Raw genomic sequence first — 121,896 nt, 5'->3', positions numbered from 1 at the left:
TGATTCTCCTGCCTCAGCCTCCAGAGTAGCTGGGATTACAGGCGCCTGCCACCACACCCAGCTAAGTTTTGTATCTTTTTTTTTTTTTTTTTTTTTTTTTTTGAGACGGAGTCTCACTCTGTCGCCCAGACTGGAGTGCAATGGTGCGATCTCAGCTCACTGCAAGCTCTGCCTCCCAGGTTCACACTATTCTCCTGCCTCAGCCTCCGGAGTAGCTGGGACTATAGGCGCCCACCACCACGCCCGGCCAATTTTCTGTATCTTTAGTAGAGACGGGGTTTCACCGTGTTAACCAGGATGGTCTCGATCTCCTGGCCTCATGATCCACCCGCCTCGGCCTCCCAAAGTGCTGGGATTACAGGCGTGAGCCACCGCGCCCAGCCAATTTTTGTATTTTTAGTAGAGACAGGGTTTCATCATGTTGGCCAGGCTGGTCTCGAACTCCTGACCTCAGTGATCCACCCACCTCAGCCTCCCAAAGTGCTGGGATTACACGCGTGAGCCACCGTGTCTGGCCTCAAGTCTTGAATATTTCGCTCAATTGATGGATAAGTATAATAGATTATAGCTAAGCAGAAGTCAAACTTTATAAAGAGGAAAGCACTGAAATGCTAAGCTGATGCAGCATAGCCCTATCCACTGGTTTCTTTGGTCACAAGGGGTATTGCAAAAAGGGTGTAGCCAGCTTAATGCAAACAAGCACATTTTATTTTAATTTTAATTTTTGGAGAAAGGGTCTCGCTTGGTTGCCCAGGCTGGTCTCAAACTCCTGGGGTTAAGCAATACTCTCACCTAGGCCTTCCAAAGTGCTGGGATTACAGACATAAGCCATGGAATCTGGCCAAACACATTTTAATTTCCTGAAAAATTCAAAACATATCTATAAAGTCATGTCTTATATAAAGAAAAATAAGTTGTTAGAAAACACATTTTTCAATTTCACTAGAAGGAAAGTAATTTTCCTTGTGATAACTAATGTGTTTGATGTCTAAATGTTTAAAAAAAATATTGTAAATAGAACATAACTTCACAACTGAGTTTTCGAAGATGGTAAGAATCAGTTAATTCTACTTAACTTTTCCACCAGAGAGGAAAAAAACCACAGAAGAAAATCCAGAATATTTAGGTAAGTACTATATTCAAAGTTATATGATAAAGGTTCAGCTAGAAACTAATAAATATTCGATATATGCATTACATCAACTCACTTTTAAATTAGGACAATTTCTAAATTTGGAACTTATTTCTAAATGCTGTGTAATAAATTTTACAAAGAAATTAAATATTCTACTGATTCAGGGCACTAATATAACAAATTCATTCCTGCCAGGTTAGTCAACATGTGTCAGAAAAGTAACTTTTAATACAAGATTTAAATCATCATCCCCAGTAGAACATACAAAGATAGTCCATTCATTTTCTATTATTTTTCTCTTTCTTCACAAAAATGGAACAATGTCTCTGCAATTCATTATCCTCCAACAAGCGTTCTATTGGAATTGATGCAAATGGGTATCCTTTGTCCCTCTCACCTCTATGCTAACAGCATTGTTTAACTCTGATCCCATTTATCTATTAAGCTTTGCTCATTTAAAAAAGTAAATTCATGACATCCACTGCAATATACAAAAAGTCACTCATACATGCTGGCAGCACATTGGAAGTTCTGAACTAACTAACAAAAATAGCCACATTTCTCAATTCTGTGACACAAAAAGCAGACAGCAACATGTGTAATGCACCAAAATCTAGCTAGAGTTTAAAGAATCTAAATAAATAAAAAAATTAAATGCCTGGATATAATTCTTAATAAACTATTCTACTTAAAGAAAAATCTAAAGCTGTCTTTAAAATCTCTTTCCAGGTTTACTGTATCCTTTCTTCATAACAGAATTTCCAGAAACAGGGGTCGTTTTTAAATCCCCAGTGATATCTGCCTTTATTTGCACTGTGGAAAATGACACACTGTATCATGCCTTTCTGGACAGTCCATAGGTTTTATTTACATTGCTTTGAGACAGAGACGAAAGACATGTTTTTTACAATTGTCTTACAGCAATCTCAGTTTTGAGAGTAACATGTAACAAATTTTCATATGCAATATATGAAAACATGTAAATATTTATATATACAATAACATAACTAGACAAATAAATGAAGTTACTATTAAGTCTCTTTAAGTACAAATTTACAAACTGACCACCAGCCACAGAACTTAGCCCTGTAATGGAGAAAGATTATTATTGGCCTGAAAAAATATTAAAATATCACTGTCACTAACATGAAAAAAATTAGAAAACAGAAAACAGTAATCACCGGAAAACCTGTGTCTTGTAATGATTTCTTTCCATCAGAAGATGCAGAAACATTTTTCCCCCTGGAGCAAATGAAAACGTTTCTCATGCACCCCCAGTTTCTTCCCTGCTTTCTCCCCCAGGCGCCGGTGTAGACTGCCGGTGTGGACTTTTTTCCAGAGATGAGGAGTAAAAATTTGTACTTTATCGGGAGCGGGTGCACTTTTCCCCCTGGCCCCCCTTTGCTCTGCCTCCAAGATGGTAGGAAAGTTGTCGTTTCGGAGGGCAGAGGAGTAGCTCTCTGGTGTTATGTCCTCGCAGTGCCTGTAGTGGTGCTGTAGGAGGCTGCTGCCTCTTCTTGTACAGCCCCGGCAGCCCTGCCTTCTTGGCTGGAGAGTATATTCAGGGATTTCCCCTTAATAATCACCGACCCTGGGAGCACTTTTTAGTTTCCAAAATAAAAATATGATCCTCACCCCTCTTGCTTGACAGGGAAAGGCTCTCGCCGGAGCCCAGGGGGGAGCAGTAGCAGCGGCAGCCGAGCTTCCTAGTCCATTGCCAGCGCCTCTCACTCTGATCTGTCAGCCCAGCCGAGGGAACAGGGGGGAAGGAGAAAAAAAAAAGCAACTGAAAGGTAAGCAGAGGCGGCCCCAGGCCCGGCCCACATCCCCGGGCTCCCGTAGGGCGGCGGGCTGGGCCGCGCAGGCTGGGCGGGCGGCGAGCGCGCTTACGTGAGGCCGGGGATTCGCCGGCCCACGCCAGGCCCCGGGCGGAGAATGAAAGGGTGAGTGGGGCCGGCGCCCGGGTGGTGGAGGCCGGGGGCCTGAGGGCCTCCGGGGCGCCCGCGGGCGGCGACGGCGGGCGGGCAGGGGTCCAGCCGGAGCCGGAGTGGGGCTAGCGGTGCGGCCTGCGCGGGCCAGGTGGGGGTGTGCGGCGAGATGGGGGGGCGCCGGTAGGCCTCGGGCCGGTAGGCCCCACGGGGGCCGCGCCCTGCCCCCGCACCCCGGGCCTCCGCGCGTCCCCTCGAGTCCTCCGGGGCCTCCAGGTGGGACAGCGGCGCTGCGGGGCCGAATCCCGCGCCGGCCCGGAGGCTCTCCCGCGGGGCGGCAGGCCCGGGCTGCCGGGACAGGGGCGTCAGGGCCTAGGAGTGGGGAGTGGGGAATGGGCGCCCGGCCCCCCTTTCCCCCGGTCTCTCGCAGACGCCCCCCAGATTCCGGTAAGAGTTGAATTTATTTATCCCCCTCCTCCGCGCTCCGGACGGCCAGGCCGGGGCGGGGCGGGGCGGGCGGCCTGGCGGGCGTGGGGTCGGGTGGAGGGGCGGTGAGGAGTCAGGTGCAGCCGCGGCCCAGAAAGTTTCCTTTTAGGTCGGAATTGGGGGCCGCTGTCTCTCCGGGGAGCCCTGGTCCTAGCGCCCGGGACCCCCCCAGGGCGTGGGGGAGCGCACTCGGCTATTTTGAAACTCTTTGCCAGTTCCTGTCCATTGAAGAAGGTACTCCGCCCCTGCACCCCTCGCCCGCGCCCCACCCAACTCCCCGCGAGCCCGTTCGGGGCTGCTAACTCCAGCCTGTTCCCCCTAGAGCCCCCCAGGTTGGGGAGAGGGCCTTCTCTTCCGGTTTGGAAAAGTTTGCAAGGGGTTTCTTAGCTTTATTAGTGACTGGGGTTTTTGGGGTGGGAAGGAGGAGGTAAACTCAGGTGGTGTTTCTGCCGGCCAGTCTTTCCCTATTGCCTTTTTTAGCCCTTACCCCACCAACGGGGGGTGTTATTTTCAGCTTGAGTACCCACCCCCTTTCATCCCGATTCCTTTGGGTCCAAAATCCCCCTTCTGGACAGCTCCGGCGGAGAGGAAGATGTAGGGAGCAGCGAGGAGACTGTCAGTGAGAGGGGCAGGATCAGGCAGGGTTTCTGGAGCAGTCCCCAGATGTAGGAGTTTCCCCTCCTTTTTGGTCACTGTCCGGTAAAACCAACACCGGAACAGATCCCAAGGGGGAGACGTGGTTGTCAGATGGCTTGGAAGCCTCCGGGATTGGGAGGAGGGAGAGGAAGTGGGCAGGGCAGCTCCCGAAACAAGGTCTACAGTTTAAGGATCAGTAGTTCATTTATTCTGATAATCACTATTTAGATTTATGTGACATTCTTATATTCGACCTAGAAATAGAATAATGGAGATTTTAAGGAAACCTAAACTTGTTATTGCCATAACTCCGAAGGGTCTGTGGAAGAGCCCTCGGAACCTCGGAAAACTACTTTGGTTTTGGGGGGGGTTGTGTGTATGTATAACATTTAAACGGAAAAAAATATAAAATATATATGTGTATGTATATATTTTATATGCATATATACACACATACATATTTTCACACACACACACGTATGTTTTCTGTTTAAATTGATTCCATTTTAGCTCTATTTTGGTGCCCTGAGCTCTGAACGTTAAAAGTAATAAACATAAATTTTCAAATGTCAATTTTCCGCTTTTCAGGGACAGGATGTTTCCCGTGGCTATGCTTACCTCCTTCTTGTTGTTGAGTGTTGAAATTGAAATGTTAATGAATCCTTCCACCCCCCACTGCCAGCCCCCATTGTGGGCGTGTTTGGAGAGGTTATTTTGCATCGTTTAATTGTTGGCTTTTTCCTTTTTTTTTTTTTTTTTTGGTGAGCTTAGGGCAGAGTGTTGTGTTTGTGTGCGGTGTCCTGCTTGGTAGCAGGCTGGAGTTTGCTGGCAGGAGATGTCCCACATTCTGCCCGCTCAGTACCCCCAGCACTGTTAGCGAAAAGCTGCCACTTGCAGGGCAATGGGTAACCCACGACTTTCAGTGCTGACTTCTGTGAGGCTTCGAAGTGAGACTCATGTGATTCTTCTAGGTGTGTGCCTTTCGTTTCCTTTGGTCTGCCTGAGATCAAATTCTTTTTCTCCACAATGATAGATATCCGGTCATTTAGCATTGAGCTTAAGAAAATCTTGATATTTGAGATTGTATGGATCTGATACAAAAATGCAAATTACATTTAATGGTTGTTTTAAGTTTGTTGATTAATTGAAATTGCTTATTGACTTGGATATTTTCATAAACATGTGTGCCAAAAATCGTTACTGCTATTATAGTTTGTCCTTATTTTTAGAGCATATACTGAATGGAAAAAAATCATTCTTAGTCGTTTTTCTTGGGACATTTTAAGGTTTGAAAAAAATTATTGCCTCATTATTTGGTATTTCAAAGGTGTATTGTTGATTTCACATTCCTAAGCTTTCCAAAACTATATATGTACAAATACCAAAAAAGTTTTGTACTTTTTCCCACCCTATCTCAAACATGTATTAATTTCCTAACGTGATCTCCTAATGGGCTACTTTATTTCCTGAAGGAATGACAGGTTTGATACTTTTAAAAGTTACATTCCATTTGAAATTAATAAAAGATTTTCAGGTCAAATACTGAATTAACTTTAAATTACTAAGGGAATATGCTTGTTTACTATTAAATGTTAGTTTAAAAAGTAAATGGTTAGTATAATTACAAGTCTGAAATAATCAAGTTTTCTTTCCTCTGGAAGATTTTTAGGAGAAAATTTGTATACCCCATTCCGACGTTTTCTCAGCAAATCATGTTGCTACTGTTTTTAGAGAAATAAAAAATTTTAGTTTAGAAGGAATTAAACATTTCTGAGAGCACCCAAAATTGACATTTCAAAAAAATGCTAAACTATTTGTTCATACCTGAGATGTTCTTTGAGGGTTAGCAGCTCTCACTCTCCAGGTTTGGTACGGTGGTTATGGCTAATGAAAAGTCATTTATATTTGATTACAGTTAGAACAATATTCTCAGACAATTCTCTTCCCCCCTCCCCCACACCCGGTAACTGGTAAAACAATGGTTGAATAGGTGAGACTGGGTTGGAGGCAGCAAATTGTCCCCAATGCTAAGTCAGTTTAACTTATACATGCAGCTCTGTGCTAGGCAAAACAAACAGCAGCAGAGTCTCCTCACTCCTTCAAGCAAGAGTTTGTCCCAGAGGTCCTGACTGTAAAGGCTGATTTTTGACAATGCTCCTGGCTAGTTTGAGATACTGAGGAAATACTCAATTTAAAACCTTAAGCCTCACTCTGTTCCCTCCTTGCACGTAAGGTGACAGACTACTTGGTTCTCATCCTTTCACAGAATGTGATTTAAGATGAGTTTTTAGGCTGGGCGCGATGGCTGACGCTTGTAATCCCAGCACTTTATGGCTCACGCCTGTAATCCCAGCACTTTGGGAGGCTGAGGCGGTCGGGAGTTCGAGACCAGCCTGACCAACATGGAGAAACCCCGTCTTTACCAAAAATACAAAATTAAAATTAGCTGGGTGTCGTGGTGTATGCCTGTAACCCCAGCTACGCGGGAGGCTGAGGCAGGAGAATCGCTTGGACCTGGGAGGCGGAGGTTGCAGTGAGCTGAGATTGCACCATTGCACTCCAGCCTGGGCAACAAGAGCGAAACTCCGTCTCCAAAAAAAAAAAAAAAGGACGAGTTTTTGGTGAAATTTTATTTGTAGCATGACATCTTACAGTGACACCTTTAGACTGGGCTTTGAGTTCTGATCCCAGTCCTTCCGCTGGGCAATTTACTTAATCTTTGGTTTCTTTAACTGAAAATGGGAATAAAATTCTTCGATATAAGGGTTAGATGAGATAGCTATGTGTTTGGCCCATAATAGTATTAATTAAATGTTAATTCCACTAGGCCACTTTTCTTTCTTTCTTTTTTTTTTTTTGAGTCAGGGGCTCACTGTGTTGTCCAGCCTGGAGTACAGTGGCATGATTACAGCTCACTGCAGCCTCAACCTCCTGGGCTCCAGTGATCCTCCTCAAGTGTGCCTGTAGTCAGCAAGGACTACAGGTGTGTGCCACCATACAAGGCTAATTTTTGTATTTTTGGTAGAGACGGGGTTTCCCCATGTTGCCCAGGCTGGTCTCAAACTCCTGGATGCAAGGGATCTGCCCGCCTCAGTCTCCCCAGGTGGATCATGACAATTACTTAATCTGATTAAGTCTCAGTTTTCTTCATCTGTAAAAGGGGATGATAATAGTACCTACTTCATAGGGTTACTGTGAAGACTCAATGAGGAATTGAACGTAAAGCCTTTAGAATGGTTCCTGGAGCATAACCTTTATATTTTCTTGGTGCATAACTTTTTCTGGTACATAACTTTTTTTTTTTTTAAAGATTTTTAATATTCTTGATGTGAATTTTTAATGAGTTCTTGCCTCAGTATATATTAATAATACTAATAAGTATTTGAGTACAGAAAGAATATTATAATTACTTTAATGGGGCAAATAAATCTATTTTTGCCAGTAAAAAATTGTGCAGTATGTTCAGTTTCAGCGGCTTCATGTTAGTGTAGTCTCTGCTGTTTGAATTTGGAACTGGCCAATATAAAGGTATGGTAAGTACACCAAGGGCAAAGGAGCTTAAGGTGGGTTTGCTTCACTCCTGGTTCCCCTCTTTCAGGTTTTGAAGTGTTCTTGTGAGTCCCCACGAACCATAGTGTTGCGTGGTTTTGAAGGCACTGAGCAGTTTGTGGCCTTGATAGGCTCACTTTAGAGTCCTGGGCTTGACTTGATTGGTAGGAGCAGCTGCTGGTTCATTCATTTAACAGATTAGCTTCTTTGTGGTAGCTCTGAGCTTTGCAATACAAAGACACATTCTCTGCCCTTGAGGAGTTTTTAGTCTATTGGAGAAGAAAAATAAGCTGACATTTACAATGTCAATGTGAATGTTAAGTGATAGCTTAGCCTGGAGGAATATTCTTCTATTCTGGCCTAAAGGGCAGGCTAGGTTTTAAAGTGAGGGCTTTACAGGGGAAGTTTCTGTCCTAAGCGAATGGGAGGAGTTAGGCATTCCAGAAGGTGTGACCTGTAAGTAGGAATCACAGTTTAGGGACAAAAGACTATCCTGTGTTGCAAATTATGGTTCTGTTACCGCCCTGGAGTTGGAGGAGGAGGGGAATAAAGAGTGAGAGGGAAAGGTCAGTCTGGCTAGGACCTAAGGAGTTTCTGTGTTAGGGTAAGGAGTTTGGATTTCTTTTATGTTACAGGCACACCCTGAAAGCCTTTGGCCACATAAATTACTTGAGATTTAGAGGATTTGAGTTGTACGGAGTAGGAAGAAGGAGAACAAGACTGTAATTAGACTAGTGAAGCAGCTCCTGACAAGAGATTTGAAGAGGGTTTGAACTAAGGTGGTGGCAATGGCAATTAAGAGGAGGAGGTGGCAGAGGCAGGTTAAGGAGGTAAGGCGATCTCAGGTGGACTGGATGTAAAGATGGGACTCATCCTCACAGATGGCAGCTGAAATGGCAGAAGTAGATAAATTTGGGCTAGTCAGTGGTTCTTAGTCTTAGACACTTCTCCAGAAAAATCCACATATGCAGTTGTATACATTTGGTTTGAAACCTGGGGTAGGCTTGTTACCATGGCTCACAACTGTAGTCCCAGCACTTTGGGAGGCCAAGGTGGGCAGATCACTTGAGTTCAGGAGTTTGAGACCAGCCTGGGCAACATGGTGAAACCCTGTCTCTACAAAAAATACAAAAATTAGCCCGGTGTGGTAGTGCATTTTTGTAGTCCCAGCTACTCAGGAGGCTGAGGTGAGAGGATCACTTGAACTCAGGAGGTCAAGGTTGCAGTGAACCTTGATCACACCACTGCGCTTCAGCCTGGGCGGCAAAGGGAGAACTTGTCTCAAAAAAAAAAAAAAAAAAAGATAAAAGTAAGCCTATAGAAATGTTTTGTTTGACCTACACTTTTTGTGATGGTCTCTGATTTTTCATCAGTGCCTTTTCATATATGAGGAAACAGATTTATAAAATAACTTAGTCAGGGTTACATGTCTTTTTCTTTTCTTTTTTGAAACAAAGTCTCACTCTGTCGCCCAGCCTAGAGTGCAGTGGTGCGATTGGCTCACTGCAATCTCTGCTTCCCAGATTCAAGCAGTTCTCTGCCCCAGCCTCCCGAGTAGCTGGGATTACAGGAGCCCACCACCGCACCTGGTAATTTTTGTGTTTTTAGTAGAGACAGGGTTTCACCATCTTGGCCAGGCTTGTCTTGAACTCCTGACCTCATGATCCACCTGCCTTGGCCTCCCAAAGTGCTGGGATTACAGGTGTGAGTCACCATGCCTGGCTGCCTCAGCCTCCTGAGTAACTGGGACTATAGGCACGTGCCACCATGCCGGCTAATTTTTGTATTTTTAGTAGAGACGGGGTTTCACCATGTTGGCCGGGCTGATCTTGAACTCCTGACCTCGGGTGATTCACCTGCCTTGGTCTCCCAAAGTGTTGGGATTACAGGCCTGAGCCGCTGTGCCCGGCCCTATCTTTTTTTAAAAACACGGAAGAGCTGGAAGTTCTGGGTCTACCTTTTTTATTTTTTTAAACTTTGCAACAACTTGCTGGAAATAATTTGAGCAAGGTTTGCCAAAGAATGCCCCTGGCCTACTCTTCCAGCCCATGTAGGCATTTCATCTTGCACCCCTGTAAAGTAAGATTAAATGAACCTTGGAGTATACTGGCATGGAAGCAAGGGGGCCAAGAGAAAAGAACCCACTGACTGGTCAGAAAGGAGAGATTTTCAAGAAAGAGAAAGTGGTCATCAGTGTCAGATGCCGCAGAGAGGTCCAGTTAGCTGAAGAAGGAAAAGTGTATGTGGAATTCAGTAACAAAGAGGCCATTAGTTTCAGATTTTTAGAACAAAAGAACTTTGAGGAGTAGAACTACAACTTAGTTTTTCTTCTTTCCTCTTGTCCTGTAATGCAGGGTTTCTGTAACAACAGAGAGTGACTGTGACATGGATAAGAACTCAGAAGGCATTTGTCGTGAAGGATTATTAACTGAACTAATAAATACTGTACCCAGATCAGTCAAACTGTGCTCATTCTGCTAGTGTTTTCCATCCCAAGAACATTAGTATTTAAGTGTTCTATAGAATGTAGGAAATATTTTTGATATTAGATTTTTAATGAGGATTATAGGAAACTATTCAGAAAACCACTAACAGCTAGAGGATGTGTTTTAGTCCTACAGATTCTAGATCAAAATGATAATACAAATAAACCACTACTTAACTGCTTCTAATGGTAGTTTTTTTTTTTTTGAGACAGAGTCTCTCTCTGTCGCCCAGGTTGCCCAGGCTGGAGTGCAGTGGCGCTATCTCGGCTCACTGCAAGCTCCACCTCCCAGGTTCGCGCCATTCTCCTGCCTTAGCCTCCTGAGTAGCTGGGACTACAGGTGCCTGCCACCACGCCCAGCTAATTTTATTCTTTTTTTGTATTTTTAGTAGAGACTGGGTTTCACCGTGTTAACCAGGATGGTCTCGATCTCCTGACCTCGTGATCCACCTGCCTTGGCCTCCCAAAGGGCTGGGATTACAGGCGCGAGCCACCGCGCCCAGCTTCTAATGGTAGTTAATATTAAGTGATTACTATATGCTGGGGTTACAGTTCATGAAATACCTAATTTAATTATCCTAAGCAACTCAATGAGGTACATACAATTACAATCTTCCCTTTACAGATGAGAAGACTGAAGCCTAAATAACTTGCCCAAGGTCTTATACTTAGTAATTAGCAGAACCAGATTTGAGCCCCCTCTCTGATACCTGGCAGAGCCAATGAGTGATCTCTTTTGCTGCATAAACTATCCTTACCTTTCTAATAGAGCAGAGAAGGACCTAGTGTAAAGTTCATTGAAATTCCTAATGCAAACTTATTTGTACAATGCTGTCTCTGAGTACAGTATATGGCACATACTAGGCATTCAATAAGCATTATTTTAAAATATTCTGGTTTGAACTTGATTATAATGAATGTTGTTTATATTTTTGAGTGATAAGCAGTTTTCTCACTGCTTCTTTCTCTTCCAGTTACATCAGTTGATAGATTTTCATCATTCCTCAGTCTGATTTTATTATTTTTTACATTTATAATATAGATGTTAGGTTCTTAAAATCAATATAGTCATCTGTTTAGTATCTCATTACATTTTTATGCTTCATCAAGTTGAATTAAAACTCATTTAAAAAAGATATAACATGGAAAAATGTTTTTAAGAGTTTATGATACTCTAAATATGATTTTAACAGGATCCACTCTTTCTGGGATAAGTAAATATTCTTTTCATTTGCATTAAGTATATTAGAAAACAAACATTCTGATAATTTAGTAGGCTGATGTTAGTTTTATTTATTTTATTTTGTTTATTGTAAAGACAAGGGTTTCACTACATTGCCCAGGCTGGTGTTGAACTCCTGGGCTCAAGTAATCCTTCTGCCGTAGCCTCCCAACATTCTGGTATTACGGTGTGAGCCACTGTGCCCAGTCTCACACTAGGGTTTTTTGTTTTTTTGTTTTTTTGGTTTTTTTTTGGTATGGAGTCTCACTCTGTCGCCCAGGCTGGAGTGCAGTGGTGCGATCTTGGCTCACCGCAACCTCCACCTCCCGGGTACAAGCAGTTCTCCTGTCTCAGCCTCTGGAGTACCTGGATTACAAGCATGCACCACCACGCCCAGCTAATATTTGTATTTTGTAGAGACTGGGTTTCACCATGTTGGCCAGGCTGGTCTCGAACTCCTGACCTCAAGTGATCTGCTCGCTTCAGCTTCCCAAGGTGCTGAGATTACAGGTATGAGCCACTGCACCTGGCATCTCACGCCAGTTTAAAAAAAATTATAAGGTATGGACTGGGCACGATGGCTCATGCCTGTAATTCCAGCACTTTGGGAGGCCAGGGTGGGTGGATCACTTGAGGTCAGGAGTTTGAGAACACCCTGGCCAACATGTTGAAACCCCTCGTGTCTACTAAAAATACAAAAATTAGCCGGGCGTGGTGGCACATGTCTGTAATTCCAGCCACTTGGGAGGCTGAGGCAGGAGAATCACTTGAAAAAGGGCAACAGAGGTTGCAGTGAGCCGGGATTGTGCCACTGCACTCCAGCCTGGGCAACAGAGTGAGATTCTGTCTCTCAAAAAAAAAAAAAATTATAAGGTATTTCGTAGATCTAGGCTCTTTAAAAGTGGTAGGATATGAAATTACAGATGGCAATTAGAGAAAAATAGTGTGGCAGTGAAATGAACATGTTTCTGAACTAGGAGAATCAAAAAGAACAGCAATGACATAGATTCCACAGGGAGGTGATAAAGTGGTAGTCCCAAAGAGAAGAATGTTCATATTTTTGTCAAATTGTTTTGTGGTTGTCATTGGAAGACTGAAAGGGCTGCTGGCTGCTTTTGTTAAAAGTGTATCTTCCTTACTTTTCTACTTGATAATGTCTTATTCCTCTGTATTTGTAAGAAGTAAGAAGCTACGGAAATGAATTGTTCAATTTTCCTATTAAACTCGGTGCATAATATCAAAGAGGATTTAAAAAAAAATTTTTTTTTTGAGACGGAGTTTTGCTCTTGTTGCTCAGGCTAGAGTGCAGTGGCGCGATCTCAGCTCACAGCAACCTCTGCCTCCTGGGTTTAAGCGATTCTCCTGCCTCAGCCTCCCAAGTAGCTGGGATTACAGGCACGTGCCACCACGCCCGGATAATTTCGTAGTTTTAGTAGAGACAGGGTTTCTCCATGTTGGTCAGGTTGGTCTTGAACTCCTGACCTCAGTTGATCCTCCCACCTCAGTCTCCCAGAGTGCTGAGATTACAGGCGTGAGCCACCGTGCCTAGCCCCAGGGCGGATTTTTATTAAACCTAAACCTAATCATATTTCCTACTTTTTTTTTTTTTTTTGAGACAAAGTTTCGCTCTGTGGCCCAGGTTGGAGTGCAACGGCGTGGTCTCAGCTCACTGCAACCTCCGCCTCCCGGGTTCAAGCGATTCTCCTACCTCAGCCTCCCTAGTAGCTGGGATTACACCCACCATCATGCCCGGCTAATTTTTGTATGTTTGTAGAGATGGGGTTTCACCATGTTGGCCAGGTTGGTCTTGAACTCCTGACCTCAGATGACCCGCCTGTCTTGGCCTCCCAAAGTGTTGGGATAACAGGAATGAGCCTCCGTGCCCAGCTATTTCCTACTCTTGAATTCTAGTATATGGATATTTATGCTGTTGAAATATTTCTTCTGTGAGACTTGAATATTTTCTATTCTCAGTAATGGTTATTTCCATTTTTTGGTAATAACAGTGTATATTCTGCTGCTGCTCTACAGTGCTTAATTACCTGCATTTTCTCCTTTAAGGGAGCATAGGTCTGTTTATATGCTAAGCAAGTTGTCTCCACCGCTGAGGATGATATTTGCTAGAATTGTTAATAAATTTAGTTTGGCTAAGGTTTTTTTTCTTCCCTTTTAAAGTGATATTCATCATGTATTAAAAAGTAGAGCTTGGCTGGACGTGGTGGTTTACGCCTGTAATCCCAGCAGTTTGGGAGGCTGAGGCAGGAGGCTCACTGAGACCAGGAGTTTGAGACCGGCTGGGCAACATAGTGAGACACCCCCCTTTTCTAAAAACAAAAACAAAAAAAGATAGTGCTTAGTTTTAGCCTTTTGGTTGCATGAATTAGGAAATGTGATAGGCTGAGCGTAGTGGTTTAGGCCTATAATCCCAGCACTTTGGGAGGCCGATGCTGGTGAATGGCTTGAGCCTAGAGGTTTGAGACCATCCTGGGCAACACGGTGAAACCCCATATCTACTAAAGATATGAAAAATTAGCCGGGCATGGTGGCATATTCCTGTGGCCCCAGCTCCCTGGGAGGTTGAGGTGGAAGGATCACTTGAGCCAGGGAGGTCAAGGCTTCAGTAAGGCGTAATCATACCACTGCACTCCGGCCTGGGTGGCAGAGCAAGACCCTGTCTCAGAAAAAAAGAAGGAAAGGAAAGAAAGAAAGAAAGAAAATGCGATAATATTTATATATCAGGGTCTAAAAGACATTTGATTAAGATTACATGGGCTTTATATATTATATGTTTCCATTCTTATTTATATCTTGCACTGAATGCCAAAGAGTGAAAGTTATGTGAACATCTTTAGTAAAATCAGGGTAAAAAATGCCAGCTGTGGAAGGCTAGGGGTAAAGAGTGAAAAATATGTAGGATTTTTTCTGAGAACTGCCTTAATGCGTTTGTCATAACTTCTTTGTTTAAAAAAGGAGAAGTTTATTAACGTAGAGAAGACCAGATATTCATCAGTTTCCAGTTTACAGAACAGTGATTTTGATACTACAGTAATACTCAATTAGAAGAAATTTAGGCTGGTTGTGGTGGCTCATGCCTGTAATCCCAGCACTTTGGGAGGTGAAGCAGGAGGATCACTGGAGGCTAGGAGTTCGAGACCAGCCTGGGCAATGTAGTGAGACTCCATGTCTAAAATAAATTAAAAAGTTAGTTGGGCACAGTGATGCATGCCTGTAGTCCCAGCTACTTGGGAGGCTAAGGTAAAAGGATCACTTGAGCCCAGGAGCTTGAGGTTGCAATTAGCTATGATTGTGCCACTGTACACTCTAGGCTTGACAAGAGAGCAAGACTCTGTCTCTTAAAAAAGAAAAAAAAAGAAAGAAGAAAGTTAGATTTCAAAATCATTACAAATTATTATTAATGTATTTGTTGTAAAAAAATTCTGTAGTAAGTATGCTTTATGGTTTTGATATTATTGTGGAATATTTTACTATTCAAAATTTTAAAAGATATTTGTGGTTAATGATAGCAAATACTGACATCTCTATTTTTCCTTCTCCAAACCAACTTTAAAAATAGGGAGAATTCGAAACAGAAACTAAACTGAAGCTTTGACAATTACTGTAACCTTGTAACCAAAATATATGAATTATGGCCAGGCACGGTGGCTCATGCCTGTAATCCTAGCACTTTGGGAGGCCGAACTGGATGGATCATCTGAGGATAGGAGTTCGAGACCAGCCTGGCCAACATGGCGAAATCCCGTCTCTACTAAAAATACAAAAAAATTAGCCGGGCGTGGTGGAGGGCACCTATAATCCCAGCTACTCAGGAGGCTGAGGCAGGAGAATGGCTTGAACCAGGGGGCGGAGGTTGCAGTGAGCCGAGATCAAACCATTGCACTCCAGCCTGGGTGACAGAGCGAGACTCTGTCTCAAAAAAAAAACAACAGAAACTCCCTCAAAAAACCCAAAGTATATGAATTAGTACTATTAAGTGCAGTGAAAACTGAACCAGGGCAAGAGAAGATGCCAAGACAGGATGATTTCCTCTATAGACCCAGGCAAAGTAAAGGAAGAAACTTTCTCCCAAGAAAGTAACACACCCCGAGGACAAAACCAGTAATCCCCGTGCAAGGATGGCAAAGTTGGATCTGTATGTTGGGCTCCCTGTGTGGCAGGAGGGGTTGGGCTGAGTTACAAACCGTGCAGTCCTACCAGTTTTGTAGGAAGTTCAGAGTGGAGGAGAAACTGGCAGCAAGCAGCCTTTCAGCTGCTGATCTTGGTCATGTGAAGAGAAATAAAGCCTAAATTATCACCCCACCCCCAAATCTATGCCATGTGGGCTCCTGTGAGTTAGGGAACATAGTCCAGCATGGAGTCAAGCCTCAAGGGAAAGTGAAAAAATAGTTCCTATGGTAGAAGGTGGGGGTGAGACATAGCTCCTCTGAAACTAGAGTTTAAAAATGAGCTATAAAAGCTCAAGAAATAAAAGACAACAGAAGGATATAAGAGTGAGCTGTTGGAATCAGGGTACAAAATAGGAGAAAAGTAACATTGCAGAAACGTTCAAAGCAGCAAATATCAACTGTAGCTGGGGGTAACGGAGGCAAGCTTGAGAAATTTGAGCAACCCAAAATGGAACAAATAAAAATGAAGAAAGACTAGAGAGAGTGATAGATAGAGAATACAGTAAATCTAGCATGCCAATAATTGATACCCCTGAAGCTGTTGGCAGAATAAATCAAGCAGAAAGCAATGCCACCACATTAAGGAAGAGTTTCCCACAAGAAAAGAAGATTTGAAGGCAGGTGTGGTAACATGCACCTGTAGTCCCAGCTACAGTGGAGGATCGCTTGAGCCCAGGAGTTCAATCCAGCTTGGATATTATAGTGAGACCTCATCTCTTTTTTTTTTAAAAAAAAAAAAAAAAAAAAAAAAAGCCGGGCGTGGTGGCTCATGCCTGTAATCCCAGCACTTTGGGAGGCCGAGGCGGGCAGATCACCTGAGGTTACGAGTTCGAGACCAGCCTGACCAATATGATGAAACCCCATCTCTACTAAAAATACTAAAATTACCCGGGCATGGTGGCATGCGCCTGTAACCCCAGCTACTCAGGAGGCTGAAGCTGGAGAATCGCTTGAATCCAGGAGATGGAAGTTGCAGTGAGCCAAGATCGTGCCATTGCACTCCAGCCTGGGCAACAAGAGTGAAACTCCATCTCAAAAAAAAAAAAGAAAAATATTTAAAATTTTAGAACAGTGTCTAGTCTTTAAATAGACTTTTACTGTTAGGTCAAAATGCAAAAAAAAAAAAGAAAAAGAAAAAAAAAATCAAGTCCCCTAGAAAATCAAGAAATTGGCCTCAGGCTTTTTGAACATGAAACAATATATACAAAGTCAGTAGATTAAAAAATGTACAACCCAAGAATTTTATGTCCAGACAAGCTGTTAAGTATAACACCAATTGACATCTTTTGTTTTCTTTTCTTTTTTTGAGACAGGGTCTCATTCTGTTGCCCAGGCTGGAGTGCAGTGGTGCAGTTTTGGCGCACTGTAGCCTCGACCTCTCAGGCCCAAGCAATCCTTTCATCTCAGCCTCCCAAGTAACTAGGACTACAGGCGTGTGCCACCACACCCGGCTAATTTTTGTTTTGTTTTGTTTTGTTTTTAACAGAGGTGGTGTTTTCCCCTTGTTGGCCATGCTGGTCTTGAACTCCTGACCTCAAGTGATCCACCCACCTCACCTTGGCCTCCCAAAGTGCTGGGATTACAAGCGTGAGCCTCTGCACCTGGCCTAATTTTTGTATTCTTTATAGAGATAGGGTTTCGCACTGTTACCCAGGCTGGCTTTGAACTCCTGAGCTCAAGCAGTCTGCATGCCTCAGCCTCCCAAGGTGCTGGGATTATAGGCGTGCACCACCATACCTGGCCAACATATATTTTCAAATGGAAAAATCATGGCTTATAGTTTCCACAAATCAGCTCTTGGCAGGGAAAGAAAAGAGAGGAGACTGTATTATAAACTGTTAAATCAAGAAGTGAATGGAAGACTAAGTTAAAAAAATTATTTTGCATTGAATAAATTTAAATGTAGAACTAAGAACAACAACAGGAAAAAGCCTTGAGAGTTAGGGCTGCGTAGGTCGTTGCAAGTCTGGAAATTTTTCTCAGTATTTATAACATGGGATCAATTGCAGTAATGCTGATAAGTATACTAATTTTCTTAGTGTGGAGTAAAAAAGTGTTATCTAAAGGAGATAGACTGCAATTCTTCTAAGAAAACAGACTACAGTTGACCCTTAAACAACTTGAGAGTAGAGATACCAACCCCACATGTTGAAAATCCACATTATAACTTTTTTTTTTTTTTTTTTTTGAGATGGAGTCTCGCTCCCATTGTGCAGGCTGAAGTGCAGTGGCTCACTGCAAACTCCACCTCCCAGGTTCAAGCAATTCTCCTTCTTCAGCCTCCCGAGTAGCTGGGATTACAGGCGCCCGCCACCATGCCCGGCTAATTTTTGTATTTTTAGTGGAGATGGGGTTTCACCATGTTGGCCAGCTGGTCTCAAACTCCTGACCCCAGGTGATCCACTCGTCTCGGCCTCCCAAAGTGCTAGAATGACAGGCATGAGCCACCACACCCGACCGTATTAGAACTTTTGACTGCCCAAGAACTTAACTGATAGCCTACTGTTAACTAGGAGCCTTGCTGAAAACATAAACAGATTAACACATATTTTGTATAGGTATTATAATATGACAAACAGTAAGCTACAGAAAAGAAAATGTTATTAAGAAAACCATAAGGAAAATATATTTAGTATTAATTGGAAGTGAATCATCATAAAAGTCTTCACATTAGATGGAGGAAAAAGAGAAGGGTTGGTCTTACTGTCAGGGTAGCAGAGGAGAAAAAAAATCCACGTATAAGTAGAACTACACAGTTAAAACCTTTGTACTGAATATAGTGAAATGTATAAAGGCTAAAGGCAATACAAAATATAATAGGATTAGGATGAAACAGGTCATAAATATAAAATTATAAATTGGATAAACTCATTTATTAAAAGAAAATGACTTGGACCAGGCAGGGTGACTCACTCCTGTAATCCCAGCACTTTGGGAGGCCCAGGCAGGGGGATCGCTTGAGACCAGGAGTTCAGGACCAGCCTAGGCAACATGGTGAAAGCTCGCCTCTACAAAAACTACAGAAAATTAGCCATGTGTAATGGTATGTACCTGTAGTCCCAGCTACCCAGTAGACTGAGGTAGGATTGCTTAAGCCCTGGAGGTTGAGGCTGCAGTGAGTGGTGATCGTGCCACTACACTCCAGCCTGGGTGACAAGAGTGAGACACTGTTGGCCTCAAAAAGAAAAGAAAAGAAAAAAAATTGCTCAAAAGTAAAATGATTCAGATTGGGCAAAAAGTCAAACCCAACAAGAGTTGCATCTAAAAGGGATCAGCAAATAACATGTTAGTAAATAGTTTTATCTTTGTGGCCATATGATATCTGTTGCAACTACTAAATTTTACCACTATAGCACAGAAGCAGCCATGGACAGTATGTAAATGAATGAGCATGGCTGTGTTCCAATAAAACTTTACTTACAAAAACAGACAGTGGGCCACATTTGTCCTGTAAGAAATAGTTTAGTTTGCTGACGTGTGATCTAAAACATAATGTGGCTAGGCACAGTGGCTCATGCCTGTAATCCCAGCACTTTGGAAGGCCAAAGCGGGAGGATATCTTGAGTGCAGGAGTTTGAGACCAGCCTGGGCAGCATAGCAAGACCCAGACTCTCTAAAAAATTTAAAAAATTAGCCAGATGGTGGCACTTATAGTACTGGCTGCCAGGAAGTAGAGCCAGGAGGAGGATCACCAGGCCCAGAGAGAGGTTGGGGAGTTGCAGTGAGTACAGTCATTGCCACTGCAATCCCAGCCTGAACAGCAAAGTGAGACCCTATCCTCAAAATAAAAATAAAATAAAATGAGACATACAGCACAGTCCCTCAAAGGACAGAGGAACAAAAGTGCAGACTAGAAAGAGAGAGAGAGTGGCTGAGAGGTGTAGTGGCTCAAAATATATAATCCCAGCACTTTGGGAGGCCCGGGGGCAGGGAGGCGGATCAAGGGAGTCGGGAGATGGGAGCCATCCTGGCTGACAGTGCGAACTCCCGTCTCCTCCTAAAAAAAATACAAAAAGAAACTTAAGCTAAATTTGAGTGGCTGAGGCGCCTGTAGTCCCAGCAGCAGCTACTGGGAAGGCTAGAGGGGCAGGAGGAATGCGTAAACCCAGGAGTGGGCTTGGCAGTGAGCTAGAGATCCAGCCTGCACACACTCCAGCCTAGAGGCGGAAACAGAGCCAAGACTCCGTCTCAAAAAAGAAATCTGGGCAAGACTCGACAAATTCAAACCAAAAAAGCAATAGTTCAAATATTTGTGTCAGTCAAGGTTGAATTCATCACAAAATGCATCAGTTGAGTTGCATTTGTTGTTGTTGTTGTTGTTGTTTTGAAACAGGGTTTCCCTCTGTTGCCCAGGCTGGAGTGCAGTGGCACCATCTCGGCGCACTGCAACTTCATATCCTTCTATACCTACCCTCAGATTTCTTTCTATGATTTGTAAAATCCTCTCATACCTACAGACATGTAGATTCCTCTTTTTTCTTGAAGTTCTTATAGGTTTCTTGGAACTAATTTGTGAAAGATACGTGTGTGTTTGGCTTGTGGGTGAGTAGAGCAAAGATGGTGAAAAATGAAAAATGGCATGGATTTACTTTGAAATATTTCCTGTCCCAAACATCCAGGGCAGCTAAATTTAAATGTTTATGTTTTATAATTTTCAAATTTAAAAAATTTTAATGGACACAAAATAATTGTACATATTCGTGGGGTATATAGTGATGTTTTGGTTCATATAATGTATAGTGATCAGCAGGGTAATTAGAATATCTGTCATCTCAAACATCATTTTTTTGTGTATTGGGAACATTCAATATCCTCCTTCTAGCTATTCAAAACTATGTAATAATTATGGTTAACTAGAGCCATCCTACAGTGCTAGAGAACATTAGGGCTTATTCCTCCCATCTAGCCATAATTTTGCATCCTTTAACAAATCTCTTCCTATTCTCTTCTTTCCCCTACCTTTCCCAGTCTTTATCTTGTAGTCTGTGTTCTACTTTTTACTTCTTTTTTTTTTTTTTTTTTTTTTTTTTTTGGAGACAGTTGCACTCTGTTGCCCAGGCTGGAGTGCAGTGGCGCCATCTCAGCACACTGCAACCTCCACCTCCTGGGTTCAAGCGACTCTCCTTCCTTAGCCTCCCCAGTAGCTGGGATTACAGGCACCCACCACCACTCCTGGCTACTTTTTGTATTTTAGTAGAGACAGTATTTCACCATGTTGGCCAGGCTGGTCTTGAACTCCTAAGCTCAAATGATCCACCTGCCTTGGCCTCCAAAATGCTAGGATTACAGGCATAAGCCACCACGCCCGGCCTGCTTTTTACTTCTAGGAGATCAACTTTTTTAAGTGACTACATAAGTGAAAACATGTGTGTTTAATTTTCCATACCTCATTTATTTCACGTAAGATAATGTCTTCTAGTTCTATCCATACTGCTGTGAACAAGAGAATTTTTTCTTTTTTTTTTGGCGGGAATGGAGTCTTGCTCTGTCGCCCCTGCTGGAGTGCAGTAGTGCGATCTCGGCTCACTGCAACCTCCGCCTCCCGGGTTCAAGTGATTCTCCTGCCTCAGCCTCCCATGTAGCTGGGATTACAGAGTGCCACCACCCTCAGCTAAGTTGTGTATTTTTAGTAGAGAAGGGTTTCGTCATGTTGGCCAGGCCAGTCTCAAACTCCTGACCTCAGGTGATCTGCCTGCCTTGGCCTCCCCAAGTGCTAGGATTACAGGTATGAGCCACTGTGCCCAGTGCCCAAGAATTTCATTCTTTTTAATGGCTGAATAGTATTCCATTGTGTATATATACCACATTTTCTTTATCCATTCATCTGTTGTGGGACACCTAGTTTAATTCCATCTCTTGGGTATCATCATTAGTGCTTTGATAAACATGAGAGTACAGATATCTCTTTGATGTATTATTTCCTTTTCTTTGGAAAAATGCCTAGTAGTGGGTAGTTCTATTTGTAGTTCTTTGAGGAACCTTCATACTGTTACTTTCTTTCTTTTTTTTTTTAAAGACAGTCTCGCTCTGTCCCAGGCTGGAGTGCAGTGGTGCGATCTCAGCTCACTGAAGCCTTGACCTCCTGGGTTCAGGCGATCCTCCTGCCTCAGCCCCGAGTAGCTGAGACTACAGGCGCATGCTACCAAGCCCAGCTAATTTTTGTATTTTTAGTAGAAACAGGGTTTTGTCATGTTGACTAGGCTGGTCCCGAACTCCTGACCTCAAGTGATCCACCTGTCCTGGCTTCCCAAAGTGCTGGGATGACAGGCGTGAGCCACTGTGCCCGGCTCATACTGTTCTTTATAGTGGCTATACTGGTTCACATTCCTGGTGTACAAGAGTTCCCTTTTTGCTGCTTCCTCACCAGCATTTGTTATTTTTTGTCTATTTGATAATAGCCATCCTAAGTGGGGTAAGAGGATGCCTTACCTCAATTTTGATTTGTATTTCCCTGATAATTAGTGACGTTCAGCAGTTTTTCATATATTTGTTAGCCATTTGTATGCCTTCTTTTGAGAAATGTCTGTTCAGATCATTTGCCCATTTAAAAATTGAATTGTTGGCATGTTTTTCTTTTGAGATGTTTGTTTCTTATATATATTCTGGATATTAATCCTTTGTTGGTTCAACAGTTTGCAGATATTTTCTCCCATTCCATAGATTGTCTGTGCTGTTGGTTGTTCCTTTGCTGTGCAGAAGCTTTTTAGTTTGATATAATCCCATTTGTTTATTTTTATCTTATTGTCTGTACTTTTCAGATCTTAACTCATAAAATCTTTCCCCACATCAGTGTCCCCTGTGTTTTCTTCTAGTAGTTTTGTAGTTTCAGGTCTTACAATTAGGTCTTTGATCCATTTTAAGTTGATTTTCATATGGGGTGAAAGGTGGGGGTCTAGTTTCAGTCTTCTGCATGTGAGTGTCCAGTTTCCTAGCACCTAAATTTAAATTTCTAGTCCAATTTTTTTTTCTTATATTCTCATAAGGTGAAAAGAGAAAGCTCTTATTTTTTACATTAATGTGTGATTAGATTTACTTAGTAATGAATGTGATTTTTTTCCTTCCAGAAGAGAAAATGTGATTTTTATTAACTAAGGTAATTTTTCTAGTTTTTTTTTTTCTACTACAGTAAGTGAAGTATTTCTTGAGAAGAATACAAATTCTCTACTTTTATTACTGGCAGGTGGAATGTAGTCATGTATTACAAGAATGAATACTTATGAATAGTAATTTGTTTCTCCAGTGTTTACCATATACTAGGGATGATACTTAGTATGTTGCATATTTTGTATCACTTGATCCTTCCAGCATCCTGATGATAACATAGCTACTATTATTATCCCTGTTTTACAGATGAGAAAACTGACATTCAGATAGGTTAAATGATTGATTCAAGGTAACACAGCAAGTGGCAGATTTTAGACTTGAACAACCGTGTCTTCTGACACCTCCAGCGTTTATGTATCTTGTCATTCACTGGTAAAGGAGAGAGTATTTCTGGACTTTTTCAGTAGCTGATATCTGAGCTGTTCCATCAGCCATCTTGATGGCTGGAAGTGCAGAAGAGGATGGGCGAGACTCCATCAGCTCACTAAGATCCTGACTTGGCAAAATAGACTCAGTTTCATGATAGACTAGATGGTGTTGTAATATATAAATCCTACCATTGGGCCTTTTGTGTGTAGTTTGGTAGTGAGTATTGTGTAATTCCCTCCTTCCATTTTCTCACTGACTCTGAAAAGACTCATAAGCCATGATTATTATACTACTTAGTGTGATTGGAAGCACCACATGGTGCAGAACTCTGAACTGAATGATGTAAGTATGGTCAGGTGACTAGTCTTTGGGCCTGAGAAGTTTATTGAGATTGGATGGGATAGGTGTAGGGAAATATAAGGGAAAGAACATTTTTTAATGGCAGAATTTTGCTTTATTTTGTATTTCATAGAAACATTTATAAATTGCCAAATATTTTACCATCATATCAAAAAAAGTAGAATTTCTGAGAGAAGTTTGAGGTCTACCATTTATTCTGCTGGCATTGTAAAGGGATGTGGGTTCTGAAAATAAGTATAGCATGCAAACATCAGTAATGAAAAAGAGACCTACTGCCTGTGACATTCATTTGGTGGAAGAGTTCTGCTGCTTTGAGGTATTTGTAAAACTTAACCAGAGCAAATGTTATTTAGTTCAATTTGGGGGGATAAGGTAACTTAATTTTTTGTTTTGTTTTGTTTTTGAGATAGATCCTCACTCTGTCACCCAGGCTGGAGGCCAGGGGTGTGATCTCGGCTCACTGCAACCTCTGTCTCCCGGGTTCAAGTGATTCTCCTGCCTCAGCCTCCCAAGTCGCTGGGATTACAGGTGCCTGCCACCATGCCTGGCTAATTTTTGTATTTTTAGTAGAAATGGGGTTTCGCCATGTTGGCCAGGCTGGTCTCGAACTCCTGACCTCAGGTGATCCACCCACCTTGGCCTCCCAAAGTGCTGGGATTACAGGCATGAGCCATGGCACCCAGCCAACTTAATGTTTTATAATGTCTTATTTTCTTATTTAACCTCATTATTGGGATGTTGATTTACAGTGAAGAATCCATTGCATTAGTAAGGGTGATACCATAGTATTTTGCTTCCTGGGTGAACTAGCTTTGCTGATTTCTGTTTGTTAACTAGGCCTTTTGATATTTTTGTAGACAATCTGCTTCATCTTGATTCTGCGGCATTCCAAACTGTGGTATCCTTGGGGGCTCTCTTAACATTGCTATGGTGCAGAAGATTTAAAATCAGGTATGGCTGTGGGGCCAGAAGTCCCTCAGTGAAATTCTCAACTTAAATCTGCCTTATACTCTCTGATTTATCATTTGGGTTTCTTTTTTTGTGGTGGCCTTTTAGCTGATGTTCACAAGGAATAGAGTCACGTGATGTATGAAGGGAAACATATACACTTCTCTGAGGTTGACAATAAGCCCTTGTGCTCATATAGCCCCAAACTGTGCAAGCAGAGGCGACTCAACGGCTACGCCTTCTGTATCAGACACGTTCTGGAGGACAAGACTGCCCCCTTCAAGCAATGTGAATATGTGGCCAAGTATAACAGCCAACGCTGCACCAACCCCATCCCCAAATCAGAGGATCGTAGGTAAGGGCTAATCATGAGACTCAATCCTTGATTTCATTAACAGGCTTGGAATTTTTTCTTTTCTTGTTTTTTCTTCTCTTTTCTCCTATTCCTCATTTCTCCCTCCCTCCCTTCCTCCACTTATATAAATATTGAATTCTGGGGGTAATCTAAGTAAACTATGGAATACTTTTAAAGATGACATATGGCAGTTTTTAAAAATAGAGTAATACATTTGGGGGATTACTTAAAATATGTTTGAGTGTCTTCTTTTTAATTGATTTCATGGACTTCTAGAATTTTTAAAAGATTTTTTTTTTCCCTCAAAGTTGCTGCTTGAAGTCTTAAAGCGGATTTGTTTGGTTTGTGGCCTTTTAAAGTAATTCCTGATTCTCTACCTAGTTTTCTCATTTGCCTAAATGAGAGAAATTTTAAGAACTAATTAGGTGTTGTAATTAATGATAGTAATTTTGGAGTTTAAAATCTATGCCTAGAAGTTAGTAAAGGATATATACTTAAAAACATTTTTTTAAACTACTTGGCTCATTTAGATTTATTTTCTATCAGACTTCTCACCAGTGTTTGGCATGTTTTATAACCTTACCTTTTTTGGTTAAAAAGTGTTCCAAATAGAGTATGTTTACCATAATTTGGAAACACTATTTTCACATTAAGGGTCTGTTTTGCCACTAGAATGATGAGTTTATGCTTTGCTGACTGGAATTGTGTTTAAAGGAGTCTTATACTGGTTATTCATCTTTCATATTGTTAGGAAAATTTACACTATCTTTTATATATAATCTCTTCTCCGTGCCTCTTTTTCTTCAGTTCTCCAGAAACTATATAGATCATTGCGGGACTTCATGGAGAGATACATGCTTGTTTCCCAAAAGTTTCAAGATACTTGTTATCTCTAGGTAGAAAATTTGAATCTTAAAACATACACACAACCTTCATCCATGTTTCTATACATTAGCAAATGTGACTTGCATAAATTGCTTGGACAGGAATCAGATATTTTATGTCATGAATACTTTTTATGCTTGCAGTATGAAATAAATAATTTGTGTTGGTGGAGAGCTCACCAAAATGAGTACAAATAGTTTAATGGGGATTTAGGGAATACTCTTTTAGAATTTCTAATGAGCACTTAAGGCTTCAGATTACAATACCTGAAAGTTAGAAACAGCTGCTTAGTGGGGCAAGAAATAAAATTTTAATCTCAGGTGACAAAGGGACCTGTGTATTAGGCTAAATATATCTATCTAGTTAGTTTTTAGCAGACTGAAAATGGTAATTTCTTACTGCTGCCTTTTTTTAACTTGAAGAATGGATGAGCTTGGATTAATTTTTTTTTATATCAAGCCCCATTGTAAACACATTTCTAAAATTTTGTCTTAAAATCAGCTTATCATGGTTACAGTTGTCAGTGTTGGATTTATTTTCAGTTGAGCCAAAGCAGGAATTATCTTAATAGCAACAAGCACTGAGTGTGATGGCTCACACCTGTAATCCCAGCACTTTTGGAGCTCAAGGCGGTGGATCGCTTGAGCTTAGGAGTTCAAGACCAGCCTGAGCAACATGACAAAACCCCATCTCTACAAAAAATACAAAAATTAGCCAGGTGTGGTGGTACATGCCTGGAATCCCAGCTACTTGGGAGGCTGAGATGGGAGGATTGATTTAGCCCAGGAGGTCGAGGCTGCAGTGAGCAGTAATTGTGCCCCTGTACTCCAGCTTGGGCAATTGAACAAGACCCCATATCCAAAAAAAAAAAAAAAAAAAAAAAAGCGAGAATTCAAGTGAGAGTCCTTATGAATTTCTTCAAAATATTCTCCGACGCAACTGTATTCACCTTTGTCTTTGAAATAGTTTGCTCTTTTGAGAACAAGATAAGGGAAAGGACTTTCACGTTTCTATCTCAAGAGAAGCTGTGCTTAGTAAGTGCTAAGTTGTTTTTTTTTCAATGGCGTCTCACTCTGTTGCCCAGGCTGGAGTGCAGTGGTGTGATCTCGGCTCACTGCGAACTCTGCCTCCTGCGTTCAAGCAATTCTCCTGCACCAGCCTCCCCAGTAGCTGGGATTACAGGTGCACACTACCACGCCTGGCTAATTTTTGTATTTTTAGTAGAGATGGGGTTTCACCATGTTGGCCAGGATGGTCTTGAACTCCTGACCTCAAGTGATCCGCCCACTTCTGCCTGCCAAAGTGATGGGATTACAGGCATGAGCCACTTCGCCCAGCCGTAAGTACTAAGTTATAAATTTGTCTTTCTTTTCTTTTTTTTCTTTGAGATGGGGTCTCATTCTGCTGCCCAGGCTGGAGTGCAGTGGCATGATTGTAGCTCGCTACAGCCTTGAACTTCGGGCTTCGAATGATCCTCTTGCCTCAGTCTCCCGAGTAGCTAGGACTACAGGCACAAGCCACGTGGCCAGCTGAGTTTTGAAAAATTTTTGTGGAGATGGAGCCTTACTAGGTTGCCTAGGCTTCTTTCGAACTCCTGGCTTCAAGCAGTCCCCCTGATTTGGCCTCCCAAAGTGTTGGGATTATAGACATGAGCCACCATGTCAGGCCAAATTTATTCTTTATTAAATTTTTTCCTGTTCTTGGAAAACTTTTTGGTTAGTGCAATTATCCCAGCTGCCTCTTTCTTTGCTGGCCATTGCTTTGTGAATCTGTTCTGTTTTAAGATATGTATGGGACCTACCTCAAACCTGCTAGGGAAGCACATGTGTGCGTGCGCGCACACACACAGTGTAGATTCTCTTTGCTGGCTAGAAACCTTTTTCTCTTTTTCAGTGACTGCACATGACAAAGAAAGCTTTTTCTTAAGAGGCCTGTCTTAAAGAGTGCCTCTGATAGATGTATTTCTAAGACGAAGCAACAAAATACACATATTCTGTGTGTATGTGAGATTTTCTGACTATTTGGTGAATCTGTATTTTTAGCAATTACTAAAAAAACATTTTTATGATGAAGCCCAGTGAATTTGAGGATTGACATTTTTTACTTTAGTGGTCTTTTCCCAAACTGTGTTTGTAGAGCTATCACCTATATGCTACAATAAAAATAGGTTCTCTTTTGTTTTTGTTTTTGTTTTTTGAGGCTGGGTCTCACTCTGTTGCCCAGGCTGGAGTGCAGTGGCACAGTCTCAGCTCACTGCAGCCTCCACCTCATGGGTTCAAGGGATTTTCCTGCCTCAGCCTCACAAGTAGCTGGAATTACAGGTGCCCGCCACCACACCCCACTAATTTTTGTATTTTTAGTAGAGATAGTGTTTCGTCACATTGGCCAGGCTGGTCTCAAACTACTGACCTCAAGTGATCCACCCGCCTCGGCCTCCCAAAGTGCTGGGATTATAGGCATGAGCCACCTTGCCCGGCTGGTTCTGTTTTCTTGGATTTTTTTTTTTTTTTTTAAACTGAGACAGGGTCTTGCTATGTTGCTCAGGCCAATCTTGAACTCCTGGCCTCAAGGGATCCTCTTGCCTTGGCCTCCCAAAGTGCTGGGATTACAGACATGAGCCACTGTGTTTGGCCCTGGGTTTCATTTTCAAATAACTTTGGGAAACACTGCCAGATGGGTACATTTTCCTCTTGGATCTTCATAATGTACGATATACAAAGTGCTTTGAGTAGTTGCACATCAGTAACAAAAAACAAAATCCTTCTTTAATTTTGTTTAAGCCAGCATTTTCCAAATTTATTTAAGCATGGAGTAGTGGGTTTTGTTTGTTTGTTTGTTTTTGAGACAGAGTCTTACTCTGTCTCCCAGGCTGAAATGCAGTGGTGCAGTCTCAGCTCACTGCAACCTCTGCCCCTGGGTTCAAGCGATTCTTGTGCCTGAGTCTCCCGAGTAGCTGGGATTACAGGCATCTACCATCATATCCGGCTGATTTTTGTATTTTTAGTAGAGATGGGGTTTCGCCGTGTTGGCCAAACTGGTCTCGAACTCCTGGCCTCAGGTGATCCACTTGCCTTGGCCTCCCAAAGTGCTGGGATTACAGGTGTGAGTCACTGCACCTGGCCCTTTTATAGGTTTTAAAAATAGCATAAAGAGTATGAAGACCACAATAAATACCTACCTTTTCAATATCCACACAGATGAAAATTCACAAGCATCAAGACCATCCAGGAAAACATGATATCAACAAATGAAATAAATAAGGCACCAAGGACCAATTCTGGAAAAACAGAGATATGTGATCTCTCAGACAGAGAATTCGAAATAGCAGTTTTGAACTTAATTTTGCTCATTTTTTTTTTTTAAAGTTTCCACAAGAAAAGTCCATGTCAAGATGGCATCACTGGTGAATTCTGTCAAGCATTTTAAAAAATTTATTTTATTTTTCCATAAGTTACTGAGGTACAGGTGGTATTTGGTTACATGAATAAGTTCTTTAGTGGTGATTTGTGAGATTCTGGTGCACCAATCACCCAAACAATATATTTGCTCGTTGTTGAAGACTAATGAGAGTCTTCATGAACTTTGATTTTAGTTGGTCTTAGCTCTGACTCTTTCCAGCTGGAAAGAGTCTCAGACAAGTTAATCAATTTCTATAAAGCTTAGTTTCCTTGTGTGCATTAAGGGCATTATTTTAGTGCCTACAGCAGGTAGATACTACAGGAGATAATTCGTGTACTTACATCTGGCTACTGAAAAAGACATTTCACCTATAACCCCATGAGTCATCTTTTACTTTCTTGTTTCATTCTCTCTTTCCTTCTGTCTCTTTCTCTCTCTCTGTATATATGTGTCTAAAGCACAGTAGACACTTGACATTCTTGAGGGTTTTATGTCATGAGAGCTTTGTGAATCTCCAAATACCTTAATGGCCTTAGAAAATATATATATTTTTCTCTATAAGAGAATTTTAAGTGATGTTTTAGACTCTTGATGAGTTACTTTGTATGCTATGAATAGAGAATAACAAAGCCATGTGAGAAGCAATAGCTGAGCAGTTATCCAGGGCCACTCAGTCACTGAATGACTTGCTTCTGTCTGGCCACCCCTGTGCATGTACAGTTCACATATTTGCCTCCTCAAAATTACACTGACTTTGAGGATTGCTTGAAAGTAGTAGAGGTTTGCATGTTAAGTCGCTGGCTGCCAAGAGTCACTATAGTGATGCAGTTTGTAACGTATTAGGATTCATATGTAGTTTTATGTTCTACTTTAAAAAATATGTATCATGAATATTTTCCCATGTATGTGTGTATTTTAAAGGTACTGCAACAGCCACCTGCAGGTACTTGGCTTTATCCCGAAAAAAGAGAGGAAGAAAAAGAATGATCCTATAGATGAGGTGAAGGTCAGGCACCAGATGGATACCATGGCCTTTAGCCTGACAGTGCCCACGTTGGCCTTGAAGATGCCCAACGGACTGGATGGAATGTCCCTCTCTCCACCTGGGGCAAGGGTCCCTCTCCACTACCTGGAAACTGAGTTGGAAGACCCATTTGCTTTCAACGAGGAAGATGATGACCTAAAGAAAGGGGCAACTGTGAGAAAGAAGTTGCAGAGCAAGTTGGCCCAGAATCGGCAGCGCCAGAGAGAGACAGAGATTTTAAAAGTTCGACAAGAGCACTTTAGTCCCCCTCCTGCACCTTCACAGCAGCAGCCTCCGCAGCAGCACTCCCACCTGTCACCTTTATCCACTTCTTTAAAACCTCCAGCGCCACCGCAGGGTTCAGTCTGCAAGTCACCTCAACCTCAGAACACCAGCCTACCAATGCAGGGAGTGGCACCCACCACACACACTATAGCACAAGCACGGCAGTTGTCTCACAAGAGGCCTCTGCCCCTCCTGCCATCCAGTAGGGCTCCCACTGTGGACCCACCCAGGACTGACCGGATCCTCATGAAAGCCACAGCCTTCTCTCCACACTTCTCATGTATAAGCCGACTGCAGAGACTGGTGAAACTGTGCACCCAGAAACATCAGTTGGACACTGATCTGTTTCCCCATTTAGGTGAGTTATCTATTTTATCGTATCATAGATACATAATATGACAGAATGTGTTCTGTTGTGTGGAGCTTCCCTTTCATAATCACCCCATATGTGATGGGGGTGGAATCACAATGGGGCAGAGCGGTGCAATGAAAGATTCTGTATTTAGGTAGACCACCTTAAAATAAACACAGTCATCCCTCTACATGTGTGGTGGATTGGTTCCTGGACTTCCCTCAGGTACCAAAATTTGAGGATGCTCAAGTTCCTGATATAAAACAGCATAGTATTTGCACATAACCTATGCACATCCTCCCATATTCTTTAAATCATCTCTAGATTATTTATAATACCTAATATAATGTAAATTCTATGAAAACAGTTGTTATACTGTATTGTTTAGGGAATAATGACAAGAAAAAAAGTCTGTATATGTTCAGTACAAATGTAATCTTTTTTCTCAAATATTTCTGATCAGCGATTGGCTGAATCCACAAATGTGGATCCCATGGATACAGAGGGCCAACACTGGAGGGCGTAATACTTGCTGAACAGGATACAGAAATAGGAGTTGGGAATTTAGAATTCCACACATAGCTTTTATTTGTGGTGATAGGAGCATTAAAAGACAGTTGTGTTTGGTTGTATGCTTTTATGAGTTTAGCACCTGTGCATCCAATGAAGTTCTTTGCGTGTCTTATTCTAGGAATGATCATAGCATTGTTGATATCTGCTGACAGTTTTAAAACATTTTTTCCTGTTTAAAAAATTCGCAAGGCAGTACCTGTTAATGATTTAAAAGTGAGAAAATACAGGGAAAACTTGTAATTTAATGTAGTCACATGTCTGTTTTTCTTTTGTTGCTTCTGAATTTCCTGTCTTGCTGAAGAAAACTTCCTCGATTCCAAGTTTATACAGATATTCTATGTTTTCTATTAATAGTTGGATTGGTTTTTATCATTTAAACCTTTAATTCAGTTGAAATTTATTCTCAAATGCAATATGAGCTATGATTTTCACTTCAGGAAAAATTATTTGCATAATGTGACAGCAATAGAAATATGAGCAAAGATAGAACATGAAGAGATGTGAACAGTCAGTAAACAAATGAATACCTCAATCCTCTCAGCAGGCAGGAAATACAAATTAAAGCGACAATGAATTACCAGATTGGCAAAAATGATATCCATTGTTGGTCAGGGTCAGGATATGGTATCTCGTACATTGCTGGTGAGTAATTTAGCAATATCTACTAATTTAAAATGTATGTATAGGCTGGGCTTAGTGGCTCATGCCTGTAATCCCAGCACTTTGGGAGGCTGAGGTGGGCAGATCACCTGAGGTCAGGAATTTGAGACCAGACTGGCCAACATGGTGAAACCCTGTCTCTACTAAAAGTGCAAAAAAATAGCCAGGTGTGGTGGTGCGCACCTGAAGTCCCAGCTACTTGAGAGGCTGAGGTGGGAGAATTGCTTGAACCCGGGAGGTAGAGGCTGCAGTGAGTCGAGATTGCGCCACTGCACTCCAGCCTGGGTGACAGAGTGAGACTCTGTCTCAAACAAACAAACAAACAAACAAAATATATTTGTAGCCAGTGGACTCACTTTTGGGGCACTATCCTGTGGATTAAAAAAATCAAAATGTAAGGATGTATGTGCAAGGATGTTCACTGAAACATTGTTCGCAGCATTAAAAACCTGCAAAGCAACAATTATTGATAGGAAACCTTGACTAAACTATGGTTCATATGTGTTTTATGAAATATTATGTAGCAGACTGGGTGCAATGGCTCATACCTGTAATCTTAGCACTTTGGGAGGCCGAGGTGGGAGGATCACTTGAGCTCAGAAGTTCAAGATCAATCTGGGCGACACAGTAAGACCTCATCTCATTATATAAAAAAAAGAAAAAGAAAAGAAAAGAAAGAAATATTATACAGCTATTAAAAAGAATTAATGAGGCCGGGCGTGGTGGCTCACGCCTGTAATCCCAGCACTTTGAGAGGCCGAGGCCGGCGAATCACCTGAGGTCAGGAGTTCGAGACCAGCCTGGCCAATATGGCGACACCCTATCTCTACTAAAAATACAAAAATTAGCCTGGTGCATGGTGGTGCGTGCCTGTAATCCCAGCTACTTGGGAGGCTGAGGCAGGAAAATTGCTTGAACCCAGGAAGTGGAGGTTGCAGTGAGCCGAGATTGTGCCATTGCACTCCAGCGTGGGCAACAAGAGCGAAACTCCATCTCAAAAAAAAAAAAGGAAAATGATATCTGTATCTTTTGACCGGGATGTGTCTATGGTATGTTAAAAAGTAGAAAAAAAAATCAAGAGGTAATTATTATCCCATTTTGGTAAGCATAAACAAAGTAAATAAACAGGGGATATCAGTATATTTATTGATTAAGTATATGACTGTTTGCCTGATTGGTGTGAGCAAAGGTAAAAGTATAAAAGGATATATATTTCCAGGCTGTTAACATCAGCTACCCTAGGGAGGATGGAATTGGACAGGGTGTATTTTATAGGAGATGGGAGTGGTGACTTTTCTTACAGCTTTTTGTTGTTTAACCTGTTGTTTAACCATCTGTGACTTTTTGTGATTAAAATACAAAAGTTAAAAAATTTATAAACAAAAATAATAAAACACTTCAAGCCATATTAATACCCATTTGTTAATACCTTGATATATTCTTTCCAATATATAAAATTGGGTTCTTACTATACATGCTGTTTCGTAACCTGTTTTAAAATTTTTCATACTAATGTATTTTCAAGTTCGTAATTTTTAATATACAGTGTAATTTATCATGACTGAATTCTGTCTTCCATTTAAGTTGTATCCAATTTATGTCCTTGTAAACTGTCGTAGATGTATATAGCCTTAAAGTAAAACAATTATTGCCACGTCTTTAATTTTTTTCTTCAAATAGATTGTTAATTCAGCCTAAAAGTGGAATTGCTGATTCAAAGCTTTAGCTTTTAAAAAAAACAAAAAAAGTTTTGATATATGTTGCCAAATTTTTCTTCAGAATTATTTTGTCAGCTTATCTTCTTTAAGCAGTGTGTGAAAAAACCAGTTTCTCTAAATCTTTTATCAGCCCTGGGTAGTATTATTATGTTATTATTGCCTTTGCAAATTAGATAGAAAATCTGCTTAAATTTACATATCTTAGTGTTTCTCAAATATTTGGTTTTAGGATCCTTTTCACTTAAAAATTAATAAGGACACCATAAAGCTCTTGTATATGGGTTGTATCTATTTATACTGTATTAGAAGCTAAAACTGAGAAATTTAAAATATAATTTTTTTTTTTGAGACAGGGTCTTGCTGTGTTGTCCAGGCTGGAGTGCAGTGGCACGATCATGGCTTACTGCTGCCTTGACCTACTGGGCTCAAGCGATTCCCTGACCTCAGCTTCCCAAGTCACTGGGACCACAGGCACATACCACTACAACTGGCTAACCTTTTTTCAAATTTTTGATAGTGATGGGGTCTCACTATGTTGCCCAGGCTGCTCCTCCTGTCGTGGCCTCCCAAAGTGCTGGTGGGATTACATGCATAAGTCACCGTGCCTGGCCTGTCAGATTCTCTTTCAAATAAAGATGATGATGAAGGCTGGGTGTGGTGGCTCACGCCTGTAATTCCAATACTTTGGGAGGCTGAGGTGGGCAGATCATTAGATCAGGAGTTCAAGTCCAGCCTGGCCAACATGGTGAAACACTGTTTCTACTAAAAATACAAAAACTTAGCTGGGCATGGTGGAGCGTGCCTGTAATCCCAACGACTCGGGAGGCTGAGGCAGGAGAATTGCTTGAACTGGGACCCGGAAAGCAGAGGTTGCAGTGAGCCAAGATCGCACCTCTGTACTCCAGCCTGGGCTACAGAGTGAGACTCCATCTCAAAAAAGAAAAAATGATGATGAATGAGAAAAAGCAGTTTGGTCAGGTTGCAATGAAAACAGTTGTGCAAGTCCTCTTCCTCAGGACAGCTGTCACTGTCATACTTTCTTCCTCTGCAGCAGATTCACATTTACACACACAGAATAGTATCAAGACATGTGCTCGGGGGCTGATTTAATAAAAATAAATAATCTTTAATGAACAAGAATATTCTCAAATAAAAATCTTTTACAACTGTGAGGTGTGGTATCAGGAATACTGTGACTCCTAGTAAGTCTGATGCCACTGCCTTGATTCATGGTAATTAAGGAGCCTGTAGTTTTACCCATCATTGCTTTTATACCATCCGTGTAAGTGTCAACACAGTGAAAAAGGCAAATAATATCTTAATATTATTTTGTTGAAAATAGTTTTGAGGCCAGGTGAGGTGGCTCATGCCAATAATCTTAGCACTTTGGGGAGGCCAGGACAGGAGGATCACTTAAGCCCAGGAGTTCGGGACCAGCCTGGGAAACATAGTGAGATTCTTTCTCTTTTTTAAAATTTAAATTAAAAAAAAACTTTTTAGAAAGAAAATAGTGTTGACCTATATACTCCAAGAATATTTCAAGGACTTCTGGTGATCTGTGGACCATACTTTCAGAACTGCTATTTTGGATTAATAATACAGTTGAGTATTTGTTCATATGATTTTTGGACATTTTGTTTATTTTGACTTTCACTTCTTCCATCCATATATTTATTTTCTATTGATTGGTAAGAGCTTTTTGTACGTATATTATATTTGTTGGAAAGTCTCTCCCTCGTCTCCTTTGTTTTTTGCTCCAGGGTATCTGTTATAGCCAGGCACAGTTGCAAACTTGTAATCTCTGCTACTTGGGAGGCTGAGGCGGAAGGAGCCCTTAAGTCCAAGAGCTTATGGCTGGCCTTGGCTATAATCATGCCACTGTGACAGAGCTGAGACCTCTGTCTCTTAAAAAGAAAAGAAAAGAAAAGAAATATCCATTGTAGGGATTTAAAAGTTAAAATTTTAATGTATTCTCTTCTTTAAGATTTCTTTCTTTTGAGGCTGGGTTTTGATTTGCTTGCTGCCTTGTTTGGATTCTCTTCATCCCAAAAATGTGTAAACCTATTCACCCATATTTTCTTTTAGTCCTTTTATCATTTCATTATTTGCATTTTAGCTATCTAGCTGGAACATTTAGACATTAGTTTTGAGGCAGAGATCTAACAATTTTTTTAAAAGTTTGCCTCTAATTCCAACACTTACCGGCATCATCTACTAAATTTTTATTTATAATTTCATTTATTTCTGGATGCTGATAATTTTTTAGCTTTTGAAATGATGAAATTTTATGTCATCTTAGGGGCTGATTTTTTATTTATTTATTTATTTTTGAGACGGAGTCCTGCTCTGACACCCAGTCTGTAGTGCAATGGTGAGGTCTCGGCTCACTGCAACCTCTGCCTCCCAGATTCAAGCGATTCTCCTGCCTCAGCCTTCTCAGTAGCTGGGACTACAGGCGCATGCCACCACATCCAGCTAATCTTTTGCATTTTTAGTAGAGACAGAGTTTCACTATATTGGTCAGGCTGGTCTTGAGCCCCTGATCTTGTGATCTGCCTGCCTCTGCTTCCCAAAGTGCTGGGATTACAGGCATGTGCCACTGTGCCCAGCAATTTTTAAATCATTTTTAAACAGAATGAAAGCATACAGAAAAAGTTTTCAGCCTTTTACATTTTTTTTTTCTTTCTTTTTTTGAGATGGAGTCTCGCTGTGTTGCCCAAGCTGGAGTGCTGTGGCACGATCTCAGCTCATTGCAGCCTCTGCCTCCCAGGTTCAAGTGATTCTCTTGCCTCAGCCTCCTGAATAGCTAGGATTACAGGTGCACGCCACTACGCCCAGCTAATTTTTTGTATTTTTAATAGAGATGGGGTTTCACTGTGTTGGCCAGGCTGGCCTTCAACTCTTGACCTCAGGTGATCCACCCGCCTCGGCCTCCCACAGTGCTGGGATTACAGGCGTGAGCCCCTATGCCCGGATGCCCTTTTAAATTTTTAAAAATGCAAACATATTGGAGGGCCTAAGATTTCCAAGCAAAGGTTATTTTGGGGAAACCAGAAATAGTAATGCATATACTCTATAACTTTATGACAAAGTATAGTCTGTATTCATGTCAGCAAAGAGTACTTAAATAAAAACTCAGTCTTATTAGTAGCTTTTATAGTCCTGTCTGGGCTAGTTATATGAGTTAGTTACATTAAAACTAGTGATAATGAAGCCAAGATCAAAGGTTTGCTTTATTGGACAGTTAGTTTCACAGCAGGAAAAACACTTCCATCTTAGTTTTTATGACTTAGATCTTGACTTCTTCAGAGAAAGTATAGGTGTCTTAGTAGAAATTATTCTATTGAAACAAATAAAAGATAACTCATGTTCTGTTTTTTACTGGTGCCTTAAATGCCACTTTGAAGAACTTTACCTTTCAACACACTGAAGTTGATGCTGTTGTGATCATTTAATTGCTTTTTTACCTTTTCCCCCTACAAATTATTAATTATTTCAGTTGAGAGAAAGTAACTCATTTTTAAAGGTGACCTGACATTTTAGATAGTCATCTTAGAATTAGATTTGAAGTTTCTTTATGCCAATTGCAATGTCTTATTTAATCTTAAGCATTTATAATTTGCATTTTAATTAACCTTTTCTTAATTTCCCTATTTGGCACATGTAAACTCATTTAAACTATGGAAGCAATCTGTGAAGTCCTTTTTAATGTAACTGTCTAATGAGGATACTCTTAATTTTTGAGGTTCTCAAGAAGGAAGACATAAATAAAATACTAGTTATCAAGGTGTCCAGTAAGTTTCATAGAGGTATGAATATGTTAAACTTACATAGTCCCACATACTGTTACACTTTAGGCTGTGCAACATCAGTCTTTATTAAGACCTCTTCAAGATATAAAACTCTTTTTTTTTTTTTTTTTTAAACTTTTAGAGACAGGGCCTTGCTCTATCACCAGGCTGAAATGCAGTGGCATGATCATGGCTCACTGCAGCCTCAACCTCCTGGGCTCAAGGGCCAATTGATCCTCCTGCCTCAGTCTCCTGAATAGTTGGGACTGCAGTCATGCACCACTCAGCCTGGCTAATTTTTAAGTTTGTTGTAGAGTCGGGGTCTTGCTGTGTTACCCAGGCTGGTCTCTAACTCCTTGCCTGAAGTGATCCTCCTGGCTCAGCATCCCAAACTGCTGGGATTACAAGCATGAGCCAGTACACCTGGCCAAGACACAAGACTTTTAAAAGGGTAAAACTTTTATGTCAGGAGCTAAAAATTATTCAGTTATTAAAAATTATAGCATTTGGCTGGGCACAGTGGCTCATGCATGTAATTGCGGGACGTTGGGAGGCTAAGGCAGGTAGATCACTTGAGCTCAGGAGTTCGAGAGCAGCCTAGTCAACATGGCAAAACCCTGTCTCTACAAAAAGTACAAAGATTAGTTGGCCATGGTAGTGCTGCCTGTAGTGCCAGCTACTCTGGAGGCTGAGGTGGGAGGATCACTTGAGCCCAGGTGGTCAAAGCTGTAGTGAGCTGAGATTGCACCAGTATGCTCCAGCCTGGGCAACAGAGTGAGACCCTTTAACAAAATATTAGTATACACTATGTTTATCCACTTTTCCTTCTAACCTTGTTTTACGTAACGGAGCACAAAGTCTGACATTTTTTGTTTGAAATAATTGAAAGAAATCCCAACCTCATTAGTAATAGAACATTACCATCCCACCCTTCCATCTTCCCATGGAAGGTAAGAACCAGGGAATGGTTTGGGAGAGGAGGTTGGAGTGTTTCTGCCTTTGACACTTTATCGTAGGGCCCTTCTTGGTTGAAATGTAGAGTGACTCCATCTGTCCTTTTTGACGTTTTTCTTTTTGTTGTTGTTTCATAAAACCTTTCAGAAGCGGGTATTAACCTTTTTCTTGCCTGAACGTATATTGAGCTGCTTTTCTCACCCTCTTGTTTGTATTTTATGTTTTTCTGACATCATTTTAGTGTATGAAGTTTTGATACTTAAAGAAATTTTGGCTGGACGCGGTGGCTCACGCCTGTAATCCCAGCACTTTGGGAGGCCAAGGCGGGTAGATCACTTAAGGTCAGGAGTTTGAGACCAGCCTGGCCAACATGGTGAAACCCCATCTCTACTGAAAATACAAAAATTAGCCAGGTGTGGTGGTACTCACCTGTAATCCCAGCTACTTGGGAGGCTGAGGCAAGAGAATCGCTTGAACCTGGGAAGCCGAGGTTGCAGTGAGCTGACATCACTCCACTGTACTCCAGCCTAAGTGACAGAGCAAGATCCCATCTCAAAAAAAAAAAAAGAAATTCTACCTTTTTGTGACCTGAACGCTCTCTTTGCTTGTGTTGTTTCTACCCTATTAGTGAAGTGTCTGACAAAAGAAGTTCATCTGTGGAATACAGCTTAACCTTTTTGTTGTAATGTCATTTAAAAAACCTGATTGTGTGGCTGGGCACGGTGGCTCATGCCTGTAATCCCAGCACTTTGGGAGGCCAGGGTGGGTAGATCACGAGGTCAGGAGTTCGAGACCAGCCTGGCCAACATGGTGAAACCGTGTCTCTACTAAAAATACAAAAATTAGCTGGGCGTGGTGGTGCACACCTGTAGTCCTGGCTACTCGGGAGGCTGAGGCAGGAGAATCGCTGAACCTGGGAGGCAGAGGTTGCAGTGAGCCACGATCGTGCCACTGCACTCCAGCCTGGGCAACAGAGTGAGACTCCATCAAAAACAAAACCAAAAACAAATCGATTATCTTTGTATGAACAGAAATGAAATTCATCAGGAGGCATTTATTCACACCACGATAGTACTTGTGATAGGTGTGTTGGGTTATGTTATTTTGTGTAGCTTTTTAATTCAAAGTTTGAATAAAAGTAAATGTTTTCTAATTTGCAATGCAATATCTCCTGTCTACCCCAGGTTTGGACTGGTCTGAAGAGAGCGGAGAGGAACCAGAGGACTCAGAGCAGGCCTCGCCCTACCAGGTTGCATGGTCCATCCGGGAAACCCTCAGATATCAAAGACATGCGTAAGTCTTCTGTTCTGTTTTTATTCTCTTTTTTTGAGATGGGGTCTCGCTCTGTCACCCAGGCTGGAGTGTAGTGGCGTGATCTTGGCTTACTGCCACCTTTGCCTCCTGGGTTCAAGCAATTCTCCTTCATCAGCCTCCCGAGTAGCTGGGATTATAGGCGCCCGCTACCACTCCTGACTAATTTTTTTGTGTTTTTAGTAGAGGCGGGGTTTCACCATGTTGGCCAGGCTGGTTTCAAACTCCTGACCTCAAGTGATCTCTCCGCCTAGGCCTCCCAAAGTGCTAGGATTACAGGCATGAGCTACCACGCCTGGCCCTATTTTCCTTCTTGAATGACCGCTGTAGCAGATTGATATTTCTCGCTATATATGCTGATACTTTTATGTTATTAGATCTAGTTTTATTATAAAATAAAGGTAAAAAAAAGTTGGAAGTAAAATAGATTTCACTCTAAGAAATTGGAAGTAAAATAGATTCCACTTGGGAAGAAATGTACTATATTGTTTGAGCAAAGCTACTCTTAAATTTTCTTGGTAAATTTGTTTCTGTACCTTTCCCGCTCATCATTAAAGGAATTAATTATAATAGAACCTATAATTGAAAAGAACCTTAGAGATTAATTGATCCAATTTCCTCATTTTACAGAAGAGGAAAGCAAGGCCCACATAGGTTGAGGAACTTGCACGTGGTCTCTTGGAGGGCTACGTGGAGTCCCACTGTCTTGCCTCTCTGTATCTTCCTTGGCTATATCTCCACAGTAGTAGAAATAGTGCTTTTTTACTTCACTTCTATCTTCTGCAACATTGATACATTCTTTATTTCTACTGTGCTACAATGTTTTTTTTTTTTTAGGATAAATCTCCTGAGGGGTTTTCTTTGTACCTTCCTCATTGGAAAGCTGTTTGGGTATACTGACAGCTGTCTTCGTTTTTTTTCCCCATGTTATGTCTTCGGAAAAGAAGCATTTGTCTAAGATCTGTAGAAGTTGAATGCACATCTCCTTCAATGATAGTAAGAAAACCAATTTTTTTAGGAGACTGCTTTTAGCATTCTACAGATTCACTTGGTGCAGTTTGACAATACCAAGATAGATCCTTGTCTGTGGGGCCAAAATATGACTCACTCACTCAGCTAACTATTTATTTAAAATGTTGTGGTTTGAATATTCAGCAATGTAGAGGGAGACCAGCTATCTGTGATGGTTTTTGAATTTATAGGATTAAAAATATGATTCGTTAGTACACCTAGATGTGATTAGGCTTAGGGAACTGATCGACTAGAGACTAATCTGTACACTAAAATGCCAGCTTAGCTGAGAAATATAATCATCAAGTAGTACAAATGGTCACTGAACAAAACTGCACAGGAAGCAAATTATCAGAAGCTTATTTGGATATGGAATTAGAGCAAGTAGGGTTAGTTGGATTTTAGTAATGGTCAGTGTCTTAAATTATAATAACATGATGCATCTATTCCAGTCTTGGGATTTATCTCCCACCTAGTTGTTCCTGCCTTACTTACTCCCTAGATAGTATTGGAGAATGTTACACCTTTTTTTTCTTATGTACGCTGAGGTTCCATTTTATGTGTCATTCAAGACTGTTTCCTTACCATTAGCAGGTTCTTTCAGATACAGCACAACAGAGTCAATTGAGCTTAAGCTTTTCAGTTACAGATACCATCAGTCATACTTTCTAATGGTAATTCGTATCAACTTAATTTGACTTGTGATGTTTTGGGTTAATTTTACAAATCCAGCAAAAACCTGTTACATGGGAAATTATTAATAAATGGTAGTTATCATTCTTAATTTAATTCTTAAGGTAACCTTGACATCAGTATAGGCAGTATATGCTACTGATTGGGAACAATGTATATTCTATTCTGCCTTCTATTCTTGCAGAGTTATCAAATACTTCTTTTGTTGTTTTAGATTTGTGGCCATCCTCATTTTTCTTTATCTCTGTAGCATGTTACTTTCTTGGCCACTTTCATAACTTGCTTCCTCTTTGATTACTATGATACTCTGCTCTCCTGGTTCTTTTCCTTTACTCTGTTTTCCTCCCCCCCTTTTTTTTTTTTTTTAACAGATACTTATCCTTACTTCGTGCCCAGCTGTTGTTTTCATCTTTTTCCCTTCATTCTTTTCCTTCACTCATTCATTTTTCATTCATTTGTTCATTTACTTATTCAGCACATTCTTATTGGGCTCTTATTGCGCTCCAGTCATGGAGCACTCTATATTTTTAATGTTGGGCAAACATGTTGGTTTACCCACGCGTCTATTCCTGTAACTCCACATTTGTATCCGCCACTCTGATCTCTAAGAGGAATCTCTGTCCTGTATTTTAATTAATGAATTAATTCATTCGTTTATTTTTTGAGATGGGAGTCTTGCTCTGTTGCCCAGGGTAGAGTGCAGTGGCATGATCATAGCTCACTGCAGTCTTGAACTCCAAGGCTCAAACGATCCTCCCCCTACAGCCTCCCGAGTGGCTGGAACTACAGGTGTGCACCACCACAGTTGGCTAATTTTTAAATTTTTTGTAGAGATGGGGTCCTGTTATGTTACCCAAGTTGGTCTTGAACTTCTGGTCTCAAGGGATCCTCCTGCCTTAGCCTCCGAAAGTGCCGGGATTATAGGCATGAGCCAACATGCCTGACCTGACCTGTATTTTAAACTTCTGTCTTTATTCCAATTTCTTGTTGCAGCTACCTGTCATTTGTTGTACCTTGCTGTATTTAAGTGTAGTAGAAAATGGAGAGCTGTAGAAAATTGGCCCTACCTGGCTGAGCGCAGTGGCTCATGCCTGTAATCCCAGCACTTTGGGAGGCCGAGGTGGGTGGATCATGAGGTCAGGAGTTCGAGACCAGCCTGACCAACATGGTGGAACCCCATCTCTACTAAAAATACAAAAATTAGTCAGGTATGGTGGTGCACGCCTTAATCCCAGCTACTCAGGAGGCTGAGGCAGGAGAATTGCTTGAACCCGGGAGGCGGAGGTTGCAGTGAGCCGAGATTGCGCCACTGCACTCCAGCCTGGGTGACAGAGCTAGACTCCATCTCAAAAAAAAAAAAAGGAAAATTGGCCCTACCTATGCTGTTCATTATATCTTCAAGAGGGTGTTGCCATTCCAAATGCCTCAATTAGTTCATTGAGTTTTTGAAAGAAAAACTGCCAGTGGTCTGGCCACCAAGTTTGTGCCTAAAGAACCTTTTTGTGAGTTTTTTGCTAATGCAGGATTGTACCATAAGGAATTTTTTTGTTTGTTTGTCTTGAGTCAGGGTCTTACCCTGTCACCCAGGCTAGAGTGTAGTGGTGAGATCATAGCTCACTGCAGCCTTGACTCTCTGGACTCAAGTGATCCTCCTGCCTCAGCCTCCTGAGTAGCTGGGACGACAGGTGCAGGCTACCATTTTGAAATTTTTGTGGAGATAGGGTCTTACTATGTTGCCAAGGCTGGTCTCAAACTCTTTGCCTCAAGGAGTCCTCCTGCGTTGACCTTCCAAAGTATTGGGAGTACAGGCATGAGCTGCTGTATCCAGCCCTAAAGGATTTTTTTTTTTGAGGTGGAGTCTTGCTTTGTCGTCCATGCTGGAGTGCAATGGCACGATCTCAGCTCATGGCAGCTTCCACCCGCCAAGTTCAAGTGATTCTCCTGCCTCAGCCTCCCAAGTAGCTGGGATTATAGGCACCCGCCACCACGCCTGGCTAATTTTTGTGTTTTTAGTAGAGACGGGGTTTCGCCTTGTTGGCCAAGCTGGTCTCAAACTCCTGACCTCAGGTGATCCACCTGCTTCAGCCTCCCAAAGTGCTAGGATTACAGACGTGAGCCACCTTTTAACTTGCTTTTCCTTTCTTTGATTCTCTTTATTGTTGTTTTTAATTTCATTGCTTTGTATTCTAATTTCTATTATTTCCTTCTGCTTGTTTTGAGTTTAATTTGCTTGTCTTTTTGTAGTTTTTAAGGTGACAGCTTAAAACAGTTGACTGAGATCTTGATTGTTTTCTAATATTGACTCTTCATGTTATATAATTCCCTGTAAACACTGGTTGGAGCTGTGTCCCACAAATTTTAATAAGACATTTTCATTTTTACTCAGTTAAAAATACTTCTTTTTTGAGACAAGGTTTCACTCTGTCACCCAGGCTGGAGTGCAGTGGCATGATTACGGCTCACTGCAGCCTTGACCTCCTGGCTTAAGAGATCCTCCCACGCCAGCCTCTTGAGTGACTGAGACACCTGGCTAATTTTAATTTTTTATTTTCTTGTGAAGATGGGGTCCCAAACTCCTGGGCTCAAGTGATCCTCCCGCCTTGGCCTCCCAAAGTGCCAGGATTACAGACATGAGCCACTGTGCCCAGCCCCAAAATGCTTTGTAAATATCCCTTTTGATTTGTTGTTTGATCCATGGGCTATTTAGAAATGATATTTAGTTTTTGAGTATTTTGGGGTTTCCCAGATACTGATTTCTAGTTTAATTCTGTGATCAGAAACCACATTTGAATATAGTATTCTATAAATGTAAATGAGGTCAAGTTGGTTAATAGTGTTCATGTCTTCTACATCTGTGGTGATGTTTTTCAAGTCATTATATCAATTACTGAGAAAAGGATCTTGAAATCTCTCTTTGTGAATTTGATTATTTCTCCTTTTGAGCCTGTCATTGTTTATTTCCCATATTTTGTATTTCTGTTATTAGATGCACAATTGTTTAAGATTGTTTTGATGAAGTAGCCTCCTTATTATTATAAAATGGTCCTCTATATCCCAGTAACAGTGTTTTCTCTAAGATCTTTCCTTATGTAGCATTAACATAGCCACTCCATCTTTCTTTTGATTAGTGAAAGCTTGGTATCTTTTTCAGTCCTTTTGCCTTTAACCTGTTTGCATCTTTATATTTCAAGTGAGTTTCTTGTTGGCAATGTATTACTGGATCTTGCTTTTCTATCTCCTCTGACAATCTCTGCTTTTTATTTGGAATATTTTTTTTTTTTTTGAGACGGAGTCTCGCTCTGCCGCCCAGGCTGGAGTGCAATGGCCGGATCTCAGCTCACTGCAAGCTCCGCCTCCCGGGTTCACGCCATTCTCCTGCCTCAGCCTCCCGAGTAGCTGGGACTACAGGCGCCCGCCACTGCGCCCGGCTAGTTTTTTGTATTTTTTAGTAGAGACGGGGTTTCACCGTGTTAGCCAGGATGGTCTCGATCTCCTGACCTTGTGATCCGCCCGTCTCGGCCTCCCAAAGTGCTGGGATTACAGGCTTGAGCCACCGCGCCCGGCTGGAATATTTAGACAACTTAAATTTAATATGATTATTGATACTATTGGGTTTAAATTTACTGTCTTTTGTATTTGTCTTGTCTATTCTTTGTTCTTTTCTCCCTGTTTTTTAAATTATTTTTTATGATTGTATTTTATCTCTTTCATAGCTTATTACCTGTACTCATATGCTTTGTTTTTGTAGTGGCTGTTGTAGGGTTTTTTTATACATTTTTAATTACCACAGTCTACCTTCAAGTGTTAAACCACTTCACGAGTAAGAACCTATAACAGTTTCCTTTCATTCCTGCCCATTTAATTTCTCTACTCTGACAGTGTCTGCTTTTTATTTGGAGTGTTTGGACCATTTGAATTTAATGTTATTGTTTATATTACGGCATTTATTTATTTAATTTTTAAGACAGAAACAAATATCTAAAACTGTACCCTCTGGAAGAACCGCTTGTTCTTGCCCGTCTTATATCTCTCTTTGAGTTGACCTTGCCCTCCCATTGGGCCTTGTGTTTAAGAGCAGGATCTCTGAAGACATCCTTGTGGATGACAGTTTTGTGTAAGGGGATATCCACAGGGTACATTGTAGGCGTTAAGACGATGTAGTTATAAACCTTCACAAAAGACTCGATCTTTGACCTCCTAGTAATCTTCTTTTTGCCCATGGCAGCTGTCACTTTGCAGGGATAGCGATCAATTCCAACCACGAGAGCCTGGATGTAGGGGCAGTCTGAGGTGCCATCATTAATGTTCTTTATGATGACAGCTTTGTGTTCAGCCAGAATAGTGCTGGCCAGGACCAGCACCACTTTCCCAGGTTTCATGCACTTGCCCATTTTGACAGCAACCACTGAGGGCTACAACAGAAAGGAAGGCTATTATTGCATTTATGTCTAACATGTTAATTCTTCTTTAAATGTTTTAGTATAATTCACTAGTGAAGCCATCTGGTTTTGGGCTTTATTTTTTTGAGACAGAGTCTCACTCTGTCACCCAGGCTGGAGTGCAGTGGTGCGATTTAGGCTCACTAAACCTCCTGAGTTCCAGTGATTCTCCTGCCTCAGCTCCCTGAGTAGCTGGAATTACAGGCATGCACCACCACGCCCGGCTAATTTTTGTATTTTTAGTAGATATGGGGTTTTACCATGTTGGCCAGGCTGGTCTTGAACTCCTGACATCAAGTAATCTGCCTGCCTTGGCCTCCCAAAGTGCTGGGATTACAGGTGTGAGTCACCACGTCTGGCCCTGGGCTTTTTTTTGTGGGAAGTTTTGTGATTACTCTTTGTTATATGTTTATTTATGTTTTTTCTTGAGTTAGATTCAGAAGCTTGTGCCTCTCTAGGAACTTGTCCATTTTTTATCTAAGTTTTTGGCATACAGTTTTTAAAAATGACATTCCATTATAATATTTTTTGTTTCTTGTTTTTTTTTTTTTTTTTTTTTTTTGAGACAGAGTCTTAATCTGTCGCCCAGGCTGGAGTGCAGTGGTGCAATCTTGGCTCAGTGCAACCTCCACCTCCTGGGTTCAAGCGATTCTCCTGCCTCAGCCTCCCGAGTAGCTGGGATTACAGGCATGCGCCCCACATACCTGACTAATTTTTGTATATTTAGTAGAGATGGAGTTTCACCATGTTGGCTAGGCTGGTTTTGAACTCCTGACCTCAGGTGATCTGCCCACCTCGGCCTGCCAAAGTACTGGGATTACAGGGGTGAGCCACCCTGCCCGGCCTCATTTTTCTTTCTTTAAGTTAGATAATGTATATTCTTTTATTCCTAATTTATTACTTTTCTTTTTTTCTTGGTTAGTGTAGGTTAAAGGGTTGTCAATTTTATTGACCACTTATATTTCATATATATTCACATATAAACTGTACAATATGCGGCCTTTTGTTGTTGGAGAACATAGTTTATATAATTTTAGTCCTTTCAAATTTATTGAGACATGTTTTATGCTCTTGTAGAGAATCTTTTATATTGCACTTGAGAAGAATGCGTATTCTGCTGTTGGGTGGAATGTTTTTAGATCTAGTTGTTTTATGGTGTTCAGTTTTTCAATTTCCTTGCTGATCTTCAATTTTATTCTGTTATTTGGAGTAGGATATTGCAGTCTCCCAACTATTACTGTTAAATTGTCTGATTCTTTCTTCAATTCTGTCAGTTTTTGCTTCATGTATTTTGGGACTCTGTTGTTAGGTACATGTATGTTTGTAATTACTGTATTTTTCTTAAGTATTGATACTTTCATCATTATAAAATATCCCCTCTTCATCTCTAGTGGCATTTTTTGTTTTGAAGTCTACTTTGTCTTGATGTTAGCATGGCTACTCCAGCTCTTTTCTAGTTGCTGTTTGCACGTATATCCTTTTCTGTCTCTTTACTTTCAGCCTATTTGTGTGTGAATAGTAGGATATATATTCTTTTCAATGGCAACATGGAGTATACTCCAGATGGATATTTAACCTCACAAGAAGTTTAATAGTTTTTGAAGTGTTTGTGCAATTTTATACTTGTACCAGCAATGTATAAGAATTCTATTTTCTCAATATCCTCTCCAACATTTGGTGGTGTCAGTCTTTTTAGTTTTAGGTATTCTAATAAGGTGTGAAATGGTTTCTTATTGTCATTTCACTTTGCATTTTGCTGCTGTTTACCTTTCATGTGTTTATTGGCCATTCAAAGATCTTTTCTGGGAAATGATTTTTTCAAGACTTGTGCCCCCTTTCTAATACATTTTTTAAAAATTATTGATTTGTCATAGTTAATTATATATTTTGGGTACAAGTCTTTGGTACATATATATTTTTGTTGTTTTTTAGAGACAGGGTCTCACTCTGTTGCTGAAGCTGGAGTGCAGTGGTACAGTCATAGCTCACTGCAGACTCAAAGTCATGAGCTTAAGTGATCCTCCTGCCTCAGCCTCCTATTTTATTTTTTGTAGAGACAAGGTTTTTCTATGTTGCCCAGGCTGGTCTCACATTCCTGGCCTTAAATGATCCTCCTGCTTTAGCCTCTGAAAGTGCTGCAAATACAGGCATGAGTCACCATTCCTGGCCTACATATATGTTTTGAGAGTGTTTTTTTTAGTCTGTGACTTGAGTTTTTATTTTGTTAAGGATATCTTTTTTATTTTTGAAGATTATTATTACTATTTTTAAAATAATAGAGACAAGGTCTTGCTATGTTACCCAGGCTGAAACTCCTGGCCCTAAGTGATCCTCTCACCCCAGCCTCCCAAGGTGTTGAGCTTATCGGCATGAACCACCTCACCTGGCCTGTTAATAATATTTTTTTGATGAGTACAAGTTGTTAATACTAAAAAAGTCCAGTTTATTACATTTTTTCCTTTTATGATTACTACTTTCTGTATACCGCTTTAAAAATCTTTGACCATTCTAAAGTTGTGGAGGTTTTTCACCTCTGTTGTATTTAGAAACTTTGTAGGTTTAACTTATCTTTAACATTTATGTCTGTGACCCATTTTATATAATTTTTTGTGTGTACTGTGGTTGGGGTCAAAGTTTTTTATTTTTATTTTTTGAGATGGAGTTTTGCTCTTGTTGCCCAGGTTGGAGTGCAATGGCTCGACCTTGGCTCACTGCAACCTCCACCTCGTGGGTTCAAGTGATTATCCTGCCTCAGCCTCCTGAGTAGCTGGGATTACAAGCATGAGCCACTACACCCAGCTAATTTTGCATTTTTAGTGGAGACGGCGTTTCTCCATGTTGGTCAGGCTCATCTCGAACTCCTGACCTCAGGTGATCTGCCCACCTCGGCTTCCCAAAGTGTTAGGATTACAGGCATGAGCCACTGCCCCTGGCCAAAGTTTATTCTTTTATATGGCTATCTAGTTGTTGCAAAAGTACTTGTTGAAAATACTTTTATTTCCTATTTATTTGCTGTGGTGCCTTTGTGACAAATTAATTAAGCATATTAGGTGTGAACCTATTTCTGAAGTCTTTTCTGTTCTATTGATTAATTTTTAAATTTTTAGACTACTTCCAGACTTATTTACTTAGTTAATTGTGGTTATAGAGTATCTGTAGAAATTCAGTGGTTTGAATCCTACAACATAGTCATTTTTCACAATTATTTTGACTATTCTAGGTATTTTTTATTTACACACAAATTTTAGAATCAAATTGTCATTTTCCACTAACAATACTATTGTGATTGTGGTTTTTATTATAAGTTGATTTGTGGAGAATTTACATTTTAACAATATTAAGTCTTCCAATCCATGAATATGGAATACTGCTCTAGTTTAGGTCTTTTAAAATTGTCTTCATTAGAGTTAAATTTTTGGTGTGACAGTCTTGCATATATTTTATTAAATTTATTTCAAAGTATTTTGCTTTCAATGCTGTTGTAAACCGATTTTTTTTATGATTTTATTTTTCATTTGTTTGCCACTTATATGTAGAAATAATTTGTTGTTAGGTTGAATTGTCAATATGTATTGCAATTTTGATAATTTACTTATTCTAACTTTTCTGGGTAAATTCTTTATGATTTTCTCTGTAAACAATCATGTCATGGTGAATGACAGTTTTACTTCCTTCCAGTCTTTATGCCTCGTATTGCTTTTTCTGGCCTTATGTACTGGCTAAGATTTTCAGTAAATTATTGAATAGAAAGAGTGAGGATGGACATAATTGCCTTGTTTCCTTTATTTTGGGTAAAATATCCATGAAATTTTGGTTTAAAGTAATTTTTTATTTTTAAGAGTTTATTTATTAAATAAAATTTTGAGGCCGTGCCACTGAGCCCAGAACCAAGAGACTAAGCCATAGCTGGAACATCATTTATACATTTCTTTTTTTTTTTTTTTTTTTGAGACGGAGTTTTGCTCTTGTCACCCAGGCTGGAGTGCAATGGCGCAATCTCGACTCACCACAACCTCTGCCTCCCGGGTTCAAGTGATTCTTCTGTCTCAGCCTCCCAAGTAGCTGGGATTACAGGCATGTACCACCATGCCTGGCTAATTTTGTGTTTTTAGTAGAGACAGGGTTTCTCCGTGTTGGTCAGGCTGGTCTTGAACTTCCGACTTCAGGTGATCTGCCCACCTCAGCCTCCCAAAGTGCTGGGATTACCAGCGTGAGCCACCGCACCCAGCCCCTTTATACCTTTCTTACACAACTTTTGTGTGTCATAAGTCCCACCTTTGGGGTCCTTGTAAGTATGAGTCTGTCATTTATCATGTTTTTTCTTTTTGTCACACAAAGTGGCTTACCTACTTATTTGCATGGTAATCCTTGGTTTTATAGGTTTTGGACTTATCCTGGAAACTCAAATTTAGCTACGTTAACTTGTTAGGATGATAATTTATATCAGCAAGTACTTTGAAATCAGCCTACCTCCTCTCTTTTTCTCTCTGCTTCTACCTTTAGCTTCAGTTTTGAGTTCATTTGTTTGTTTGTTTGTTTGTTTTCTGAGACAGGGTCTCACTCTGTTACCCAGGCTGGAGTGACCTTCCAGGGTCAAGCTGTCCTCCAACCTCAGCCTCCTAAGTAGCTGGGACTACAGGTGTGCACCACCACGCCTGGCTATTTTTGCATTTTGTTGTAGGAATGGGTTTTGCCATGTTGCCCAGGCCACTCTCGAACTCCTGGGCTTAAGCTATCCTCCCACCTAGGTCTCCCAAAGTGTTAGGATTACAGATGTGAGCCACTGTGCCTGGCCCAGGTTTTTTCTATTTATCGTTTATTTACTTTTTGATGAGCAGTTAGGGGAAGAGATCTCCTCTACTTCCTATTGGGACCAACAATGCATTCATAAATATATTTTACCTAGTATGTAGTTGCTTTAGAATGGTAAGTTCTCTTCGTATATCTAAACTACCATATGCTGTCAAGTGTTTCTTTCTCTTTTTTTCTTTTAGAAGTTTTATCAGGTAACTTTTTTTACCCTCAAGGTCAAAGAAGAACACAATTTATTCATCTTTATACCTCAAATATTCAAAATATTCTTTTTTTTTTTTTGAGACGATCTTGCTCTGTCACCCAGGCTGGAGTGCAGTAGCCCAATCTCAGCTCACTGCAAGCTCCGCCTCCTGGATTCTCACCATTCTCCTGCCTCAGCCTCCTGAGTAGCTGGGACTACAGGTGCCCGCCACCACGCCCTGCTAATTTTTTGTATTTTTTTAGTGGAGACGGTGTTTCACTGTGTTAGCCAGGATGGTCTTGATCTCCTGAAATCATGATCCACCTGCCTCAGCCTCCCAAAGTGCTGGGATTACAGGTGTGAGCCACCGCACCTGGCTATACCACAAATATTCTAATACACAGATCAAAATAGAATAAAACAGATGACTAGTAATTTTATTTCCATATTATTTGTACACATTTATGGGGTACATATGCAGTTTTATTTTGTTTTGTCTTTGAGATGGAGTTTCGCTGTTGTTGCCCAGGCTGGAGTGAAATGGCACAATCTCGGCTCATCGCAACCTCCCGGGTTCAAGCAATTCTCCTGCCTCAGCCTCCTGAGTAGCTAGGATTACAGGCATGCGCCACCACGCCAGGCTAATTTTGTATTTTTTTTAGTAGAGACGGGGTTTCTCCATGTTGGTCAGACTGGTCTTGAACTCCTGACCTCAGGTGATCCTCCCGCCTCGGCCTCCCAAAGTGTTGGGGTTATAGGCATGAGCCACCGTGCCCAGCCATGTGCAGTTTTGTTATGCATAGATTGTGTAGTGATCAAGTCAGAGCTTTTAGGGTACCAATCACCTGAATGACATACGTTGTACCTATTAACCAATTTGTCATCATCCTCTCCTCTTCCACCCCCTCACCCTTCTGAGTCTTCATTTTCTATCACTCCACTCTCTACGTCTATGTGAACATGTTTTTTAGTACCCACTTATGAGTGAGAACATGTGATACTTGTCTTTCTGTGCCTGGCTTGTTTCACTTATGATAAGCCTCCAGTTCTACATATGTTGCTGCAAAAGACATGATTTTGTTCTTTTTTTGGGCTCAATAGCATTCTGTTGTGTATACATGCAACACATTTTCTTTATCCATTTGTCCACTGATGGACACTTAGGTTGATTCTATTCTTTGTGATTCTGAATAGTGCTGTTATAAACATATGAGTGCTGATATAATTTTGATACATTGACTTATTTTCCTTTGAGTAGATACCTGGTAATGGGATTGCTGGATTGAATGGTAGTTCTATAGTTATATTTTTACTTTGAGAAATCTTTATACTGTTTTCCATAGAGGTTGTACTAATTTAGATTCCCACCAACAGTGTATAAGAGTTCCCGTTTCTCCACTTCGTAGCCATTATCTGTTATTTTATGTCTTTTTAATGATAGCCATTCTAACTGGGTTTACTTGTTATCTTTTTGTGAATGACTCCCAAATCTGTTTTTTTTTTTTTTTTGAGACGGAGTCTTGCACTGTCACCCAGGCTGGGGTGCAGTGACATGATCTCGGCTCACTGCAAGCTCCGCCTCCCGGGTTCACGCCATTCTCCTGCCTCAACCTCTGGAGTAGCTGGGACTATAGGCGCCTGTCGCCACGCCCAGTTATTTTAGTAGAGACAGGGTTTCACAGTGTTAGCCAGGATGGTCTCGATTTCCTGACCTCATGATCCTCCCACCTCGCCTACCCAAAGTGCTGGGATTACTGGTGTGGGCCACCGCGCCCGGCGTGAATGACTCTTAAATCTTTTACTCATGTCTAACGATAAATCTTTTGAGTTTGAACTGCTTGTTGGATATTTCTCATCACGTATTTGGTCAATACCTTAAATTCAGCATTTCTAAAACTAAACTCATTATTTTTCTTTTTTTTTTTTTTTTTTGAGAGGGAGTCTCGCTTTGTCGCCCAGGCTGGAGTGCAGTGGCACCATCTCGGCTCACTGCAAGCTCCACCTCCCGGTTTCACGCCATTCTCCTGCCTCAGCCTCCCAAGTAGCTGGGACTACAGGCGCCCGCCACCTCGCCCGGCTAGTTTTTTGTATTTTTTAGTAGAGACGGGGTTTCACCGTGTTAGCCAGGATGGTCTCGATCTCCTGACCTCGTGATCCGCCCGTCTCGGCCTCCCAAAGTGCAGGGATTACAGGCTTGAGCCACCGCGCCCAGCCAATATTTTTCTTAATATGTTTGCCTCTTTCTGATTCTCCTATTTTTATTAGAGGTATTACCATTTTGCTGTTTGGTTGTCTTAATAAAGTAAATTAAAATGAATTTCATTTGGAGAAGTTCATGTCATGCCTTGAGATTATGGACAAGCCTGGAATCTTAGAATATCAGGTGTAGAATTTGCTGCTCTGTAGGGTTGTTAATAACATTTTAGTAATAACAATGTCTGTATTTATATTGTCACTTCACAGTTATCATTTCTCTCCTTTTTCTTAACAATCTTGGGGGGTAGGCTAGGTGTATCTCATTTCACAGATATGGAAAGTTAAAGAAGGAAGGGAACAAACACATACTGAGAATGCACTAGGTGCCAGGTTTTGTCACTGCTAAATGAAGGGAAACTGGCCTTTCTCTTCTGTTTCCTACTCTTCATCAGCAACCAGGTTTGAAATATCGTTGTCATTGATCTTAGAAGTGGGAAGCATCCTGGAGATGTTCTAAATTATGTCCTTGCAAGGGTTGGCCTGTGGACCTGTGTCAGTCTACAAACTGCTTATTACTGGTCTGTGATAGAATAAGTGTGGAAATTATGAATAAGCTTTTGAAAATTGTGTAATCATGTAACATGCCTCAGCATTCAAGTGCGTCTTTCTGCACTTAACTTGAGAAGCACTGATTTAGTCCTTCCATTCTGCAGTAATAGCATCTTTTTTATTTTTACTTTTTCCGTTTTCCATAGGTTATTGGGGTCCAGGTGGTATTTGGTTACATGAGTAAGCTTTTCAGTGGCGATTTGTGAGATCTTGGTGAACCCATCACCTGATCAGTATTCACTGCGCCCTATTTGTAGTCTTTTATCCCTTGCTCCCCTTCCTCCCTTCCCCCCAAGTCCCCAGAGTCCAGTGTATCTTGCTTATGCCTTTGGGTCCTCATAGCTTAGCTCCCACATATCAGTGAGAACATAGGATGTTTGGGTTTCCATTTCTGAGTTACTTCACTTAGAATAATAGTCTCCAGTCTCATTCAGGTCACTGCAAATGCCATTAATTCATTCCTTTTTATGGCTGAGTAGTATTCCATCATACACACACACACACACACACACACACACACACACACACACACCACAGTTTTCTTTATCCACTTGTTGACTGATGGGCATTTGGGTTGGTTCCATGATTTTGCAGTTGCGAATTGTGCTACTATAAATGTGTGTGCAAGTATCTTTTTCGCATAATGACTTCTTTTCCTCTGGGTAGATACCTGGTAGTGGGACTGCTGCGTCAAATGGGAGTTCTTCTTTTAGTTCTTTAAGGAATCTCCACACTGTTTTCCATAGTGGCTGTACTAGTTACATTCCCACCAGCAGTGTAGAAGTATTCCCTGATCACCACATCCACGCCAACATCTACTGATTTTTGATTTTTTGATTATGGCCATTCTTGCAGGAGTAAGATGGTATCGCATTGTGGTTTTAATTTGCATTTCCCTGCAAATCAAATTTGCAATCAGTGATGTTGAGCATTTTTCCATATGTTTATTGCCCATTTGTTTATCTTCTTTTGAGAATTGTCTATTCATGTCCTTAGCCCACTTTTTTTTTTTTTTTTTTTTGAGTTGGAGTCTCACTCTGTCGCCCAGGCTGGAGTGCAGTGGCACCATCTCGGTTTACTGCAAGCTCTGCCTCCTGGGTTCACGCCATTCTCCTGCATCAGCCTCCCAAGTAGCTGGGACTACAGGCGCCCACCACCATGCCCTGGCTAATTTTTTGTATTTTTAGTAGAGACGAGGTTTCACCGTGTTAGCCAGGATGGTCTCGATCTCCTGACCTCGTGATCCGCCTGCCTTGGCCTCCCAAAATGCTGGACTTACAGGCACGAGCCACTGCGCCCAGCTGAACATAGCCCACTTTTTATTGGGATTGTTTGTTTTCTTCTTACTGATTTGTTTGAGTTCGTTGTCAATTCTGGATATTAACAATATCTATATATTGTTATATCTATATATCAATATCTATATATCCTTTGTCAGATATATAGATTGTGAAGAGTTTCTCCCACTCTGTGGGTTGTCTGTTTACTCTGCTGACTGTTCCTTTTGCTGTGCAAAAGCTCTTTAGTTTAATTATGTCCCAGCTATTTATCTTTGTTTTTACTTCATTTGCTTTTGGGTTCTTGTCATGAACTCCTTGCCTAAGCCAATATCTAGAAGTGTTTTTCCAGTGTTAGAATTTTTATAGTTTCAGGTGTTAGATTTAAGTCTTTAATTGACCTTGAGTTGATTTTTGTATAAGGTGAGAGATGAGGATCCAGTTTCATTCTCCTACACGTGGCTAGCCAATTATCCCAGCACCATTTGTTGAAAGGGTGTTCTTTTTCCACTTTATGTTTTTGTTTGCTTTGTCAAAGATTAGTTGGATGTAAATATTTGAGTTTATTTCTGGGTTCTCTATTCTGTTCCATTGGTCTATGTACCTATTTTTATACCAATACCATGCTTTTTTGGTGACTGTGGCCTTATAGTATAGTTGGAAATCAGGTAGTGTGATGCTTCCAGATTTGTTGTTTTTGCTTAGTCTTGTGTTGGCTATGTGGGCTCTTTTTTGGTTCCTTAGGAATTTTAGAATTGTTTTTTCTAATTTTGTGAAGAATGAGGTGGTATTTTGATTGGGAATATGTTGAATTTGTAGATTGCTTTTGGCAGTATGGTCATTTTCACAATATTGATTCTACCCATCCATGAGCATGGGATGTGTTTCCATTTGTTTGTGTCATCCATGATTTCTTTCAGCAGTGTTTTGTAGTTTTCCTTGTAGAGAGAGGTCTTTTGCCTCCTTTGTTAGGTATAATCCTAAGTATTTTATTATTATTATTTTATTTTGCAGCTATTATAAAACGGATTGAGTTCTTGATTTGATTCTCTGCTTGGTTGCTGTTGCTATATAGAAGAGCTACTGATTTACATATGTTAATCTTGTATCCAGACACTTTGCTGAATTCTTCTATCAGTTCTAGGAGCTTTCTGTAGTCTTAATGGATTTCAAGGGTAAACGATCAGATCGTTGGCAAACAGTGACAATTTGACTTCCTCTTTACTGATTTGGATGCCCTTTATTTCTTTCTCTTATCTAATTGCTCCAGCTAGGACTTCCAGTACTATGTTGAAGAGGAGTAGTGAGAGTGGGCATCCTTGTCTTGTTACAGTTCTCAGAGGGAATGCTTTAAACTTTTCCCCATTCAGTATTTTGTTGGCTGTGGGTTATAGATGGCTTTTATTATATTGAGGTATGTCCCTTGTATGCCAATTTTGCTGAAAGTTTTAATCATAAAGGGGTGCTGGATTTTTTCAAATGCTTTTTCTGCATATATTGAGATGATCAGGTGATTTTTGTTTTTAATTCTGTTTATGTGGTGTATCACATTTCTTGACTTGCTTATGTTAAACCATCTCTGCATCCCTGGTATGAAACTCACTTGACATGGTGAATTATCTTTTTGATAAGTTGTTGGATTTGGTTAGCTAATATTTTGTTAAGGGTTTTAGCATCTGTGTTCATCAGGGATATCGGTCTGTGGTTTTCTTTTTTGGTTATGTCCTGGTTTTGGTATTAGGGTGATGCTGGCGTCATAGAATGAATTAGGGAGGGTTCCTTCTTTCTCTATCTTGTGGAATAGTGTCAAAAGGATTGGTACTAATTCTTCTTTGAATGTCTGGTAGAATTCTGCTGTGAATAAGTCTGGTCCTGGAATGGTTTTTGTTGGTAATTTTAAAATTACCATTTTAATCTTGCTGCTTGTTATTGGTCTGCTCAGGGTATCTAATTCTTCTTGATTTAAGCTAGGAGTGTTGTATTTTTCCAGGAATTTATCATTTATCTATCTCTTCTAGGTTTTCTAGTTTATGTACATAAAGGTGTTCATAGTAGCCTTGAATGATCTTTTGTATTTCAGTGGTATCAGTTGTAACATCTCCTGTTTTGTTCCTTATTGAGGTTATTTGGATTTTCTCTCTTCTTTTCTTGGTTAATCTTGCTAATGGCTTATCAATTTTATTTACCTTTTCAAAGAACCAGCTTTTTGTTTCATTTATCTTTTGTATTTTGTTTGTTTGTTTCAGTTTCATTTAGTTCTGCTCTGATATTGGTTATTTCCTTTCTTCTGCTGGGTTTGGGTTTAGTTTGTTCTTGTTTCTCTGCTTCCTTGATGTGTGACCTTAGAATGTCAGTTTGTGCTCTTCCAGTCTTTTAGATGTAGGCGTTTAGGGCTATGAACTTTCCTCTTAGCACTGCCTTTGCTGTATCCAAGAGGTTTTGATAGGTTGTGTCATTATTGTTGTTCAATTTGAAGAATTTTTAAATTTCCATCTTGATTTTGGTTTTGACCCAATGCTCTTTCAGGAGCAGGTTATTTAATTTCCACGTATTTGCGTGGTTTTGAAGGTTCGCTTTGGAGTTGGTTCCCAGTTTTATTCCACTGTGGTCTGAGAGAGTGCTTGATATAATTTCAATTTTCTTAAATTTACTGAGGCTCGTTTTGTGGCCTAGCATATGGTTCTATCTTGGAGAAAGTTCCATGTGCTGTTGAATAGAACGTGTGTATTCTGCAGTTGTTGGACAAGGCCTTTTACTATTATATAATATCCCTCTTTGTCTCTTTTAACTGCTGTTGCTTTAAAGTTTGTTTTGTCTGATATAAGAATGCTACCCCTGCTTGCTTTTGGTGTTCATTTGCATGAAATGCCTTTTTCTGTGCCTTTAAGTTTATGTGAGTCTTTATATGTTAGGTGAGTCTCCTGAAGGCAGCAGATAGTTGGTTGGTGGGTTCTTATCCATTCTGTGGTTCTGTATCTTTTAAGTGGAGCATTTAGGCTATTTACATTCAATGTTAGTATTGAAATATGAGGTACCATTGCTTTCATTGTGCTCTTTGTTGCCTGTGTGCTTTGGTTTTTTGTTTTTTGTTTCACTTTCTAACTTGTATTTTTGTTTTATAGGTCCTATATGATTTGTGCTTTAAAGAGATTCTGTTTTGATGTGTTTCCAGTATTTGTTTCAAGATTTAGAGCTCCTTTTAGCAGTTCTTGTAGTGGTGGTTTGGTAATGGTGAATTCTCTCAGCATTTGTTTGTCTGAAAACGACTGTATCTTTCCTTCATATGTGATGCTTAGTTTTGCTGGATACAAAATTCTTGGCTGACAATTGTTTTGTTTAAGGAGGCTGAAGATAGGGCCCAATCCCTTCTAGTTTGTGGGGTTTCTCTTGAGAAATCTGCTGTTAATCTCATAGGTTTTCCTTTATAGATTACCTGGTGCTTCTGTCTCACAGCTCTTAAGATTCTTTCCTTCGTCTTAACTTTGGATAACCTGGTGACAATGTGTCTAGGCAAAGGTTCCCAGGTCAATGGAGTTGTGTATTTAGGAGGATTATGGCTGCCTCTGCTGAATCACGTATGTTGTCAGGGAAGTGGGGGAAAGCCAGCAGTCATAGACCTCACCCAGCTTCCACACAATCTGAAGGGCCATCCTCACTCCCACCATGCCCCACCTAATAGCCCAGTCTGTTTCCAGGCAGTGGGTGAGCAGGGCTTGAGAACTTGCCCCAGGCTACCTGCCTCCCAGCTGGGAAAGAAAAGGGCTTTGGTTCTTTCCCCACCTGTGGAGTCTGCACACAGGATTTGTGGCCTCCCCCACATTCTGGCCAGGAGGCTTCTCACCCAGTTCAGATTGTTACAAAGTTCAGCTGGAGATTTCCTTCTCCCTGTGGCATTTTCCCCATGCCTCTGGCTGCCCTCCCAAAAGATCTCTGTGATGCCAGGCAGGAATGACCTGCTTGGGGAACCAGTGAGCTCCCGGAACCTTTCCCGCTGCTTCCTCTACCCCTGTATTTTGCTCAGCTCTCTAAATTGACTCAAGTCCAGGTAAGGTCGGAAACTTCTCCTGTAAACCAGACCTTCAGTTTCCCCAGCGCGGGTGTGTGTTCGGAGCAGAGGATCTCCCTTTCCTACTTCTGCAGTTTGGGCACTCACAGTGTTTGGAATGTCTCCAGGTCCTGCAGGAGCAGTCCACTTCCTTCAGAGGGTCTGTGGGTCCTCTTGGGATTCCTGGTTTGTTCTTGCAGTTGTTCTGGAGCTAAAATTCACTATGCAAGCCTCTGCACTCTGCTCTGTCTGTCAGAGCTGCAATCCAGTCCTGCCTCTCATCAGCCATGATGATCACTTCGCTATTTTAAGCCAGTCCTGGGGGTAAAGCGCCATCTGGGGCACACGCAGTGGCTGCGCAGCACAGGAGGCAGGCAGGGCCATGCAGCTGTGGCAGTGCTGTCCTAAGAGCGGGACTGGAGCCAGGTGACACTGAGGTGGTGATAGCAGTGGCAGGGGCGCAGGTGCATCTTTTTAAAGTAACAATTTTGGCAACTGATTATCGACCCAAGCTTTGCCTTCCCTTCAAGACCTGCCTTTCCTTTTTTGTATGAATGAGACTTCTATTTTCCTAGTTATGCAGATTCTGAGCCATTGAGTCATTGACTTTCTAATCCTTCATACTGAGTCACCAAAGTGAGTTAGTTCAATTATGATAATGGCCGTTATATGTTTTTTTGTTTGTTTGTTTTGTTTTGTTTTTGAGATGGAGTCTTGTTCTGTCGCCCAGGCTGGAGGGCAGTGGCTTGTGATCTTGGCTCACTGCAACCTCTGCCTCCTGGGTTCAAGTAATTCTCCTGCCTCAGTCTCCCAAGTAGCTGGGACTACAGGCATGCACCACCATGCCAAGCTAATTTTTTTTGTATTTTTAGTTCCTTGTTTTATACATTATGTTTCTGTTCTTCTTCCCAGTCTTTGCTGGTGGAAACTGCTGCCTGCTTATTGTCCCTTCCCTGGTCCTTGCCAGCTGACAAAGCTTGTCTTTATACATGTCTTTATGCATGCAGATTGCCTCACGCTCTCCAGTCCTCCTCCTTCCATCCTAGCATGGATCCTTGTTATCTCTTTCCCGGAGTTTTACTCTTCTCTCTCTTCTTCCATTGATTTTATATCTGCTGCTGACTGTAATCATTGTCATGGCACACCTCTGTGATTGTGTTTTCTTAACAATTACAAAGCTTAGCAGTTAGGAGTGCAAAATTTAAAAAATTACAAGTCTCCTGCTTTGCCTGTGGAATAAAGGTTAAACTCTTTAATTTGATATTTAAGTTTAGAAAGCTAACCTTACCTATCATTATTCCCTTATAGACCCCTTACCTTAGCCACACCAAGCTACTTACATTCTTGCTCTTCACCATCCTGTCTATCTCTGTATCTTGGCTTACGTTTTCTGTTTGTGTGAGGTCCTCTTTCTTCAGGGTTCATTTCTGCTGTCACCTCCTCTGCAAAGCCTTTCTTTTCTTCCAGCAGAGTTTTTTATTTATTTATTTATTTTGTTGAGGCAAAATCTTGCTCTGTCACCCAGGATGGAGTGCACTGTTGCTGTCTCAGTTTCCTGCAACCTCCACCTCTCAGGTTCAAATGGTTCTCCTGCCTCAGCCTCCTGAGTAGCTGGGATTATAGGAATACACCACTACACCTGGGTACTTTTTATATTTTTAGTAGAGACAGGGTTTTGCCATGTTAGTGGAACTCTTGACCTCAAGTGATCTGCCCACCTTGGCCTCCCAAAGTGCTGGGATTACAGGCGTGAGCCACTGCATCCAGGCCTTCCAGCTGTCTTTCCAGTGAACTTCAGTAACACCTTACCCTGACCTCTGTTGTGATACTTTACTGTTTTCTGTCTTGTGTGAAAGATATTTATCACACTTGCTAGCTCTACGAGAACTCGCAAGTGTAGACCTTCTGTCAGAGGTCAGGGAAGAATTCAAAATGAAGAATCCTGGGCCCCATACCATGGAGATCTCTGTTTCAGTAGATTTCGGGTAGCTCCTAGGAGTCTGAAACTTTTCAGTGCTCACAGATTTTTCTGATTTGTGGTCAGATGTTTGAATCATTGGCCTGTCTGCCCCACTGTTTTTGTTACTGATTTTATTCTTTTTTGAATTGTTTTAACTTTTGATAGGTGTTTATCTTGTCTAAATTGCATTGCAAACTCTTCGAAATGTTGGTCTCTCTTCTGTAGTGCTGAGCGTAATAGATAAACAGTAAATGTTGAATGTTGAGTAAATGAAAAGATTGAAGTAAAATCCTTCCATTTGTAGATCTGTAGTAAAAACTATACTGATGAGAATGTGCTTCTCAGGAGAGATACTAAGTAGAAGTTTATAAAGTAGGCTGTTATAGGCTATGCTGAAGGAAAGAATAATAATATCACTTAAGAGAAACCAAGCAATGAATAGCAGAAGATTGGTAAGATAATATATGGTCCATGGTGTCACATGTGTGGTATTTACTTATGATAGAAGAGAAAGAAGCTAAAATAACAGGTCAGTTTTCAAGTCCAGAGTGCATTCTCCCTAACGGTAAAAAGTAAGATCACATTTGTTCCATAAAAAAGTGGCCTTTTAAACCTTGCTGGTGGTAGACATTGCTAACTAACCTCAGCACTCTTTCTCGTTGAGCTTAGATGTTCCTTCAGCATCACTTCCACGTAGCATTTAGCCAGGACACCAGTTAATCACATTATTAGCATGTGATGGAAAATCCTGTATGTAATCCCTGACTTATTAAATGCTGTCTAGGATACTTCCATAGTTAAAAAAAAACACATGGTAGAAAGCTGTGCGCGATGGCTCACGCCAGTAATCCCAGCACTTTGGGAGGCCGAGACAGGTGGATCACGAGGTCAGGAGATCGAGACCATCCTGGCTAACATGGTGAAACGCCGTCTCTACTAAAAATACAAAAAAATTAGCTGGGCGTGGTGGCGGGAGGCGGAGCTTGCAGTGAGCCGAGATCACATGAACTGCACTCCAGCGAGACTGTCTCCACCCCGCAAAAAAAAAAAAAGTGGTAGAATCGATGCTATCCCTACAACCAAATTTCTTTAGGTGGTTAGCAAGAAAAAGGTAGTTAAAAACCAGAATGTTTAAAAGGGCAGCTCTTAGATAATAAACTGTTAGAATTCGCTGCCCTATTTCTGGTATGACCTGTCTTTTATGAAATTATGCTGTTTGTTTCCTCATAACTGTCATGTCATTTACTCAGACATTTTAGTAAGTAAAGGTAAAGAAATGAATTTTTCCTCTAGAGTCTCTAATCACTTAAAATTTAGAAGACACTGGCATATTAAGTGTCTACCGATGCCATGCTAAGAAGGCTGTTTCTGAAAGCACTGGATTAACTCTGTCCTTATTGTTGAAATACTGTACTTATTTCAGCTCTATTGGAATTCTCTTACTCTAATTGTGTGAAGTATGTGCTCACATGCCACAAAAGTTTTAAACCTGTGCATTCGGCCACAGTTCCTAATTCTCTTTTCCCCTGTCTAAAATGAGCCTAATGTAACCAGTTTTTCATTTCTCTCCCTGCACTTTCCAGGTCAGATGATGATGATGCGGAGAGTAGGAGCTCCAGGGTGACCCAACTTTGCACTTACTTTCAGCAGAAATATAAGCACCTGTGCCGCCTGGAGCGGGCAGAATCTCGTCAAAAGAAATGCCGGCATACATTTAGGAAAGCTTTGCTGCAGGCGGCCAGTAAAGAACCAGAATGCACTGGTCAGTTAATACAAGAACTGCGGAGAGCTGCATACAATCGAACCAGGTTAGAGCCACAGCAACCTATTCTTAAGGGACTCATCTCAGTTTGCTTTCTTTATTTTGTGAGAGGATAGTTGAGGCACAATGGGAGATGGCCACTAAGTCACAAACATTTAAGCATCGTGTTTTGGTTTTCTTGCTTTGTTAAAGTGCTGCAGGTGTCAAAATAATACTGCCATGAGCTAACAGTAAAATTAAAGCATTGCTAATAGTTTGCTGAAGTTTGATTAGAATTTATTCATTAAAGATTTGAGAATGTTACCTGGCTTACCAAAAAAATACAATGCTTAGAAATTTCATGTTATTTAAAAGTAACATTTATAGATTTTTAACTACAAAAGTAGTATTTTATGTTTATTTACTTGTGTTATTTGAGTTTCTTTTCAGTGTTGGTTTTCGTTTTTTGTTTTTAGAGACAGGGTCTTGCTCTGTTGCCCAGGGTGGAGTGCAGTGGTGCGATCATAACTCACTGCTGAGCTCAAATGATCCTGCCACCTCAGCCTCCTGAGTAGCTGGGACTATAGGCACGTGAAAGCGTACCCAGCTGATTAAAAAATTTTTTTGTAGAGATGAGAGTCTCCCTATATTGCCCAGGCTGGTCTCAAGTGTTGGGATGCTGATTAAAAAATTTTTTTGTAGGGATGATCGTCTCCCTATATTGCCCAGGCTGGTCTCAAGTGTTGGGATTAGAATGGGATTAGAGGTGTTAGCCACTGTAGCTGGCCTTTTCAGTCTGTTTTCTGTTAATATTTACATTACCTCACAGATTATTTGTGTAAGTATTTTATTACATTGATTTTTTTTTTAAGAAAAAATTCCTGGCCGGGCGCGGTGGCTCAAGCCTGTAATCCCAGCACTTTGGGAGGCCGAGACGGGCGGATCACGAGGTCGGGAGATCGAGACCATCCTGGCTAACACGGTGAAACCCCGTCTCTACTAAAAAAAAAAAATACAAAAAACTAGCCGGGCGAGTTGGCGGGCGCCTGTAGTCCCAGCTACTCGGGAGGCTGAGGCAGGAGAATGGCGTGAACCCGGAAGGCGGAGCTTGCAGTGAGCTGAGATCCGGCCACTGCACTCCAGCCTGGGCGACAGAGCGAGACTCCGTCTCAAAAAAAAAAAAAAAAAAAAGAAAAAATTCCTTCTGTTTATAATGCAGATACTTGTTTATTGTGGAAAATTTTAAAAATACACAAATAAGAAGGGAAAAATCTTCATGTTGTCATTCACAAGACAGAATGAGCACTGTTAACATTTTGATTCTGTTTCCTTCTAGTCTTTGTGTGTGTGTGTGTGTGTGTGAGCGTATAAATTTTCCACTGAGCCATGTGTTTATATTAAAAAGCAAAATTGAGATCATGTTCTCTACATTATTTTCGTTTATTTCCATAAATGCTTTTGTTCGTTTATCACTGAATTATGACCACTTTCTCATGACATTAAGTCTTAATTATTAATTAATTACATTAATTCTCATGACAATAGTTTGAGTTTTCTAGTTTTCCCTCAAAAGTATACCGTAGCCATTTCCCTGTGTTCTTCAAGATTCTTTTGAAAACATGATTCATCATGTTTATATAATATTCCATTCATGAAAATCTGTATATCGGAAATGTAGAGTTATCTGATATTTTAGAAATTTTGGCATATTACCGTTTTGGTGGTAATGGTGAAAACCTTAGTACAGTAATACCTTAGTTTATATTAAATGTTTATATAAAATGTTTCAAAAATCCAAAGTTATATTTTCTAAACTGATTACAGAATTCTGTTATACATATATAAACATAAAATATCTTCTATATAAATATATGTAGTATCTGTTGTGTATATATAAATACATATTTATATAACAGAATTTTGTTTTTTATATATATTTTAATTATGGTTATTTTTCTTTTTTTTTTTTCCAATTTTTTTGAGATGGAGCCTTTCTGTGTAACCCAGGCTGGAGTGCAGTGGCACAGTCTTGGCTCATGGCAACCTCCACCTCCCTGGTTCAAGCGATTCTCCTGCCTCAGCCTCCCAAGTAGCTGGGATTACAGGTGCCTGCCATCATGCCAAGCCAATTTTGTATTTTTAGTAGAGATGGGCTTTCACCATGTTGGCCGGGCTGGTCTTGAACTCCTGACCTCAGGCGATCTGCCTACCTTGGCCTCCCAAAGTGCTGGGATCACAGGCATGAGCCACTGCCCCTCCTGGTTATTACTTTTAACTGAAATACACATTTAAAACACTAAATTGAATTTTAAAATTTCAAAACATGGCTGGGCGCACTGGCTCACACCTGTAATCCCAGCAGTTTGGTAGGCTGAGGTGGGTAGATCACTCGAGATTAGTCTGGACAACGTGGTGAGACCCCATCTCTACTAAAAAATACAAAAATTAGCCAGGTGTGGTGGCGTGTGCCTGTAGTCCCAGCTACTAGGGATGGTGAGGGGGGAGGATGGCTTTAGCCCGGGAGGAGGAGGTTGCAGCGGGCAGAGATCATGCCACTGTGCTCCAGCCTGGGCTATAGAGTGGGACTGCTTTCCAAAAAAAAAAAAAATTCAAAATATTGTCTTACTTTAAGGAAGTAAAGTTCAATTCTGATTCTTTTCGTTGTTGTTCAGACAAGGTCTCCGTCTGTCGCCCAGGCTAGAATGCAGTGGCGTGATCATGGGTCACTACAGCCTCAACCTCCTGATAGAAGGCCAGCTTCTTTATTGAGTTTATTATTTATTATTTCTTTTTTTTTTTTTTTTTTTGAGACAGAGTCTCACTGTTGCCCAGGCTGGAGTGCAGTGGTGGAATCTCAGCTCACTGCAAGCTCCGCCTCCTGGGTTCGTGCCATTCTCCTGCCTCAGCCTCCTGAGTGACTGGCACTATAGGTGTCCACCACTACCCCCCGCTGATTTTTTGTGTTTTTAGTAGAAACAGAGTTTCACCGTGTTAACCAGGATGGTCTCAATCTCCTGACCTTGTGATCCGCCCTCCTTGGCCTCCCAAAGTGCTGGGATTACAGGTGTGAGCCACTGCACCTGGCTATTTTTTATTATTTCACACATTTAAAAAAATTTTTTTTTCTTTTAAGGCTAGTCAAGTGAAGCAGTGGGAGTGGAGAAGGAAGAAAGAAATCTGTAACTGGTTGTGATAAATTACTTGTAAACACCACTGCACGTGGACCAGCCTATTTCACACTTTTTAGTTATTACATTTTCTTTCTTTCTTTTTTTTTTTGAGACGGAGTTTCGTTCTTCTTGTCTAGGCTGTGGTGCAATGGTGCGATCTCAGCTGCCCCTGCCTACCAGGTTCAAGTGATTCTTCTCCCTCAGCCTCCTGAGTAGCTGGGATTACAGGCGCTCACTACCATGCCCAGCTAATTTTTGTGTTTTTAGTGGAAATGGAGTTTCGCCATGTTGTCCAGGCTGATCTGGAATTCCTGACCTCAGGTGATCCACCTGCCTCGATCTCCCAAAGTGCTGGGATTACAGGTGTGAGCTACCGTGCTTGGCCAGTTACTATATTTTCATATGACAACTTTTAGTATATATAGAGACAAAAAATTTAGGAATTTATGTACCAAAATATTCTAGATGGTAGGATTATTGATAAAACAAAAAAATTCTTAGTTTGTATGGTCTCATTTTTATGTAACGATCATAAGGCAGTTGAGGAAATAAGAAGGTTTTTTTTTTTTTTTTTTGAGACGGAGTCTTGCTCTGCCGCCCAGGCTGGAGTGCAGTGGCCGGATCTCAGCTCACTGCAAGCTCCGCCTCCCGGGTTCACGCCATTCTCCTGCCTCAGCCTCCCGAGTAGTTGGGACTACAGGCGCCCGCCACCGCGCCCGGCTAGTTTTTTGTATTTTTTAGTAGAGACAGGGTTTCACCGTATTCGCCAGGATGGTCTCGATCTTCTGACCTCGTGATCCGCCCGTCTCGGCCTCCCAAAGTGCTGGGATTACAGGCTTGAGCCACCGCGCCCGGCCATAAGAAGGTTTTAAAACGAAGTGTTGGCCGGATGCTATGGCTCACGCCTGTAATCCCAGCACTTTAGGAGGGTGAGGTGGGCAGGTCACAAGGTCGGGAATTTGAGACCAGCCTGGCCAATATAGTGAAACCTTGTCTCCACTAAAAACACAAAAATTAGCTGGGCATGGTGGTAGGCGCCTATAGTCCCAGCTACTCAGGAGGCTGAGGCAGGAGAATCGCTTGAACCCAGGAGGCAGAGGTGCAGTGAGCCGAGATTGTGACACCGTATTCCAGCCTAGGTGACAGAGCAAGACTTCGTCTCAAACAACAAGAAAAAGATAAATAAATAAAACAAAGTGTTAAAATATAACCTTTATTTTGTAGCTGTTGGTCATATTACTTATATGCCTTTTTTTGATATTTTTAGTGTTGTGTATTTTGCTTTTCATTTGTTGTAATAAAGTGACCTAATTTTCAGTTGCATATCTCACATGGATGCGCTGTGCCCTTAAGAGTTTTCCAAAAGTGGAACAGGTTGCAGTTGTTTGAAGTATCTAACATACCATATGTAATGGCTGCAGCCTACTCTTCCCTTACACCCAAATCATCTTGCCTGACTCCTAGACCTCTGAGTCCTCTGGATCTAATATCTGTTCTAGAACATCCTTCAGGTCTCAGCTTACTCAGAGACTTATCTTCTTAGAGATACATTCCCTGATTCCCTGGACTATGATAGGTTCCCTCTACTATGTATGCCTACTGTGCTCTGTATTCTGTTTAATTGTAGAATTTTATACCTATATTAATGTCTGTCTCTCATGCTAGACAGTAATTTCCATGAGAGCAGGAACAAGTTTGTTCCTAAATCTCCAGTATTGATGAATGAGTGAATATAATTGAATAAATGAAGTTCTGTTCTCTATTTGTTGAAGGAATTTACTCAGTTTGACACAGGTTATAAAATAATGATATCTAACATTTATATGATATAATGCTTTCAGGTGTATACTTTTAGTAGAATTGTCCAGCATGAACCAATTTGTATGTAAATATGTACGCTGAGTCTAATATATTATTATGATCTTGTCAGAGATGTAAAAGATTATACAATGAGTTTGGAAAAATTTGGCATTTGTATGGAAAACTGTATATATCTACGATTCTTTTTTTTTTTTTTTTTTTTTTTTTTTTTTTGAGATGGAGTCTCGCTCTGTCGCCCAGACTGGAGTGCAGTGGCCGGATCTCAGCTCACTGCAAGCTCCGCCTCCCGGGTTTACGCCATTCTCCTGCCTCAGCCTCCCGAGTAGCTGGGACTACAGGCGCCCGCCGCCACGCCCGGCTAGTTTTTTTTTTGTATTTTTTAGTAGAGACGGGGTTTCACCGTGTTCGCCAGGATGGTCTCGATCTCCTGACCTCGTGATCCACCCGTCTCGGCCTCCCAAAGTGCTAGGATTACAGGCTTGAGCCACCGCGCCCGGCCTTATCTACGATTCTTAACTGGTTATTTTCAGAACATCTTCCAAAGTGACGTCAGCGATATTTAAAAAACATGAATGATAACTGCCACAACAAACACACACCAAGATGGACCCTGTTACAGTTTTCAGATTGATTGAATGATATTTGGTTGTGTTACCCATGATTAGTGAAAAGTTTATGGGCCAGTGTATGGCTGATAATCATGTAACAATGTATCATAATCATTCTTTGGTGATTGGCAGCTTTTTTTTTTTTTTTTTTTAAGATGAGTCTCACTCTGTTGCCCAGGCTGGAGTGCAGTGACACAATCTTAGCTCACCACAACCTCCACCTCCTGAGTTCAAGCAATTCTTCTCCCTCAGCCTCCTGAGTAGCTGGGACTACAGGCACACGCCACTATGCCTGGCTAATTTTTTGTATTTTTAGTAGAGACAGGGTTTCACTATGTTGGCTAGGCTGGTCATGAACTCCTGACCTGATCTGCCCTCCACAGGCCTCCCAAAGTGGTAGGATTACAGGCATGAGCCACTGTGCCTGGCCGGCAGCTTTTTATATTACATTATATTCTAGGGTCACGAAAGTCAACTTTTAGTTGCATGCTGCCCTCTATTTGATATTTTTGGTATCAAAGTCCCAGTTTCAAAAAAAAGATATATAAAAGGTTGGCATTACATATTTTAGAAATTAAAAGTTTAATGGCTGCCTTCTAATGTGGACCGTTTATTAATTTTTCAGTTTTTGAGATGGAGTTTTACTCTTGTTCCCTAGGCTGGAGTGCAATGGCGCTGTCTCAGCTCCCTGCAATCTTCACCTCCCGGGCTCAAGTGATTCTCCTGCCTCAGCCTCCCGAGTAGCTGGGATTACAGGCACCCTTCAACCACATCTGGCTAATTGTTCTGTATTTTTAGTAGAGACAGGGTTTCACCATGTTGGCCAAGCTGGTCTCGAACAACTGACCTAAGGTAGTCTGCCTGCCTTGGCCTCCCAAAGTGCTGAGATTACAGACATGAGCCACCGCGCCCGGCCTGGATCCTTTAAAATACAGTTTGTTGGCCAGGCATGGTGGCTGGGCGTGGTGGCATGCACCTGTAGTCCCAGCTACTCTGGAGGCTGCTGTGGGAGAATTGCTTGAACCCGGGAGGCAGAACTTGCAGTGAGCTGAGATTGCACCATTGCATTCCAGCCTGGGTGACAGAGGGAGACTCCTTCTCAATAAAATAAGATATAGTTTGTATACAAGCTAAATAATGGTAGTTTTTCCTATCAAATAACTTTGTCGTATTTATTGATGAGTAAGTGGAATAAGCCATTGAAATAGCTTCAAGTATGTGAACCGAAATTAAGTATCTTGCAGCCCACAATCGTACAGTGACTAATGTTGTTTGTATGAAAACATCATTTATGGGAGATGCAATAGAGCACGTCAAGGGGAATCCTGTAGTAGATTTTTTAAATGTGAAAAACATGAAAAAGTTTTGGTAATTCCCTTTGTTTTCTTGGGCTTATTTGGATAATAAAATATATCTAACATTACATCAAGCATTTTTACATTTTTTTTTTTTTTTTTTTCTGAGATGGAGTTCTGCTCTGTCACCCAGGCTGGAGTGCAATGGTGCGATCTCGGCTCACTGCAACCTCCACCTCCCGGGTTCAAGTGATTCTTCTGCCTCAGCCTCCCGAGTAGCTGGGATTACAGGTGCCCGCCACCACGCCCGGCTAAATTTTTTATATTTTTAATAGATACGGGGTTTCACTATGTTGGCCAGGCTGATCTTGAACTTCTGACCTCGTGATCCACCCACCTCAGCCTCCCAAAGTTCTGGGATTTACTGATGTGAGCCACCGTGTCTGGCCATTTTTACCTTTATTTGTCCATGGGGTTATTGAAACATAAGGCAATTTTAAAAAATGAAATCAATAGTTATTTTGCAAGTTTAGAATAAAGAAAATAAGAGAATGTATTATACACTAGTCTTTGAAGATAGCTGAGCAGTTTATTAGAGTGTTTAATGAAAATTATCCCTTTAGGCAGGGTGGGTGGCTCATGCCTGTAATCCCAGCATTTTGGGAGGCTGAGGTGGGTGGATCACCTGAGGTCAGGAGTTAAAGACCAGCCCGGCCAACTTGGTGAAACCCCATCCCTACTAAAAATACAAAAAATTAACCAGGCGTGGTGGCAGGCACCTGTAATCCCAGCTACTCAGGAGGCTGAGTCAGGGGAATCACCTGAACCCCGGAGGCGGGGGTTGCAGTCAGCCAAGATCACACCATTGCACTCCAGCCTGGGCAACAGAGCAAAACTCTGTCTCAAAATAAAAAAAGAGAAGTATCCCTTTAATATAGAGACCCTTCTGTTTAAATCTAGACCAAGAGAATTTGAGCTTAGCTGCCAGAATAGTAAGGGTTTATTTATTTGAAATTATATATTCTTTTTATAGGGCTAAATTTAATGTAAACTTTTTAAAGAAATGATAAACTATTAGGAATAAACTGTTTAGTTCTATGATCCACTTCCCTACTCTTATAATCCTGACAAATCTTGCAGAAATCTTAGTTAAGGCAGGTTTTAAGGCAGCAGCATGGACATATAAACAGTGTTTATATGAAATTAATAACTATGGTAGAAGTATTATTTATCTTTTGTGTGAATTCATATGTAATTTAGATTCTGTGTGGCCTTAACCTAATTAGTGTAAATCATTCCTTTGAAACCCTGAGAAAGATACTAGAAACAAACAGCTCAAAAGATTTTTTGTTTGTGATATCTGACTTGAACTCGGTACGTTAAGTAGATTTTTTTCTTCATACTCAGACTTGTAAAGGCCTAATGGTTTGTCATGCTTTATAGAGTCACGTAGATAGGATAGGTTTTGTACTTCTAAGAATTGTCTTTTTTCTTTTCTTTTTTTTAATAGAGATGGGGGTCTCCCTGTGTTGCCCAGACTGGTCTCAAACTCCTGGGCTCAAGTGATCCTTTTTGATTTTGGGAGCCCTCCTCTGTCTCCCAAAGTGCTGGGATTACAGGTGTGAACCACTGCACCTGGCCCACTTCTGAGAATTTAAATGTTACTTATTTGTGTTTTTATATGTTTGTGTAAAGAAACTGGAAGGATCTGCAAACTAATAAAATGAATACATATTATAGAGGGAGTAGGGGCTGGCAAATTAGGGGGCAAGGGTGAGAAGTCGCTTCTTCACTGCCTAGCGTTCTTTCATTTTTTTTATGGATTCATGTGAATACATTGCTTATTCATAAGATTTTAAATAAGTTGAAATATTTAAACATTAAGTGTACAAAGTGGAGATAAAATTTAATGAAACAAGGATTGCACATATAATAGAAAAATTTAAAAAATGGATCTAAAGTGAGTTCACCTTGGAGGATAAAAGCCACTCAGCCATTTCTGCATCTCAGTATCCTCTTCCCGATGTTTGAGATGAAGAGTTTTTTGCAGATTTATGGGTTTAGCAGCATGAGGCAATCAATTCCTAATAGTGGTGATAATCATAGTCATGACTAACAACCACTGACTGTTTACTGTGTAATACTATATACTGTATATAAGTGGTTTAGATGTGCTTTATCTTTTTATGCTCCCAACAACCCTGCCAGCTCAAGGTACCTTATTGTCTCTACTTCACAGATGAGAAAATTGAGGCTCAAATGAGGCCTAGCAACATGCCCGTAGTCACACAGCTAGTAAGAGGCAGAGCTGAGATTTAGAACCAGGTCTTTCTGATTCTTCTCTCATGTTCTTCATCACTTTTCTCTACTGCCTCTTTGTGAAGAAAAGGGAAATAAAACATCACTTAAAAAAAAAAAAAAAAAACAGACATACTTGAAACATATTGTGATGTAATTATTTACTTTGAATGTCAGAAGATTAGGGAAATAACACAACTGGTAATTGTAATACCGTGTTTCTTTAACTCACATTTGCATTTTATTTAGCGGCTGTAGATGTTATAAATATTATAATGAGAGTGTTACAGAGCTGTGACATCATGTTAAAAAATTACCCTGGATTCTTAAAGCATTTTTAAAAAATTAATTTTGTGGTTTTCTCTCCTTAGCATAAGCCGGACCAAGTTGAGGGAGGTGGAACCAGCAGCATGCAGTGGAACCGTGAAGGGTGAACAGTGCACTAACAAAGCCCTTCCATTCACCAGACATTGTTTCCAACGTATCCTTTCAACTAAATGGAATGTGCATTGAAAAAGTGCATCCTAATTTGGGGCTATATATTTCATTTTTAAATCAAGTGAATTACTTTTGAAACCATAACTATTTAATGTTTAAAATAATTTTATGTAACTTATAATTTTCATGACATCCTCTGAATAATTGTTCCTGTTTTATTCAAAAATCACAAAAAATAAGCAAAATTGATAGCAAATAGCAGGTTCCTCCAGTGTCTGTCACTTAATTATATTTTGTTAATAGAATTCTGATCCCTCAGGTGGTTCTTGGTAGCTTCTAAGAAGGAACTATAACACTCATTGATGGACAAAATCAAATCACATTATTAAAATCTGTTTTTAGTCTTCTAAGACAGTTACACAGTTTTACACTTTTATAGTACTTTTTCCTGTAAGATTAGTTTACTCCTTTTAATGAGTACAGTGCTGATTTGAAATGAATGAAAGGTAACAAACATCACTGACTAGGAAAGAAGATCTCTTTTAAAGTATAATTGAGGAAAACCTATGTTAAGAAGCTTTAGGTTAGTGATGAAATCTTATTGCTGTGACTTTTATTGAATATTTAAAATTAGGTAGCATTTAAAAATAGCAGCAATTAGTTATCTTTACCATCTATTTAATTTTTGCCCTCTTTTCTGTTCTTGGAACAGCTTTTTCAGCAGCTCTTTCTATGTAATAAAGACTTTATAGTTATACCTAAAAAATATAAAGGAAAAACACAAAGGTACTTAATAGATATAAGGTAAGTCTTAAGGAAATGTAGTAGCTAAAAGCAGGGAGTGCTTAAAAATATTGATGATGTAAAGCTCAGGTTTGTTTGTTTAGAGGCGGGGTCTCACTCTGTCACCCAGGCTGGAGTGTATGACACAATCACAGCTCCATGCAGTCTTGACCTCCCTGGGCTCAGGTGATCACAGCCTCCTGAGTACCTGGGACTACAGGCATGCACCACCATGCCCGACTAATTTTCATACTTTTTTGTTCCCCAGGCTGATCCTGAACTCCTGAGGCTCAATAAATCCACCCACCTTGGCCTCCCACAGTGCTGAGAGTATAGGTGTGAGCCACTATGCCTGGCCAATAGTAAAGTTTTGATTTAAAAGTAATTTTTCATAAGTTGTGAGTTTGAGTTTGGTGCTGGAAATGTGAAGCAAAATATTCAAATTTGGAAAGATGAGTTTTTAATAATTATGTCTTTAAATTTTTATTCTTTGTAAGTATCATAGGCAGAAAATTTTCCTTTTAAGAGCTGTTTAAAAAAAGAAAACCATTGGCCGGGCACGGTGGCTTACGCCTATAATCTCAATTTTGTATTTTACATAATACTCTTAGTGAATATGTGTAGACTTCATATGGTTGTGGGTAAGAGAATACTGCATTCAGATAGAAAAGATGATATATGGCTAAGCTGATCCAGGATCCTTGGGCTACCTGCTAGGCAGCTTGTGGTGAACAATCATAATCTCTAAAAAATACCTTGTCTGGGCTGGGCGTGGTGGCTCACACCTGTAATCCCAGCACTTTGGGAGGCTGGGGTGGGTGGATCACTTGAGATCAGGAGTTGGAGACCAGCCTGACCAACATGGTGAAACCCTGTCTCTACTAAAAATATGATAAATTATCCGGATGTGGTGACACATGCCTGTAATCCCAGCTACTCGGGAGGCTGAGACAGGAGAATCGCTTGCTTGAACCCAGGAGGTGGAGGTGGCAGTGAGCCGAGATTGTGCCATTGCACTCCAGCCTGGGTAACAGAGCGAGACTTCATCTCAAAACGAAAAGCAAAAACTTTGAGTGGAACTTTAAGTGGAGTTCACAAGTTAAGAAGGAAATGGCCCTGCTTTTCCAAATAACACAATTTGGTTCAGAATGGTCGTTAAGGAGACTGGTGCCAGGATCCCATTAGCAAAACAGAGCCCTTCAGAGTTGTCATCTGATAAATTCTACTATTATTTTCCCATATCAGTAGTGGAGCTAGTGCTGATACGGGTAATATTTATATTTATTATGGATAGTAAAGTTTGTACTTATTAAACGTAAGTAAGGGAACAAGCAAATTTTATATAGAAATTGAAAAATTAGAGTTTCAGTGTGTTTTATTCCTAACTTAAAAAATACCCAGATATCCTCTTGAACCACTCTCAGCAGCTCTTCTCAAGTTGCACAGCCAAGTTTGCAGATGGACAGCAGTGCTCTGTGCCAGTTTTTGACATTACACATCAGACACCTCTGTGTGAAGAACATGCCAAAAAAATGGTAAGTTCTGCAACAGAGGCTTTCAAACTTTTCGTAGCTATCCACTGTAGGAAATATTTTGTGACTTAGCACAAACTGTGTATGTATATAAATCACTGAAACAAGTTTTGAGACAGGATTTTTATTCCCTTAAGATACATTTTATTCCCTTAAAATATGTTTCTTATACATAGCAGAATTTCTAAATATTCTTTGTTCCTATGTCTCTAAGTTTTTGCTTTCTTATATACAGTTCTACAAATGTTGTGAATAGTTCATAAAATTTCAAAGGCCCAGCCTTTCTAGAAATCTGTTGAACGTAATTAATTGCTTTAGTTAATGCTAGTATCATAAATCCTAATTAATTCAGAATAATTTGGAGGAGAGACGGATTTGAATTCGAGGAATATCTAAATTAAATATAATCATTTAAAGGAAGTTCCTTTTTATTGTGTTCATCCATCAAGCAGTTACTGCAAGATACTTTCAGTATTAGGTATCTTATGTACATATCCTAGGTATCTTATATACTAGAAAGTGAGATGCTTCCTGCCCTCTATAGGCATGTTACAATTTTCAGGGATTCTCAGGGTGAGGGAATGGGTATTGGACCAGGACTTAATAGTTGGAACCTGTGATCCTGGCTTTGCCGCCAGCTTGGTGTATAACTAGGGACTAAGGATTCAGGCTTTTTGAACCTCAGTCTCAATGTGTGTGACTCACTGGTGTATTAGTCTGTTTTCACACCTCTGATAAAGACATACCTGAGACTGGACAATTTACAAAAGAAAGGTTTAATTGGACTCACAGTTCTGCATGGCTGGGGAGGCCTCAAAATCATGGTGGAAGGCAAGGAGGAGTAAGTCACATCTTACATGGACGGCGGCAGGCAAAAAGAGAGCTCGTGCAGGGCAACTCCCATTTGTAAAGTCATCAGGTCTCATGAGACCCATTACTATTAAAGAACAACGCAGGAAAGACCTGCCCCATAATTCAGTCATCTCCCACCAGGTCCTTCCTACAACACATGGGAATTATGGGAGCTACAAGATGAGATTTGGGTTGGGACACAGAGCCAAACCATATCATTCCACCCTGGCACCTCCCAAATCCCATATCACATTTCAATACGAATCATGCCTTCCCAACAGTCCTCCAAAGTCTCAACTCATTTCAGCATTAATTCAAAAGTCCACAGTCCAAAGTCTCATCTGAGACAAGGCAAGTCTCTTCTGCCTATAAGCCTGTAAAATCAAAAGCAAGTTAGTTACTTCCTAGATACAATGGGGGTATAGCCATTGGGTAGATACAGCTGTTCCAAATGGGAGAAACTGGCCAAAGCAAAGGGGCCAAAGCAAAGACAGGCTCCATGCAAGTCTAAAAATCCAGTGGAGAGTCATATCATAAAGCTCCAAAATGATCTCCTTTGACTTCATGTCTCACATCTAGGTCAAGCTGATGCAAAATGTAGGTTCCCATAGTCTTGGGCAGCTCCGCCCCTGTGACTTTGCAGGGTATAGCCCCCTTCCTGACTGTTTTCACAGGCTGGCATTGAGTATCCACAACTTTTCCAGGTGCACGGTGCAAGCTGTCAGTAGATCTACCATTCTGGGGTCGAAAGGATGGTGGCCCTCTTCTCACAGCTCCAGTAGGTGGTGTCCCAGGAGGGACTCTGTGTGGGGGCTCCCACCCCACATTTTCCTTCTGCACTACCCTAGCAGAGGTTCCCCTGGAGGGCCCCACCCCTACAGCAAACTTCTGCCTGGGCATCCAGGCATTTGTATACATCTTTTTTTTTGGGGGGGGGAGACAGAGTCTCACTCTGTCACCCAGGCTACAGTGCAGTGGTTTGATCTTGGCTCACAGCAACCTCTGCTTTCGAGGTTTAAGCAGTTCTCATTCCTCAGCCTCCCAAGTAGCTGGGCTTACAGGCATGTGCCACCATACTTGACTAATTTGTGTGTAGTTTTAGCAGAGACAGGGTTTAACCATATTGGCCAGGGTGGTCTGGAACTCCTGACCTCAGGTGATCCGCTCGCCTCAGCCTCCTAAAGATTATAAGCATGAGCCACCATGTCCAGCCTGTTTCTGTACATCTTCTGTAATCTAGGTGGAAGTTCCCAAACCTCAGTTCTTGACTTCTGTGCACTCGCAGGCTCAACACTATGTGGAAGCTGCTAAGGCTTGGGGCTTCCACCCTCTGAAGCAACAGCTGAGCTCTGCTTTGCTCCCTTTTAGCCATGGCTGGAGCGATTGGAATGCAGGGTACCAAGTCCCTAGGCTGCACAGAGCAAGGGAGCCCTAGGTTTGGCCCATGAAACCATCTTTTCCTCCTAGGCCTCCAGGCCTGTGATGGAAGGGGCTGCCGTGAAGACCTCTGACATGCCCTGAAGACATTTTTTCCATTGTCTTGGGGATTAGCATTTAGCTCCTTGTTAATTATGCAAATTTCTGCAGCTGGATTGAATTTCTCCTCAGAAAATAGGATTCTCTTTTCTATTGCATTGACAGGCTACAAATTTCCCAAACTTTTATACTCTGTTTCCCTTTTAAAACTGAATGCTGGCCGGGCGCAGTGGCTCAAACCTGTAATCCCAGCACTTTGGGAGGCCGAGACAGGCGGATCACGAGTTCAGGAGATCGAGACCATCCTGGCTAACACGGTGAAACCCCGTCTCTACTAAAATACAAAAAAAATTAGCCGGGCGAGGTGGCGGGCGCCTGTAGTCCCAGCTACTCGGGAGGCTGAGGCAGGAGAATGGCGTGAACCCGGGAGGTGGGGCTTGCAGTGAGCTGAGATCCGGCCACTGCACTCCAGCCTGGGCAACAGAGCCAGACTCTGTCTCAAAAAAAACAAAAAACAAAAAAAAACTGAATGCTTTTAACAGCACCCAAGTCACCTCTTGAATGCTTTGCTGCTTAGAAATTTATTCCGCCAGATACCCTAAATCATCTCTCTCAAGTTCAAAGTTCCATAAATCTTTAGGGCAGGGGCAAAATGTTGCCAGTCTCTTTGCTAAAACATAACAAGAGTCACCTTTGCTCCAGTTCTCACCAAGTTCCTCATCTCCATCTGAGACCACCTCAGCCTGGATTTCATTGTCCATATCATTATCAGCATTTTTTGTCAATGCCATTCAACAAGTCTCCAGTGAGTTCCAAACTTTCCCATGTTTTTGTCTTCTTTTGAGCCCTCCAGACTGTTCCAATCTCTGCCTGTTACCCAGCTCCAAAGTTGGTTCCACATTTTTGGGTATCTTTTCAGCATCACCCCACTCTACTGGTACTAATTTGCTCTATTAGTCTGTTTTCATGCTGCTGATAAAGACATACCTGAGACTGGGCAATTAAAAAAAAAGGGGGGGAGTTTAATTAGACTAACAGTTCCACATGTCTGGGGAGGCCTCACAATCACGGCAGAAGGCAAGGAGGAGCAAGCCACATCTTACGTGGACGGTGGCAGGCAAAAAGAGAGCTTGTGCAGGGCAACTCCCATTTTTAAAGCCATCAGATCTGTGAGACCCATTCACTGTTACAAGAACAACACGAGAAAGACACGCCCCCATAATTCAATCATCTCCCACTGTCTCCCTCCAACAACACATGGGAATTATGGGAGCTACATGATGAGATTTGGGTGGGGACACAGAGCCAAACCTGACCAACTGGCTCTTTCACCAAGAACTTCTTTAGTTTTTAGGTTTCTTTTACAGACAATATGTTTTGAAAAATTTGTATACTAAAGTACATATTACGATTACATATTACAAATGTTGAATAATTATTTTCCCACTTTAATATAAAAACATTTAAAATATAGGCGTTTGTGTGTGTGTGTGAGATGGAGTTTTACTCTGTCACCCAGGCTGTAGTGCAGTGGTGCAATCTCGGCTCACTGCAACCTCCGCCCCCTGGGTTCAAGTGATTCTTGCACCTCAACCTCCTGAGTAGCTGGGATTACAGGCGCATGCCACTGTGCTGGCTAATTTTTGTTTTTTTAGTAGAGAAAGGGTTTCTCCATGTTGGCCAGGATGGTTTTGAACTCCTGACCTCAGGTGATCCTCCCAACTTGGCCTCCCAAAGTGCTGGTATTACAGGCATGAGCCACCATGCCCAGCGAATATAGGCTTTTTTTTTTTTTTTTTTAAAGCTTATTCAGGCTTTGTCATAGCTAAGGAATAACTTCTATATGCTTTTTGAACCACTTTTGTGGACCTTCATTGATGATTTCACAGACCCATGGTAATGGGGGCCCTGTAGCTTTCAAATCACGAAATAAATGATCCCAGCCACATATTTTCTTTTTTATTTATTTATTTATTTTTGAGACCGCATATTTTCATTTTAAAGTTCTGCCATTCCAGCATACTTCTAAGAGTAGGAAGATACTGTTAAGTAGAAAAACTGTACTTCAGTGTCTGCTTTAGGAACTTACTATGAGTGAATTTTTGGTTCCTATAACAATTTTTTTTTTTTTTTGAGACGGAGTCTCGCTCTGTTGCTCAGGCTGGAGTGCAGTGGCACCATCTCAGCTCACTGCAAGCTCTGCCTCCTGGGTTCACGCCATTCTCCTGCCTCAGCCTCCCAAGTAGCTGGGACTACAGGCGCCCGCCACCACACCTGGCTAAGTTTTGTATTTTTAATAGAGATGGGGTTTCACCGTGTTAGCCAGGATGGTCTCGATCTCCTGACCTCATGATTCATCCGCCTCGGCCTCCCGAAGTGCTGGGATTACAGGCGTGAGCCACCGTGCCCGGCCTCCTATAAAAATTACTATGTGAACGCTTTTAGAGAAATTGAACGCGGTTTTATTCTTTTTGGCTAAACTTTCCTATAGGCAAATTCAATGAGGCAAACCTAAGACTGAATTAGTATAATGTAAATTAGTCATAAAATAATATATATTTTATATAATAATATGACAATCACAATTATACTAATCAAAATTTTTTAAAGTATTTACAATACAAATTTTTGAAAATGGTTTTTTCTCTGAAGACAGTTAAAGAATCTGGCACTAGTTTGAGCTATTTTTGTTTTAGGTTAAAAATTACATAAGAGACTGTAACAAGCACTTGTACCCCATCAGTAGTCCTGTGAGAGACTGACACTGGGAGATGAAAACTATGTGTAAATCTCTTGGCTCTGCCTTTTTTTTTTTTTTCTTCTTTTATTGAGACAGAGTGTCTCTTTGTCACCCACCCAGTTTTGAGTGCAGTGGTACAATCTTGGCTCACTGCAACCTCTGTATCCCGGGTTCAAGCAAGTCTTCCACAGTAACCTCCCAAGTAGCTGGGACTACAGGCACGTGCCACTATGCCCAGTTAATTTTTGTATTTTTTCGTAGACACGGGATTTCACCATGCTGGCCAGGTTGGTCTTGAACTCCTGACCTCAAGTAATCTGCCCACCTTGGCCTCCCAAAGTGCTGGGATTACAGGCCTGAACCACTGTGCCCAGCCTCTATTTTCATATTATATTCTGAATCCAAACACGTTTTATCAGTTTCACTGCTACCATTCTAGTCAAGGCTATCGTTATCTTTGCCTGGGTTATTGTAATAGTCTCCTAATTGATCTCCCTTCTTACCATATGCCCCTGTCACAGGGGGTATGTTGTTTACATAGCAGCCAGAGTAGGCTGGGTGTGTATATGTTCTACTTTCTTTGAATTGAATTCACTTTTTAGTGTACACTCTTAGGAGTTTTGTAGATGCATACAGTTGTATAACCACCACCTAAATCAAGATACAGAACAGCTCCCCAGATTCTCTTATACTACCCCGTTTGTAGTCATCCCTTTACTCCATCCCTACTGATCTATTTTCTGCCCCTATAATTTCACATTTTCCAGAATGTCATAGAAAGGGAATTCTGTAGTAATTAGCCTTTAGAGCAGGCCCTTTAGACTATACATCTGATCATATTAGCTCCATAATCAAAACCTGTTAATGGCTTCCCATCACATCCTCTTGCCACTGCCTCCCAAAGTGTTGGAATTAAAGGCATGCGTCACCACACCTGGCCTTTTCCCAAGTTTTGGCATGGCTCACTCCTTTCATGCTGGTTTATCATGTGTCGCCTCATCAAAGAAGTCTTCCACCTGCCTGTTACTCTGTCAATTTTTATCCTCATACTCTACCTCATTTTTCTTCCTAACATTTGTCCGCCTAACAGTTATTCATTAGTGTGTTTATTTTCTGTATTCTTCTACTAGAATGTAAACTTCACAAGGACAGGAGCATTTTTTTGTTCACTGCTGTATCCCTAGCACTTAGAGATGCTCAGTAAGTAATTGTTGACTACATTAATGGTTAGGCACACCGATGTAAGGGGTTAAGATTCAGAACTAGAATGTGACAGCCATTGGTAGGAGACTCCAGCTGCAGGAAGTCCCAGCTGTCAGGCAGAACATGGGATTCCACCTTTGTAAGATCCTATGACAGATGGTGAGTGCATTGCCTTGACATAGAGGTAGAATGAGACAAAAGTTGGGAGTGAATAGTATTTCACTGTGCACTGAAGCTAGGTAAAAGAACAGCTGGCATTAGGAAAGCCTCAGGGAGCGGGGACTCTGGCTCTCTGGAGGCGAGCAAGGCAGGTATCAGTCACGGGCTGTTCTGTGTGAAGTATCTGGCACAGTACCAAGAGTGCCACAAGGCCACTCCACACAAGCTTAGGAGAATCAGGCAGGAACCTAAAACCTGACCCAGGTGATCACTGGGAGTCTTACAGATAGGACTTATTTTCTCTTGGGTGAGAGCTCCCTAACTTCCTCCTGAGATCAGCACTGGTGCTGGAGGGAAAGCCTGGATGGATGCAGAGCGCCATGTTCGGGTACTGGTCCTTGTGCAGTCACCATTTTTTGAGTTAAATAGTGGACATAATACAAGTAGACCTCAAGTGTTGAGACAGAAAGAACTACAGAGTCTGAGAAGTAGACTCACTTTCACTCTTGTTGCCCAGGCTGGAGTGCAATGGCTTAATCTCGGCTCACTGCAACCTCTGCCTCCCAGGTTCAAGCGATTCTCCTGCCTCAGCCTCCCAAGTGGTTAGGATTACATGCACATGTCACCAGGCTCAGCTAATTTTTGTGTTTTTACTAGAGACGGAGTTTCGCCATGTTGGCCAGGCTGGTCTTGAACTCCTGACCTCAGGTGATCTGCCTGCCTCAGCCTCCCAAAGTGCTGGGATTACAGGCATCAGCCACTGCGTCTGGCCAGAAGTGGCCCCTTTTTTTTGGTCTGTTTTAAATTTGTGTATTTGGGACTTAATCTGTAATTGTTTACATTCAAGCATTTGAGTAGGATTAAACCTGTTTTAGATTTCCTGAATTTATACTTCAATTTTATTCTTTCTTTTCCATTTTTTGATGCTAGTGATAGTTATTAGTCTTAAACTACTATGGTCTACAATCTTTATTTAGCTATAAGAGTTATTAGGGAATTAATTAAAGGTGACATCAATTGCAAACCCCACTGTTTTATATGCCACTAAGAAAGAAAAAAACGTTGCCAGTGATGCAGTACTTTCTTATCACTTAGAATTTTTGTTTTAGACTTATTAAAGAGCTTTTAAAAGACTTATCTAGACATAGATTTTTATCTTATATACTGTTCCTGGTTTTGGCTGTGCTGCTTGACATGTGAAAGGGAGTATTTTCTGCGTACTTCAGCAATAGAACAACTTCATCTACTTTGTGGTTATTTTCCTTTTTCACTTGGTTGTTTCCTTACAGGGGAAAAAAAAAAAAGAATTGTGGTCAGTACTTCAGTAATGAATATGTGCTCCACTAATATTAATTTTATGCCTGCTACTCTTCGTGCCTTTCTACATTCACAAAAAATTTTCCTCCACACGTAGTACCAACAGTGTACATAACCTTAATTCAGAAACGATGCCAGGACAAAGAACTGGAACTGTGTGTGTGTGTGTTTGGACAGTGGCAGCTATTATGACCATCAGCAGGCTGACCACAATGGTAAAATGCCGACAATTTAAAATGCTTCCCAATTGCAGAGACATTAAAATGTAGATCTTGGAATTGATGAAGTTTGGTGTCTTCATTATTGTTATACATAGTTTCGGGCATACAGTATGTTTTAGGCATTAATACGGAATATTAAGAGATTTAAGTATTTTTTAGGTAGCTGTCAGGTTTCTCCCAGATAATCTCAGTTTAAAAATGTATTTATTCATTCCAAAGGATAATTTCTTGAGAGGAGATAACTCCCGTAAAGTTCAGCACCAGCAGCAGAGGAAACCCAGGAAAAAAACCAAGCCTCCTGCACTAACCAAAAAACACAAGAAGAAGAGAAGGCGTGGACCTCGTCGACCCCAAAAACCCATTCCCCCTGCCGTCCCCCAAGGGAACCTCAGCATGCCCGCCAGCGTCTCACTGCCAGTGGAGGCCTCTCAGATCCGGTCAGTGTTGCCACTGGCACCTAATTTTTCTTTACATCTTCTGATTCTTCTCAGAACATCTAGCTTCATGTGGTTATCGTAAAGCTGTCACTAGGCTACAGAAGCCATTTAATATATCAGCCTAGATTTTTAAAATAGTGTTTGGTATAAATTTTAGATTTTACCTGTATCTGGCTATATTTGATCTAAAATTAAGCTTTTGCTTACAATAAAGAGAACAGATGCTGAAATTGGGTTTAATTGTATACTGTCAACTTAAAAAACATTTTTTTTTTCTTGAGACCAAGTCTTGCTCTGTCGCCCAGGCTAAGTGCAGTGGCGCGATCTCGGCTCACTGCAACCTCTGCCTCCAGGGTTCAAGCAATTCTCCTGCCTCAGCCACCCTAGTCTGGGATTACAGTCATGTGGCATCATGCCCAGCTGATTTTTGTATTTTTAGTAGAGACAGGGTTTCACCATGTTGGCCAGGCTACTCTCAGACTCTTGACCTCAAGTGATCCACCCACCTCGGCCTCCCAAAGTGCTGGGAATACAGGCATGAGCCACCGCACCTGGCCTCTAACTTGAAAAAATTTTAGCAGAAATTCCATATATGTTCCAACAGAGGTATTCCATCAAAAATATGAGGCATTATTTATTTTGGCAGGGTTAAACATTTTGACCAGGAGAATGAAGCTTTTGTTTTAGCTAAGCATTTCAATTTTACCCGTTGTTAATTTCATTTCTAAAATTATTATTTCGACCAGATTTGAAATTCTTCTAAAAAGCATTAAGACACACTTGATACACCAAATTGTGATTCACTGTACAAATTTGAAGTAAAAGTATTACCTAGTAGTTGTTGTTGCCTCTTAATACATGGGTGAAGGTTGCAGAAATACGTGACTGCATATGGTAAGGCCTGTATTTTTGCAGTGATTCTATTTTCAGATTTCCTTCTTTTAAAGTGGGGGAGGAGACACTGTAAGTTAAAATTTCTCATGTTTCTGGTGAGTATAAAAAACCTAGAGCCAGGTGTGGTGACTCACGCCTGTAATCCCAGCACTTTGGGAGGCAGAGGCAGGTGGATCATGAGGTCAGGAGTTCAAGACCAGCCTGGCCAAGATGGTGAAACCCCATCTCTACTAAAAGTATAAAAATTAGCCAGGCGTGGTAGTGGGCATCTGTAATCCCAGCTACTCGGGAGGCTGAGGCAGAAGAATAGCTGGAACATGGGAGGTGGAGGTTGCAGTGAGCTGAGATCGTGCCATTGCACTCTAGCCTGGGTGACAGCAAGACTCCGCCTCAAAAAAAAAAAAAAAAAAAGGCCAGGCATGGTGGCTCATATCTGTAATCCCAACACTTTGGGAGGCTGAGGTGGGTGGATCACCTGAGATCAGGAATTTGAGACCAGCCTGGCCAACATGGTGAAATCCCGTCTCTACTGAAAAAAAAAAAAAAATTCAGCTTGGCATAGTAGTGGGCACTTGTAATCCCAACTACTTGGAAGGCTGAGACAGAAAAATCTCTTGAACCCAGGAAGCAGAGGTTGCAGTGAGCCGAGATCACGCCATTGCACTCCAGCCTGGGCAACAAGAGCGAAACTCTGTCTAAAAAAAAACCTAGAAGACGTTAGGATTGGCTTTAGCTCAAGTGGTTACTTCCTTACTTTCCATCTGTCTAATCCCTGTGCTTGGGTTCAAGACCTGCCAGGGCTTTCTGACCTTTAAAAAAAATACCTAAAAGACATTAGCTTGTTTTTTTATTTTGTTTTTGTTTTTTTTTTTGAGACAGAGTCCTGCCCTGTTGCCCAGGCTGGAGTGCAGTAGCATGATCTCAGCTCACTGCAACCTCCGCCTCCTAGGTTCAAGCGATTCTCATGCCTTAGCCTCCTGAGTAGCTGGGATTACAGGTGTGCGCCACCACGCCCAGTTAATTTTTGTATTCTTAGTAGAGATAAGGTTTTGCCATGTTGACCAGGCTGGTCTCAAACTCATGGCCTCAAGTGATCCTCTCACCTTGGCCTCCCAAAGTGCTGAGATTATAGGCATGAGCCACTGTGCCCTGCCTGACATTAGCTTCTTTTCATGTTGAATGAACTTGGCTTGGTGGTATTGATGTGAAGATAAAGAGGGAGTTATGGGACCAACAGTGTCCTCTTTCCCAGGAGCCCATCCACGCCAGAGCTGAGTGCTGATGAGTTGCCGGACGACATTGCCAATGAGATCACTGACATTCCACATGACTTGGAATTGAACCAGGAGGACTTTTCAGACGTCCTGCCACGGCTACCTGATGACTTACAAGATTTTGATTTTTTTGAAGGTATAGTCAATATTTTGGCTCAAGGAAACTGGTTTTAAAAATAAGTCTATAAGAAAAGAAATAGTGTTTTGAGATGTATTTGTCATACTCCTCCTCACATGTAATGTCTTTCACTGTAGATAGGAAATATAATACCACTGCAGCTATTTTACCCCTTTCAGAAGATAAGGAATGTGCAGTTTGTTTAACGAACTCATAATTTGGTGACTAGGTTTATAACTTGTTTCTTTTATTTTTGGAGACAGAGTCTCACTCTGTCGCCCAGGCTGGAGTGCAGTGGCAAGACCTTGGCTCACCGCAGCTTCTGCCTCCTGGGGTCAAGCGATTCTTCTGCCTCAGCCTCCTGAGTAGCTGGGATACAGGCATGTGCCACCACGCCTGGCTAATTTTTATACTTTTAGTAGAGGTGGGGTTTCGCCATGTTGGCCAGACTGGTCTTGAACTCCTGGCCTCAAGTGATCCACCTGCTTGGCCTCCCAAAGTGCTGGGATTACAGACATGGGCCACCACACCCGGCCCAACTTTGTGAATACTTTTACTTTATTTTTGAACAAAGACATCTTGAACATGAAGTTTGTTTGTTTGTTTTTTGAGACGGAGTCTTGCTCTGTCACTCAGGCTGGAATGTAGTGGCGCCATCTCAGCTCATTGCAACCTCTGCCTCCCATGTTCCAGCGATTCTCCTGCCTCAGCCTCCCGAGTAGCTGGGATTACAGGTATCTGCCACCACACCCAGCTAATTTTTGTATTTTTAGTAGAGACGGGGTTTCACTATGTTGGTCAGGCTGGTCTCGAACTCTTGACCTCAGGTTATCCACCTGCCTTGGCCTCCCAAAGTGCTGGGATTACAGGCATGAGCCACTGCGCCCAGCCGAACATGAGTTTTGAAGTCTTTTAGAACTTGCCCTAGTTTTATACCCCACCCTGTACTTCAACTGAAGTGCACTTTTCCAAAATGAAGTTTGCTTAATCTGCCAGTTCCCCCATGCTTTCAGGGGAAATCTTTTATACTCTTAGAATGTTTCTTTCACCATTAAAAATCGAATATTTCCATGGTGATTAATCAAGTTCCTAACAATAGATTTTTTGAATATTAGAAATGAAATCAAAGTAGGTCCATGGACTTCCATTTTATGAAAATTAGTAAGAAATGGGAAAAGAATGAGGGGGAAGGATTAGAGAGTAAAGCAAAAGCATTTTGAAAGATAACCCATGAAATGAACTGAGTGCTTAGTGTTGTGCTAAACTAGATGTATGAATTTCTGTGTTTTAACCTTCCACAGCTGCCCTCCAGCTGGGAGGGTCAGGAGTAGAACAGGCAAGGTGGACCTGTTCTACACAGCCTTTTGTCTCAAATCCAAGTTGATATTATATGTTTTCTATGTTAATGACAATAATATAATTTTAGGTAAAAAACATGTATAATCACATAGTTACCGTGAGTTTTACATTTGTAATCCTTAGAGTTCCTAAGAATTTAGTACTTTGATAAGATGGCTTTTGAGATGGTTTTCAGTAAATCAACTGAAGATGGTGATTCAAGTTCGTAGAGAGCTGACGTTTCAGACCCTGTCCTGCAGATCATTATTTCACTTTTTCCCTCCAATCCAAATCTTGGAAACTTTTCTTTTCAAGAGGGACTCTTTTTAAATAGAATATTGTTTAAAATAATTCAAATGTATGATTTTTGTGATGTAGGACTGGTAAAAGCTCTACTGATTATTGATGGCTTTTGTTGACTCAGGGAAGAATGGAGACCTCCTCCCAACTACCGAAGAGGCTGAGGAGCTTGAACGGGCCTTGCAGGCTGTAACTTCTCTCGAGTGCCTGAGTACCATTGGGGTCCTTGCCCAGTCAGATGGTGTGCCAGTCCAGGAGTTGTCAGATAGAGGAATAGGGGTGTTCTCCACAGGTACTGGAGCTTCAGGAATACAATCCTTGAGCCGAGAGGTGAACACAGACCTAGGGGAGCTATTGAATGGGCGTATAGTACATGATAATTTTTCTAGTCTAGAGCTGGATGAGAACCTGCTCCGTTCTGCTACCTTGTCAAACCCACCTACACCCCTGGCAGGGCAGATCCAGGGGCAGTTCTCTGCCCCAGCCAACGTTGGCCTTACTTCTGCCACTCTGATCAGCCAGAGTGCACTTGGGGAGAGAGCCTTCCCAGGACAGTTTCATGGACTTCATGACGGCAGCCATGCCTCCCAGAGGCCACATCCTGCCCAGCTGCTGAGCAAGGCAGATGACCTAATCACCTCACGACAGCAATACAGCAGTGATCACTCCCACTCCTCGCCCCATGGAAGCCATTATGATAGTGAGCATGTGCCGTCTCCCTACAGTGACCATATCACCTCTCCCCACACAACATCGTACTCTGGTGATAATATGGCAGCTACCTTTTCAGCAGAGATGCCCATCATGGCGCAGCACTTGCTCCCAACCCAACTTGAGGTGCCACTTGGAGGCGTGGTAAACCCCAGAACTCACTGGGGCAATCTCCCCGTCAACCTTGGAGACCCCTCTCCATTTAGCAACCTTCTCGGCGCAGATGGACATCTTCTTTCCACTTCCCTATCCACACCACCCACCACTTCGAACTCAGAGACCACACAGCCTGCCTTCGCCACCGTGACCCCCAGCAGCTCCAGTGTGCTTCCGGGGTTACCACAGACCAGCTTCAGTGGCATGGGGCCTTCTGCTGAACTAATGGCCTCCACCTCTCCCAAGCAGCAACTCCCTCAGTTCAGCGCAGCCTTCGGCCACCAGCTGAGTTCTCACAGTGGCATTCCTAAGGACCTGCAGCCCAGCCACAGCTCTATAGCCCCTCCTACAGGCTTCACAGTAACAGGTGCCACAGCTACAAGTACCAATAATGCATCTTCTCCCTTTCCCTCCCCTAACTGAGGGTGTCTGTGTGTTTGCAGGCAGGTGGGGAACCCAGTGTTTTCTATGTTTGTTTCCTCTTTAGCACCCCTCTCCCCTTTTCCGAAAGAAGATATAACAGATGGGGATTAGAGGGGCACCCCCCTTCCCAGTTCAATGAGTGGCCCTGCAGTGGACCTCGCTACAGTGTTCACATGTGCTTCTTAGCACTGGTGCTCATTCCCTCCTGGCAGGCCCACTCCGCCCCAGTGGTTTCCTTAGTGGTTCAGCACAGTGACTGGATAGGATTGATTTTTAGCAGCAAGTCCTAGAAGTGGAAGATACCTCAGAATACCAGTGCCCTTTACTATTTCCTAGTATTCAGATCAATGCTTTCCATTCTATTGCCAGGTTTTTACATAGGTGGTTCTAGATAGAATGATCTTATTAATTGAGTTCCTGTATAAGAGACAGCAAATGGTGTGTGGCAGGTCAAGACTGACTTAGCACCAACTGCTAAACACCACAGTGAGGCCAGGATTCCATTCCTAATTGTGATCATGTTTAACTAAAAGAAAAAAATGTGTCTTTTGACTGCCTGTGAGTATGCGTGTGCCCACGCGTGTGTTTTTGTGCAGTGCAGGAAGCGGCTGTCCCATTAGTTTGCGTTTTGTTTGTTTGTTTTTTTCCCCCTCTGTAATGAGTATAAGACTCTTACTTTTCTCCTCTCCTACATCTCACAATCCTAATAAGGTTGGTCCTTCTTTTCCTCAAGTTTCCTGAATAGGGAGGGTGGTGGGCTGGTCGTGTGAATAGCATAACCTTTTTCTGCTAAAAGTTAGCCCAAGAAGAAACAGAACATAGAAAGCTTGGATTCCTGTCAGTGAGGTAGGCATGTCCTGAAAAGCTTGCCTGGGACGACTGCAGGCTCCTGGGGTTCTGGGACCTGATGGTCACTTTGTCTTTTCAGACATATGTTTCTAAATCTCTCTCTCATGGAATACATTTGCAAGATGTGATTAAAGAAAATATTTTGATGTGAAAAAGCAGGATAGGTCAGATAGATTTGAAAAGATGGGATCTGTGAACTCCTTGATCCATCTTTTGCTTTTGAATTTTTCATGTTTACAGTAGTGATTCTTTGGTAAGATTTGTAAAATGTTGCAGACTCTTGTAGAATCAGTGTACCAGTTGTGAAGTGATGTGTGATATCTGAAGGATACACATTTTAAAGTTTCTTTCAAAGCAGAATATGGAAATTAGACATAAATTTTATTTGCCCTTTGGTACTTTTAAAATAATTTAAGTACTTGGGTTTAAGTAAATTTGAAAATAGTTTTGGGAAATGTTTTTAACATCCAGGATTTTAGGGTTAAAAATCATATTGGGTAGTTTAGGGAGTTCGTGACTATGAAATGAATTTGTGAGGTTTCTTGCCTACCTTTTTTTTCCCCCCAGAGAAGGGTGGAACTAGATTTTAAAGGCATCTCTACTCTGCTTTTGCTGAGTAGTTTCACTGTCCCTTGAGATACCATTGGCTATTTATACCTGAGTCTAGTCTAATTCACATATATATATATTTTAAAAGTTAAGTAGAGAGAACATACCTATTGATGTGGTTCAGTAATTCATTTGTCAGGGAATATTTGATCTTAATTCCTTTCTAATAGGTAACGATTGGATGTATTTTCCTACTTCCTGTATGTATTCTCTTTATGCCATGCTAGTTCTAACCAGTCCCTTCTTTTGAAAGCTTTTCTTTCTCTGCTTTTTAAAGGAATGATGGTGATCAGTAGGCATTATGCAGATACCACGTGCCTGAGGTTATGGAGGGGAAATGTCACATGACTGTATGAAATCATTATATGCCCTATTTTATATTTATTGATGTTTCTTTTTGTGGGCCAAAAATATGTTTGTAATATATTTAGTTTTTTTAAAATCATGGTAATTGATTGGAAGATTTATTTTTAATAGCTTTGCCTTTTTTGCAGAGTGCAAAATTTCTAAATTATAACTTATGTCATAAAGCAAAATTATATTTGGTATCACCATAAATTTCTATTCTGAATGGTGAGGACAGATAATTTGAATATTTCTCACCTGTGAATCTATATTAGTAAGCTTTTTTATTTTAATGTACTGTAATGAAGTGGTCACGAGTAGTTACCTCTGCTCAAAAATGTCATTTAGTTTGTTAAACTATTTTCACAACCCATCGTAAGCATCACTAGGTAACTATCCATTCCCAGCAATTCAGTTTAGTCTCCATTGTGTATTTAAAGGTTGTCGCAGAGCAGCACATTGACTTCCTCATCAGCCCTTTGACAGCGAAGGGAAAGTCGTGGGTAGTCGATTTGAACTTTTTCTATCTTTTTGTCCCTCGTGTTAGCTGCTTGAAATTCTTCAGTTATGATACAAAGCTGAGTTTACAGTAAGTTGCACATTTTATTGTTTGCAATTTTCTGTTTTATGTGCATTTAAAAGCCCTTCTCTGCTTTCTAGTAAGGAGGCATGAAATTATCAGGAATGTTGCTAGTTACAGCTTCACACCAAAAACTTTGAGTAAATACATTTTCGTTTGGATGCCCGTGATGAAAGCTGAGGAAAGTGGTTGAGGAATTATCAACAACAAACTTCTCCTCTGTTTTATCTAGTTCAAAACAGATATCAAAGTTTGCAATTTGCTTTGCTCTTGCTGTTTCTTATGAGTCCCTTTTTGGAAGAGAGGAGAACATCTATAAGCCCAGAGAGATCTGTGTTTTTCTTTTAGTTAATAGAGCCATTCTTGTCTATTAGTAGTAACTTTGCTATTAATATGTAGAGAAAGGAATGAAGTGTCTTTTACTCCAGAAATATGAAAATTAGTATCTTTTAAGGTAGCTCTTATGCTATCATAAGGCAATACTGGAATCAAAAACAAATCTTATATAAGGTCCCAAATAGGTAGAAACTAGCTGTTATTCTAGTGTTAAACCCATGAGAAATAGTGGCAAAGAAGCTTCACTCTGTTTCTGCAGTTCTTTGGGACTATTTATAAAGGCCAGTTAGATTGTGTTACTGTGATTTAATTTACAAAGTTGCTGCAGTTAATGGATACATTCTGTTCTCTGAGAATCTGAATTCCATTCTAATATGTGATATTCACTGGCTGTGATCAGTAGCATCAGAAGAAAAGATGGGCTTTCTCTACTCTCTCTACATAATTATTAATATTATTTTAATTAAAGTACTTAAGACATTGTTTTTTCTTCTGTAAAAATGGCTTAGCAATTTGCACATCTGGGTAGGTTATGTAGCTAGTAAACAACTCATAATAGTAAGTAGCAATTATACTTAACCCACCAAGTGACAGACTATGCAATGGAAAAATTTTCTAATTATCGTCACATAGCTTAGACAGCAAAGGATTATTTTCTCTGGTAACCTACCATGTGTGATATAACTGCTTTATAAATGACTTCCTGAGCAATTTCATGTTGGCAGGCAGTGTGGTGTGTCTAGTGTCCCTCTATGAGAAGACTATAATCAGAAACAAATAGTAGGCATAGGGAGCAAGTTGGAAAGTGAGGTTATTGGGTTTTTTTTTCCCTTAAAATTGGTGTTACTGTCTTTAGTGTCTTAAGGCTAAAGAAAGCTAATACTTTATCTTTGCCAAATAATTATTTATAAGATTTATTTTTAAAATAAGCCCAGTCTCTCATCTGAAAGTTAAGAATCATCATTTTCTGTGACTGACACTAAAGCTCTTCCTTATCAGAGCTTGTTCTCAATCTGTGATCACAGTCCACAGTAGCAAAGACAGCTCTTTGATCAGGAAGGAAACCATGTTTGTGCTGCACAGAGGTGCCCTGTCCATACACTTTTATTTTTACATGAAAGAATTGACCTTTCCGTTGACCTGTACCATTCTGTTTTTATAAAGTGGATTAGAATTTGAGCATATCTAGTAAATGTCGTGTGGTCAGTCCGCCGGTGCTTGCCCGCCATCTTTCCCGTGCCTTGGCATCCTAGGGGTGCTGGTGATGGTCAGTGGGCGCCATCAGTCGGCAGTGCACGTGTAAGGCAATCTCCTCTCCTCCAGGTTAGTTCAGAAGGTCGCTATGGGTTGGTATTGCAAAAAGATGAGTATATTAACACTAAACTTACTAAGAGGTTTGAAATTCATTAAAAATTAGTTTTCAGTTTCTTCATCTTTCTTTTAGACTTCTTTTAAAATTCTCTTCTTAATCTGGTATATATAGAAATCTAATATTATGGTCTTCTAAAGAACTCTCCAGTTTAATGAGGCAATTTAGAGGATTCCTTGAAAGAAAAGTTAGTCATACTGAACAGTCTTCATTTGTATCTCTTTTATTACCAGTATTTACATTGTTCTCAGGATATTTTTCCTGACAAAAAAATATATTTCTTGGGGGTGGAGAGTTATATATATATTTACATGAAAGAACATAGATGTTTCCCCCCTCCCAATACATTAACTGAATCTTCACTGGCTTTCTGTAGAAAAGCTAAACAGTTTAATAATGTCTTAATATCTTTATAAATTTTCCTATATTCTGGAGGAAACCAAAATCATGTTTAGTAGATTAAAGTAACGTTTTAAATACAATAATTTGTAATGAAATGCCAGTGAAAGACATGTTTGGATATCTGTTAAGCATTTCTCCCTGACTAATGAATTAGGAAAGAAAACATCAAACTTTAATGAATAGTTCTGTCTCTTCTAATAAACAGTGTCATTAACGCTGCAGTTGTTTGTGCGTCAAACTTAGGGAGCCTTATTTCTACATAGCAAAAATTCTGTTTTCACTTCAGCCCTTATCTTTTTGTTAGTTTTTCTCTGCACTGTGATACAGAGCTAATAAGAGGAAATGTGACGTTTCAGAGAGAGAGCAAGCAAATTGGGTATGACTTTTTTTACCCTATGTTCCCCAATACTGGGGATGTTTGGCTACTTTGAACGCAGTTTTGAGTGACCTAAAGTTTAGAACAATACTCGTATAAGAGAAAAATCTATCTAACTCTCAGTGAGCTCCATAGGGCAGCACGGCTTTCCATCTTCTCTTCCGCCTGCTTGCCTCTGCCCACTACAGTCCTGAAGAATGCACATGCACACATGATCTGTACCCATCCCGGCCGAAGAGGCATAGAATCCTCTTCTTTCACTTGTTTCTTTTTTCTTCGTTTGCTTGTTTTTGTTTGTTTTTAAAGCTGGGGACCACTGAAGTAAGCTCTATATGCACCCAAAGTTCCCCTTGGAAATTCAACACGCAGTGCAGAAGGCTCCAATGCAGCTAAATGCCACACCATTGCTTTTACTTAGGGGAATAGACTGATTTGCCCTGAAATGACTCCAACCTGCATCATTAAGGTACAGTTGGCTCCAGTGGATTAGTGCTGAAATGATGGGAAGTCTGACACTTGTTGACATTGTCTTCATCTGTTTGGAAGGGTTGAATCTGTTCCTCTTAACAGTGATAGTTCTTTTCACTGTATAGTATTGAGTATGTCTCAGGGATTCCTTGTGGAAATTAGGACAGTTTTTAAAATAAGAAAATAGTTTTAAAAGAAACTAAAGGTGACTCATCATTGAAGAGAGCGGAAGAAAGAGGAAACTTTTGGTTTTGTAGCCCACAGTGTCTTGCATAGGACTTTTTCCTTTCTCCTCCAGGCTCTCATCTCAGCTTCAGAATACAGAATCCTTTCCCATCATGCACAGCTTTAAAACTTTTATTTAAAAATTTCCTTCCCCAATGAGCTTTCAGAATACTTATTGTAGATTTTAAGAGAAAAGGTATATTAATTTATGCTATTAACATCACCTCATAAATTATAAGTTTTATACTAAAGCTGTATTGAGTGTAATGAATTATGTTGCCTATGTGTTTAATAGCTAAATATATATGAGCTTTTTTTTTTTTTTTTTTTTTTTTGACAAAACAAACTAGTGAAGCACCTTTTTACACTGGATCTCTGCCGTGTCAAGGTGTATAGCTATCCTTTGCTACCTTGCAGATATATAAAATAAAAGGATATCCTGGGGCCTCAAAATGTAGAACACCTTTAGACCATTTATAACTGTTCCTAGAACTGTTGAGAATCATGTTGTTTAGTAAATGATCTGTGGTTTACATAAGATGGCTAGAAGCTTAGTTACAGGGTACATAGAAATACATAGATCAAGTAAAACTCCAACTACTGTAGCTGGAATTTGTAAACTAAGTTTTTAAGACCTCTTTTATTTCCTATGGATTTATTCTTTAATTTACAGTTTATTCTGTAAGTTGGGAAGTAAAATAGAGAAAATAATAAATCTAGATGTTCTCAGTGTCTTATTCAGGAACTTTTTATCCCTCCTCACTAAGGAATTCCCACTGTGACTTTAAAATAGAATTAAATTACTCGTGTGCATGTATATGTCTGTATTTTTTACACACATGCAAAAATATACATTGGGGGCACGTGTGTGAGAGATATGAATGTGTGCTTATATAAAAATAGATAAAGGTAACCGAATGTATTGTAGAAACATGATTTATTTAGTTGAGGGTATTGGAGTTACTTTCTCATTGTCTCTGTTGTATAAATACACCAAATTAATCATTATGTTATCTTATGTTAAAAGGCTAGCTCTGATATCATGTGCATTTTATGTTAACCTTTGGATTAACTTATATTATGCTATGTTCATAAAATGACATGAGAAATAGAGGTTCTAAGATCAGCCTCTCACTTTTGAGTATAAAAATAAGAGAGGGAGACAGACAGCCCCAGACATGAGCTGTGTTTATCTATTGTGGTGATGGGACCAGAGATCTGTTGAACCTTTTTTATGTTTATTATAGATTTCTTTATATTCTGAGTAAGAAAATATTGTTGATCATCTTTTCTTGGTGAAGTTAAGAAAAAGTATAGGCCTTTCATAAAGAATTTTTGGAAGGGGCTGCTTTGTTTAAGGAGTTGGTGGGATCATTTCACCGTGCATATTTCAAAGCTGGGGTGATTTCATTTCCAAAATTTTTCAAAAGACTTTTACTCAGTTCTGCTGTTATTTATTAAGAGTGCTCCCATCCCCATATTTTAGCTATAGGAAAAATTGTGCTACCCCTGATTCATATGGAATTAAAAAGAAAATACACCCCTTTATTTTGAGTTTTAAAGTATTATTTTGCTATACATTTACTGGAGTATCTGGTGGTCTAAAATAGTCAAAATTAGAGTTGTTATTAAATGTTCCAATGACATTTATTTTTAATACTTAAAAAATCATGTACTTCGAAATATGTCAAAACAACTTCTGATAATATACCTGAATTTGTAGTTGTCTCTTGAGCATCATTTACTTCATCTTAGATATAGTGAAGACCTAGGAAAGCTCTATATGCTGTTCTTTTCTACAGTTGTATTTTTGCAGCATCTCCTGGTTTCATTCACTCTTGTTTTGGGATTTTTTTTTAATCTGCATATTTCTTGTACATATGCATGCAAATGAAAGAAGGGAGTTTGTACTGGTGCCATTTCTCCCTTCAGTTGCTGGTTAATGGGATTTGCTAGAAAAAATTCTCCCGATTGAAGGGTGAAAACAGACCCTTATGTGTATATCTGTACAGAGATGTGTATATGGGATGTGGTGGCACTTTGCTGAATGTGAACTTGCCTTGTCAATGGAAAGATTGAAAAGTATTATGTTTATTTATACATTTGTATAAATCTATATATACACGTATGTATATGTGTGTGTATAGATAAAGCTATATACATATATTTCCCTTAAAAATGTGTGTGTATAATAGGTAAACAGCCTTTGTTAAGCAAGATTAAAGTCTATGGAAAGTTCTGGATTATTCTGTAAGCCAGAGGAGGTGACAGTCTAGAGTACATCATCAGAACAGTAAAATGGAAGTCCTTTGGATTATAGTCTTGTTTATGGATATTACACAATGAATGCCTGTCTGAACAATTCTTACTTGCCAGTTCCACTATTCTTCATCTTCACCACCTTCTACTGGTCAGTCTCTCATCACTTAAAAAGAAAAAGAAATCACACATCATTGTGGTTTTTTTCTCCTTAATTCTGTCTTTTCTAGCCAGAAACTTTTGGCTTAAGCATATTTCGTCAACTTCTCTGTTTTCTTTGAAAGATCTTTATCTCTCAAATTTTCCCAGAAGACACAAGTTTTGGTAATATTATCAATAGTAATTTTGAGAATTGGGCATTCATCTTTGTCTCAAAAACAAACAGAAAGCCAACCTTCAAATAAAATAAATTTGAAAGTTTTACCTCAATAATGTGGGGGCATTTTACTTAAATTACAAGAGAACATAATTATGATTTTATGATTGATATTAGTGTTAGGTTTATTTCCACACTTACTGTCATTAATTTGTCATTTACATATTTTTATTTGCTTTGTAGTTTAATCATAACTTCACCATTTACATTTTAATGGAAAGCATACAAGGTCACATGTAAGCCTCTTGAATTCTGTAACTAACTCATTTTTCTCATGATGAAACTGCTTTGATGAATTCCTGTGTGATGAATTCTGCTATATTTCCTTTTGACTTTTCTCAGTTTGTGACATTCTGTATTAACTTTGCTGCAGCTCTCTAGAAAACTTGCATCCCTATATATTGTGCCTTTAAAGCTCTTATGCACACACAGACAAAAGTGTATATATACATGTCAGAGCATGTGTACATATGCTTTCATATGTACTCACACAGTATGTCTCTAGTATATATTGTGGGAGTAGATATATAGATATTCAAAGGCAATGAAATATTGCTCTCTAGATATATATGTATATAAATAGTGTTGATATAACTGTATATACACATGTATATGTATGAGTTTTAAATGGCAATCTTTTACATTTAGCAAAATGCTGCCCCTACTGGAATATTGTCACTGCAGTGGCAGTTGTATGTAATGATTTAAAATACATTATCAAAAGTTATTTAAAGAACATTTAAAGTCTCATCTAAAGACATCCACACACTATTTATTTATCTTCCTTTTCCTTTTATTGTTGTGTTTTTCTTAACTGAAAGGGAGACTGTCATTTTAAAAATGCCATCTGTCCCATGAGGGTAAGAAAGAGCTGGAGATTCACTTGAGGAGCTTTGTGCATTTTTCCTCTCTCTGAAGTGGAGATGTTCCACAGACCAGACTGTTTATTTCACTTATAAAGCGATCCTAATATTTCCATTAGTGTATGTCATCCACCATCTCCTAGATCAACTTAATTCACCAATTTGCCTCCTCCTTTCATTAATAAATAATGATTATTGAGATCATTTTGCCTGGAGGAAGTTAACTACTCTCATGCTGCAGGGAAATATATCACCTAATTGTTATTTTGCTTGTTCAAAATTCAAATTTGAAGGAAGGCAGCTCTCTCATGAAGCTGTCTTAAGCACATTTTAGTTAAGGGCCCTCCCAAACTCTTTTTTCTTTCTTTCTTTTCTTTTTTTTTTTTTTTTGGCGAGTTCCAAGTTGCATGTGCTTGAAATAGATTTAATTCTTATTCCCTATGGTTTCAGGTATTTTTCATTAGTACATCAATTTGACACACTGAATGCAAGACTATTAAGGAAGAACTATTGAATATTATTTTATTTTGTGAAGAGTTGGCAGCAGATTACATCTCAAGAACTTGCAGAGAGAGGAGGGTTAGATGGACAATCCTAAATTGTAAGATGTTAAAAAACAGTAAAGTAAGAGTACTCCTGAAGACTAAAATAGAGAGGCTGGGGTTTGAGCCATTTTACTGAGTAGCTTAGCTGGAACCTGATATCAGAAGTAGCCTTTAACAAAAAGCCTCTTGGCAATTGTATGGTACTAACAACTAGAGTACTGAAGTGTAAGTCGAAACCAAGTTGCAGTGGGAAATCAAAGGTGAGGTAGCTTATTTGAAACCAACAAATGAGACAGGTTGGACGGTTTTAAAATCTCTTCTGACAAAGAAACTGCACGGTAGCAAGGACTAGCGGTTCTCAAAGCCCTTCTTTTTCAGTGTTCTCATTCACCTTGGCACACAAGTATGTTTAACAGACCATGCATTAAAAATAAATACAAAAATATAAAAGCTGCTTAAAGGGAACTTACAAACTGAGAATCTCTCCTCTGTATTTGTGTTCCTAGTGGCTGCGAATTTAATTATATGCACAAAAGTTAGGAGCCACTTGTTTCTGCACAGACTGTAGGAGCAAGATGAGGAGATGGGCAGGTTTTGGTAAGAGCCCCCAGTTCTAGTGGAGAGGCATACTTGTGGTATTGGGTGCGGCACTGCTGGGGGAGACCACGTTTTGGGAGGCGATTGGCTTTTGGTTTGTAATTTCCCTTTAAACAAGAAGAGATGGCTCACATTTTCCATATATATCTCAATGAATGTACTGTATTACTGTTTTAAAAAATTTGATGAAATAATAATGAATTGGTCTCCTTTTGTTATCTGGTCCTTGTTTAATTTGTTTAAGGGTTTTTGTATACAAAAGTTTACATTTTTATGTATATTTTTCTTGTGTAAAAACTGATGTAATATGTGTATGAAACACTGTATGTATTATCTGTATATAGTGTGACAAAATCATTTTTCTTTCTTTCTTTTGGATGTATTAATAAATCTTGCTGTGAAGTAGCCTTGTTTTTAGTTTAATTTTCTTTGCTGGGATATTGATGGAAGCTGCAAATCCAGGGTAAGTATTTTTCTGCCTTTATTTGAATACAGTATTTTTTAATATTTTGTATTTCACCAATAACTCTAGGCAGATATATTCATGATTTTTATGGTTGAACTAACAATAATTAATATTTGTAATAACTGTGGATCAATCAAATACTATCCAAAGTGATTTTTGATAGGGTATCCAGCCTTGAAGTTCAACCAGAAGTTGCATTTGAATTTTTTTTTTTTTTTTTTTTTTTTTGAGACGGAGTCTTACTCTGTCCCCCAGGCTGGAGTGCAGTGGTGCGATCTCGGCTCACTGCAAGCTCCGTCTCCTGGGTTCACGCCATTCTCTTGCCTCAGCCTCCCGAGTAGCTGGGACCACAGGCACCTGCCACCGCGCCCGGCTAATTTTTTGTATTTTTAGTAGAAGACGGGGTTTCACCGTGGTCTCGATCTCCTGACCTTGTGATCCGCCCACCTCGGCCTCCCAAAGTGCTGGGATTACAGGCGTGAGCCACCTCGCCCGGCTGAAATTGTTACATGCTATAATGGAAGTCTTACAAGCCAATTTCTATTTCTTTAAATCAGAAGCCTCTTCTGTCTTCATTTTCGTAACTTCACAAATATAAGAACAACTTCGTGTGTTATAGCCAAAATTTAAAAGCAATAGAAAACTGGAAGAAACTTTTTTTTTTAGAAACAGCATCTTGCTCTGTTACCCAGGCCGGAGTGCAGTGGTGTAATCATGGCTCACTGCAGCCTCAACCTCCCTGACTTGAGCTATCCTCCCACCTCAGCCTCCTAAGTATCTGGGACCACAGGCATGTGCCGCCCCACCTGGCTATTTTTTTTTTTTAATCTGTTTTTTAGAGATAGGGTCTTGCCATGTTGCCCAGGCTGGTCTTGAACTCCTGGGCTCAAGCGATCCTCCTGCCTCAGTCCTCCCAAAGTGTAGGTATTATAGGCATAAGCCACCATGCCCAGCCCTTAATTTTCCTTTTATTTTTTGTAGAGATGGGGTCTCACCATATTGCACAGACTGGTCTTGAACTCTTGGGTTCAAGCAGTTCTCCCACCTTGCCCTCCCAAAGTGCTGGGACACTCTTGTTCTTTAAGGCATTGATGTAGTTTGAATGTTTTCACCCCAATCTCAAGTTGAAATGTAATCCACAATGTTGGAGGTGAGACCTGGTGGGAGGTGTTTGGGTCATGGGGGCAGATCCCTCATGTCTTGGTGCTGTCCTGCCGATAGTTGAGTTCTCACGAGATCTGATTGTTTAAGAGTGTGTGGCACACACCCCCCGCCCACCCTTCTCTTTTGCTTTTGCTCCTGCCATGTGATGTGCCTGCTCCCCCTTTACCTTCCGCCTTGTGGTCTCACTCTCTTGCCCAGGCTGGAATGCAGTAGCATCATCATGGCTCACTGCAGCCTCGATATCTTGGGCTCAAGCGATCCTCCCATCTCAGCCTTCTGAGTAGCTGGGACTACAGGCACATGCCACCATACCTGGCTAATTTTGTTTATTTTTTGTAGAGACGGAGTCTCCCTGTGTTGCCTAGGTTGGTCTTGAACTCCTGGGCTCAAGCAATCCTTCTGCCTCAGCTTCCCAAAGTGCTGGGATTACAGGCATGTGCCGCCACCCTTAGCTTCAGGTATTTCTTTATAGCAATGTAAGAACAGCCTAACGCAGATACTAACAACTATTTACTTGGAATTGTTTTTCAACTTTCTAATGCTATCTCTTGTTGCTGAGGGAAGCTCTAGTGTAAATGGTTTTGTTGTATACATAGAGGCAAAAATTCACATACAAAAATTAGTGACCTTTTTTTATTTGAGACAGAGTCTCGTTCTGTAGCCCAGGATGGAGTGCAATAGTGTGATCTCTGCTCACTGCAACCTCCACCTCCCAGGCTCAAGCTATTCTTGCTCTGTCACCTAGGCAAGTGCAGTGGTGCCATCTTAGCTCACTTCAGCCTCGACCTCCCGGGCTCACGTGATCTTCCCACCTCAGCCTCCCAAGTAGCTGGGACCATAGGTATGTGCCACCACCCCCAGCTAGTTTTTGTGGGGTTTTTTTGTAGAGACAGAGTTTCACCGTGTTGCCCAGGCTGGTCTCAACTAGGCTCAAGCGATCAGCCTGCCTTGGGCTCCCAAATTTCTGGAATTACAAGCGTGAGTCACCATGCCCACCAATTTTTAAAAAATTTTTGTGGAGCAATTGAACTTGTTTTCCTTGGTCTCTAACCCAGGCATGTTTAAGGTACATTCTAAAGTTGTGCTTTGTTTCTCTAAAAGAAGTTGACATTTTGAGGCTAGAGGCAGATGGCCACTGTACTAGTAAAATGGCCACAGTCACAGAACTTTTTCCATTTCTCTGTACTGGAGATTGACAAGGTATAGAGGATAATGCTTGAAATGGATCGTTCTGTTTCTTCAGTTATATGGTAGCTGATTTTAAGCTCTTTTGTTATTTTCTACTTAAGGCTGCTTCCTTTCTAAATCTCTGCACAAACTTTTGAGATTATGCTAGCTAAATTCTTGATTAAGTAAATAATAGTAGCCTTAGGAGACAAGCCTGTTAGTGTAATATTTGAGTTGAGGCAACATCTTTAAAGGGGTAATGCTCAGATCCTGTGGATTGTGAGTGGAAGCAAAAATTGGAGTTTAGAAGACAATATATTTTTATTAATTCCCCTTCTTTAGTATATGTCCACCTCCTTGTTCTTTCTTCTGCCTCATTAAGATCTAACAATAATTTTTTTCTTTTTTTTGGAGACAGAGTCTTGTTCTGTCTCCCAGGCTAGAGTGCAGTACAGTTGGCGTGATCTCGGCTCACTGTAACCTCCGCCTCCTGGGTTCAAGCAATTCTTCTGCCTTAGCCTCCCGAGTAGCTGGGACTACAGCTGTGTGCCACCATGCCCAGCTAATTTTTTTGTATTTTTAGTAGAGATGGGGTTTTGCCATGTTGGCCAGGCTGGTCTCAAACTCATGACCTCAGGTGTTCTGCCCACGACCTCCCAAAGTGCTGGGAATACAGGCATGAGCCACTGTGCCTGGCCTAACAATAATTCTTTTAAAAGCCTGTATTGGCTGGGCATGGTGGCTCACACCTGTAATCCTAGCACCTTTGGGAGGCTGAGGCAGGAGAATTGCTTGAGCACAGGACTTCAAGACCATCCTGGGCAACAAAGTGAAGCCTGTTTCTCTTTTTTGTTTGTTTGCTTGCTTTTTTGTTTTTTTAAAGTCTGTATTTAAAAATCTTACTTGCATTAATTTGTACTTGCATTCCAGCAATATGTGGGTCTAAACATTAAGGTGATTTTCTTAGCCTGTTTTGTGCTGCTATCACAATACCAGAGACTGAGTAATTTATAAAGAACCAAAATTTATTTCTGACAGTTACAGAGGCTGGGAAGACCACGATCAAGGCGCCAGCATCTGGTGAGGGCTGCTCCTGAGATGGTGCCTTGGACACTGTGTCCTCCATAGGGGAATAATACTGTGTTCTCACCTGGCAGAGGGCAGAAGGGCAAAGAGGGACAAACTTCCTCATCAAACCCTTGTACAGTGGCATTAATCCATTCATCAGGGCACAGCCCTCATGACTTAAACATCTAAAATGTCCTACCTCTCAACACTTGCACTGGGGATTAAGTTTCCAGCACGTGAATTTGAGACACGTCAGACCATACCAGTGATGTCATTTTGTTCCTTTCACAGAAATGTCTTCTTGGAAAAGTCCTCTTTAACATGTTGTGACTATAGTCAGTTATTTTTCCTACTTCAAATCCCTGTGATGGAAAGATGGTGCTCATCACTTAGCACCCTGAAATTTCAGTCGGCCTCATGGTAGTATGCTATTGCTGTTTCTCCCATCTTTCCAGTTTTCTCTGTCTTTCTGACCTTCCTTTCATTTGTATACACTGAGTTATATTTTTTCTGGGCAGTTTGTATTAGGGACAGTGAGACACATGAAAATGAATCACAGCTGGATTCTACACTCAAAGGATTCTGCCACCTAGCAGGAGAGTGTTGCATAACCATCTGTGCAAACAAGAAAGACCCCGTCAGCTGCCTAGTAGAATGATAAAATGCTGTGTAAGCTCAAGTCAGGAAGACAGAATTTGCAACCAAAGGAGAGAGCAAATTTTCTAGAGGAGAGTGATCTCGAACTCCTGATGTCAAGCAATCCGCCCACCTCAGCCTCTGAAGTGCTGAGATTACAGGCGTGAGCCACTGCACCCAGCCCTGAGTCGAGTGATCTGAACAGGACATCCATAGATGGGCAGTGTTTGGACATTCAGAAATGGAGGAGGTGTTCCAGGTGAAGCAAGCAACATGAGCAGTTAGGATACCTTGTGGTTTGTGTAAGGACACTGAGCAGTTCAGGTTGTCTGGAGTGTAGTGTGAGGGAGAGTGGTGAGGAGCAGAGAAGCTAATGCGTGACAGCATAAGGGGTGTGGAAGGCTGGAATGGGAGTGATGATCAGCGGGCACTCAGGAAATCTAATCTTTCCTCATGATCGAGGTAAGATTGCCGTGACATGATTTGGGAGAGGGCTACTGCAGTAGTCAGGCTAGACAATGAAGTCACACCTACTTGTGGAAGTAAAAATGTGAAGGAAAGGGGAAATCAAAACGACTTGGAAACAGTGATAAAGATGTAAGGGGCAGGGGAAAGGAAAGAGCCAAAGATATTTCACCCCTGGGTTTCTGGAAGAGCGGTGTGCCAGCGACGGAAGTGGGCAGCATGGCTGTGAACACTTTACAGTTTGGAGAGGGCCAGTGGGTTCTGAGTACACATAGTGTGAGCTGGGATCAGGGGCCAGAGGGAGATGGCCAGCTCCCCTTCCGCTAGCACTCAGAAGAGTGGCCCAAGCCGGAGGTACAGATGGGGAGGCTGTGGGCATAGAATTGAATGTTGAAGCCAGCTGTAAACAATCAAGGAAAAAAGCTAAGAACAATTTGGGGGAACAGCTCTGTTATCTATTTTTATTTTATTTTATTTTATGTTAGGCCCAAAAAGAGACCTTAAATAATGTTTCCAGAGTCTCCCAGCTAGCAAATTATGGAGCTAGTATTCCAGTGCTATCAGGCTAGCTCTCCTCCCTGACACTCTCTGAGGGGGAAAGTCAGCCCCTTCCCCAACCCTGACTTTGTAAGTGCCTAAGCATGTTCTCTTGCCTCCCCCTCACTCTCATTGTAATGACTTCTTGTTTGTGTCCCCTTCTGGAAGGTATGCTCCAGTATCTACTTCCTTAATTCCAAAAAGCTCAGTCCCTAGCACAGCCTGCTTCCCAGTATCAGCACATAGTAAATATTATTGAATGAAGTTAGTACGCTGAAGAGACTGAGGGGGGTCTAGTGAGAAGCAGTATAGCAGTTGGTTAAGGCTGTGGCTTTGGGAGCCAGACTTCCTAGGTTCTAATCTTGACTCCAAGCTGTGTGATCTCAGGCAGATCATTTATCCCCTCTCTTCTTCAGTTTCCTCATCTGTAAAATGCATTTTGCATTGAGAGGGTTGCACAACAGAACCTGTGTAAAGCACTTAGAATAGTCCTTGACATATAATAAGTACTAGGTAAATTTTAGTTATGCTTCTTTTATAACTAGAGGGAAAGACTGAAGATAAACAACATAGGCTAATTTGAGAAGTAAGTGTCCTGGGGAAATGAACAAGGGAACAGAAGTTAGCTGCAAAGGAGGAAGATAGAGATAGGCTGAGAGCTTGGGAAGAAATTTCTGATGATAAGGGATGTCTGCTGCTGATTTTTTAAATACAAGAGGATATGGGTAACCAGCATATGTGGTTACTCTTAACCAAATTTCCAAATATTCTAGGATGCATTCAGTTATGGGACTTCTGTTGAAAATATAAGGCCGTGCGTGGTGGCTCATGCCTGTAATCCCAGCACTTTGGGAAGCCTAGGCGGGTGGATCACGAGGTCAGGAGATAGAGACCATTCTGGCTAACACAGTGAAACCCTGTCTCTACTAAAAATGCAAAAATTAGCCGGGCATGGTGGTGCACGCCTGTAATCCCCAGCTACTCGGGAGGCTGAGGCAGGAGAATCGCTTGAACCCCAGAGGCGGAGGTTCCAATGAGCTGAGATCACGCCATTGCACTCCAGCTTGGGCAACAAGAGCGAAACTCTATCTCAAAACAAGAAAAAAAGAAAATATAAATTTGCCTTTGCTTTGTAACTTAAAAAAATTCTCCTACATTTTATCTTACATACTACAAAGCATCATTTAATGGAAGAAAATATATCATGGTATCCTGACTTAAAGAAGATACTTTGGGATAGAAACTACTCAAGAAAATAAAATATAGGCCAGGTGCAGTGGCTCATGCCTGTAATCCCAACACTTTGGGAAGCTGAGGCAGGTGGATCACCTGAGCCGAGGAGTTCGAGACCAGCCTGACCAACATGGTGAAACCTCATCTCTACTACACATCCAAAAAATTAGCCAGGTGTGGTGGCACATGCCTGTAATCCCAGCTACTTGGGAGGCTGAGGCAGGAGAATCGCTTGAACCCAGGAGGCGGAGGTTGGAGTGAGCCGAGATTATGCCATTGCACTCCAGCCTGGGCAATTCTGTCGCAAGAAAAAAAACAAGAAAATATAGAGCTGGGTGCAGTGGTATGCACCTGTAGTCGCAGTTACTCAGGCAGAAGCAGAAGTACCCTTTGAGCCCAGGAGTTTGAGGCCAACATGGGAAACAGCAAGATCCCATGTCTAAAAGAAAAGAAAATATGACTATAAGTATAAAGAATTAGTAGACAGTCCTTTATCAGAAGATGTGCGTGTCCCTCTGTAGACCCAGCTACTGGGGAGGCTGAGGCAGGAGAACGCTTGAACCTGGCAGGCAGAGGTTGCAGTGAGCTGAGATCGCACCACTGCACTCCAGCCTGGGTGACAGAGTGAGACTCTGTCTTAAAAATAGATAAATTTTAAAAAGATAAAAGTAAAAAATATAAACTATTTTTCAACATAAGCTCCATCAAATTCAAGATACTTTTGCTAAACTAAAAAGTAGAGGATGGGCACAGAGGCTCACACCTGTAATCCCAGCACTTCGGGAGGCTGAGGCAGGTGGATCGCTTGAGGTCAGGAGTTTGAGACCAGCCTGGCCAACATGGTGAAACCCTATCTCTACTAAAATTACAAAAATTAGCTGGGTGTAGCGGCGGGTGCCTGTAATTCCAGCTACTCTGGAGGCTGAGGCACGAGAATCGTTTGAACCCAGGAGGCAGAAGTTGTAGTGAGCCGACATCGCTCCACTGCACTCCAGCCTGGATGACGGAGTGAGACTCTGTCTCAAAAAAAATAAATAAATAAAAAGTAGAAATCTAAGAGGCCAGACCATATGTCACCTCCACAGTACATAGAGGCCAAATATAGTGTCCCACAATGCTTACTACTCTCAGTACCAATGTCTCTTCTTGAAGACTAAAATCTTCCCTCCCCTTTCTTATTCCTTTAATTGCAGTTCTTTCTTTGTACTGGTCAACATTATACCTGCTCTTTCCACTGACCGTCACTCCTCAACCCATTGCAGTTTAGCTTTCACCTTGTGATTTTCCCACAACTATTCTTTCTGAGGCCATCCATGCCCTTTGATGTCATTCTCTTTAGCCTCTCTTGAACCAGTCAAGACTGATGACATTGCATTGTTTCTTTTCTCTGTTTTATTCCCATATTATGCCTTTTCTGGGCTCTTTGTCAGTTCCAATTCCTCATCATCATTCCTCAGCCTTCTCTGTTGTTCTCACCCTGTACATGATCTCCCAGTTTAGGATCCTTCTATGCCCTGGCTTAAACATTGACCTCCCTGGAGATTAACTTGAAACCTGTACCCACTGCTCTGATTACTCTCAAACTTTAGCCTGACATCTCCTGCTGCTTCCTGAGGACTCCCACCTTGATATCCAGCCATCATTATCAATTTAGCTTGTCTAAATCCAAAGTTAACATCTTTTCCTTTTTGACCAGCTCTCACTGTGAACTTTTGCCTTTATTCACTTGCTTTTTTATTTATTCATTCATTGAACAAATAGAAAGACTCCCAACTCACACCAGTATCCGTGGTCATCTTGATTTCTCCCAGTGTTCCAGGTTTTCCTCACTTGCTGATCAAACTCAGGCAATCATTTCCTAACAGATATCGCTCCAGAGGCTGCAGTGAGCCGAGATCGCAGCACTGCACTCCAGCCTGGGAGACAGAGCAAGACCCTGTCTCAAAGAAAATAAAAATAATACAAATAAAAATCCTTATTGCTGGAGATAATGGTTCAATGCATATAGCAGAACCTGGATAAACTGTTGCTCATTATGATGCTAGCAGAAGCCAAACAATATATTTGATTTTTTTTTTGAGTGAGAGAGAATGAGGAACCTTCAAATATATCTTGATACTCAAAATTGGCAATTTTTTCTATAACTCCAATTTGTCACAGCATATGTTAGATTGTCAGCATTTCATTAATCTGTGTTCTGTCTCCCCTAAAAACTGTGTGCAGAAAAAAGTATGCACAGAATATTAATCATTAAGAACATCCATCTAGCGTCTTTTTTGTTTTACTTAATTTTTATATACAGATAGAATAGCAGTGCCAAAATTGTATTTGAATTTTGGTATCAAAAGTATAATGTGATGTAATGTTTGTGGATATTACCTACATTTTCCTCTGAAAATGATAATGAAGCTTGGAGCTCTATTTACTTGTATTATTATCACTTGTTTCTCTTATCATACTCCTGTTTAATTAACAGGCTACTTAACAAAATAAATGTATTCCTGAAAAGTCGGCAGTAAATCTGATTTATATTAATTAGTCATATTTTCTTATTGACACAAATGCCCAAATTAGAGATGCTCTTTTTGGAAAGTGTTTTGGTTGTAAGACTAAATTAAAACCTTGCTTTAAAATGCAATGAAATAATGAAATATTAAAATCACATCTTCTTAAGTATCTGGATAAAACAATGCTTTAAAAAATAAATAACTAAGAATGTAGCAATTCTTGATGTCATTGAACTAGTCTGGTAAAAAAAAAGTGTTTTTTTAAAGGCATAATTTCAGCTTCAGAATAGTAGCATTGTCAGAAGTTTCAGTTTTGCTTTGGAACAATTTCTAACTGGTGCAGTTTTGTGTTGGTAAGCAAAAACGTGTCACAATTTAGAAGTAAGTAGTCCACTAGAAGCAGCCTTGGACCATGAGGAAGTGGTCGAGCTCAAGCCGTTTCTCCACAGTAGAAGTGTAACCTTGGAAAATCATCTCACCTTTCTGGACCTTTGGTTCCTCATCTGTAGACTAAGAGAATTAGACCAGATTAGTAGTTCCCTTTTTCTTTCTTTCTTTTTTTTTGAGACAGAGTCTCACTGTGTCACCCAAGCTGGAGTGCAGTGGTGGGATCTCAGCTCACTGCAACCTCCGCCTCCCGGGTTCAAGCAATTCTCCTGCCTCAGCCTCCCTAGTAGCTGGGATAACAGATATGCACCACCACGTCCGGCTAATTTTTTTGTATTTTAGTAGAGATGGGGGTTTTGCCATGTTGGCCAGCCTGGTCTCGAACTCCTGACCTCAAGTGATCTACCCACCTCAGCCTTCCAAAGTGCTGGGATTACAGGTGCGAGCCACTGTGCCCGGCCCATGTGGTTTTTTTTTTTTTACTGTTAAAGGAAATGATATATGCAGTGGTCTATTTCCAAGACAAAGTGCCTTGAATCAGCTTAGGTCAGCAAACTACAGAAGAAACAGGTTATACTAGGCCTCTGCTTGGATAGCCAACACCTGCTTGTCGGCTTCCTCCCTCCCCCGTCACCCCCTTAGTTGCCTTCACCCCAACCAAAGTTTAGTCTAAGATGAAAGTTTACTAGTCTGCAAAACAGCTTGCTTTGTCTATTCTTATCAGCCTGCCCAGCTACTTAGGTCATAAGTCAAATACTTGAAGAAGCCCTGAGCTAACTAGGATTGCAGTGCATTGTGGGCTGCAAAAACAATGCAGCAAGACAACCCTAAAGAAACCATCTAACTCCCCTACCTAACAATCAATAGGCGATGTCTGGGAAGATTGTGACCCCATCGTCCTTAGCCTATGAGGAACTGGGGAAGGGACATGCGCACTAGGGGACAAATTGCTTGTTGAAACTGTACTGGGTGTGCCTGCTCATCAGACACCCAATCTTGCAAGACCATCATTAAAAGTCTCACTTTCGCGATTCTCCTGGTCTCTGAGTCCATTCTTTGGGTGTGGACAGGTGAGTTTGTTTCTCACAATGTCAAGTAGCATTTCCAGATCCCTGTGTTAGGAATGGTCTAAAGTGCCCTGTTATGCTGTGTCCAGTTGGGCTTTCACTAGCCCTTTGCCCATGGTAGATTCCCATCTTAACGAACCAATACTGCCCGTGTAACCTCTTTCCCTTGTAGACCAACTAGTGACTCAGCTTGCTAATCAGAGCCCTTTTGGCTATTTTTACGGACTTCTGCATGTCATTCTTCCCTCTCTTTCATAATCTTTCCCAAGAGACTCTTTAATTCCACCATGGCCTAGGGGAATGACTCCACCATGATGTCCTCGTCATCTGTGCAAGTCTCCATGTAGGCCACATAGGCAAAGCTTAACCACAACTGATCTAAGTCTTGGAAGAATGCCCTGTGATTGTCCCAGAACATGAAGAGCTTCTGAGGAGATGCCCTAAGGCCTTTTCCCCTCACCTCCCAATCTTCCATGGAGGCCATCATGAGACACTCTCATTGCTTCTTGGGTTCTGATGAGGTGTGAGGCCTTGTCTTTACCCGTAGGGAATAGCTGCAGGCTATAAAATTGCTTCGTTGCATCATGCCACAGGCTTCTCAGCTACAGTGTGCTATCATCCATGCTGTCATCTGGCCACTTTTGTTTCAGTGTTGCCTTATGGCACAAAGGACATGAGGAACTGGCCTCTTTGGTTTTTGTTTTTTGAGTTGTTGTTGTTGTTTGATGTCTAAGCAATGAACTAAGTTCAACAGGTTATAAGCTTGTTGTTTCTCTACTGGACAAATTTGCCAGCCTTGCTGGACACATGGCAGTTGCCAATGGACATGCTATATCTGTCCCTGCTACTCTTCCAATTTTTTTCCAAGTATGCTGCAGAAAAATTTTAAAAGTACTAACATGCTATGAAACAAATTAGACTGGAGAGTACTTTCCCAGATTGTATTTTAAAGGCGTCTTCTCAGCTGTGGCCATCCCTCTTTATTGGAAGCAACTTACTCATCCTTTCTGAAAAGTATTTCCTCTGGAGCAAACTTGTTATCCAGTCACTGGTTGCTATCAGGAAAATGTTTGGAGTAGTTTTAGTACCATTAAGAATGTTTGGGGCTTGGCCAGGCGCTGTGGCTCAAGCCTGTAATCCCAGCACTTTGGGAGGCCGAGACGGGCGGATCACGAGGTCAGGAGATCGAGACCATCCTGGCTAACACGGTGAAACCCCGTCTCTACTAAAACTACAAAAAACTTAACCGGGTGAGGTGGCGGGCGCCTGTAGTCCCAGCTACTTGGGAGGCTGGGGCTGGAGAATGACGTGAACCTGGGAGGCGGAGCTTGCAGTGAGCCGAGATGGCGCCATTGCACTCCAGCCTGGGCGACAGAGCGAGACTCCGTCTCCAAAAAAAAAGAATGTTGTAGAATAATGCCCTTGGAGCCTAAGTTCATCAGTTATTCAAGGACTAATTATCTGTTCTGTTTATTACCCTAGCTTCTCTGCTCTTCCAACTACTCCACTGACTGCTTGTCTTATAGACATTTTATGCTGTATAAGCAAGCACATGTGAGTAGGGGAAATAAGGAACTTCAGTCAGTACTGATGCTTCCAAAGTTGTAATTGAAGAATTTAGGGGAAGGAGGCTTTTATTTAAAAAATCTTTTTTGTTTGTTTGTTTGTTTTTTACATCTCCACCCCTTGGGAGGCTTTTAAAGGAACTAATGGGATTTCGTTATTCTAATAGTCCTAACACTGCCTCGGTATTATTAATAAACAGTGCACAATATTCTTAAATATGTTTATCTCTATTTGAAGTGTGGAATATCAGAGCTGGAAGGTTAATTAAGACTAACTCCCGTAATGCAAGAACCATCCTTCATGTGTGAAGTCTTCTAACCCTTTTTTTTTTTCTTTTTAGATGGAGTCTCACTCTGTCACCAGGCTGGAGTGCAGTGTCATGATCTCAGCTCACTGCAACTTCTACCTCCAGGGTTCAAGCTATTCTCCTGCCTCAACCTCCTGAGTAGCTGGGACTACAGGCACGTGCCACCACACCCGACTAATTTTTGTATTTTTAGTAGAGACAGCGTTTCACCGTATTGCCCAGGTTGGTCTCGAACTCCAGACCTCGTGATCCACCTGCCTCGGCCTCCCAAAGTGCTGGGATTACAGGTGTGAGCCACCACGCCTGGCCAAGCCTTCTATCTTTACTCCCTCTCACGTAGCCCATCCCATTACTGGATAGCTCTATTAAGAAAGTCTTACACTTAGATGAAATCTAGAAATTCCAGCCATTGGTGTGTATTCTGCATTTGGGAGTCACACATCAAGTATTAGTTTTCTTCCCCATCATAAAGATCTGGGTTCTGCTGCAGACTTGTTTAACAAATGTCTTAACTTCTCTGGTCTTCCGTTTCTTTCTCTGTGAAAGAAAGAAGTTGAATAATAGTATTTAAAGTGTCTTCTAGTTCTTTTTTTTGGGGGGGGTGGGGGATGGAGTTTCACTATTGTCGCCCAGGCTGGAGTGCAATGGTGTGATCTTGGTTCACTGCAACCTCCACCTTCCGGGTTCAAGCGATTCTCCTGTCTCAGCCTCCTGAGTAGCTGGGATTACAGGTGTGTGCCACCATGACCAGCTAATTTTTATATTTTTAGAAGAGATGGGGTTTCACCATGTTGGCCAGGCTGGTCTCAAACTCCTGACCTCAGGTGATCCACCTGCATCGGCCTCCCGAAGTGCTGGGATTATAGGCATGAGCCACTACGCCTGGCCCAGTATCTTCTAGTTCTAAAAGTCTAGGGTCCTTAGATTAGAGTATAGTCAAATCAGTGTTTCCATTTATTGATTTCAGATTATTCCTTAAAAATTTGAATTATAGACTGAACACAGTGGTTCATGGCTGTAATTTCAGCACTTTGGGAGGCTGAGGCAGGAGGATTGCTAGAGCCTGAGTTTGAGACCAGCCAGGGCAACATGGCGAAGTCTCATCTCTACAAAAAGTACAAAAATTAATAGGCATGGTGACATGCACCCTGTAGTTCCAGCTATTCAGGAGGCTGAGGTAGGAGAATTGCTTGAGCCTGGGAGGCAGAGGTTGCAGTGACCTGAGACAGTGCCACTGCACTCCAGCCTGGGTAACAAAGCAGGAACCTGTCTCAAAAAAAAAAAAGAATTATGAAGGGTCTGAGATATGGTCTGAGAGATGATTTTATGGTCACTAAATTCAAGTATACCCTTAATGCCTCCAGCAAAGCGTCCCTTCACTCTTCTCCCTCTCCTAGACGACGCGATACATTCATACCTTCTCCTCTCTTCTCGGACCTCAACTCATACCTTGTCCCCACCTTTAGCAGATATAGTTGCTTCCTATTTCACTCAGAAAATTTAAGCAATCGAAGAAAAGTTCTACATTCTCCCACCACATTTCCCTCACTGGAAGAGACATCTGTTCCTGTTCACTCCACCTTCTTGTTTCCATGGATGATGCGTCTGTGCTCCTAGCAAGGGCCTGCTCTCCCACTTGGACATGGATCCCACACCCTTTCATTAATCAAAGACACCTTGCTATGGCCGGAATGGCAATGTCCTCCCCAAATTCCTACGTTGAAATCCTAACCCCCAGGATGGAGATATCAGGAGGTGGGGCTTTGGGAGGTGATTAGGTCATGAGGGTGGAGCTTTCCTGATAGGATAGGTGCTCTTATGGAGGAGGTGCAAGGGAGCTCCTGTACTGCTTCCACCAGGTAAGGCTAGGGCAAGAAGGTCTCATCTATGAACCGGAAAATGGGCCCTTCCCATGCTGGATTTTCTAGCTTCCTGATCTTGAACTTTTAGCCTCCAGAATCGTGAGAAATAAACTTCCTTTGTTTATAAGCCCCAAGTTTATGGAATTTGTTATAATAGTCCAAATGGACTAAGACATGCTGCTCTAGTAATTCTACCTTCTCTACTCTATTGTAAGTGTTTTCCTATCTAAAGGATCATTTCCATTTACATACAAATATGCTATTATTATGTTTCACATTTTAAAACCAAAACCAATAACGCAAAGTGTGTGTATATATACATATATGTATATATACATATATATATGTTGGTTTCAATTGATAGAAAGGTGCTGGCAGATTTGGACAGGAAGGGATCTAGGGCAGGTACCCAGGACAGCTGTCTTCAATTATTTAAAGAATAGGGATTACATGTATTTCATGAGGTTCTGGAAAATAGTACACGGATTAGTGGCTGAACATTAAATGAAGGTAAATTTCAACTTCATAGCAATAACTTTGTAACATTTCTTAAAAATTGGAGATGATGTCTTATTGGGGTAGTGAATTCTTTCTGGAAATTTTCGAGGAAAGTCTGGCTGTCCTTGTTTCAGAGGAATTCCTGCTTTGACAGGTGCATTAGTCCATTTTCACACTGCTGATAAAGAGATACCCAAGAGTGGGAAGAAAAAGAGGTTTAATGGGCTCACAGTTCTACATGGCTGGGGAGGCCTCACAATCGTGGCAGAAGGCAAGGAGAAGCAAGTCACCTCTTACATGGATGGCAGCAGGCAAAAAGAGAAAGAGCTTGTGTAGGGAAACTCCCCCTTATAAAACCATCAGATCTCATGAGACTTATTCACTATCACAAGAACAGCATGGAAAAGACCTGCCCTCATGATTCAATTACCTCTCATCGGTTCCTCCCACAGCACGTGGGAATTCAAGATGAAATTTGGGTGGGGACACAGCCAAACCATATCATCAGGAGTGAAGTCCTATAGATCTATGACTTCCATTAACAAGTCCTGTGGGCAAGTCAGAAGTGATCCTCTCATGCTGGTTTTCCCTGGGTAAACACTGTGGTTTCAAGCCTGCTCTATCTCTAGGCTAAGGCAGGGAAACTAAACTCCAGAATTCATCTTCTTGTGTATAACCTGGGAACCAAGAGTAAAGCAGTAAGAAGGCAAATGGAGGTTAAGAGCTTAGAACTCTTTCCTTTTTTCTCTTTATATTTACTCCACTTCTATTCTTTCTCCTTCTTATTTTCCCCTTTATTTTCTCTCTTCTTTGACTTTTTTTCTTTTCCTTTTTGTATTGAGTTTTATTCTTGTTGCTCCAGGGCTGGAGGCGTGCAATGGCACACCCTATCCTCACTGCAACCTCCGCCTCCTGGGTTCAGCTTTCATTCTCCTGCCTCCTGCCTCCTGAGGAAGCTGGGATTACAGGTGGCCAGCGCATTTACGCTTATTAGTTTTGTATTTTAGGTGACACTGGTTTCTCCATGTTGGCTAGGCTGGACCCTAAATCTCTGGACCCCAGGTGATCTCACTGCCCTGCAGCCTCCCAAAAGTGCTGGGATTATGGCTCACCATGCACTCTTCCACTTCCTTTGGGATACCAAATCCAGGCCATGGATCAAGAGAGCCTACTGCAGCCCGAGGATCTCGTGGGACCCGGGATCCCAGCATCCAGTCAAGGAAGGGCAGTGAGGAGGCAGGCGTGGGAAGTGGTTGAGGAGCTCTGGGGCTTCTCCCTTGGGCTGCCTCTCACCCACTAGCCTTGGCCACCCTTACTTCCCAACGTGCTTGCTAGATTCTCTGTTGGAGGGCTCCGAAACGCAAAAGCCCTCCTTCCCCTCCTGGAAGCATGGTTCTTCCTGTTTCTGATAAGTAGACCTCAAAAGACATGATGTTTCTCTTCTCCATTTCTGAGACTCCCTTTCTGAGTCTCTATGACCTCTTAGAAGACTCTCGATAGGAACAAATAGAGTAGAATAATTCCCCGTAGTGTTGGCTGCTTCGTGGTATGGCTGCTTAGGGAGTCCAGAACCACTGAGGAGCCCCATGGGCCGTGCTGTCTTGTACGTAGCCACTGCCCTTATGGGACTACTGAGCCCTTGAAGCATGGGTAGCTGGAATAAGAGGTTCCGGAAGGGTAAAATACCTGTCAGCTTTCTAATACTTAGTATGAAAAAAAGAATGTAAAACACTTCATAAATAAAATTTTCTATTGGTTCCATATTGCAATGGTAACATTTTAAGTTATTAGGTTAAATAATATATTATTAAAATGAATTTTACCTGTTTCTTTTAACTTTTTTGGTGCAGCTACCAGAAAAGTTAAAATTATATACAGGGGCTTTCATTTTTGCCTTGCTTTATGTTTCTGCTGAACAGTGATGCCTTAATATCTTGCTACTTTAAAGTGTGGTCCCTGTACCACCAGCAACAGCAGCAGCAGTAGCAGCAGCATTTCCCCAGAGCTTATTAGAAATGCAGGATGTCAGTGCCCACCCCAGACCTAAAGGATCAAAATCTGCATTTTAACTAGATGCCCAGGGTTTCAGGTGCAATTCAAGTTTGAGAAGTGCCTCTGCCTCTGCCACCATAGAGGCCTTCCTGTAGGTTTAGCATATCCATCTGCTACCAGGAATGCATTCTAGAATGGCTACTGCACTGTGGCAAGCTAAGCAGCATATACAAGGCTGTCAAAATATTGCTGCTGAAACTGGTGTTGTTTTCCTGTCTCCCAGTATGGACTGTTTGGGTCAAGTTGAACTTCCAGAGAGAGACTGGTGTCTGATAACTTTGAACACATTGGGTTGGGAGATGGGGGTGGGGAGAAACAGGGTGTGTCACAGGAGAGAAGGAAGTACAGAGAACAAGACAAAGTCCTTGTTTGTGCACTACAGTTAATGTTTAACTTTACCTTGGAGAAAGAAGTGGTTGAGAGGGTGGACTTTGGTTTCTGGTTCTTTTTCTGAAAAAATATGTGGACTTGGTTTGATTATCCTCCTGTCTTGAAGAATTGCAGCTGTTGGGAATACATTAGGCTGTTTTATACCCAAGTCTCGTGAACTAGGGGAGTGAGCCAAGTAGAGAAAGGTCTAGGCTTTTCATTTGTGGTCTGGTTTTCTGCTCTGCTCTGGATGAATAAACAAGTCATTTAGCCACATAAAACCTCAGTGAGATAGCCCACCTTTAATTTAGGAATTTGTGTTTTGAAAACGGGAATGAATAAATGACTCGAGTAGAATGTTTAATAACATTATTGGGCTATAGTTTACATGCCATAAAATTCACTCATTTTAAGTGCACAATTTGTAACAGAATTTTTATTATAAACAAGTAGAAAAGTAATGACACTTTTCTCAGTCCTCTTGGATCAGATTGAATCATATGAAATTGTGGATGTTTAACTGTTTTTGACCCTACAATGTGATTCAATCATAACTGAAATGCCCTTTTTCAAAATTCTTTCAGAGCAAGAAAATATTTTCCCAGAGGATTTTCCAGCTAATGGGATGTCCTTCCACATTCCCTATCTCTCTTTGAAGTAAACTGTAGTAGATGTGTTACTGTATATAATTTATTCCTTTATACCTTCATTTTGAAACAAACTTTAAATAACCTCTAAACTGGACAAAATTACTTTTCCTTTAGCAGAAACCACATCTTTATGTCTTCTTTATAAACTTTTCTGTAACCAAAATCACATTCAAATTTTTTTTTTTTTTCCGGATGTGATCTCCCTCCTTCGCCCAGGCTGGTCTGGAACTCCTGGACTCAAAGTGCTCCTCCCAACTCAGCCTCCTGAGTAGCTAGGACTACAGGTGTGTGCTACCACACCCAGCTACTTAAAAACTTTTTTTTTTTTTGGTACAGACAAGGTTTCCCTGTGTTACCCAGTCTGGTCGCAAACTCCTGGGCTCAAGCAATTCTCCCACCTCGGTCTCCCAAAGTGCTGGGATTGTAGGTGTGAGCCACTGTGCTTGGCCTTCTTACACATTCCATATGCAGAATTGTGTCTTTTATATCTAGCAGTTTTAATTTCATATATTAATTACAATTTTAACTCCTAGTAACCTTAATTTTCAATGGAAAACATAGAAATAAGCAAATTTGGTGGGGCACGGTGGCTCAAACCTGTAATTCCAGCACTTCTGGGAGGCCAAGGGAGGAGGATTGCTTGAGCCCTGGAGTTGGAGACCAGCTTGGGCAATATAGTGAGAACTTCTCTCTACAAAATATTTAAAAATTAGCCAAGCGTGGTGGCATGCACCAGTAGTCCCAGCTACTCAGGAGGCAGAGGCAGGAGGATTGCTTGAGCCTGAGAGGTAGAGGTTGTGGTGAGCCAAGATTGTTCCACTGCACTCTAGCCTAGGTGACAGAGCGAGATCCTGTCTCAAAAAAAAAAAAAAAAAAAAAAAGCTATTTTATTTTATTTTATTTTATTTTTGAGACGGAGTCTCACTCTGTTGCCCAGGCTGGAGTGTAGTGGCATGATCTTGGCTCACTGCAACCTCCCTCTCCTGAATTCAAGTGATTCTCCTGCCTCAGCCTCCCAAGCAGTTGGACTTACAGGCATGCACCACCACACCCAGCTGATTTTTTTTTGTATTTTTAGTAGAGACAGGGTTTCACCGTGTTAGCCAGACTGGCCTCAAACTCCTGGCCTCAGGTGATCTGCCCACCTCAGCCTCCCAAACTGCTGGGATTACAGGTGTGAGCCACTGTGCCAAGCCTATTTTGTTTTATTTTATTTTGAGATAGGGTCTCACTCTGTTACCCAGCCTGGGGAGCAGTGATGTGATCATGGCTCACTGCAGCCTCGACCGCCTGGGCTAAAGGTGGAGTAGCTGGGACCACAGGTGCATGACACAACATTTGACTAATTTTTTAAAAGTTATTATTTGTAGGGCCAGGCGCAGTGGCTCACGCCTGTAATCCCAGAACTTTGGGAGGCTGAGGTGGGCAGATCACCTGAAGTCAGGAGTTTGAGACCAGCCTGGCCAACATGGTGAAACCCCGTCTCTACTGAAAATACAAAAATTAGCTGGGCATGGTCGTGGTGCTTATAGTCCAGGCTGCTTGGGAGGCTGAGGCAGGAGACTTACTTGAAACCCTGGGAGGCAGAGGTTGCAGTGAACTGAGACTGCACCATTGTACTTCATCCTGGGGAACAGAGCGAGATTCCATCTCAAAAAAAAAAAAATTATTTGTAGAGACAGGGTTTCACTATGTTGCTCAGGCTGGTCTTGAACTCCTGGGCTCAAGCGATCCTCCTGCGTTGGCCTCCCAAATTGCTGGGATTTACAGGCATGAGCCACTATACCTGGCTGAAGTAAGCAATTTTATTTTATTTTTTTTTTAATTTTAAAATAATTTTTTCTTTTTTAACACAAAGATGGGGTCTTGCTATGTTGACCAGGCTCCTCTGAAACTCCTGGCCTCAAGTGATCCACCCACCTCAGCCTCCCAAAGTGCCAGGATTACAGGCATAAGCAATTTTAATTATTATGTACCAGGTGCAGAGCCCAGGACAAGGAGAGAGCTGTAAAGACCACACCTGGAGGATCTGATCCTTCACAGCATGGCTAGGAGGCAAGCTGGGCCAGAGAGAATGGGGCCATATTGGGCTTGGTTCTTCCCTGCAGCTGGTGGCCCAGGTACCGTGGACATACATATGTCTCCAGGCCTCACCATGGCCACCTGTCTAGACTGCAGAATCCAAAGCTTAAAACCAAAGTCATAAACCCCACAGCAGGATGTTTGCAAGGCTTTGGTGGAACGCAGCCAGCCTGCAGTGTTAGCTCAAAGACAAGTTAAGCAAGTATCAAAAGTATCACAGAAGCAACAGTTTTATGACCTTAAAACATCTAGCAGAGACAGCATAAATGTGTTTAATCAGTAGACTCGGCAAAAATGTCTACATTAAATTTGGAAGACATTTTTATTTTATTTTACCCAAAAATTTAAAGCTAGCTTTACTTACCAAAATTACATGTGAACTTGAAAAGCATGTTGGCGAGTTATTCATGAGTACTTATTTATTTATATGTCAGTTTGGTATCCTGTAGACAACATACAAATACATGTATAGACATATACATACATGTAGATACAACAAACAACACATGCATACACATGTGTGTATCCAACAGTCATAGAGATTAGGGAGTTTAATACGAAAGAGCAGAGCTTTAGACTTGAAAGGAACCCATTCACAACTCTTGGGGTGCCATGAGGAATACAGGGGACCTCAAAAGACGGGGGTCAGTGGTACCTTAACTGTGTTCTTCAAGGGGTCTCACAGTTGATAGAAGTTTCTTTTAGATCCCTTTATGTGATAACTAGAACTCTGATGTTTTTCTCTGTAATTTTTCATCCACTGACCACCAAACAGAGAAGGGGCTTGAAATACACCATATCAGACAACCGGAGGGAAGATCAAAGGGGGCAAAAGGTGGACAGAAGCGAAAGGAAGAATGAGTCCCAGAGGAGCCAGTCTGGGACTCCCCAGAAAGCTCCCCAAAAAGACCAATACAATTTTACTTTTTTTTTTTTGTAGGCAAAAATTTTGGCTGAGTGCAGTGGCTCATGCCTGCAATCCCAACACTCTGCGAGGGCAAGGCAGGAAGATTGCGTGGAGTTTGAGACCCTGTCTCTACTAAAAAATAGAAAAAATTAAAAAAAAAATAGCTGAGTATGGTGGCATGTACCTGTAATCCCAGCTACCCAGGAGGCTGGGGCAGGAGGAGCGCCTGAGCCTGGGAGTTCGAGGTTACAGTGAGCCATGATGGTGCCACTGTACTCTAGCCTGGACAACTTTGTCTCTAAAAAATGACTAAATCGCGCCACTGCACTCCAGCCTGGGGGACAGAGCGAGACTCCGTCTCAAAAAAAAAAAAAAATGACTAAAATAAAATGTTGCCAACTAAATAGCATTTTATTTCAAAAGCTATGTAAACCAACACAAAACTAATTTACATACACATTTTTTCCTGTTAATGCAAAGTTAGAAATGGAAAAAGACAAAGAAAGACTCTTCCTCATTCAACTGGGCACCATAGAGACCCAGGAGGACGGACTTGGTAAAAATTTCTTAGCTTTCTTCACCGGCTTTTCATCAATTGACCCAAGATCTCATCCCGAAGCTCCGGAGCCAACAGAGCATTTGTTATCCTGCTCACAATACCGAACTGTAAGGAAAGCTTAAATTTTTCCCCAGAAGGTTTGATAAGCTGAGTCAAAAGCCAAACTGATAACAGACAAATTAACAGGGAAAAAAGCATACAAACTTATTAATGTGCAAATGGGCACAGGAGTCATACAAAATATGAAAACTCTCAAAGAAAGGATCTGCTGATTGATGCTTTATACCATCTTGAGGTTACAGAAAGTATAGGGGCTTGGAGTATGGTAAGACCAGTTATGAGCAAGAGAGAAGAGGACAGGCCTGGCTAGCAAACACCGTCTTGTTGTGCAGATGATACCTCACAGGTGGCGGCACTCAGAAAGAGTAAGTTTTTGTTAGACCCCCATCAGACTCTCGGTCTCTCCTGTGAGCCAATCTCCTGGATCCAGACAAGGTTGGAGTGAGGTGGAGAAAGGCTGGCTGTTCATTTCACCAATGCAGATTTTCTTTATGGATACCAATCTCCCCCATAAAAGGCAGATTTTGAGCTATTTTGTTTCCAGCCTTTGAATAGCCATCTTGAAATACCTCAAAGAAGTGTATTTTGAGGTGAAATATTTTTGGTTTCCTTTATTGCACAAATCTAGATTTGAGCATTCTGGTTTTCTTTTCTTTTCTTTTCTTTTTTTTTAAGCAACAGGGTCTCACTCTATTGCCCAGGCTAGGGTGCAATGGCACAATTATAGCTCACTGCAGCCTCAAACTCCTGGGCTCAAGCAATCTTACGCCAACCTCCCAAGAAGCTAGGACTATAGACACATGCCACCACGCCTGGCTACTTTATTTTTGAGTAGAGATGGGGTCTTACTATGTTGCTCAGGCTGGTCCTAAACTCCTGGCCTAAAGTGATCCTCCTGCCTCAACCTTCCAAAGAGCTGGGATTACAGGCGTGAGTCACTGCACCTGGCCTCATTCTATTTGTTCAAATAATTCTTTTATACTATAATTCATTTTGTGCTTGGAAAATGATTTTTTTCATCCAATAAATGGAGAAAATAACTTTTATCTGCGGAATCTGAGGAATGTGAATCCTTTTAAATTATCAGGTCGAGAGAGATATTACAATAAGACAGCATTCACATTTCACATCCCCACTTTTGAGCTATGTACTCATCTCTTGAAACTGCTTGCTATTGCTACAGTAACTACAAATTAACCTAATAATCCTGCACCAGACGTTATAGCCCATACCCTGTAGTTTAACGATGTATAGCCAGCTGGGCACGGCGGTGCACGCCTATAATCCCAGCATTTTGGGAGGCCAACGCGGGTAGATCACCTGAGGTTAGGAGTTTGAGACCAGCCTGGCCAACATGGAAAAACTCTGTCTCTATTAAAAGTACAAAAATTAGCTGGGCTTAGTGGCAGGCACTTGTAATCCCAGCTACTTGGGAGGCTCAGGCAGGAGAATCTCTTGAACCCAGGAGGAGGAGTCTCTGTTACCCACTGCACTCCAGCCTGGGTAGCAGAGCAAGGCTCTGTCTAAAAAAAAAAAAAAAAAAAAAAAAAATTAGCCAGGCGTGTTGGCGCATGCTTATAATCCCAGCTACTCTGGAGGTTGAGACATGAGAATTGCTGGAATCTGGGCAGCAGAGGTTGCAGTGAACTGCGATCATGCCGCTGTTCTCCAGCCTGGGTGACAGAGCGAGACTCTGTTTCAAGAAAAAAAAAAAAGAAAAAAAATTCTGCTTGTAAGAAAGGCCACCTAGAAGAGCTCATATTGAAGGTTACTAGGTCTCAGTTTTCCGAGCAGCTGGCCTCACGTTGGCTCTAGTACACTCTTTAAATTATTTTTTGTGCCTC

General features: G+C 41.2%; 1 protein-coding gene, 1 long non-coding RNA gene and 1 pseudogene across 8 annotated transcripts; 1 reads left to right on the top strand and 2 right to left on the bottom strand.

Moving 5' to 3' along the window:
* Positions 1–1,977: 1,977 nt before the first annotated feature.
* Positions 1,978–4,263, bottom strand: LOC101006355. The gene is made up of 2 exons (XR_635722.4): positions 4,077–4,263; positions 1,978–2,872 (listed from the first exon to the last, which is right to left on the bottom strand). It is a non-coding gene; the product is annotated as an uncharacterized LOC101006355 (long non-coding RNA).
* On the top strand, positions 2,655–98,850 carry INO80D (INO80 complex subunit D). Of its 7 annotated transcripts, none has more exons than XM_003907858.4 (11): positions 2,655–2,928; positions 24,316–24,409; positions 24,515–24,761; positions 29,967–30,712; positions 39,587–39,695; positions 62,523–62,747; positions 72,244–72,353; positions 74,495–74,628; positions 82,813–83,030; positions 85,177–85,334; positions 87,079–98,842. In XM_003907858.4, exons 3-11 carry the CDS (start codon positions 24,544–24,546, stop codon positions 88,242–88,244), a joined length of 3,084 nt encoding a protein of 1,027 aa, XP_003907907.2. In that variant the 5' UTR covers positions 2,655–2,928; positions 24,316–24,409; positions 24,515–24,543; the 3' UTR covers positions 88,245–98,842. The 7 variants fall into 7 exon arrangements, with proteins under 7 accessions (XP_003907907.2, XP_009181126.2, XP_009181123.2 ...); XM_009182862.4 differs by having other exon boundaries at positions 2,784–2,928; positions 24,606–24,761; positions 87,079–98,850; XM_009182859.4 differs by having other exon boundaries at positions 2,869–3,078; positions 87,079–88,484.
* On the bottom strand, positions 45,396–45,821 carry LOC101000888 (annotated as a pseudogene).
* Positions 98,851–121,896: the final 23,046 nt, after the last annotated feature.

This window comes from Papio anubis, chromosome 10 (assembly GCF_008728515.1).
Source record: "Papio anubis isolate 15944 chromosome 10, Panubis1.0, whole genome shotgun sequence".
NCBI lineage: Eukaryota > Metazoa > Chordata > Mammalia > Primates > Cercopithecidae > Papio > Papio anubis.
Note: the sequence above shows the minus strand (reverse complement) of the source record. Positions and strands in the feature narration are given on the sequence as shown.

Excerpts from the sequence above, each read along its gene's own strand:
- INO80D (XM_009182856.4), top strand. The coding sequence starts at position 3,456 with ATGGGCGCCCGGCCCCCCTTTCCCCCGGTCTCTCGCAGACGCCCCCCA. Across the intron at positions 30,713-39,586 it reads TGATCTGTTTCCCCATTTAG|GTTTGGACTGGTCTGAAGAG; the intron begins GTGAGTTATCTA and ends TGTCTACCCCAG. Across the intron at positions 39,696-62,522 it reads CTCAGATATCAAAGACATGC|GTCAGATGATGATGATGCGG; the intron begins GTAAGTCTTCTG and ends TGCACTTTCCAG.